The 144,179-nt window shown below is 44.5% G+C and overlaps 2 protein-coding genes across 6 annotated transcripts; both read right to left on the minus strand.

Annotated features, from left to right (window-relative positions):
• Nucleotides 1-16,417: 16,417 nt before the first annotated feature.
• Nucleotides 16,418-58,409, minus strand: AFTPH (aftiphilin). Of its 5 annotated transcripts, XM_082277011.1 has the most exons (10): nucleotides 58,225-58,409; nucleotides 47,467-49,261; nucleotides 37,757-37,911; nucleotides 37,123-37,249; nucleotides 36,748-36,804; nucleotides 35,076-35,198; nucleotides 29,024-29,084; nucleotides 27,293-27,376; nucleotides 23,266-23,389; nucleotides 16,418-17,571 (listed from the first exon to the last, which is right to left on the minus strand). In XM_082277011.1, the coding sequence occupies exons 2-10, from the start codon at nucleotides 49,249-49,251 to the stop codon at nucleotides 17,427-17,429; spliced, it is 2,661 nt and encodes an 886-aa protein (XP_082133137.1). In that variant the 5' UTR covers nucleotides 49,252-49,261; nucleotides 58,225-58,409; the 3' UTR covers nucleotides 16,418-17,426. The 5 variants fall into 5 exon arrangements, 4 of the variants coding, with proteins under 4 accessions (XP_082133137.1, XP_082133138.1, XP_082133140.1 ...); XM_082277012.1 differs by lacking the exon at nucleotides 27,293-27,376; XM_082277014.1 differs by lacking the exons at nucleotides 16,418-17,571; nucleotides 27,293-27,376 and adding an exon at nucleotides 27,101-27,117 and having other exon boundaries at nucleotides 23,320-23,389.
• A 20,020-nt stretch (nucleotides 58,410-78,429) lies between these two features.
• LGALSL (galectin like) lies at nucleotides 78,430-88,076 on the minus strand. The gene is made up of 5 exons (XM_082303015.1): nucleotides 87,855-88,076; nucleotides 87,666-87,737; nucleotides 87,407-87,495; nucleotides 86,764-86,941; nucleotides 78,430-84,081 (listed from the first exon to the last, which is right to left on the minus strand). The coding sequence occupies exons 1-5, from the start codon at nucleotides 87,885-87,887 to the stop codon at nucleotides 83,938-83,940; spliced, it is 516 nt and encodes a 171-aa protein (XP_082159141.1). The 5' UTR covers nucleotides 87,888-88,076; the 3' UTR covers nucleotides 78,430-83,937.
• Between the last annotated feature and the right edge of the window lie 56,103 nt (nucleotides 88,077-144,179).

Below are 144,179 nucleotides of genomic sequence, written 5' to 3' on the forward strand. Positions count from 1 at the left end.
CCAGAGGAAACACAGCAGGGAAAATCATTGGAGAATGAAATCCCCTCCTGCCACAGGCAGTGCTTCACAGAGCTGCTGTGAACCACAGCAAACCCATCAGCTGAGACAGGTCTGCTGGGATGCTGGCTCCATGGCTGAGCTGTGCAAGGAGCTGCTTCTCCTGGCTCCCCCTGCCCCTTTCCACCTCACCCCTCTCCTCTGGGCTCCTTCCCCCCTGCTCCCACTCAGCCCCGGGTCACATTTGCCTCCATCACTGGTGGCTGCAGGCTCCTCTCTGTGCCTGGTCCCTGCGTGCATCATCTGCCTCCTCTCCAGGCAGCTCCCTCCTTCCTCAGCTCCCCTCCCTTTTGAAGAAACTGCCTTAGCAACTGGCAGCAGGCCAGCAAGATCATGGGTTTTTCCTCCCACCCTTCCTTCTCCTCCAAAGAACAAGGTGGCCAGGGAGGGGGAAGGAGCCACGAGGCCTCATGTGCAGCAGCCACAGGGGCTCTGTGTGTAGCAGTGGGCTGGGCACACCTACTCACTCACACGTCTCATCCTCCGGCACTCCAGGTACGTCAGGTGCTCTGGGGTCAGGGGCAGAGAGGTTTCCTTTTAGTCCTCCTTCCCTCTCCCTTTTCCAACAAACATGTCCCCAAAAGCCAGCCGATTCCTCCCCAAACATCTCCAGATCTAGAGCATCTGCCAGAGAAAGGCACAGAAGGAAGAGCTTTCAAATAGCCCATTTCTGCAAGGATTTCCTTCTATTCTCTTGGCCCTGCCTTCCCCACCTCATGCTACTCTCCCTGGACTATTTCCTCTCCTGTTTCCTCTCCTTTTCCCCGTGTTCACTGGGCTTCCTCCCCCTCACCCTGTTCCTCCCCTTGCTTTCTCTCCTTCACACAGTTTGGCCTACAGCCTTCAGTACTTGCTCCTTTCCTGGTGTAAGCAGGGATGACATGGATTGTGTGCTTGTGCTGAGCTCTGCATTTATTAGAGAGGGGGAGGAAAAAGAGGGAAAAAAAAGCCTCAAACCCCTGGAAGCTTGCTAGAAGACAATACTGAGGTAGGGTAACATTGCTCTTGCTTTCCTTGCATGCTGCCTTACAGTTTGCATGGAGGAGGGATTATTTGGGCTGCTCCAAAGGGACTTTACTGCCTGGCTCGCAACCCTTTGGCAGAGCTAGTTTGACCAGCTTGCTCCTTCCTGGGGGGATGTCTGCAGGGGTGGGAGGCACAGAGGGATAAAATCCCCTTCCTCCTGCCCTGAAGGCAGAAAAAGGCACCTACCACCAACTTTTTCCTGCCTGCCAGGGGTTAATATCATGGCAGCCAAAGTGGCACCTTAGTTCAACCAAAGGTTTCCACCTAAATCCTTCAGCATTGTCACATGAAGAGGTCTGCATTTCTTCCCCTGTCTGCTGTTTGGTGGGAAAACTTGGTGAAGCAGATCTGCCTAGTATAACCTTAACTAAGGGATGTGGGGGGGAAAGTAGGACACCCCACTGGGAAAATCCAGAGGGACCACAAACCCAGGGGCTGTGGATGAGGGGGGTTTTGAATCCTGACCGGTTTAGTAGCAGCATTTTCAGGTGAGGCCTGGCAGCTGGCTCAGGACATGAACAGAAGGGGGGCTCCATTTCAGGCCAGTTTAAAGCCCAGCCCTCTGCTCCTGCACCTCTTGCTGCAGCCAGCAGTGCAAAGAAGCTGCTTCTGCCACCCTGAATGGGACTGAGGGTCACCTCAGCCACTGTCTTCCCTAGCCTCGAGGTAATGCTCCAACTCCAGGGATGAGGAGCAGCTATTCTCAATTTGGAGAATATCTGTCCTGAATGTAACTCCATTTTTAAAGCACCAGAACATCCTGCCTCCCTACGGTGGCTGTGAGGACACAGCTTTAGGTTACACCAGGGTTGGTGCAAGGTCTGGTGAGCTGAGCTGCCAGATTTTGGCTTTCACTGGATGAAAGCGAGAGCAGGGTCTGGACCCAGGTCATATCCCCCAGGAGGAAATATGTACAATTGGAAATATGTACAATTGGATGCTCAAAAACCACACAGGGGCTGGCCAGTGCAGCCCAGAGGCAGTCCAGCTCCAGCAGCAAGACTTGGTCCCAGCTGTGGAGCTTTCATCCAAGGAGGGGATTGGGGGTCAGGAGAGGAGCAGCTCAGCTCCAGGATGGGAATAGCCTTTCAGGGTTACCTCTGGATCCATGTGGTGTCCGCACGCAGCAGCTGCTGTGTCTCCAGCCCTCGGCCGCTGTGACACAGGGACACCACGGGCACAGCCCCGAGCTGGCTGTGCTCCAGCGGCGTCACCGTCACATTCCTCGGAGCAGCCCCTCCCGCTGAGGAACCTCGGAGCACTCTGACTCGCAGCCGGGGAGGAAGAACTGGACTGTGCTGCTCTGGGAGTCAGGCGGCTCCCACCTTGGAAAGGAAAAGGATTCAGGAAAAAAACAGGGCAGGGGGGCCAGGGAAGAGCTGAGCTGCAGTTTGCTCTTTTTGCTCTCTCAGAGGCAGCTCTGGCAGACGCAATGGTGGCAGCAAGGCCACCCCCGTTTGGATGACACCCCCGTTTGGATGACACCCCCGTTTGGATGACACCCCCAGACACACAGCAACAGCAACAAACAGAGCAGAATTTCGAAGCAGAGTTCAAAACACCCCCTCCATCCCTCTTGTGCTACAGATTACTCCCCGAACACGATGTGGCCTCACCGGTCTCACAGCTTATTACTCACTACAAACTGAATTCTCGATGGTTTCCTTTGTCCAGCCCAAGTAAAGAACTCTGATGCAACCAAAAAACGAACAACTAAATCACCCCATCACCTCTGCCACTCAATCTGGGTTATTAAAAAGCCTTGACTTAGTGGGTTAGGGATCACTAGCACACCCAGAATTACTCGCAGAGAGGAGCACAACGATGATTTGTACACCCCTGGTGTGTGGCAGGGGCAGCGATGCAGAACAGCAGCCACAGCACGGCCCCAAAACCAGACACTGCGGGAGCAAAGCGAGGGCCAAAACGTGCCCAGTGAATCATCCACTACAAGTTGGTTCAACCAGTCTGGAGCACCCCACACAAAAGCAAGGAGAACCCAGGACTGTGTCATCCCAGGCAAAGGAGTGGAGGGAAAAAAGGGAGAGAAACGTGCTGGGCAGGAGGGATGACTCTTCGATGTGGCCCTGGGGATGAGCTCGGAAAGGTGGCAAGTCCCAGCTTGCTCCCTCCTGCCAGAAACTCCCATTCCTGCCTCCCCTCCCACGCCCTGTGCTCCTGACGTGACCTTCCTCCCGGCTCAGCCACCAAGCAGCCGCTCCCAGGCAGGTCCCCCTGGCGAGCAGAGGTGCAGGGGATGAAGTGAATGAGACTGGGGAACGAGATGGGCTCCAAGGGCTCGGGACTTGCCAAACTGAAGCATCCCTCAGAAGGGATGGGAGGAAAATCAACCTTCCCACAGTCCATGGGCTGCTCCTGGGGCATAGCAAATCCACGTGGCTCCAACTAACTTCATTTCATGCCTTGACCTGGGGCAGGGTCAGCGCTCTCCAAAGGTGAGGATGAAAAAGATATAATTTAAAAATAAAGAGTAGTCCTCTCCAGGACATCCTAGCCTGGCTGGTGCTCACCGGGCCCAGAGCAGGCACAGTGGTTCCAGCCTGCCCAGCACCCCTGCCCAGGCAAAACCGGCTTTGGCACCAGCTCTGGGTGCCAGAACACGCCCAGCTGGCTGGGAAGGGCTCCCTGGGACAGTGGCACCAAGGGAAAACTGCAGCCTCAGGAACACTCACACACCGAGTCTGTTTTCTTGTGCTGCTTCAATGCTTTAAGTGAGAGCCATCAAGATTTAAACCTAAATTAAGATTTAAGATAAACAGCAGGAACAAACCCATTTGGCCCAGCTCCTTCCTCTTCAGCAGTCTTGCAATCCGTACCAGACAAGCAGAGCCCAACCATTTCTGGTTATGGTGTCTGTTCTAAAGCAACTGATCTAAACTTTTTTCTACCAGCTTCAGTGAAACAGGCAAATTTGGCTCTGTTGTTCCAGAACACCCTGTGCCATCTGCAGATAATTCTCTACACAGAGAGAATGTGCCCTGACAAAAAGAGTTAAACAACCCAATAGCTTCGTGTAATACATAATTTATCACCCAGAGTAACCATAAGAAAAGCACATTTAAAATATGTGGTGTTTGACTGTGGTTAACCCTGAAATTAGGGGCTTTCTTTTCCTGATTACTGCACTCCTCTTTTTGAAGTACAGCTAGCCCCAAAGCCGAGCTCAACTCTGCTGCTTTAAACCCAGCTCCTAACGCCTGCTCCTCACACAGCCTTCAGCACAAAACAGGTCCTGCACCTGTACCTGGGCCAGCAAAGGCAACACCTGCCATGGAGAAGAGGAGTTAAAAACACTTTGTAAAGCGCTGCCTCCTTGTTAACCCAAGCCCTCACTCCTGGTTTGGTGTCTCGCACCACCCCGAGCAGCAGAATAATTTACCAACATATAAACAGAGGGCTTAGGGGCAGCTGCACCACATAAACAGTCACAGTGGGGCTCTGAAGTTTCTATCAGGATATGGGATATAAAGCTGGGTGAAAAACTGATTTTTCGGTTTGCTGGCAATCCTGAAAAAAGTTTCAGAAGAAAAAGAAATTCATTTGGGGTTGACTGAAACAAATGTTCTGCTTTGACTTCTCAGCCCCTCTTAACCAAAGTTAGCTCCGAAGATCATTCCAAATGAAAAGTTGCTGCTAAGAGGAAAATTTCAGAGCCTTTTATTCAGAAAAGGGCGAAACAAAATAGGTTTGTTTATTTTCTAGCTAGAAAAAAAAAAAAGTGTGGCAAATCAAAACAACTCATTTTTATTTTGCCAAGATTTGCCTTTTTTTTCTCAAGATTTTACCCAGCTTCAGCACAACCAATTTACACATACAATAATTTAAAGAGAGACACTAGTAATCCTGATGGAATACAAGTTTGTTTTGTTTTTAAAAAAAACCCAAACAAAACAAACAACAACACTGCACAAATGTCCTGAAACTGAAACCCAACAGAAAGTAAGCTCAAAACCACTAAGCTTTTCTTGGCTCGGCTAGAGAATCTTATTAAGTCTCTGAATCATGGAGCCACAGATTTGGGATGTTGTGAAAATTAAATTAGTCTTACTTATTATTAGCAAGGCAAGAAAGGAACCAGGAGATTAGGATGCAGCAAGTGCTATTGTGAGCCAACTTTTCAGCATGTTTCTGCCTTTCTCCTGTAAACCCACAATTAGCGGCACCCGCCCTGCTCCGTGGTGTTTTTAATCTCGGGATGCAGGTTCCTGACTCTCCACTCAGCCTAATGCAAATCCAGGATGTAATGCCATGCCACAGTGAGATTCTCATTTCAGTTCCTGCCTTGCTCCATTTGAAGCCTCTGCTTGCCTGTGCTCTGTAGGTGCATCTTACCCTACAGCTGCAAACGTTAAGATCCAGAGCAACCAGCAGTGAAACCTTGGGATAGAGGAGAAAAGGCACAAAGGCACCCATCCATACGGACTTCCAGAGAGTCCAAGTGGGACGGCCTCACCCCTCTCCTGTTTTGCCTTTTTTTGTTGGGAGTTCAATACTGGAGTTTGCTGGCTCCGATGCCTTGGGGGACAGAGGCTGGCCAGCTGGGACAGGAACACTGCCCTACACTATGGGACCACAGACAGAGATGGGATTTATCCAGATTTATCCATGCTTTCATCCAGAATACTTCACATGAATTGCTTCACATGCCAGGGAGGAAGTGGGAGCGAGGCACCTTGGTTTTTCTAACTGCTGCACTTTTAAATTAAGCCAGGCTGTAGCACAGCTCGCCTTCGTAATTCACGGCTTCCAGACATCCCACCACACTCCTCAGTGGAAAGGAAGCAAAGAGCAGATATTCCAAATGTGTCACCCAAGCCTGGGTTTTAAACAGTAGAAAACAAAATAAAACTGGTTTTCATATGTCATAAAGAGACAAAGACAGGCAGTGACAGTTTGCTGGAAATGGTTTTAACAGATCACAACTGAAAGTGGCTTTAAACCCAGAGAAATCCTTGGAAGGTAAAAAAGCCCCATCCAAAGAAGAATTTGGACCATCTCAAATCACTGCTACACTACGAAACCATAGCCTTCCTGAGGGCAAACTCCAAAGCAGTATTTAATGAGCCAATACTTCCATTTATCATCAGCTCATTTGAATACCAGAGTCCCTACACAATAAATCAAACCTGCCTGCAGTGTTATTATTATTGTTTTGTTTAAATAGCTCCTTTAATCCCCAAACAGCTGGCTACCAGCACAGCAGGGCTAGGGGTGAGCAGCTGGGCAGCACAGCACCTCTGGTCCCTCAGGCCACTGGCTTCCAGCAGGTGAGGTGTGAAGGGCTGTCCTGCTTTTCCAGCCTCAGCTCTCCCAGGAAACAGCACTCACATCAGGGAGGAACCAGCTGTCTCCAACCCTGCTCCGAGCAAAAAGGAGCTGCAAACCTCCACGGTGGATATGGCTTTTAGCCCTGCACACTTGGAGTGGGAGGCAAGGGAGTTCCAGCACCGACTGCACAGCTCCAGTTACCACTTCTGTCCTTCAGCCAAAGACAGCAGCTTGTCATCCCTTCCCCCTCCAGGTTACAGCACCCCACAAAACATGCAGGCTTTGCAGAGGGGCTTCCCAGCCTGCCTTAAACAATGAGCAAGGTTGGTTCTGTGCCGAAGAGCATGGAGAGCTGGAGTTCCTACACCCAGGACCTCTGCAGTCCCTGGCCACCTCCCTGGAAGAGACAAGCTGCAGGGAGCTCCCGACACACACATTCCTGTCCCTTGCACTTACTCCTGGTTTTGCATCTCCTGTGGTGCACCAGATAAACATCTTCAAATCTCCCCTCACAGCCTTTTGGGAGCAGAGCTTTTCCCTTGTCAGAGGTCTCTAGCCCAAGGCAAGCACATGCAGCGTACCATGATGGATCAGAGCCCAGAGACTCACTTATTCCTTAGAAAACTGCAGGCCCTCAGACTACCAGACCCCACACCACCAGGTGAAACCCACAGAAGATAGGATGTGGTGCCACTGGTTCTCCTTCCAGCAGAGGACAAAGAGCTGGGGTTCTGTAAGCACCCTGATCACCACTGCAGCACCAAAGATGAGCAGCTCCCATGTGCACCGTGCTCATGAGACACATCTGTACCAGCCCAAACAGCATCCAGTACCTCTCAGAACAATTCCAGCTGCAGGAAATGTCTCCCTGTATCAATCACTGCGTGTGTGTATAATCATATATAACTGTGTATGATAATTGTTCAAAATCAGCTCCTCACAGCAAACTCTGGACAGGGAAAATGGTCTGGGAAGCATTAATTACACAAAAAGCAAACGCAAATCCCTATTATTTGACACTTAAGTTGAAGTGTTTTGCTAGAGAGTGCAGCCTTGAGTTCATCAGCCCCTTCTGTGACCAGCTCCAAACAGGCACCAAACAGTCACTCTGTGACTGTAGCATCTTTCCTGACCCTGGCATCTCTCTCTTCAGGGAAAAGACACCTGTAACTCTGCGGCTGCACTTCTGCAGCTCCAACTGCAGGAGAGCCTTAAAACTAACTTTTGTGAGTTATTTAGTTTCCCACATGCGAGTCTGTCTTGCAGGAGAAGAGCAAGGCCTACCTCTGTCTCGCTTTCCTCTTTTCCAGGGGCGGGTCCATTTTTGGGGAGCTCACAGCAGCAGTGGGGTCTGCAGCACTCTGTCAGGCAGGAGGGAAAAGCAAGCCCTGTTGAAAGTGGAGCATCATCTCCCTTGTGGTCCTGCCAGCGTTCCCTCGCCCGCCTCCACCTGTTTGGGTTGCTGAGAAGAAACCAGAGCCTATTATCAGGCTGGCTGCTTTGTCAGGTGCTCCTTTGATGTAAATTCAGACACGATAAGATGTGCTGATGGCAGCAAACAGCCAGAGAGAACCGAACGTGCCCTGCACGGTGACCTGCAGGGATTAGAGCGAGCGGGGCTGTAGACAAGTCACGGAGATTAAATGTGAACGAGCTGAGAAGTCTTGGGAGAAGCACCCAGGGAGGCAAAAATAAGCAATGCAGACAGAAAATAGGAAAAGAAGGCAGACCAAGGATTGACTAGACCCTACTAATGCATAAATCAAAGTCTTTCCCCACCTCTTGATGCTTTAGCTGTACCACAAGGCTCCTGCTCCACTTGCTGCTGGGCAGCCAGCTGAGAGAAACCCTTCGTGCACCTTTGCTGTATTCTGCCTGTCACAGTTGTCACTGCAGAACCAACTCAGCCCTTAGAGGAGAAAAAAAAACAGGCTTCCCCCACCCACCCCTTTCTTTCATACTTTTTCAAAAATTTGTGGAGAGCTGCTGACACAAGTTCCTTGAAATCAGCACTGTTCTGCTAATCCGTGTCTGCAGAGGCCCCTTCTGCTTCCATCCTGTAAATTCAAGGAAAGCCTACCTGGAGCTAAGGGCACTCCAAGTAGCTGACTTCCAGCAGCTGCCTTTTGCAAGGGTAGAGGACCAGGAGGCCTGCAAGGCCAGAAAATCCCATGCCCACATCTAAGTTGAAGCAATCCCATGGCCATGCAGCTTTCCTTCCTGCAAATCTGTCCCTGCCTGCAGCTCAGCTGCATTTTGCAAGGTTTCTTGAAAATTTGGAGAGTGGGGCTCTGCTTTTGAAGGTGGAAACATTTAATTTGGGGCAGTATAGCACACCATTGCACTACTTCATGCTTTCATTTTTTAACTGTTGCTAGTGGCGATGTTCTGCCCCTGCAACCTCTCAGATTTGAGGACCACTACTGATTTATGGACCACTCAGCAGTGTGCCAGGTGACAGATGGTATTAAGACACCCAGATCCAGGGGGAAAACCAAAGAGCACCAGAGAAAAGTACTTTTTTCACTGATCAACCTTTCTGCAGCTAAAGGAGGCCTGATGCCTTTATTACAGGCACACACCTTTGGAATCCCAGTTGCAGACAGCATTTTCTGTATCCATCAAAAAGAGAAGTTCTCTAGCAACAACACCAGAAGAACTGCCAAATTCCTCCAGCAAACACCATAAAATCCCCCTTGCCACTGCACACCATGGCTCTTCTCACCAGGGCAGCCACACTGTGTCACATTTGGAAACACAAGGGTGAATTGTCAACCCTGCTGATCAGAAGTGGCAGAGCAAGACGTCAGTCAGGCAGATTTCTGCACACCAGGCCTATTATTTGCTAATGAGATTTCAGTTGTGATCCTCCTGACTCAAAACACACTCCAGAGATCAGAACACTCAGAAATTTGTTGACAGCAAGTCCTGGACTCTCTCCCCTCATGCTGTGGTGCCAGGCTGGCCTGGGCAGTGCTGCACCTCACCAGGTATCTCCCTGCACCCACTCCCAGTGTCAGGGGAAAGTGGCTTTCACAAGGAGATGGAAATTCAAACTGCACATTTCAGCAGTGTCCTGAGCCAGGTTAACCTCCACAGTGCCACCACGGTCCTCCCGTGCACTGCAGGAACCAAACACAGGGAACAGGAGGAGCCTGTGCCAGCTGCAATGGTCCTACAAGCTGGAAAGGACCAACCTTCCTACCTGTTTAGTCCTGGACTGGGGAGAATTGGCTCAGGCCACCTCTGGAATGAAAGAACAGCTTTCCTAAGGACTGAGCTCATACTGCCAGCTTGCTAAGGAGCTGCATTAATTGGAAACCTAAAGGACAGCTGTTTGTTCCTCCCTTTCCACCCTGCTTCCTCCTTCCCAGCCAAAGGAGAGGGCAAGTTACCAGAGGAGACTTCATCTAGGTGGCCAAGGATAGAGACAAAGGGAGAGGACATCCCTTCAAAATGGAAAAGGGGGGGAAAATTGTAGCCTTAAGTGCACAAAGCAGCCATACAACAGCTCCTTTTGCCATTGTTAGAGGGAGGCAGCTCAGTCCAAGGGAGAGTGGAGTAACCTGCAAGAGTTTGAACAGCTGCAGAACACCCGTCGCCAGCTGCATGTTGATTCTTAACTCGCTTCAGCATTAACTTAGTGACAAAAGGCTTTAGTGCTCCTAATGAAAACACAGTCCCTGCACCAGTAAAATAACACAGCCTTATAAAAAAACCCTTTTGGTAGCAGAATTCGTGTGCAAACAGGTTTCAGGTCCAAGTTGTTGAGATCGGGACAAAATGTTTGATGATACTTGGGGCTGGAGACAGAGGGGAAAGGGAGGATTTGAAAGCGTTAGGGGGACGATTCATGACTGCTTTTGATTTGTTTCCAAAATATTCATGTTTTCTATTTGTGTTAAGGCTCCCTGTAGTTTAGAAGCAAAAATGTGATCCAAAAAGGCCTTATGGATCCTGAACCAGCCTTTGCATTTTTGAAAGTGCCTGTTAGGTACTTTCCACTCTGCTCTGAATTCCTGTGGAAGCTGCTCCCACATCTTTCTCCAAGACTGTTGTGAGCAACTGAAGGGCTTTAGGGAGAGATTCAGCAAATCTTGTCACCTTGTCTTCTGTAAACTCCTTGGACTGGTGAGCATAAAGGAGTAAGAAAAACCCAAACCAGCAGTCCAGCTACTCATGGAGTGTCTGCACACAGCTGCCAGCGTTCACTTGTTGCTCTTTGTGGACAGTCTCCTCACACACCTCTTTTCCGCAGCTGAAGAAGACCTGAAAAACCAGCTCCAACCACAGCAAAAATTACAATTCAGACAGTATCACAGCTCTGCAGACCTGACTGACAGCCCAAGGGGACACTAGAATATAGACATTAGACAGAGACAGTTCTGCCATGACCACACACATGTCCTCTGCATGTCCCACTGTACCTCAATCTGCTCCTCTGACCACAGAGCTGTCCACTGGCTTTGGAAAGGCACGTTGGGACAAAGTTGTGTGGCAGGAGCAGCAGGACTGCCCTCCTTTCCTGTGTCACTGTGTGGTCTCTCAAGCAATAGGAGAGACCCTTACTAGCTGTTCTTGGCCCTATTTATATCAATAAGCTGCAGCTGACGATTAGAAATGTGGAACTAGCACGGGAGAAGCCAATTTGTCTGCTCCTTTTACTACTGCAGTTGGAGTCTGTGACAGACAAACTCCCCAAAGTGGCACAAGGTGCTGCATCCATGCCACCAAAAGTGCTTGGGGTGGGATGGGCTTTTTCCCCCAAGAAACAAGTCCAAAGGGTTTACCCCTGTGCAGAGCCAGCCCAGCTGTGACAGCATGGCTCACGAGGATAGAGCTGAACACCACAGAGGTCTTTGGGGTTCGTACTGTGGTGAGGTCTGGGGTGCTCACTGCATCACAGCACGAGACCACAGCTCCCTGAGGTACCCTGCACAACTCCTTTTCCTATGAGGTATCCTGCTGAGCAGCTGGAGGCCAGGCAACACAATAAGGTTTGATCCAAAGAACTTGCTTTTCTCCCCATGTGCAATGCCTCCTGAAGACCAGCTCAGGCAAGACAACACTTCCTGCTGTTTATAAGATGAAGACAGTCCTGAAAACTACACCTGGCCCTCAGCGAACTGCCCTCACTGCAGTTCTGTGCTGAGGGAAATGAACACCGAGTGTTTTATCACTTAAAGAGTCAAAATCAACTGAGACACGTTTCATTGGAAAAGCGAAAACAAAAGCACAGAGAAGGCTGCTGAGCTGAACCTGCACCTCAGCTTCTCCCTCCCCAATTAACTTCATTGCTTTAAATAAGGAAGGCAAGGCTCACACCATGACAACGATCCCAGCAGAAAACCTACTTGTATCCCCGAGCAGGTTTGCTTGCTGGACCTGGTGTGAACCATGCAAACGCAAGGACCTGCCCACGCAGGAGCACCAACAAACCCTGATGAGCAAGGATCACTCACAGCAGCTCCACTGACAGTAGGGGTAGCAAATGTCACCCTGGGCACACAACCAGTGAGGGCACAGGTGACAGCCCAGCAGAATCCCATAGGGAATACAGCCCAACCTGATGCCTCACATCAGTTTATTGCACACATGGGTACATATTCTAAACACACAAAACTATGCCAAAAGGATCATTAAGCATATGGAAAACCATGCCAGAAGAATCATTAAGGCTGTTTAGGCAAACATTAAAAAATATGTACAATACCTTAATTTGACTCTCCTTTGAATTATTTTGTTTTCCACAGGACCCCAGTGTCTTTTAGTTCAATGAGAAGGGTTTGTTGTTTTTTTTTGCCCCTTTGTTGCTGCAGAAGTAGCCCCAAGCCTTACTTGAGGCACACAATCCAACTGCTGTATGGTGTACAGCACTAGGAACCCCTGCAGGTATGTGCCAGGTCAGCAGGGTCCTGACACAATCAGCGGATCTGCAGGAGATGACTCAGAGACCCTAAACTAGGAAAATACTTTTCTTTGGTGACCACGTAGCGAATCCAGACATGAGACAGTCAGAATTCCCCTCTGCCTTTGAGATGTGTGTGAGACCTGTGCCAGATGAGTCCTTCTCAGCTATTGCTGACACAGAGCAGGATGGCATTTCAAAGAGTCGATCTTCACAACCCATCTGTAACACAGGGTTAACAACATATATTACATTTTTAAGTACAGGTTGACAAGGTGAAAACAAGAGCTCCATCAGTTTTGGATGCATCACACGTGCACCTGACCCCCAGTGCCACAGAGCCACGACTGAGTATCAAACAAGCAAAGCTCCTAATTGCTTAAGCTACATCCCAGAGAAATTAGCATTTCTGCACATCCCAATCAGGCAACTCATGCTGTGCACCAAATGACAGAAGTGCACAAGTGACCTGCAAAAAAAGCTGGCATGGCCAGCTGCTCCCAGCCAGGAGAGCATCACACTCCCCTGTGCCTTCTCAGCAATTTCCACATAAGGCCACCCCATCCCCTTCTACTGCAGGAAGCAGGGGCCCTTCAGAGAAGAGTTTCACTGCACTACGCTGATTCAGAGAATAAATCTGCACAGGACATGAGGCAAGGATCAGGTGAAAACAGGAGGATATGTAAGCAACAACTATCACATTGCAGACACATGACAGGACTGAAGCTGCAGTTCCAAATCTGTGGCAGAGCTTTGCTTTGGAGGATTTGATTTTATACCTACAGCCTGGAATTATAATGTACCTCCTTATCTAAAAATAATTCTTTAAAAAGGCCTTCTAACATCTGGACTTGTATCGATGCTAAGACAGGCACCAGCAGCTGCATTTAAACCCCTTAGTCTGCAACCCAGCTCTCTACCAACAATAATTGACAGCAATAGCAGGGCTGCAGTGATGCAGCTCCCACTCACCCCACGGCTGTGACACATTTCCTCTGCAGAACAGCGACTCAGACCCTTGGGTCTCTGAGGCTCAGTTCCAGATTTTGGAGAAAAGCAGCCAGTGGGCACAGTGTGTGCACCTGTAATCCAGCCCAGGCTTTCCCTTCTCTCCAAATGCTCCTGCTCCTCATGCTTGTATCCCACTTTCTCTACCACCTGCTCTTCCTACAGCTATCCCAGCTGCCTATACTCTGAATCCTGCTTCACCTTCTTATTTCTCCTACTCAGAGCTTCTGCTGAGCTCTTGCTTTGTGTTTTCTTCCAGCTCCTCCTCCCCTTGTTTTCAGTCCTCTGAATTTGAATGTGTTGTTTCTTCCCATCTCCTTTCACGTTCCAGGCTCCCTGGAGGGAGCAGATTAGGTGCTTGCTGCCTTTAGTGCCTGTGTTCTTTGGCAGAGGCCAGAAGACAAAAAACTTCTGATTTTGTAGCAGACGCTCCTAGCAGGTACTATGCAATTATTAGACGACATACGCTTTTAAAAATTATATTCAAGTGTATTTTGCAACTATCCTGTATTTTCAAGATGCTCTGAAATTTAGAAGACAAATATGCAGAGTTGCAGAACTGGCACAAAATGTAAATGGTTGGACCAAGGGTGATGCATCTTACATGCACTGAGCTAAGTCTCCCTCACATCCTATAAAGCCCACCAGATATTCAGCTCAAGTGCAGTAGTCCAGCAACAAAACTTTCCACACAACAATTTCATTACCAGGCAAAATTCTGTATAACTCAATGTGACAAAAAGTTAACTTCAGTACACACTCAATGCATTTGAGGACATGTACACACATTATTTGCAAGCTTTACTTTTGGCATCTCAAAATGAATTTGCTGAGCTAATGATATTCTGAGAAGGTGTCAACATTCCGGGTGCTGTGGGCAGTCCAGCACTGCCAGCACCTGCAGCAGGTGGTGGGGCTCTGGGTAAGGCAGAGCTGAACCCCCAAGTCTCACAGCACAGTCTTTCAGATAACACAAGCAGAGCCCAACCCTTCTTAGCAGTCACTCAGGAGCCTGCAGCCCCCTTCACAGTGGGATCTTTGGATTTTGCTTCATGGCCATGTGCCAACTCAGGGAATTGCATCTGAACCAGGTGTCCTCCGCTGCTTGTGCTGGACGGGCACATAAGCACTTGCTCCTCAATGGCACCAGTTCTGGGGTGAAAGTGATGCACCCTGACATGTCTGGTGACAATGCACAGCAACCCAAATGTGCACAAAGTATCTGTTGCCATCCTGCCCATAAGCCTACTGGCAAGATTAAACTAGACAAGGCATGTTGTGTCACTGGGAACAGCACGGAAGGACAACCCCGATGCAGCCGAATCTGTTAGCCAAAATTTTCTGCATACGAACAAAGCTGCCTGTACAAGACAGGAGAGAGGCAAGAGGATCCTGTCTGTCCATCCCACCATCAGCAACAAAAAAGGAGGCTTAAGCAAGGAGACAAAAAGCAGTGCTGTGTTTTAAGGCAGGCAGCATCCACCTCAAAAGGCTGAACTTCGATTGTAAGCTTTATGTCTTTCAGCAGTGCAAAGGTCTGTGGGATGCAGAAAGAACATAAACACCCCATAAACACACTCAGGTTTCACAAAGTTTCAGATTGGTACATCAGTCACAATAGAAATCTCCTTTTTCCCCTCCCCCATCCATGGTAGGCCACCAGAACTGCACTCGGAGACTGGAAGACAAATGGGCAGCTGCCTCTGGAGGCAATTGTGAGGAGACTAAAGATCAACTTGCAGCTGGCACTTCCACCCCCACCTCTCCTTAATACTTCAGTCCACTCGCTGCCAGACAAGGATCATGAGTCAGCTCCTAAACATATTCTCCCTGAAACAATAGCTATAGCTCTGTGCTGCAGCTATCCCACTGCTCCCGCTCCAAGGGACACGCCACAGTCACGGAAACAAAGGCACCAATTTTAACCTACAGCAGCCCAACACCAGAACTGAATGATATAATAAGCATGTACTAAAGAATACTATGCTAAACCTGGGAGATTAGCAAAGCTAATTTCAACATGTAACAGGCATGAAGTCAGTGCTGTAATGAAAACCTGCAGAAACAGCAAACAGACGTGGTTTTGGGGCTACACGGTAAAGCAGATGGCTTTTGCTTAAACCTTTTCTGCTACAACAGGGTGCAGTTTGATACCACATCACTGTACGCTGCAATACTAATTAGAGGGCAAAGGAGACAATTTAGCATTTACAAATTAACTTTATCACAGCCATAGAAGCTGCTCTCTCAATTCTGAGCAGCCACCACTCACTGAAACTCCTGTATTCACAAAGATGGAACCCCAGCACTTGTCTCCCAAAGACATTTCAAGAAGTAAAAAGCTTCCTTTTGCAAGGACAACCTTTCAGCTTACCCAGCTAATGGCATCAAACTCAGGCTTTTCTGACCCAAGTGCCGTCAGACAACAAAGAACTCAAAGAATAGATAAAAAAACACACTAGAGATTTCTCAGAACTAGATGTTAAGTGATGAACTGGTGGTAACGACTGAGCACTTAAAGAGCTGTGCACATAGTAAAGGCATGGAAGAGTCTATGTCCATGCACCATCAAGAAATAGCAGCACCCAGAACATGCCTTACCTGCAGCCAGTCCACTGAGACCCTCTGATGAGATGTTGCTCACAGAGCTACAGCGCAAGCTAACATGAGAGGAGACTTCAGTGACTGCTATGTTTCTTTTTTTTCTGTAGCTAAGAAATCAGCAAACCCAGTTGTCCTTTCTCGCCTCACCTAGCTGGTGTTGCTTACAGCTGAGTATTGCCAATTGCTCTGAAGAAGTCTCTAACCTCAAATATCATGAGCCACATTGCCCTGCAAGCCAGAAAGGAAACTGGAGACAGAAGTAAAAGACTGACTCCCAGAGAAAGGAGGACTGAAGGAAAGTCCGCAAGACCCTACCAGGAGTGGTTTGTGGGACTGCGCAACACAAATTAGAAGGTCTTACTGCTAACACAGTGAGCACATCAATTTTACCACCAACAGAAAGGTGAGGAATGCACACATTCTGTAAAAAAAGAGAGCAGGCTATATACATATGTATCTTTTAAATTATTTTATTTTGTGTAAGCTAAAAGGAAATTTACACACTTAAATCTCAAAAGACCTTGGGCATGCATATTGACCTTTTTAGAGGTTCTTCGACATAGCTCTCTTTTTTCCATAGGAATTTCCCCAGACATTTACAACCCATAGTTTTTTACTGTATATACAGCCTAAAACCATAGCAATCTATGATTATGTCATTTTACACTGTGCAAAATCAAACAGGAATAGTGGTACAACAGAACATAAAAATTTTTAACAGGTAAATTTCATTGTAAGACATTCATATTGTTTTGGTCCTTCTTTTCCAAATCAAACTGATTAAAAGCAGACAATCTTCTAATGACAAAAAAAAAAAAAAAAATCAAGTGTTTAGACAGTAATCCATAACTGGAACAAGAAATTACTGACAGTATACCTTTCAAAAGGCCATATAGTGACAGAGCCATACTATTGAAGTTCAAGAACATAAAAACTGATCAGCCAACCAATCAAACAGGGGGAGGGGATGGGGGAAAAGAAAAGGAAAAACACATCTTAAGCTTGTTAAAACACAAAAGAAATTACTGGGTTTTAAAGAAACAATAACTGAAAAACCCACAAAAGGGACAACATAACCTTTTGATTTTTTTTCCAGCAAGAAGTATTTTAATGTATGCAGGAAAGAAAAAGTTGCTCAATGCAATCAGAAAGTCTTAAGGGGGAGCTTCACAGATTGTGAAGATCAAAGTTTTCATTATGTGTTGATAGGATTTTTTTTTTTTAACTTTTAAAAGTTTTTTAAGAAGGACACCACCAGTGTATTTCACAAAGACATAAATGTATACAGCCCAGCACAACAAAAAGAATAGATCTTCAAAAAGATTTACCCCCAATTATTTACATTTTTCTCTAATATAAATTTAGGACTCCAGTATGTAAATAAATATACATTACTATGTATACCTTTCTAGTGCTGCTTACCAACAAATCATCTGAACTTGATATTTTTTTAATTAAAGCAAGATTGCTTTTTACGACCCGCAGAGGGAAGAAAAAAAAAAAAATCAATAGGAAACGTCCAATTCACATCACTTTAGTCTACCTTTTCTTGGCAGCTTGTTGAAGGTGTTAATGTGGCTGGGAACATCAACACCTTGGCATGCATGAAAGTTAAGTCAGGAAGGCTAGAAATCACCTTGGCAGCCTCTTCACTAAGATGCTCTTCCTTTTTAGGCTTCCTGTTGGGAAGAAAAGAACAAAGTGCATTAATCCAGTACCTGATATCCCTGGGATCACTGAAAGAATCACTGATTGAAGCAATGTTCTGTCAGCTTGTCTCCCACTGACAGGCACTTCTGTAAGCTACTTGAAGGTAGTCTAATGTTATAATACCTACCTGCCTACCAATAATGTGTTAACAGAGAGAGTCAGCAAAATGTTCCTGTGTATATTGTTGCAATAAGGAAAAGTCCTATTCAAATGGTAATTTTTACAGATTTTTTTCTTTTTTTTAGCAGCTTCAAGAGTCAAGAGACTCACTTGAAGAGACAACCATGCCCATATTCTAGAGATAAAACAGTAGGAGCATTAGTTCTGAAGTACCTAAATCTGCTACAATCTTCAAAAATAAAATGGAAAAGATCTTAAAAGGACATTAAGAAACTCCTAAGTTACTTCTCAAGAATTTAAAAATAAAAACACACTTATGCTGTGTTTTCAACATGATTGTTCTCAGACTGCACATCATGCTACTCTACACTGTGATCCCAAAATCTTTTTTCCCTTCAGGATTCAACAGTAGCAAAAGGTGCCTCACAAATAAGCGTATGTACTCAGTTTGAAGTGCTGGAGTATGAGTAGCCATGACACATTCAGCAGTTTGGGAATCACTAGGGTTTACTTTGCCTTTTGCATTATTCACAAGAATTACTGAGCACAAATGAATAAAGAAGTCTGAATCCCATGTCGCTTGGTTCTCACTATTATGCAAAAACTCACACTTCCCAAGTAAAATGAAGCCTGGCTCAGTCTGCTACAGACCCCCCTCCTTTGCCCAAGCATCCATACTTTACACACATCTGGCTTATCTTTGAAGAACACTGCCTACTACTAGAAATACCCAGTTTTCCATCAAACATTATTCCAGTTTCAAAAAGGCACCTGCTAAATCCTGTAATGATATAAGAAATTCCAACTGAATAAGCTCCCTCACGTTTGGGGGAAAAAAGCTGAGACAAAATGCTTGAACCAAAGAAACTACTTTCCCTAGAACACTTCAGAAATTTCCTTTCTGTATCTGGTCTTATAGATAAACTTTAAACCTAGCCCATGAGAGGGCAATGTCCACTCCAATCATGAAGCAGCATGTACTTATACTTTTTGTCAACCCCCATGAGGATTGTTTCCTCAGCTGAGCAGAGACCAGTGGAAAGCAAAGGGCTACATGTTTGCTTTCACAGCAGCCTCAGAATTCCTTAGCTAGAAGAAAAAAAGAGCTGGAGTCAAACGCATCCTTGACATCTGATGATAGTGTTGACCATCGTCACTGATCATTGTGCTGACACTGAACTATTACTTTTGTTTGCTACCTGAAATCTCCACTCGATGGAAGTTCTCTAGATGAGGCAGTCTAAACACTAAATCTGACTTACCTTCACAGAATAGCAGTATTTTTTTTTCTCTGCTGCAGTGGAATTTCACGAGCTACTGACTAGGCAGATTACCAAATTCTAGAGGATAAACAAAGCTGTGTGCTGGATTTACTGAAGGAAGAAGCAGAGAGCCAATATGTGCCTCCTCTAACAACTTCACAGTCAGCTCTGTTTGTACTCAAAGGACTATCTCTGAGCTGTTGAAATGTGGTTCTCACCCACCACTGTGTTATCAGTATCTGGTGCCACTATTAATAATCACTTACCACAAGCCCCTTAAAGGTACAAACTCCTGGTGATCAAGGACTTAGAGCTAACAAAGGAGTGTTTGACAGAGGAAGCCAAAGGAAGAGGGCTGCCTTGGAGATGTTCCTGTAATTGTTCATCAGGCGAGATGGAGCTCACACACTCCTTGCTATTTATATTTCTCTTCCTCCTCTGCTCAGCTGCAGCATGCTGAGAAGTGGCACTGCCGGGTCCCAGACGCAGCGCTGCGCTGCATTCCATGGTCACGTGCAGAACTTTTACCACAGGACAGTGCCACCACTCCTGCTGTACCAGCTGCTCTCACTGCACATCAGGCACACCAGCGAGCCCAGTCAGGTGTCCATCTCATTCAGTTACCAAATGCTCCCCTTCTGGCTGGAGGCCCTTTGCAATAATTTATCTACTCCAAAGCAACGTAAAAAGTATCTCTAAAGCAGGACAAGCTAACACACTAACACAGCAACCACTGCTTAACTATGACCAAGACAGAGCTACAGATACAATCACTTGGTAATGAGACTCAAAGCCCTTTTTGAAATCATCTCAGTGCAGAAAGGAGTGAGATGGCCAAAATTCTCCATGGAGAGAGGCAGGTTCCTCTGCATTACAATAAAACTAGACACTGCAAGTACCCTTTCTGGGTAACAATCAATGCTTTTGCTAGCAAATATCACCAGGGCAACCCTAAAGAATTACTCACTAACTCCCTAATTTTAAAAGACAAAGTAACATCATCACTGCAGACAGGTTTTACCCTTAAAACTTAGCAAACTGCCTACTAACTGTGATGTCCTTTAATAGAGGCAAGAGAAATAACTATGCATTAATTTCAGGCACATCTTTTGCTGAAGATGTTCCTGTTGCCAAGAGCTTCTTTTGCTGAGCCCTGATGAGTGGAGGAGAGCCTTGCAGAGCTTCTCCTGCTCATGCTGTCCTCGTTTCTGGGTGCCATGGCTTAAAGAACAGACACCTGAGTGAGCAGACTGTCAGTGGCAGCTGTATTACTCATGTCTGCTTTGGAATCAGAACTTCTGATTACAAAACCATGAAAGGACCCATCCCTGGATCAAAACAAGGTCTCTGCCTCATTCAGGTTTCAAAATAATCCTCTACAGCACACTTCGTCCCCATCCATCTCTTCTCTTACACTAGGTTACATTTCCTCCCAAGAAGGAGGACAGGAGGGATACCCCTACCCAAGCATTTGTACCAGCTCCTCTACCCCTGGGCACCACATTTCAAAGGCATGTTAACACTAAGCCACAAGAAACGAACCAGACTGACAGGCAGGAAAGGTGTTGGAGGAAAATTTAACAAGAAAGAGGGAATGCTTTGTCCATCCATCACTTGAATGTCACTGCTCTGTTTTGCATTCCAACCCCTTCCTGCAGCATTCAAGTCTTTCAGGGCTTCAGTCACCTCTCATGTTTGCAAAGGGTTTTGTGGATAGCATCAGCAAGGCCAGGCTTTATCAGCAACAATGAGCTGATTAGAGAAATGCACTTTAAAAACACTCTATAATTAAGAGTTAGCCTGCTCCATCCAACACCATTCCCAAGGAGTATTTCCAGTTTAAATGAAGGTTTCAGCCATTTCTTGGAAAGGTATCAGTGCTCTGCTTTCCTTCAAAAAGACAGCAGATAAACTTATGATCTCTGCCAATTCTATGGAACAAGGCAAGGCTGGAGACTCTGGAATGCTGGATCCCTGACCTTCAACACTTACTGCTGCCGTCAAGGCTTTAGGCTTACGCTGAGGGGGAAGTTTCCCCTCCTCTCCCAATGCTTTCCTGCTGAGAAACTGACTTTCTGGTTCAAGAGGTGGCTTTGCAACCAAAGACAGGGCTATTTTAGACAAAGATGATTCTTCACATGGCATCCCACAGCTGAACAACGGTATTTTCACTCTAAACTTTACCCTAAAGCTCCTGAGTTCAACCAAGTTACAGACATGGGATAGCCTCAGCACAACTGAAGCTGCCATCAAGTGATCTTAATCCATTGTTTTTGTCTTCCTCAGTCAGTTATCATGGATGTCTAATAGTCCACATTTCCAGGCTGGTGCATGAACCTTTTCCTCATTGACCTGGCTGTACCCAGCTACTCCTATTTTAAAGTTTCCAGTTCACTACAAAAGAATTTAAAAAATTGAAAAGAAAAACAAATTTATTACAAAAAGCTAACATTGTGCCACATTATTTGGCATATTGCTGAGGCTATACCTTTTTATTTCTCAGAAGGTTTCTAGCTTGAAAAAACAGACTGCTTTTCTTTTGGAGAGCATGAAATCAAGCAGAGAAAGCACTTGATATTTTTTTAAAATTCAGAGTTGATAAAAACACACAGAATGTATTAAACAGTGAACACAGCTAATCCATGTGTGCGTCTGAACTTAGCCTCCAAGCCTGAGGTCCCCAGCCTGATATAGTGCTACATCACAGATCTAGAACCAATTCCTGTTGATAAGCAATGCTCTCCAGGACAGAGGAAGAGCTCTGACATCTGGGTTAAGAGCTTTAAGAGCACAAGCAAGAGCTTTCAAGTGCATTGTGAAAGCATTGGAAAAAACCCCAAACTCCTCATATCAAAAAAGCAACAATACAGAAAAATGAGGGTCAACATTCATTTACTTCCCTGCTCCTTTGTAAACAAAAAGCTAAGACATCTTAAAGCAAGGTACAAATCTATGAGTGCAGGTACAATAAAGATACATTGGGAGTTTGCATGTCCCGCTGTGGTTACTTTAAAATTAGGTTTAGAACATAATACAAAAATATTTCAACTGTAACTATGTTTTCTAATTAATGAAAGTCAGACTTCCACTACAGTATCTCCAGGAAGAGTACGTGCACTCCATCGACACAAAAAGAGGGAATCCAAAAGACCCAAAACTCAGCATCGAAGTGGGGAGTTCCCTCTACTGGTTCTCCCTTGAAATTTCATGGCTTGTTAATTTCGTGTTCACTTTCAAAGTTATCATTGCAGGAAAACTAGGAAGACAGTTTTCTCAGTAAAAGAGCATGTTTTAAAAGAACTCTTGTAAATTACAAATTAGTCATTTTAAGCCAGCTACGTCCCACCATTACTGTGCCTCCTCCTAAGGGTTGTTGCATGAAAACATATCTGGTTTTAGAGTGCTGACTAAAGCCCAAAGCTCACTTGGGAGTGAAGATGTTACCATCTACTTGTTGCATGTTGAGGCACGCACTTCCAAAAACCCAATGTTTTACTTGGTAAAGATCCTTCAGCATTTATTTTAATGGGCACAGACATTAATAATGTTAAGATAGTCCAGGATCCTACTGCTAAGATACACATTAAAAAAATAAACCCAAAGAATACAAGCTTATAAATGGAGACACTATTCTGTACCCATTCAACAGGCCAGACTTCAAGAAAGCCATTTGATGCCTAAAGCCTTTCTAGAGATGCTACCTATTAAAAAAGCACAAAACTGCTTCACCTGTGCTCCACTAGAGCAGAAAGGACATCCTAAACCAACTACACACTCAATCCTTAACCTGCGACAGCAAAATTAAACTGATGTTTGGTCACCGAAGTTTTGACAGGTGTTAGAAATATTTGTGAAGGGACAAATAGTCATAATTATTAGTCTGTTATCATTTTACTTGTGGAACATTCAGTATTTATAAATTACACAGAGCCGAAGGAGAGTCTTCTGTCTCAGTCCTAAGTAACTGAGCTGATTCAGTTTACCCTGCTATTCTTAGGAACCAGCTCTGGTGCTAAGAAATTTGCTTCCTCCAGTTCAGTTTGGCTCTAGCTTTTCACCTTAGGTCCTGGTGATCCTCTTCCTTCAGCTCATAAACACTTTTCCATCTTATTTTAGAGTTCTACAATAATTTGAAATAAGAACTACAGTACAATGAACTTCAGATTTTAAATTTAAAGCCTTTTGACCATTCAGGAACTTCTGCCCTAAAACTGCACACACGCTTACACCTCACATTTCACACCACCCTTAGAAGACAAATGTGCAACAAAGAGACTTTACCTTGTGGATGTGCTTGCCTTCTCCACTGTGGACATGAGCCTTGCAAATGCATCAGTCACTCTGTTGCTTGTGTTGGAAGTTTCCAGTTTTGAGGTTGTCAATTCATACAACTCAGGATCCACACCTTATAGTATAAAATAATAATCAGTGATGGTTGGAGGCAAGTAGTTATAATTAGCCACAGACCAACTTGCTAGAGACTGTTTTCTGTAAACATCTGAATCATTTATAATTTCAAGATACATGAAGAGAACATGACAGAACATGTTTGCATTTCTGAAGCATCATCCTCTCTCCCCATCCTTTTTCAGCAGCTTTTTCAGCTGTAGTACAAAACACACATCTTGGATCAAGTCTGGCATACAAGGTCTCAGTCTATGAGTAAACGAAACCAATTTGATTGACTTTTTAGAGTGAAACCTCCATAAAAATGTCAGCTGTGTCAAAATGGATTGTTTCAATTACTTCAACTCAACTGCCTGTAGTAAAAGAACACTGCATGTTAACAGGGACCAACTCTTCACCTAGAGATTACAAACAACACTGGCATGCAATAGAGTGCATTTAGTATCTGGCTTTTCACTAGGGGTCGTGTTGAAATTTGAAGTGAGGAAAAGCAGCTTTTACGAAACACAGAAGTGGAATGGCATTAAAAATATGCACAGCCCTACCAAAACTTTTAGTGTGTGCTCCCTTTTCACTTTCCAAGTACTTCTAAAGCATTAAGTATCTGAATGTTTCAGCCTTGAATTCCTAGCTTCAGGTATTTGAAATCAGATGCTGAATTTTGACATCCCATTTGTCGCAAATGGATTTCAGATTTTAGCAGCAGAGGTCATTCTGAAAACAGTGCAAACAGTGGAAACCTGTATGCAAAAAATACATATGTATGAGTTAAATTCTACCTGTTTAGTACCAAGCATCACATCTCAGTAGGAAGCAGCTCTAGGATTTTTACATATTACATACTATTCCTTAAAAAAAAAAAATCTCTAGGAATTAGAATTATCAAAATAAATCATGAGGAAAGACTGTTACAACAAATTTTGTTGCATTTTAAATTGCTGATACTTCCCTAGCTACAGTTTCAGATATTTTATGCTCCATGGATTCCATGAAGTGTGCGTATGTGCCATTCACAAGGCATTTCTCAAAGACAGCACAGAATTTTTGTACATAAGCACTGTGTTTATTTACAGACACCTGTGTGCTAAACAGGTTGTGCCAGTTGGTGTGGACAACACCAAAGCATTTAATCCTACTGTAGAACAAACACTGCAAATACTGGGACCTGATGGTCCCATGCAGCTCCCTAATACAAAACCAGCATTGATTAATGTTTGCTGGTGATTGTATCCAGCTTACAAGGATCAAGATGCTTTTAGAAGTGATCCTGAAACACCAAAAGATTACTAAAAATAAATGCCAGTGCCTATTGTCCTGCCTTTACCACCAGTAACTGCAGCACTGTGTGTGCTAATGGATGATGTTAATCATCCTCAAAACTGCTTTGCATGAGCTCTCCCCAAGCAGTGTCTTGACCATTTATGCTTTTGGCACAAGTTAATTCTTCTTTTATTGTGAGGAAACTAAGCTGACCGAAATGTAAAATAAAGAAAATCATCAGGTTAAGCTGCAGGAGGTGCAAGATTTGTTCCATAAAATATGAGCTGATTAGAGATTAATCAACTGTCCTTTTAACATATATTTTTTTTTAAATCTGGACTTTCACAATTGATTTGATCCAGTTCCATGCAAAATATCAAAATATGTACTGTCCTGAGACCAGTATACCAAGACTTCTAGAAATGTCAGATGTTTACAGAAGTTAGAAATAGGAAAAATCCCAAATATTCCATAAAGTATCCACTTTCAATCAGGGAGAGGAAGCCTTGAAGAAATACATTTTGACTTGCAGAAGCCTGTGAAATCCCATTAAGGTACACATTGGAAAGCTAATTGAAGGAAGGAGCCCTTTGACATGCAACTCTGCAACAAACATTAAATGCAACCTTGTAAGTTACATCATTTAGGTATTCCCATTTACAGTCCTGTATTGGGATGTCACTGCTCAATTTACTGTTCTTTAGGCACCTCTTACTCAGCTACATTTATGTTAAGCTATTAACATGAAAAATAAAACAATACAGTAAATCTGCGGGAACATACTAGAAATGAGTAACTCCCTGTTCATAATGTGGAATGAAAATTTTTGTTAAAAAGTTATTTTGGGTACTGATGAAATCAGACTAAGACTCCAGTGTCAATCTAAAGCAAGTAAAATAAGTCTCCAAAGAAAGAATAAACTTCTACTGATAAAAGTTTCTTCTTTAAGCAAAAAAAAAAATCTAGCAATTTGTCTTTCAATTATTTTATGTATTTTTTAAGAGTTGCATATTCTCCATTTCATTCAGATGATGATAGAATATTTAAGGAAAGCACTGCAAAACCTTAATGAGATATTGAAGGAGAGTTAGCCAACCAAACCCCACACAAAGCTCCTAAACACACACACAAACACACGAGCTGCAAGCCATGAAACAAATGACTTTCCCAGAAACAAGTCAGTAGGGAAAAAAAAACCCAAAGCCAAAACAAAATAAAGAAAGAAACAAAAGGGAAAAGAAAGGGGGGGTGGGGGGAGGGAAGCATTATAGGGCATACCAGAAAAGGTGATAATACCTGTAACTTGATGAAGCAACAACATAAAAAATAAAATGCAATAAAAGACTAACAGAGTATCCCTTCAGTAACCCCTTCCAGTGTGCACACCTTCTGCACAAGCAGTAAGACATGTACCCAACTACACAAGCAGTAATACATGTACTGGGCACTGGTGACTTGTGTCAGTTGACTTGCACACACTTACAAAGAATCTGTAGGACTCAAAGCACCTTGACTTTGCTAGCTGTCACTTCCATGACAAATCTGCCCTCTTTCATCTGATAATGGTATTTCTCAAGGGTGGAATAAAAAGTCATTTAGATTGCCATGCCGTGAAATTGCTTTCAGTGATTAGATTTTAAAACTAAAAAAGCGTGTTTCTAAAAACAAAAAATACCATAATAATTATAATCACTTATTTGAAATGTGGGAGGACCCCAAACATCTTATGAACCAATTTTAAAGATTAAAATCACTAAGAGGAAAAATATCTTTCCTATGAAAGAAATTGATTATCATGGCTTCAGGCACTGTATGGAAAGAGTACTTGCCTTAGCAACTTAACCTATGCACTGGAACAAATTCCCAAATTGTTCCCTGAAATTCCTGCAGAAATTTATTCAAAGTGTAGGTTTTCACAAGCTTGTGCAAAATACTCAGAGCATGTAAAAACCACGTGATAAATGAACTTAATTACTTTCAAGCATTATTCAATGAGAGAATGGTGTTTTCATCTTCTTTTTAAGGGAGTAAGTTGCAGATAAAGTGCTTTGGCTTCAAAATTAACATTCATGAACTTCTAATATCCCACAAACATGCAACTATCCTTCTTTTCTATCAAAAAGGCTGTTAAAACACTTCTTTCACTTTATTAGTAGTAGTAGTAGTCCACGACCTCCTGGGCTGTGATACATCAAGCTCCATAAATTTATATTCACATGTGGCTTCCAAATATCATCATAATCCTGTAATTTGGAGGCACTCAGAGAAGAGAGCAAGCCTCATATTTCAGCAATTGCCACATCTACACCATTTTTCAAATTTCCTTAAGTGCTTAGAAGAGTTAACTTCTGGAATTTCTGATTTGAAACAAGTGTTTTAACATCTTATTTGCAAGAGCATAGAAGACACTCATTCCTTCAGCAGGTGACAAATACAGAGCTGACAGTACCTTTTAAATACTTCGTACTCGATACAAAACATCAGAAAACAGAACACAGATTAAAGGAAAAACGCAGTAGAGAGACATTTTAGAGAAACGCAATGTAAAACTTCTCCTTGTTTGTAGGAAAGTCAAGTGATGTGCTCATGCTTTTAGTAAGTCGTTATATTCTTACAGTTGTGGTTTTAACACTCTGCTGACCTGGGATTGTGGTGGTGCTGCTAGAGCTACTGTCATCCACGGGCCCAAAGAAATCAAGGTTCAGAAGAGTGGAACCTCCACTAGCTTGAAATTCAGTGACCGTGTTGGTAGGCAGCCATATAGAAGGTAAGCCAAGGGAGGGGTTTATGTGTAAAAAGGGGTAAGACACACACTTGAACATGCAAGTTATAATTAGTACTCAGTACGCAATTTAAAAATCGACATGAAAACAATGCTTACAGTATTAGTTTGTACCTTCTAAAATGTTAACAACTTAATTCAGTGCACATTTCCTCATGTACAATGTAGCAAGGAAATCAACACTAGTAACTTTAAAATAGAAATATTTATTTCAATCTAAAAATGAAAGAGAACCAGCACGACCCAGAGAGAGATGTGACCAGTTAAAGGGAAACAATATATAGGTCAATTGATAGTTAAAATATAATGGGCTTTTCCTCCCCTCACTGAAATTGAAAGCCATTCTTTCATTAGGAAAACTTAGCAGATCCTCAAATAGCAAAGAACAAAAAGAAAAAAAAAACATTCAAAATTTTATTTAGCAGCTTTAAGCTATTAATTATCATTATCTTAAAGCAGCGTGATCACTGCGTAACAAATGCCACTCATATGTTCAGTTCCTCACTGGTAAATTATACTGTTCCCCTTTAGTACTAAAACAGAAATCAAACCAAGATACATTTTAAAGTTGTTTGTTAAAAAGAAAGCATGATGATTGACTGAAGTAGTAAGACACCAGACAACAGCAAAAGGGTCCATCCAGGCTTTCCTTCAGCACCATGATATTGCTATCCAAACTCTTACACCCCACACATTCTGCAACAACACAGTGTGGCAACACCTGTGCAGTAAGAGATGCACTTTATCTGAGCCTGCCTTTGAACTTGTCTGTCATCAGTTAGTTGCTGTAAGCAGGCCCCTTGTAAAGGAGTTTATTGATAGGTTTCTAGTCTGTCAATCAAACAAGTTTCCAGAACTTGTTTTATTTCCTTTGCATGCACTTACATTTCTGACACTGAAGGCAGTGGCACAACTTACTTTGCTATTAAAATAGACATAGGCGAAGGGTTTTTTAGGTGGTAACTATATACATTTACAGATACAAATGAGTTCATAGCTACCTCTTTAATATATTAGCTGTAATTAGCTCTTAAGTGTAAGCAAAAGTGATAATGAATGAAGTCACATTTTTGAAATACAAAATTATCTTTAAATCTGAAAACTTTCAGCTCAGGAAGTGTATATTTTGCCAACAGTTTGTGGTTAAAATATTGTGCTTTGAAGTAGCCACTATACACAAGTTTGTCATTCAGAGGATGTCTAAAGAGATAGCTGACTGGTGAAAAATACTTTTAAGAAATAAAACTCATCAACCTACAACGCTCATTTGTTTAGAGTTCCATTATAATCTGCAGTTACACATAATGAAGCGTTAATATTGCCACTGTGTCACTAGCATATGGCAGTAATCTAAAATAATACTTAACTTAGTATTTTTCAAACTATGTAATACTTCACACAGGGGCACTGTTAATCAGAAAGAAAGCCTGAATTTCCAAAGTTAGGAGTAAGAAATAAGTATTATATATATTTTTATATATGTGTGTGTGTATATATTTTAAAAAAATAATCAGCAGATAGATGTTTGTCTGAACTTTGTAGCTTTCTTATCTCTAGCTCTGGTGCTAGAGGCTCTACGGAGAGACGTACCATCTAAAGGGTTAGTAAGGCCACTGCTACTCCAGTCAAACTGGACAGGTGGTAGAGATTCCTAGAGTTGAAAAGTCAGAAATCAGATTTTATAGTCAGTTCAGGTTACAACAATGCAAAGCAGTTCAAACAACAGATTCTTTAGCGTCTAAACACTAAAAAAGACAACTAAATGACCAAGCCCCAACTTTTGGGAGGTGTGTATTTTCATAATATGCAGTAGAGATTCAAAGTAGATCTGTTCTACCACAGGAAAACCATTAAATTCTGAACAGCACAGACTAGGCAACTTCTAATTCAAACAGGATTTGCAAATTAACTAAAACATATGAATTGAATAACAAACCTTAAGGCATTGTTGAAAATGAAACTACTACTTTCACGGAAGATGAGGCACTTATCATAAAAAAGTTATGTATACACAATTACAGGGCAAATTTAGAACAGTGAAAGCTATCTGTACATCCGTGCTTTATCTTGATCATATACGTTATTTATCATCAAACAATCCATCGTTCTTTTCTCTTAAGAAACATAATCGCCATATGTGAGGGACAAACTATCAACACCCTCTCCACTCCACCCCCTTTAAAAATAAAAGTCCGGTGACTTATTATCCTTTCACAGTTAACTCATCCTGATCTATATACAAACCATTGGCAGCAGTGCTTGAACAAGAGGAGTATGGAAACATTGACTCCTTCTGGGAGCCCATCCTTGCCTTTTGATTTCCCCTTGTTAAGCCTTTTGGACACAAGCAAGCAGCAGGGACCATGCTCTAAGGGAAGGTGTGTTCAGGTGCAGTGTAACTTGCAAGCACTGTCCTCCTGTACTCTCAGGACACAAACTGATGGGACAGCAGCAGAAATGTCTGAAAGAAGCTGAACCTTTCTACTTCTGTGCAGTACACTGCTCTCTCCCCAGTGAAGTCAACTGTTGTGAAGCACTGGGAAAGGATGTGCCCTCAACTTCTAACAAAACAATCACAGTATGGAAGACAAGCAATGGACGTTCTCAGCAATATTTTTCAAAATGCATCAGTACTTGTTAAACTCCAGTGGCTGAGCCATATCTTCTCTTTGTTTTTGTAGAAAATCAGCCTTCATTTTTTAAATTTAAAATAACTTCCAACCATCTGACACTGAAGAAAAATGCAGATTCACTACTTGAGACTGTAGCAACCTGAGCTACACCTCTGTAGCACAATTAAGCTCACTGTAAAAGGCTTTTCCTCAGTGCTAGATGTTTACAGGAAGCAAAACAAAGGGAGCTGGAGATTTCTGTATTTACTTATAGGAAAGATTTTTCTAAGCAAGACATTTACTGTACATTTTTAGTACTGAGCACAGCTTGAAAAGTATTCTCTCCACGGAGGTTAAGAAGCTGATTCTTCACTTTTTACTTTGCTTTGGGAATGATACTACTGGTATTGAAATGATTTGCATGTAGATATAATGTCAGCGGTGTGGAAGCTCCACCTGATAAAGTAATGATTGCTCTCATCAGTAGCTTGTTTAAACTTTGTCACATGTAAAATATATTAACATTAAAAGGAATTTGTTGGAAAGAAAAGGGCAGTGAGTATGGCAATTTAGTAGCTTTCTGCCCTGAGCAAAATGAACTCAAATTGAAACAAAGTGGCTTCCTACCAACTCTCTTACTGAGGAAAACACCCACTACATTTTGTTTCAAAGGCCTGAGTCAGGACTGATGAGTGTGACAGAGCTGTATGGAAAAAGTGGCACCAACGGCTAAGTGTTTGCCTTTAATGATGGCTTGACTCTCAGATTTGACAAGGAAAGGACAAAGGATGTGAGGAATTCTTCCTAAAATAGGAAAAAACGAGTCTGACTCCAAATCCGTAAGAATATACCAAGTATGTTAGTCTGCTCTGTGGGATGAAGCCACCCTGCTGACTTCAACTACTTTGCAAAAGAGAGGGTAAGTAAAGCAGTCCTCACCTATACAGGACGCTGGCAAGCCCCAGTCTATACAATAGCAAACAAAGTGAAAGGAGAAGGCAGAGGAAAAAGCAAATTAAACAGAAAGTTTTCTGTTTCTAATTACCTCAGCGCTAAGAAAACTACACTGGGACACCTGAACACAGGTATTGAAACCTCAGCCAATGGGAACACACCCCGCAAATGGGAATATAATGTTTAGCCTTTCTGGAATTGTGAGCTTGTTAGACTACTGCAATTATTATTTTAATAATATGCTTTCAGGTAAAGTGCCCAATCTAGGAGAGTACTGAGAAATGGAGCACACTGCTTTCACTCCTCGAGGCCTCCATCTTAGATTACAGGACACAGTACAGAAATGAAAAAGCATACTCAGCTGTCAGAGTACTACTCTGACTGTTAAGGAAGTAAGAAAGAGGAAATTAAAATGCCTGCTGGTTTTACTGCATCATATTTCACTTTGATACGAGCAAGAGATGTTTTCACACAGTAATTTTAGAATGTATTATGTAAGAGCTCTTATAATCCAAAAGAGTAAAACGTAAATGTTTGTATCTGTGCCAATAATTACCCAAGGAAAATGAAACAAAATAAAAAAACAAGGAAGCATTTTGCTGTCTTAAAGCTGGGAGAAAAGAATAAAAGGACTTGTAATACAAATATAATGTCAATATTTAGATGGATCCCACAAACGAGCATCATAAACATTCCAGCAAAAGCTTTACATGTAAGTAATTCATACATTTCATTGTGTGTATTCATTGGCAAAATTATATCAGTTCTGAAAACTGCTCTTTTCAGACAACCCCTTTACACAGATGTCACATCTGACAGAACAGCAAGTTCTGTAGCATCTCTTACCTGTAAATCTTTCTCTCTTACTCTGTCAACAAAGCTACACACACTCTCACACTCTTGGATCTTTCTCACATGTATAACTGGAGAGCAGTTCCTGATGGAGCTTTTGGCTGGTGGCCAATAATATGGTAGTTTGCATCTGTCACTGTTAGAAGTCCTGATGGTCTCTTATGTAATTAAAAGTGTTTTTAGAGACTGTCACCCCAAGGGGTTTAATTAAGGTTCAGTCCTTAATAGCCAGCAAGTGTAAGATGCGTATTTCTATTACAACCTGATCCCTAATTCAGTGTCTTACATGCAAGCAGATGTGTTGTAATGGGCACCTGCAGAAAAGAATCACTAATAATTTTCTTCCAGAAAGGTCTGGATCACTGCAGATTTTTATTCCAATATAAAACTTATTAAGTAAAACTAGGCAGGTAACCCTACCAAAGAAACATAGTCCCAAATGGAGAGAAGAGAATGCTTTGAAGCAATAGCAGAAGATCAGAAATATCTGGACAACTTTTTTCAAAAAATCCAAAGAAAAAGCAGGTAAATAAACTTCAAAACATTAACCAGAAAACAGTATCAAACCAAGAGAAAGCACTCATCATTAAGTCCAGACAGCAATCCTTTAGACAAACACTGGAATGTATTTTGCATGCACTGCCTGAAGACTTGGCTGTGATGTAGAAGCCCACTAGAGCAGTATAAAAATGAAGAGAAAGGCACCTGTCTCAGGTCTAACAATCAAAGGGTACCTATTTCACCAGCCACTCATTACACCTGATGTGCCTTGACAGAGCCTTTACTTCAGCTCTGTGAAGTCTTTGAGATACCATGCTTGGATCAAGGCAACAGTAATCAGGGGATTATTTCATATTCTGTTTACTGCCTTATAGTCATGAGCACAGAAGAACAGAGAAATAAACCCCTCAATTGTCAAGATAAACAACAGATCAAAGAAGAATTTAGATGCTACCTTCAAATATAAAAGAGAATGACTCTACAAAAATCATATTTACACAATAAACTAATGTGACAAACCAGTCAGTAACTTGCTTGAGAACTCAATTTCAAAACCCTTGTTCTTACAGCTTAAATGGCACAGATGGAAATTTGTCCACACTATTTCCACAGCCTAACTCAGTGAGACCCTCTGCAGGGAATGAGGGCAAAACATTCAAGAGTTTCTATCATAACTAGGAAGAAACATTGCAGCTCATTTGCTGCTTTTTACCTCATTCTATTAGTTCTAAAGTTCTCAATTTTAAATCTCTGCATGCTTTTGTCTGTTTGCCTACAACAAAAACATTTATGAGGCATTTCTCTGTTTCTACAAATGTTCTTTTCACTTTTGCCTAATCAGTCTTTCTTCCAAAGTCTTATTCCCTTAGCAGGAAGTCACACACACACGTGCACAGACACCGATCTGCATACAAGTGCCATAAACGCCAGCCTTCGAACAGAGGAGAACTTTTCCTTGAGCAAAGAACACGAATCTATCAACCAGAGCCTCTCCTTCCAATACGGATGTCAATATTCTGAAGTCTGAATATAGCGATAAATCATCATTCTGAAAATGGAGGAATTTAGAAGTTTAGCTAAATAATTACACATTAACCAGGTACACTTAGGAGATACTTGAATTGTTGCAACTAAATTACTTGCATTTAGAATAAGAAGTTTCAGAGTCCACAAAAACTGCCTGTATTTCCACTGACTATTTAACAATGTTTGTAGCATAGCTCCTAATGAAATGTTTGGGCACATCATCTTATTACCACTACAATCTGGAATATTCCTAAAGAGCCATTTGCACAATGTGACATGAAGCTGGATTTTCCCCAAAGCAAACAGAAGCCACCAATCATTGACAGAAGATGAGACCAAGAAAGAAAGGAGATCTCTGAGATGGAGAACTGATCTTTCACTCCCTGAAACTTTTGGAATATCATCTAACTGTGGCCTCCCAGAGCTCTGAATGGTTACAGTCTCTAAGCCATCTCTTCCCCGAAAGCTTATTTTAGTATTTGTTTGTTACCTTTTCTTACATCCAGTTTAGCTACGCAGTTCCACTACACATGAGGAGCAGCACAGGAAGCACCAAACATGTACTGCTGTGCAAACAACGCCAGCTCTGAGCCTACTGACAAACTGCTACTCAACAATTTCAAATAATTCTCCTCTGCTACAAGCATGTCGTACATAGAGCTCTGCACTGTGCCAGAGCAAGGACTGCAAGAACATCACTATAGTCACAAGCACCTACTGTTAAGGTTAGGTGTAGCCCAAGAATAAGTCTTTCTGGAATGCCTTCACTCAGAAGTCACGAGCATATCAGGTAACTGGAGATGCTGGGTGGATTAAACAAGACCTGCACTAAAGAGGGACACAGCTGAGTCTCTGAATATGTACTGAGCATCACTGTAATGACACTGAAAATGAAGTATCTCTGCATATCCCATTAGCTTGTTGACAACCACGCACATTGCAACATGCATGGCATTTAAGAGCTCTTCTAATATCATCACATCAAAACAACAACAACAAAGAATTTGTGAAATTCAAAAGCTCACTCCTAAACTCCCCAGAATTCATTTTGTATCAGACTTTAAAGACAGAGAAGCCAGCAAAACAACTCTGTGTAACTGATAATTCAATAAAATCTGGCACAAAGGGCCAAGAGAATTCATACAGTCAGGCACATATGCTTGTAATGACCACACCCAAAATCCCTCTCCAGGCAGCTGAGCTGCTTTTCATGACATTCTGAAGAAGTAAGAAAGGGTAAAAGGAAATGAACATGAACAGTATAAATGTAAATAGGGTAATTCAGAAAATCAAGTGCGAACCAACACGTAGAACAACCTCCAACAATAAGCTCCAGAACAAGCAAAGACAAAGAACCTTAGCCAGAGGACAGATGAGTCTAACATTACATATAAAATTTGTCTAACTGCCCAGTGCCTTTGAGAGCAATCTGAGGTGTAACAGTAAGGATCATCAGGACTCTGAAATGCTGGCCACCAACTGCTACAGCCTTACCACAGGGACTCCCTTCCAGTCACACACGAAAAACAGATCCAAGAGCAGGACTTCAATCTGACACAAGCAACACCTGCCTTTTACATACAGGTGTCTTTGAATACACCACCTAGATATTTTAAATATAAAGGAAGAGACAAGGCATCCCATTATTCCCTCATTCTTTCTTTTCCTCTTCTCACCCTTCTCTCTCTGTTTTTTACCTGGAACTGATCAGATGCACATGTGTTCATCTCTGGTGATACAGGAGGTGTCTGTCCTATTGAAGCTATTTTTTCTGCTGCAGATATTGGTTTCAAAGGTTCCTTGGTAGGTTCTAACATACCCTGAATAAACAAATAAATAATCTAAATTAAAAAAAAAAAATCACTTGCACACACAGACACACACATTTACAGACATTTCAAGGGCTGAAGATGCTGAAAACTAGAATACACTACTAGGTAGCACCACCCTCAAATAAAGGCTTGGGGGGGTAACCATGTATCTCTGGGACACTTTCACTGTGTCGAGAGGGGCAGGAGTGGATGGAGCAGAGGAAAATCCTCCTGGGTCCCTAGGCCTAAGAAACATTTTAGAGACAGTAACAGAAACCCAAGTGTTGAGCTAGAGCTTGCTTTCAACTTTCAGTAATGTAATTTAAGCTGGAGAAAACAGTCACTTGATAAGGTGATATTTTCTCCTCCCAATTGTGTGTAGACTATTCCAGAAATATCAAATGACCCATCACAAAAGTACATGTGCATTCATTCCAATTCAACAATTCAGTAATCCAGAAGAAACAAAATAAATTAGCAGTTTTCAGAATGATACCAAGAATGATAATTACTGAGATGGAAATAAGTGCATTAAGAAGCATTAAGAAAATAATTACATTCACATTTTTAATTTTAAGCAAACAGTTCAAGGATAGATAGGATTATGAAAAATGTCTGAAATGTGATCTTGAAGAAAATTGAGGGTCTACAGAAAACCCAAAGTTTACATTGAGACATGCCAATGACTCGAGAACTATGAGAAACCCCCAAATAAACACACAGGATGTGCAACTAGAGCATTTTAAACCACTTTCAGGAAGTCACTTGCCAAGATCAGCTGTCCCACAAATGTTTCTGCACCATATTAGGTGAGCTTTGAATTTACTCACCAGTTAAATCAATTCTTTTGGACAGCAGAGAAACACAGAAAGCAATGTGGCAACAGAGAACAACAATCCACTTAACTCCTACTATCACTGCTATCCAGCTTATTGTGTGCAAAAGTATATAAAAAATTTAGGAGATAAATAATCAGCAACAACAACAAACTTGCAAAAAACTAACTGCATGTGTTGTAAACATAGTCCTGCTCACAAACAGGACAAAACCAGCAATTGCTCTGAATTGTTTTAACTATCTGTATTTCGATACCATGTGTGCATCCAAAGAAGTACATGAGCAGACCTTGATGCATGAGAAAACTGTAGAAGTTGCACATTACGAAATTAAATCAGCCTAATATAAACCAAAGAAAACCATTTCTTTACTATTCCATTTGCAGATGATCGTATGAAAACATACGTGTTTTTGTATGTGCTTATACAAAGATGTGCACCATTTTTTGAGGAAAAAAGAACATTTATTTTGTTCAGACCAGCAAAAACCACAAACCTTACCTTCTCACTGTTTTTACTAAGTACTTCTTTCACTTAAAATCAAGTATCTGCTTGCACACATAATGAAAATTGTTTGGTAATTCTTTTCTAGATTTCTACTGATGCTTAAGCCATAACTGTACTTACAAAAATATCTTTCTGCACCCTTGGTGTTTAATGTAATTTATTTCATTATATGATGCTGTTGGAACTATAATAAAAAAGATACTAAAAAGGCTTACCAGTCCTGCTGCATACATGGGTACTATAACAGGCTGCTTCTTGTTGCCTGTAAAGAGCTGATAAAACAACAACAACAAAGAATTTACTTAAGAGTTTGTGTGTCAGTGATGGAAATGGTTTTCAATGCTACATAATTTGCATAAGGTTAGTATCACAGAATAAATACTATGTTAATTACAACACAATGGCTAAAAACTAATGTGACTTCTATATTAATAAGGCTTATAAAAGGTTGCCAAGTGGTCTGTCAAGAACAGCCATGTTCTGTCCAGCTATGCAATTAGGAGACAGGCATTCACACAAAACACTTCCACCTGATTCTACATTTTAAGCAGCTTCGTTACTTAGAAAGCCAGTTTTACTGAGAGACTCACAATATTTCTTGTGTCGATTCCCAAGGAGCACAAAAGCTTTTTGTTGCTGTGGGAGCCACCCCACTGGTATCTCAGTCCATATGCATCATGGATGTCCTGCAGCTCTGTCCACACGTCCATCAGTTCCCTGCACAACCCATCATAAATCAAGTTATCATTCAGAAAAACAGCTTAGCAGCCTTGAATATTCATTCTGTTTTATAATGCAAGTGACTTATTATACATTCCAATTAAACTTATGACCAAGCACAATACCCAGGGGCACCAAAACTGCACAGTGTACTCAGAACAATTATAGTTCAGACTTCTCACTGGAAAATGATGTCCACAGCAGACAGGGCAAAGCCTGCTTAGACTTCATCATCACATGAATAAATGCAGTAATTTATAGCAAGTGTAACTAATAAGACATATTCTGGTTAATTCAGAGACATCATTGAAAAGAAGATGATAGGCTGCTGAGTTGCTAAGTGAAGTACTCCTGGCATATGTAGTCACTGAAAACAAGCATTCTGCTAGATAGCTAATTTTCAATTCACAGCTTCTCAAAATGCTTGAAGCAAACACCTCACTTTGAATTACTGCTCTATGTGGTTCAAGTTCATTTTGATTTTGTTGCATTGTGGTTTCTTACCCAGAACTTCCTAAACTCTCCTCAGCTGTTATTTGCTTTTTGTTATTTGCTTCCAACAAATGATTCAAGGAACTTATTTCTTCTTCAATTTCAGCAACAGGCATGGAAGGAAAACAGACTTCAAATATTCGTTCCAGACGACTTAGCAATGTTGTCTACACCAAAGAGAAAATAATTATGTCAAGTTCTGCTAACTGCTTTAAAGATAAGTCCAATATTACAGCAAGATGGAAAACAACTTACAGCTAATACAAGGTTTCACTTACCACAAAATATTAACTGTCAGATGACCATAAGATTCTTTAAACACCCAATACAGGCTTCTAGCTACTAAGAAACAGTAAGGATCTTGCCCTCTGCAAAGTGACTTCTTACAGAAGAGTTCAAAGCCACTCCGTTAGAAATTAGTAGAAAATGTATGCAACAAGATCTATGCTATATAAGGATAATGTCTCAGCAATATAAACAGCACTTATTGGAACTAATGGTTTCCAGACATTTTAATTCCAAAGCAGGAACTGGGCCTTGGCAGATAAATCTAACATGAAAAACAAAACAAAACCCAAACAACCTCTTGCCCTGACAAAAACAACAAAAAAATCACCCCCCCCCCCTTTTTTTGACAAGCATAGTGTGCTTTCTTCTTTTTAAGTTCTTCCCTTATGTTTCTCTTTTCTCTTCTGTATTTCCATATAGACAGGATTTCAACTTCTTGTACCTCTATTAACTAGTCTCAGACATCAGATGTACCACTGATATGGAATTTTTTTCCCAGTTCAACCCATTAAAAACAGGTAAGCATCAAACTTTTAATATTTGTTAAAATATCAATTGCAAGGTATGCTCATAAAAATGAGATTAAAGCCTTTTCTCATTTTTTCCAGGAACACCTGAATCTCTTTTCTTGCTACGGAAAGGAGGCACAAGCCTGGCATTAAGTGCAGCATTTCTATCTTCCTAGTTTAGTGTTCCTCAGCAACCACTTTCCCAGTGCTCTGCTGCAACACACAGGGCAGCATGCAGCAGCTCCAGCACCTGCTTTTCTACTGGGGAAATGGAAAAGAAACAGAGTAGGCGGAAATCCCAGGAGCATCCCACGGTGTGTGCTGTTTTAGCTGTGCCAGCAGAGCCCTCCTGTGGAGATGCAGCATATTCCAGCAACAGTGTTGAATTTACACACATAAGCCTCAAAACAGAGGGGTTTTTGTTACAAATGAGATGATCTGAAGTTCAGAAAAGCAAGGCTGTAGGAGGAAGTTACTTATTTTAGTTAGGCCAATCGATACAACTGGGACAAACCCTCATGCTGCAAAATATCTGCTTCACAATTCCAAGAGTTATCTACAACATTTCTCATTTGAATTTTTAGCTGAAAATTTGCCTTGTCTCTCATCTCAACAAAGCAGCTCACTGACCATGAACATCAGCAAACGTAACAGAGGTAAATGCCACATTATCTGTATTGGAGTTCGGATGATGAGTCGGGAACTGGGAATGAGTCTGTCCAGACTGTTCTTTTTATTCTGCCACTAACTGCAAAAAACAGGAAAATGAATTGGCTTAGAGCATCAGCTCTTCAGTTTTACTACCTGTGAAAGAAATGCCTGACTGGGACAGCCACCAGGTACAGTCATTTGCAAAACATAATGTCGAAATGTGCAAAGATCTGCATTCAGAGCATACCTGACTCACCCTTTTTTTCTTCTTTTCTTCTCCATTACCTCTCTGGTAAGTTCTAACCATAATGAGCCATGTTCTACAGTACACAATTTTCCTTTTAAACATCTCTTAATGCTCAGTCATCTGGCCATACACTAAGTTGCAATACTTGCAGGCTGTTTTGTGTTTGTTGACCAGAACTAAGACACTAACTTACATTTTTAGGAAGTAAAACGAAACAGTATTCCCGATTCTAGCCTAATGCTCCAGCTCACAAAAGCATACTCTGCTTCAATTTTAAACCTTAACTTTGCCTACAATATATCACTTGCCCTTATCTTAGATCAACAGGTGATGCTTACTTCATTTCTGTAACACAGCAAGAGTACATACCCCCAGGGAAAAGCAGGAGGCAGATGAATGGCATTGGATTGTGGAAATAGCAAGGCATCATGTTTCTTGAAAAGGATCAACATTTGAGAACATGCTAGTGACTAAAAATATGCTTGCTTAGGTAATGAAAGAATTAACAGAACATCTCTAAGAACCAAGCAGCATCTCAGTCAGTGTCACACTTCAAATTTGAGTTTAAGAATTGTGCTAAAATTTCAGGAACAGTTTAACTATAGCATTCTTTACACTTCCTGTCATCTTTTCTAAATTTCCAGGAATACTTAGCCCTTATTTCTATACAACAAAGAATGGTTTCCATAGCAAACCAGAGTAATTAATTCTGTGTGTGCAGATACACAAAGGGAGGAGTGCACAAACACACATCTCCCGGCAGTGGCAATGGAAACAGCTGAACTTTTTCTTCTAACTGGGGATGAAATCCTGTGGTCACAGCTTTCAGGTATAAAGGGCATTACCAAGATTTTAAAGCTGGTGTAAATGTCCACCTCCTACAAACTTTAATCTATTGTTGCATAAATCAGACTGCAAGAAAATACTCTGTATGACCAGAAGTAAAGTCATGTCTGTCTTTCTGACGGGAAAAAAAAAAAAAAAAAAGGGTAGAAACCAAGAATTTTTATCCACTTTTCATGTGGATAAAAGTCGCTAGAAGTATTTGATACCTGAGTGTTCTCCACAGCCATTTGAAAAGAATATTCTTGAAGGCTCTTACAGAAGATGTAGAAAGGCTACAGCTGCCATTAAACATTAACTGTGATTCTCCAAACACTGATAAATTCAAAGCCCCATAGTTTCTGCAAATGCATAGAATTTTTGGTAGACACTTCAGATATGTGGTAATCACCACCAGAACCAAACAAAATATCACAGATGTAACAGACTTTCAAATAAGCATAACCACAGGATTAGAATTTACCTCCTTGGCAATTAAACAGGGGGCAACATCATCCCTCAGAGCTGAAAGCCTGAAGTACTCGGTTTACACAATTTGTTTTTTGCTTCTTCTCCACCACAAGGCCAGAGAACCAATTAATTCCTCCAACACAGCAGTTCCTCCCTAACCACCCAGCACACCAAATCCTCCCCAGCTGCCCCCCCATGAACCCAACAGTGACAGGTCACTGCCTTTCTTCAGAGCTATGAAAAGAGGAGATAACAAAACTTGCCATAAAGACAACACACCTGAGCCCCACTACAGAAGCAGTGGACACAGGGGACACAAATGGCAGTTTTCACCATATGACTGCTGTAATGCTTCTCTGGGTGAAGTTTTGGAGAACTCTGTGTGCAAGAATGGAAAAAAAAAAACAGTCTTGCAGAATTCTCTCCATGGTTCCACATGAGATCACAGATCACACATGAGCTGTGGAGCAGACACAAGAGCTCATCCAGGTGAACTCCCCTTCGAAGAGTGGAGTGGCACTTTGTCCTTCCACCCTCTCCCCTTTCTACTGGAGGGCATAGCCCCATTTTTTAACACAAACTCTTATCTTCCCTTAGGAAATCTCTTACATCCCACAGCATCTCTTCTCTGGCAACCTCTAGAGGTGCTTTAAGAAGGGGAGAATCAAAAACAGAGCATGCCTTCAGCCCTCCTTATCCTGCTGCCAGGAAAAGAGGCCACAGAGGAAGCAACACAAACTCTGTGCTGTTTGCATCTACCAAACACAAAACTGGAGGACCTAAGAATAAACAAAACCAGTGTAATAGTTAAATTGTTGAACATGTTTAGATATTCAAGCTTATGTGAAATGTAATAAAAGAAAAAACATATTAAAGGAGATGGAAATGAGCCTATGAAAGATCCAAGATGCTAAACATATAATTTAGGAAAGGAATAAAGCCCATATGGACACAATTGGCTTCTAGTTAAAACTCAGAAGCTGAATGAAAGCTCTCAAAAAATGACAGAACAAAGCTCAGGGGCCAAGAAAAGAAAATGATTAACCACTGAGATTTTATTTAACTTAAATCACGAACTCACTGTTCTGCAGAGTGCCTAGCACAGCTTTTTATGACTATTTAAATAAAATAGAGATTAAATGAGAAACTCTCTTTGCTGGGATTTTTAACAACCAAACTGCATTTTCCAGCAACACATTGCCTGTCAAGAGCTAAGTCGCCATATACTCTTCTACCTTCACCATGTGTGTGCATGGGATGGGTGTATTTGGGGTTTTTGGTTGGTTGGTTTTATTGGTGTTCTTGTGGTATTTTTGGGGGACACACCAATCAACTTCCGTGGGTCTCAAGATTTTCTGGACTCAAGCATTAAACAAAGTTAAACAGTTAACTAAAAGCACACAAGCAAACAAACTAATCACTAAGTTCTTAGTTAAATGGGGACAGTTTTTTCTTTGAAACAGTTTCTGGATTGTTCCAACTATGAATCTATTTCCTTCTCACATAGCAACAATTTGTTTCTTTGTCTGAAGCACAGGCAACACCGCCTCACAATCAACGGGAGAACAGCTCCAGGCAGAAAAACTCCTGAGTAAAGAAGACAAGTGAAGCTTACAAAGAACACTAGTTTAACTTCTTGTGTTTCAAATGTGTTGTCTCCATCCCCACTTGAAAAGCAGGCAAATATAAGTTAATGACAAATTTCTTAGACATAAAAAATTGAATTGAAAGACGCATTTTTATTAACACGAGAAATTCATAACGAAAACACTTGTCCTAAACGGAGATATGAAAGCCAGGAAGAGGATACCACAAGACCTAAAAAACCTTCATCAACATAAAATGAGGTATCTGATTTTTTTTAACAATAATTTAAAGAATCAAGGAAGGCAATGTTAGTCCTAAATATCCCAAACTCATTTTTAAAGAGTAACTATAAAAGTTTTGAGCTCAGCTGCAAAGCAAATCTGAAAATGTAGTTGGTTGAGGAGAAAGAAGAGGTTGAGACTCTTCTGCTCCTCTTACTGCTTGATCTGAGAGTTAGAAACTGCAGGGAAGTTCAGGCTAGTAATGTGAAGCTGTCTCTCTCCTCCTTGCTGGAAGCTTCACCATTCATTCTCCCTCAGCTGAAGAATACATCAAGCATTGCATCTTCCATGCAGGTGAAGTACAGTTTAACAGTTCTTTATTGTGACTACCTAAAACTCACTGACCATTTCAGTTTGTCACATTGTTATTATCTACTGCTGTCGTACTAACTTTTCAGTCAGGGTCTGAGACGAAGTACAGCAGATGACACTTATGTGTACAAAGTGGGAAATAATTTTGTCCTGTGATATATAAATAGAAATGCTAAAAGAACCCCCTCTCAAACTATTTTCTTTTGTAAGATTCCCCTTAGCCAGTCTGTTCTGAAAAACAGCAGTTAAGGACTACTTGTAATAGTCTGATTTTCACTGTTACTCAGCTGCAAATACTTAAGACTTACAACCCCCAAACCTTTCCAAAAAGATATATTTACACTGCAAATTGTTACCCAACTGCCTGAACATAATTTAGCCAATACCATTTTAATTTACCTTAGTGAACTGGGAGGCTGAAGTCTTTATGGTCATAATTACTTTTTTCCAAAAGGATGATCATTGCCCAAGACAAAGTACACTCCAAATGACAGTGATCCAGGTTTTTCTTTGTCTTGGTGCATATTTGTGGCTTAGTAACTGTGCATCGCCCACACTGATTAATCTGACAAGGCAGAGCCTGCGAGCACAGGCTCTCTAATAAGGGGAGAACCTTAAAAGCCACTTGGAGGACTGTTCACATTCTCCTTCATCCCTTTCCAGGATTTGTTAACTCTCAGCTAAATCAGGTAAGATTTGGCCTTCCAACCAAGCCCTTCTTCAGCTCCTCTTCCTCTGGAGATGCCCATGCTCCTTGCACACAGGCAGGCACAGCCGTATTCCCCACCCACACAATTACCATGGATTATTACTGCTCTTGTGCTTCACTGCTGAATCCTATATATATATTCTTAATGCAGCAGAGTAACCCCCTCAGCTGACTAATGTTCAGCACTAGCTCGTGGCAAAAGCTGTGCTACAAGCCTTATATTCATCATAAACATAACTTGGTGGCACGCAATGTGATTGCATAAAAGGGACTAATGCATGTGCAGGTTTGCTCAAGACTTGTTGGATCAACCAGTTCACCCACAACAACGTTCTAAAGCTGTTAATGAACACAAAGGCACATCTCTAATGCAAACTGCAGCCATACTGAAACCAAGCTTTACATCTTTTCAGCTGAAGATAGACTCCAAATGGATTAAAGTATATGTAGTATTAATATGGGTTCAGATAGCAGTCTGTGTATGCCACACACCATGCCCTTTCTCCTCTCCCCTCTACACAGAACTGATGAATAGGTCAGCACGTTACAAATCCTGCACTGCAAATTGTGTGCAGAATTCAGAGAGCCTGAGACCAAAGGCAAGGAAGAAAAGACCATGATCTTTTTGCCACTACACGTCACTATATAACGTCATTTAGGGGAACTCCCCTCCCCCTAGTTTCATCCTTTATATTCTATATTTTCTAATAAAAACCGGATTAAATAGTTGAAGAGAAGCCTATTTTTTAATTAAAGATTATACCAAACCCACAATCTTTAAACAGTTTGCCCAACATACATCATACAATCAAGATTGCATTCAGAAAGCACAAAATTTTACTGCCATCTCTACACTCAAAATATACAAACTAAGAAACAGAAAGGAAAATACACAGAGACCTTTTCAATGGAAACTTGAGCTACTGATAAATAACTCTGCTTTCATGCTGCATTCTGATGGATGAAAATTGCTGTATACATAATATCCACATTTAAACAGCAATGCTGCTGGCTAAGTATCCTTTTCAATTTTCTGCTTTTGCAAAGAATTCCATTAGGATCATTCTATTTATAAACCATTCAGGATTATTTCACTACCACATTACAGTGACTCTCCCAGTCTCACCATCACTGCTCAAGTGTATTCAGGATCTTGTAAATGATCCCAGTTCACCTTTAGCCTAAGATGAGATCTCAATTTTCCCATCTATCTCAAGTGTCTAACACATGCAGTATTTCTTCTCCCTTGTACACAGCCTGCTCCCTTTGGGTTGTTACAGCAAGTGCTTTTTAGACCTGCCAGCAATACATTGATGCAAGTGATCCCCTCCTCTCTATCCTTCTTTAGGCTGGGTAATAAAAAACTTTGTTCTCTCCCCTCTCACCAGATTTATCTTGCCTGCCAGTATTTCTGCTTTTGCATCAAACAGCTGCAGAACTAAGTTTAATACACGGCAAAGAGAAGATTGGCAACTACTTTAAAATGCCGTATTTTGTGTTTTGACCTAAGTGACACCCTCTTAAATGACAGCAAGGAAGCTGATCAAAACCTGAGTTTAATTTTACTAAGATTCTGCACTCAGAGTACTGTGACTATCTACTGGCTCATGTTGACTCATTAGTTAATCTCAGTTTCTAACAGCAATTTAGCAAACTGTGGCTCAATGGATTATAAAAAGAATTACTATTTAATCTTAAAACAAGTATTTTTTAATATAAAAAAGTTTTAATAGATCCTTCCAAAGCTTAATGCACTTACAAAATAACTCTTTTAAGAGTTAACTGAAAAAATGTAGCAATTGACATTGCAAGGCTAAGGAAACTATTGCAACAGAGAAAACATGTCCAGCTCAACTTCCTCTCCAGTTTATTTGTTTAGAACATTCTCTCAGCTGTACTTCCTCACTGGCAGAGGAAGGAGAACATCACTTTAGATCCAGTCACAAGTGACTGCAGCATAACAAGAAGGAAAGAAAAAACACTGAAGGTCTTAAAATTTGCTTTACAACCTAATCAAACTACTGTATGACTTCATGGCAGACTTTAAGTAAAGAACTTTCAATTTAACTTGACTTCTTTTACTAAGGCAGACTTACAGAGGGAAAAATTAATTACAGAGCCTCTGAAGGTTCTGTTTTTATAAACACCTACATTCAGAAGTGTTTTCTATTGAAAACCGATCATAAAATTACAGAAACCTTTAAGTGAAAATAAATGTTTGAAACCTGCAAACTATCCTTTAATATTAATTAATTACTAGAAAAAAGGGACGATTTACTAGAATCATCTCCCCACCCCATTTCTTTCTCAGCTTCTGGACAGTCTTTTGAGTGGCAAGAGAAACAATTGAGATTAATTGCACTAATGACCTCAGTACTCTCAAATTTTATGGGTGAATAGGTAACAATAGATTCATGCTTTGAACTTAAGAAATGGACCAACACATTCAGGTGATAAGCAAGGTTTTGCACAGACACAAAAATCTGCCTGCAGGTTCACTTGGGAGCCTTTTTTTGGCTTGTGCAATCGCTTTGAGGTTTGGCGTGTTAGTCACTGCATGGAACAGCAAGCAGGAAGAGTAAGGACCTGAGGCTCACAGCTTTTAACGTGACAAGAAATCAGTGCTAAGTCCCAAAAGCTCCATTCCATTTGCTGATGCTGGCAGAGCTCCAGCTGGCACAACCTTCTGAAAAGCCATTTCACCTGTCACTGGTAGGAAATGGGAAGAGGCAGGGCTGTCACCGAGCAAGGTCCTGAAAGAAAGGACTTACCTCATTTCCTTTTATTGCCAGAGAAGATCCAAACCCTTCAGACACATATTACTACTAACACCCTTTACTGCTGGTGTTGCTGCACGCTTCAAAAATACAGAGCATCCACTAAACTATTCATATGGAATGACGTGAATAAAAAGAAGCTTTGAAGAAAATTCTAAATTGAAATTGTTGCTCTGAATTTTGTAGAAGTAATATTAAATGCTTAGTAAAAAAAAAGTCTATGTATGAATAGCCACAGATCTCAAAATGACTGTTAAAAAGACTTAGGAAGTAACTAATTAGGAATTAATAAATACTTAGCAACTAAAGTAGAAAACATAGGACAGGTGGTAAGAAATAAACCTATTTACTTCCCCTCTTGGAAACTTCTAATTAGAAATAGCAGCTTTAATAAATCACCAGTCCTCTATTTGTGACGTTGCTATAATGTGCAGCTGCCCACAACTAATGCCTAACAGAAACTTAATTTTAAAGAACTTTTAAAGGGTTAACTTCCCAGGAGTTTGAATATCCAACATAGAACTCCACAGCTTGTGTTTTATCATGCTGTCCGCTCTAAGTGAATTAATGCAGCTATTTACGAATCAAGTCATCATTTTTAATCAGATTTTGAAAACATGATAGAGAATGGTGATGGAAAATTTTGGGAATCAGTAATCCCAGCTTCCAGTCAAACCACTAGTTTACAAAAAGGCAACAGAGTCCCTCCCCAAAAGGCAGTAAACAACGAAGCAAAAGGAAAAACTATCGCAGGCTCTGAAATGCTCATGTTGGCTTATTCCTTTGATCAATTTATGTAAAGGATCACATATAATCACCAAAACAAATTCCTACAAGTTCCAGCACACCCTGTTTGTTTGTCTGTAGGAAGTAACAGTGCTGCAAAGATCTGCGAGATCCAAGCACAGCATAATGTTTCGTATCAGCCCATCTCACGCAGCACATCAAATCTCTCCTAAAAGGCAAACAAGGACTATTCAAATATTTGTTGTATGCAGAAGCAGGAACCAGGAAGAACTATATGCATAAGAGCAGAACAAGACTGAGGAAAACCAAGCAAACCCTTACCTGAACTGAAGGTGATAGCTCTTGGGATTGTTTACTGACAGTCCCTTGGAGAGACGCTAAAGCAACATTGTCCGTCTTGTGAAACACTGGGCCATCACTCCTGGCAGATGGATCTGTCCTATGTGACTGCCACGTCTCTTTTCTGTGATGAGATTCACCAGCCTGCTCATCTCCAAAGGCAGCCCAAGAACAGCTGTCTTTTTGTTCATCTTCAAAAGCATTCCAGTCTGTAGCCTGGTTACAGCCTGCTGAACTGAAGTCCGCAAAGTCATCCGAGTCCTGGAAAGCAACACTCTCATCTTGAGGTTTTGGCACTGAATCAAAGTCTCCAAATTCAGTATCATCACCATTTTCTACCTCAGTAGTATGCTGGAAGTCTAGTCCAGAAGTTTTACTGGTAGTATCACATTCTAAAGTGTCAGCAGCCTGATTTAGTTCAGCTTGGTCCAAACTTGCTGGCTGCTGAGAAACAGTACTCGTGTCCCTAAATTCACCAAATTCCTCGTTAGGTTCACTAACATGTGCGGACTGTTCAGAAGTTCTTTCTGAATCTAGAGCGTTTATTGATTCTTGAGCATTCCTGAAGGTGGGAGACACACTGCTGACTGAACCAAAATCACCAAACACATCATCATGTTTGTCACTGCAAGCTAAAACTTCAGTGCTATTTCTACCGTTCTTGAGATCTTCAGAATCACCCAGGTTTTCTCCTGCAGGATCACAGCTTAGGCTTTGGATCTTATCAACTTTGATGTCTGCTGCTTTTGAAGAATCCTCAGGCCTACTAAAATCTTTGCCATTCTTTAAGTGATGCTGTCTTCTCCTCCCACTGCGCTCTCCATTTTCTGTAGTGCATATTGAACTTCCAGTTGTTTGAGACGTACTAGAAATTGCAAATTCATTATCTTCCAGTGCTGAGGGACCCTGTTCACAACTAATTTCTGTAATGCAAACCTCTTCTTCACTATGAGTTACTCTGTTTATTCTGTTGTTCTCCTGAATGCCCAGTGAGTCTCTTTCATTAAGAACACTGCATATTGTAGGCCCTGTTCCCTCTATATGGGCCGGGGTTTTGTTTGAGAAGGTAGCAAAATCTGCAAAATCTTCACCTGAGCTAGGCATTGAGTCCAAATTTTGCTCAGTACTATGGGTGCTAATAGTTTTCAGTCCCTTTGAGTCACCAATACTGTCTAGATCTTCCGTTCCCTGAGGATTTACAGGATCTGATGCTGCAAATCCGTTTGTTAGAATCTCTAGACATGGAACTTTCTCACCATTACAAGCATCTATTTGCTCATCCTGGCTCTCAACAGTTATACCAGTTCTAACCACACGAGAAGAAAAACCCTCTGATTTTCCAGTGTTGTCTCTTTGTTCCCCCCCTCTGTTTACATCTTCTAAAGCAGTACCTGAAGTTCTAAACTTAGATTTTTCTTTGATAGTACTAGTAGCTGACATATCAGAAAGTTCCTTAGGATGAGTAGGAAGCTCTGCAATGCAGTCTTTATCTTTACCATTTTTAACAGATGTGAAAGTTGCAATGCTAGCTACATTGTCAGAATAATCATGGAGTGGGATGAAATGATTTGTGGGTATAAACTCTTCCTTTGGATGACTGTAGTCTGGTGTATCAAAATCAGCAAAAGCTACGCCAGCAGTGCTCACACCAGAAAATCCTCCAAACTCATCTTCATCATCGTCATCAGCTCCATTGTCGAGTGGTGGAGGGGATGAGGAGTACATTCGAATAATGTCTGGTTCCATTGTTTGGTTCTGCTTCAACATTAATGTATTTCTATAAGAGGGAAAAACAGAGCTATGTTAGAACTTGGCGAGCTTTTGTGTCCTTATATATTTCATTTTTACAATTGCATGCCTCATTTTTCTAAGTGTGTATATAGGTCAGTATCTGTATTAGATATCAGAAAGAAACATTCCCCAAACCCATTTGTTTTACAAGTCACAAAGAATCTGCTGGGACAGTTCAAATCTCTTGTAAACTAATACATGATCAAATTGTCAGCAGACAGTGATGAAATGACTGCCTTGAGCTGTTGTGCAATACACTGACACAACTACACTCAGTTTTAACTCATCAGTTCTCTACCTCCCATGACTGGCAGCTCACAAAACTGCCAGCGACCCTGGTCCATCTTTTGCCACACTCCTTTGTGCGCTCAGCTGTGTGACAGGAGTTAAGCCTCCACTCCATGGGCTATGCCACAACAGCCATACACTTAAGGGACCTTCACCAGCATCAAAGACTTTGAAAAGTGTTTCCATAAGCTTTGAAATTGTGAAGCAGTGGAGGAAGGAACTGCTGTTAAAAACCACTAGCTATGATCTGCTGCACTACTCTTTAAGTCTCTTTCTACCAGCCCATGGGTTTCTGTTTGGTTGCTCTGTCCTCTGGATTTCCTACCCACAAGCCAACACTGCCTCCTCAGCTGCTGCCACCAGCCTGCTTCTGTCTTAGGAACCAGTTGAGAAATGCCATCATGATGCCACCAGTAAAGCCTAGAGCCAAACAAACTTCATCAAAACTTATTCTCAAAAGGAGAGCTGAGCACAACCATTCATAAAATATTTAAACATACATCACTAAATCACAGGGGGAAAAGAAAAAAGCAGAAAGTATTCCCATGGCCTAGATAGAAACAGATTAAAGACTCTGCCTTAACATTGCAAACCATTACAGGAAGAAGTCAGGTAAGGATGGAAAACTTTCTTTCCTAAAGAAAGATCTTGACTTTTTCAATGTTGTGTTCAATTAATGAAACAATAACTACTAGTATGTATAGATTCACAGATGTACAGATCATTGGACTACTTCATACCTTAAAATCTTTAAAAGAAGGGGTTAGACCAAGCTCTCTCCATTTCACTTGGCAATTGTCATGAATGACCTGTAACAGCATTAAGCCTTATCTACAGAAAAAGGGTGAAAACAACCTATATATATTAGCAAATATTTGAACTTCTAACCACCACAGTAAGTGCAGACTTTACAATACTAGTTATGAAACACAGATAAAACATGATCCTCATGTCCAGTGCCTTTTGCAAACAACTTTGCACAAGCACCTTAAGAGCAGCACACAAAGGGCAAAACAGCAACAAATGAAGCTCTGCAGTTCTTCTAAAGCACAACATACTGAGCATTTCAGCCAAACAACTCTGGATATTTGCCAGGAAACTCTGGCATCTTTGAGGTGACTAACATACCTACAGTTTCTTTTCAGAAGGGTAGTTTGCAGGTACAAAAGTACATCATGCTTATCAGATGAAATATTCAAGTAATTTGTAACATAACACACAAACTGAAGAGAACTGCAAAGGAATTTTGTTTAGAATAATGCCTAAGTTGTCAACAAGCTCCCACATAGGCTTACTCAGCACCAGCTGCTTAACAAGGTATTTGAGAGAAGAGCTCCACTTGCTCTAAACTTCTGAACTTACCCATTAAAAGAAAAAATTGTCTGTATGGTTCACCAAAAACCATGTGTTTTAAGTATTTTCAGATTTATCAGTTTGTAAAAGATGGTTTTCACCTGAGTTCTTTGAAATATCCCATTCAGCTCTGTATTAGTAACTACACCACCTTACATCAATGGCTCTCATTTCAGCAAGAAATGCCAAAAAAAATTAATTCTAAACCTACGCTGGCCATACCTCCATATACTATCCATCATGTTGGGCAGTTACTGTATGAGCATTTTAACCTCAGACAAAAATAAATCATAACAGAGTTGAGAACATCCTTAGAGGCAAGGATGATCTAAAATAACCCAAATACGCAGTTTCAGAAAACAAACTGAATAATGTGAGAGGAGCACGCATCACAATCCCAGGAAATTTACCCACAAGACTCCTTTTCTTTCCAGTTAACACAAAAAAAGGGGAGACAAAGAACAAGAATAATAGGGATAAGCACAGGAAAAAGATAACTGCATGGGAGCTGAAACAAACTGCCAAAGCCCAACTGAACATGTAGGAAGATGTCTGACCATTTAAAAATTTTCTCTCCTGCAATTTCTGACATAGAGCAGAAGAAACTTCCTTCAATTTTTCATTTCAAAGCACTTTTAAAACATCACAGGGATCATTTACACAGCAGCAGTCCAGCAGCACAATGCTCCAGATAGGTTTCAATAACAGTTGCCAAAACAGGATCTGCAAGGAACATTAACTGTGCATTTAAAAATTTGATCACTGGTTTGATAGTCTACTATGTGTTTAATCAGTTTAACCCATAAGAACCCACTGCATAACCAGTTGTATGGATTTCTTGTATAATTATTTGTTCAATGTCAGGTATTTCCAGTTATGTTACTGCTGTATTTTAAAAGCCAAAGATGAAGAGCTCCAAAAGGTATGAATCTGCATTAAAAATGAGCGTAAGGTTACGTTGACACAATTTAATTGTTGTTTACAGAACTCAAACATACTCAAACCCTAAGAAAAGGAAAAAAGTCATACTAGTATTCCCCCTCCTCTTGACTAATTAGTGATTAATTTTTAAACTGGGCATAATCCCAATTCTCCTCACAACATAAAACAGCATGGGAATTTTATAGTCTTAATGTAGTTTTCTTCAGAAAGAATTTCATTATGGTCCCCTTTCATGACTTCCAAAAGTGTTCTATCTGCCAACTATAAACCAAATTAGTTATTGTCCATTGAAACCTGTGGTGAAAACCCACAGGTCTGACAGAGCAACTGCTTTGTTCCTTATTTCATTTAGTTAATCCCTGCTTTGTCTGGCATCTCAAATAGAGCAGGAACCGTGGCTTCATCTTTTGTAGTCCTTTTACCCAACTCAGACATATTCTCGGTCAAGACATTCAGCTACATTATTTTGTAAACCTGGTATTTCAAGTGATGTTTACAATGTGATTTAACCCAAAGTAGAATTTGAACAAGTTCTATGACTAGTAATATGGATTATTTATCATCTTATTTTTGAGGGAATTTGCTACCAAATCTAAAAGTATAAAGCTTTTTATATACATGCTCTGTTCACTCACACATTCTTTAAACACGTATTTCTTAAACAAAAAGAAATCACCCACTTTTCAGCACACTATATAATAAGGACTGTGATTTGAAGGAATTTATGACAGTTTTTACTTGTGTAACAGAGCATAACATGCTTAACTTCTAAACGTGATTTGTAATAAGCAACAACCCAGGTGTCTGGCATCAGACCTTACACCTTGAGGTGAAGAATCTGACACAGTTAAAGTATTCATGTTTAGTGGATTGCTTTTAGTCACAAACACAGATTTATGTTGACAAACGCCAGTAACTTCTGCAGATCTCAACAATTCAATATTAGACTGAAGACAGATTTCCATCAATCGCTCATGGCATGCAGTTGTACCGATGTTTTCTAGAAGAAAAAAAAGAATTGTATCCTCTCACAGATGCCATTTTCTGCATTTCTGTCTTCTACCTATTTGCTCGTTGGGTTTTTTTTAAACTGGAAATGCTAGATCTTGCATCCACATGTTTCTTTATATTCACATTCTAATGTTCATTATCAAGGAATTTCTCAAACAAGTTTCAGTACCACAAACAAAAGACCACTGTTAAAGTCATACTATAAATGCAGTTCACCAATACACTCACAAGTACATATTGACATTGTACTCTAAAGAAAAAACATGCTCATTAATTTATTAAGATTCAAGGTTCAAACCTTTTTTCTCAAGTCACAAGCAATTCAAGTTAACTTAAAACATTAAAAGAAGAGAGAAAACAGAAATCAGAAATGCTAGAAAAAGTAAGAGTAGTAGTTAAGTTTTGATAGGCAAGGAACTGGAAAGGGAAAATGCATCCCCTTCTTTTATGATCACTAACTAGGTTTTCAAAACATTTACAACAAAACCAAGGTATCTTATTATTTGTTTGCAGTAAACAGGGAACAATATGTGCTTTCCTCATACACAGACCACATCCTTGTTCACTACCTTTTGTGCAGTAATAGCAACAGTCTAACAAAGACTAGGCAGCAAAGAGAACAATGTAATTACGCTGCACAAAAGCAGGTATAAATAGTTCCTTCTCTGTGTATCTTCTAAGGCAAAACTTGAAACAGCCTGTTTGGCTCTTACATAAGACCTAAAAAATCAGGAGGCCACAAAGAATATCTCTAAAGAAATACTTGAGGCATGTAAATTCAAAAGAAACCCCTTGTAGAGCAGAATGTTTCCTTTAACTTTAGAGGAAGCAAAGCAATGAATAACCTCTCAGCTGTGGACTATTCTGAAGAAAAGCTGAGTTAAGCAAACCATCTCCTTAAAGCACACAGAAAACACAATAATCAGAAATGGCACAATCAAGATCTCCGTGACAGAAATTACAACGTTGCTGAGATACCCTACAGTAAAAGCCTTGCAATGGCAAGGAGATGGATTCAAGTCATCTGCTGCTAGCATTTGATCTTTCCAAGAACATTTAACTCTTACTGCAAGGGAATTCCTCAAGCAGATGCCAAAAATACCACAGTAAGGGCCAGATTTAGAGTTTTTATTACAGCACCATGTTGGCTTCCAATAGGAAAAGCTGTCCTCTTCCATTATTCCTTTGCCTTTTCTTTGGCTTATGAACAATGGAAAGCAGATTCCCAGTCCTTCTGCACCTGGGAACCTATTTCTAGAATGGTGGTTGTAAATGAGGAGAGCCTGTGTGTTAGAACAGCATTTCTACAACCCAAATCCACTCTAGAGAGAAAGTCTCTGTCCAGGCTGAAGTCAATATGTTCTTAAATTGGTTTAATAAGCTTACTTTTATTTTTGGAAATAGTTACCAGCAAACAAAATACAGCAAGAAAATGTTTACTTCATAAAGCCTCCAAGAAATCAATGTTTTCGATTTTGAACTTAATGCTGTTACAGCCAGAAGGTCCATTACCCAAAGCAGGAGTTTCAGAGCACTTTTTCTTGGACATATACGAGTTGAGGAAAACAATGCTCTCCAGTTCCAGTAAGGCAAACATATCTAAGCCTTATTCCTCACTACCCAACATTGGAATTAATCAATACCAACGTACATTACTGTGATTTCAAACACTGAATTTGCTGGGCACCTTCAATTACAAAGTGTTGTATGTACAATGAATTAAAGTAACTGAACTCAGGAGACTGTCACCAGGAATCTGGCACTAGTCTCAGGCAGCTCATTCCTCCTGTTCTCCTGTGCTCCTCACGCTGGCATTAAACACCAGGCACCCGCAGACAATCCAGTCTATGCAATATTCAAACCTCTTTGATGGTGCTGCTCTTCCTCTCATCACTGACAACACAGAAAGACCAAGTTAGGTGGCACAAATGTGACATTTAAACAGACCTTGGATATAAGCATTTTCATTTTATATGTTGTTAAAAGAAGCAAATGTATTTTCAGTAGTTGTGCTTCTTCACATCTCCCTATTTCATTTTGGCTTAGTTGTGGAGTCAGAGGAGCTTTTGGAAAATACGAATCTAAATGTTCTTTTGGTTCATTAAACTTTTTAAACAAGAATAGCATTGCTTCCCAAACCTAAAAGACCAGGTTATCCTCAAAGTTACTATAAGCAAAAAAGTGTTTCAACTCAAAATCTACTGATGTGCTTTAACAGCTGCAGATGAAGCCACTGCCTGTACCTAAATCTGTAAACAGATAGTGGGGAGAATGTTGTAAGAACAAGCACATCTTAAATTCATATGGGCAGACACAACTGGCTGGGACAGTCCATCAGGTTACAATCTGACTCCGTGGAATGCAGTATTTGTGTTCAACATACAGCACACAGCCACACAATGCGTAAAGACAGATGTCGTAAGTAACACATCACTGGGATGTTTTCATTCTTATGATTTCTTAAATTCCTTTTAAAACAGTGTTCAACTCAGTGAGAAATCTATTTCTGGATGTTACCCTCAAACATGATAGCTGGGAATGTGTTCTAAATTAGGACAAAAAGATGCTAGATTAGGAAGTATTAGAACTAGATTACCCAGGGTCAACTGTTCTCAGAGACTTCCTCACAGAGCAGTATGCTCTCCATTGCATATAAACCCTTCCAACTTCACACAGGTTACAGCAAAAAGTAGATTAGAACTGCCCAGGGGTGCACTCTTCTGTGACAGGTTCTCTCACAGCCTGGCAGAGAAAATACAGCTGCACAAGGAAAACAGCCATGGCTCTTCTTTCCGTTACTGCAAACGTACTTACTGCTTGTTTTTCAGTGAGCAGGCTTACATTACTCATCATTTATCCCACCTACAGACATTACCTCATATTAAAAACACAATACAGGAGGGACACCTAATACTCCAAACAATAAAATCTATTTTCCATCACTTTTCGATAGACATATGAACTTGAGGTTTCACACTTCCTTCACCCTGCTTCCAAACATACCAAAGCAAAGAGAGGATTTGCCCTTCCCTGTGGTTCTCCCAACACAGGACTCTCTGATTTGAAAAATCCAAATTACTTGCTTTAGAGAAGCAGATTTCTTAGACCACCATGCGAGTGGCACCAATACAGAAATATTCCTTGCAACTGAAAACTTTAATTGCTAAAGACATTAGCATGAATGAAAGTCTACTGAAAATGAGACTGTCAGTTTTCAAACAAGGCACATCTCAAGGCTTTTTTTTGGTGTGTGTGTGTGCAATAGCAGCAGCTTACTCAGTGTGATTTTTTTGCACAAAGGAGAAAGTCTAACAGACAACATTTCTAACACCTAGGAATGAGTAGGATCTAAGACACTTCTCTATCCAGAAAAATTATAAGTATTTTGAATCCCCATGAAAAGGCTAGCATGTCATTGCACTGAAATGTTCACAAAGAAGCAGTTTAAGTTGTCAAACAGCACAATAGCACAGAAAGGAATGAACATTCTGTCGAGAAAGATAATGGTATCTGCAAGAAGATTATGCTGCTGAGAGTAGTGAAAACAACTCGATCGAGCATCAGTTTCTTCACCGCTGGGTTTCCAACTGATACCACCACAGATCTGCAAGGACAGCTCGATGAATATTTCAAGAGGAAAAGGCAGAGTTGACTGAGGTCCATCTAAGCTTCTCTATTATTTCCACTGTGAAAGACAACTCTTTTCAAAGTATCGAAAGTTTTAGAATATTAAAAGATTTTGTGCAATTAAGGTCTTAAAAGGCTTCTGTTAGCTTAGAAAGTGGAATTTTTAAGTAGAAGTATAGAGATCACACAGAGCCTTCACCACCAGAAATATGTTACACAATACGATTCACTGTAACTCCAAATTTTATAGTCTATTAAATCCTTTACTAAACAAAACCATGATCTGAGCAAAAGTAAAGTACATTAAAAAAAAAAAACCCTGAGGCTGTGATCCTTCAATTGCTTACTTATAAACAAATTAAGGAAGTAAAAACAAGAGGTCATACTTTCACATGACCTTAAAAGGTTATACGAAGTGTACTTCAGGCAAATATCATTCGGAATGAAAACACCAGAGCTACACTAGCAAGTCTCATTCTCACATTCATGCTATTTATTCTCACTGACATGGCTGTTTAAAAAAAACCAAAACAAGCCCTCAGTAGTCACAGGTACTCAAACTCTTCCCCAGGCTCTCACAATTAATATTATATTCCTCCAGATATGGCTCCAATTTCAGGAGGAGAAACTGCTACCTGTGCATTGCATGAGCAAACCGCTGCCTTTGCTGACAATGCAACAGAACATTTTTATTTTTAAAGTAGGCTAATTGGCTTTCCAAGTCTAGTTCATATGTCCAGAGAATAAAACAAGGAGGAAATACTTTTAATTTTGTTCAATCTCCAAGGACCAATCCAGTTAAAAAGCAGCATCCATCACTCACTTTGCCATGGACTCAACAGCTGAAAAAAGAGTTCTAATGAAGCATGTTGGGCTCTAAACCATGCATGGAAACAAAACTCGTAAAACCAACGCAGTGCAGCTCCTGTCACCAATGTTTCTCTACTCACTCCAGTCATTTATGAACAGATGTTTGCTTAAGGAGCATTAAGCCGCTGAAGGTTTCCATTTCTGTGCTGAAGCTGGAAGGAAGGGGCTGTCACCATTAAGAGGCCAATTTAGTGACACTTTGAAGGAATCCCAGGGTTTAATCGTTGGTTTTAAGGCACTGTCTTCTCTAAAGAAAAAATTATATTTTGGTTCATCACGTAGACACTTTTCATAGCAAACTGAAGTGTCAGGACCTAATAAGCACTTCAGCAATTTTGCCCCATTTTAGAATGACAGTACTTCTTTTACAAAAGAAAAAAAATCATACTTAAATTATCGTAACTCTGTTCAGCCTGTCATCTCCAGATGCATTTAGCAACCGATACGCTTTACGCCCCTCGGAAGAGAAAGCTTGTCAAGAAAAGCCAAACACACAGGACAGCTTAACTTCTCGCACCACATCCTTGAGCCCTCTCCCTCTCCCAGCTGCGGCGCCGCTGAACCCCAAGAAGACGCCGGGCCCCTCGCCCGGAGCTGCCGGGCCCCGCCGCAGGACGAAGCCGAACCCCCGCTCCAGCCGCGGCGGGACGAGCCGGGAGAGCCGCGGGGCTTCACCCCTGCCCTGCCCCGCCCGGCCGAGCCCGGCCCCGCCGCCCTCCCCCGCGGGCCAAGGGGAAGGACGGCGCTGCCCCGACAGGCCCCGGCCGCCACCGCCCCCCGGGGGCAGCGCCGAGGGGTCCCCGGCGCCCTTCCGCGGCCAGGCCCGGCGGGAACGAGTCGTCCCCCGCCGTGTCTTACCTGCGGGCTGCGCGGGGGGCGGCGGGGCCCGGGCGGGCATGGCGGCGGGCGGGGAGGGGGAGGGAAGGAGGGGAGGAAGGGGAGAGGGGCCGCGGCCGGTTATCTGCGGCCTCCCGCGGCAAGCGCCATGGAGGGGAGCCCCTGTGGGCGACAGGAACCGCGTCGCTGCGGCCCGGCCCCCTCCGGCCGCCGCCTCCCGCCCGCCGCCGCCCACCGCGCTCCCGGCACGCACCGCGCCGCCGCCCCCGCCCGCGTCACGTCCGGCCCGCGCCGCGCCGTAAACAGCCCTGCGAAGGAACGGAGCGGTCCTGTGGGCTGCTGTGCTGCGGGACACGGCTCCTAGAGTGGCTTGGGGTTGGAAAGGGCCCTAAGTGTCAGCTAGTTCCAACCCCAAGAAAGCCTGTGTTAACATTTTAAAGAATAACGTTTAAAAGAACAGCCCTTAAGTAACGTGCAAAGCCTGCCGCTCATGCTGTGGCCGTGGTTAGCTGAAGTCCGTACAGCGGTCACAACGCGGTGGCAAATTGCATTAATAAAATGGCGAGCGAAGTGTAACATCAGAGCTCTGTTACAGAATCACAGAATGAATTAGGTTGGGAAAGGCCTCAGAGGTCATCGAGTCCAACCCGTGACCCAACCCCGCGGTGTCAGTCAGACCGCGGCACTGAGCGCCACGGCCGGTCTTTCCTTAAACACCTCCAGGGGCGGTGACTCCACCACCTCCTGGGCAGCCCATTCCAATGTCTAATAACCCTTCCTGTGAAGAAATTCCACCTAATGTCTGACCTAAACCTTCTCTTGCTTAAGACTATGGCCTCTTGTCCTGTCACTGGTTGCCTGGGAGAAGAGGCCGACCCCACTTGGCTACAGCCTCCTGTCAGGGAGCTGTAGAGAGGGATAAGGTCACCCCAGAACCTTTGTTCCTCCACAGGCTGTATATACATGCACACCGTATGTTTAAGCACACAGTAGTTTGGCTGAGGCCATTAAAACGAGGCCATTCATAGAACTTTTCAAGTTTCAGATAGGTTTGTGGAATAAAAATGCCTCAAATGCATTTAAGGGTAATTATAATTAATCGGCTAATTTAATCAGCAGTAGAAGCTTTTTGTGAAGCAGGGGGAATTATATTGTTAGTGCAGTGTTTCTGTGACGTTCTGAATCCTGTTACAATAGCTGAAGGTAATAATAGATGACTGTTAATGAGGCTGTGTGACTATTAATGAGGCTCTGTTACTTCGCCTCCTGGTGGCTGTTCCCTTTTTTCAGCTCAGTGTCAGAAACGCAGAGTGTAGCTTGTGCTGACCCGGCAGGACAGAAGGAGAAGCCTGAGGGAACAGGGAATAGGGTAATTTGGCACTCAGTGCTCTTTGACCTTCACCCAGTGTACAACAATGTGATTTACAAATCGTAAGGGTCCAAGGAAGATCCTGTAAAAGCAGTGAAACACTTCGTTATAAAGCAACAGAGAAACGCGATCTTCCCCCCGCCCCCCCCATATCTGGCAGTAGTCATTAAATTCCAGAGGCCCAAAGTATCCCTTTCTGTGTGGTGCTACTCCATGAGGAATCATTTTCCATTCCAGCTGTGTTTAATTGGTGGTCATTGGCTATGACTGTTAATCATCCTGTTGTAAATAATACAACTGGAGAAGATGAAATAATAATTACCTTCTCTTTTACATCTGCCTCATCAATCATTTGAATGACACATGAAAATAAAAATGCTGACTGTAAACTACCCAAACAGCAACATGAGCCCCAGTGTTGTCTGAAAAAATCAGATTCTTTACCCAGTGCAACAAGCCAATAATTACACATTCAAGAGAAACATTGATTATTTATTTCAGAGTTGCACAAGCCTGAGTCCTCTGTGGTATTCCACCAATCAAGAACACCAACTACCAAAACTTTTTACTATTTATACATTTCAGCAAACAAAGGAATTCGTGCTCATTGGCTACAAGTTACGTAGTTCTCTTACTAATTAGTATTCTACTATTGCCTAATGGTTCTCTCTCTTCTCTCGCTGTTAGTCTGCATGCTCAGGCTTTCTCTTGGTCTGAGGTGGGTTCTCAGCTGGAGGTTGTGATCTGCCCCTGCCAGAATTACCTTTTACCCAGGCAGAGCTGACTCAGCACAGTCACTGGGCGGTCTTTATTAGCCTCTGCCTTATCTTGGGACTTCTGCTGAATGTCCTTGGGGCCCATAAATTCTGCATTCTCTGTGTTCACCATCAGTGGTACATCCTTCTTCCCAAGCCTGGTTAACCTCCTGCTGGGTCTGAGGTCACTGAAGCATATCCACCCCTAAACCTTAAGAAGGCAATTCTACTCACAAGTAATTTGTTTTTGTAACACCTGGACATCACTTAGAGCTTGTTAGCTGCTCTCTGTTTAACAGATTAAATCTCCCTTCTTGCTGATTAGGCTTGAAAGTATACAAAGACCAAACATTAAAGAACATCCTTTCTTAAGAAAATTTTACAAGTTCCACGTTTTGCAACACTAGCACCCTAAAGAAAAACAAAATAGTAAAGCCCTTCTTGTGCAAAAGCCCAAAGTCACAGCACAGTTATTTACCTCAGAAAAAGATCCAGAAAGATAAACAGTGTCAGTAATCAGGTTCTAGATTAGAAGAAAATTTGTTAAGTAAAATTTCCAGATGATTTGAAGAAGTGACTCATATCCTAAGCTACAAAGAAAGGCAGAGAATTCCCCCAAATAGTCCCTGCCAGTCTGACACGGTAAAAATTTCCTTCTCTTTCTTGGTGGCATTCAGAAGTTTACAGGACCAGAAGCGTTAATCAGCATGCAGTTGTGAGTCCATAAAATTCATTTAGCTTGAATGCAAGATCAGATGAGAGGTAAGTGTTTCACATTTAAAAAAATGAAGGTAATATTCACTTAAGCATAGTGTGAATGATTGACAAGATGTGTGGGATTTCTTCAGTCATTCCTGCATAAGCTTCGCTGGTTGAAGGAGATTACATTTGCTTATGAAGGCAGACTGACTCTTCATAATAGCATTAGCCATATCATGTATTAGCTCTGTGAAATGGAATTCATGGGTTACAACACTAATTTCAAGGTTGTATTTTTAACATATGAAAGTTCCCTTTACAGAACTGCGTGGATTGTAAACACTGTCTCTTATTTGGAGATGATTCTAGCATGGTGTTCTACCTGTTTTCAAATAAATGGTCAGGTGTTTTTAAAGCATATACTTTCAACCCATTTGTTTTCTTAAAGCATGGCAAAAAGAAGTTCCAATTTTGATATAGCCATCTCAACGGGAAGCCCTTCTGCGCCGTGCAATAGAGGTTTTAAGTCGAGATGGCCTGGTCTTGGTATCTCCGAGGCTGAGCTTTGACTTGCTGGGTGCAGCCAAGTGGCTTTATCAGTCACTGCTACTGAGTCCTGAACTGTCAGGAGAGGGCGCTGCCTTCCCAGAAGTCTCAGGTGGTGTGTCAGGAGGATTCAGAAAGGCTCTCCCAAAACCCTGCGTGGTCTGGAGGCTCAGACTCTCCTCCTGGTTTGGGAATTGAGGACGGCAGGAAGAACTTGCTATGGTCTACATCCATGCCCTCCGTAAAACTTAGTCATTCATAATTCTCAAAAGAATTGAGTATGTAGTATTTATAGAAAAAAAAAAATTAGGTTTTATTTCTCAGTTTGAAGACTACAACATGGCTCCTGAACGTAAATTTTAGTTACATATAAGCTGTACCATATATTGTGTAGTGTGGTGCAGAATATCTTCTGAAAGATGTTGTACTGCTGGTATGGATAGTGCAGTTCTTTTTCTTCTTTTCTTTTTCATTTCAAAAATACATACAGTACAACATGGCTCCTGGCAGTGCAAGCTTTTTCTGGCTTCCCCACTGAGCGAGGAAGAAACTTGCTATAATCAAAGGCTAGATAAGTCTCCAAAATTCAGGCAGTTTGCTTCCCTCTCTGCTGTGTCTGGCAACACTGCTGATCAGAAACTAGATAGTCAGTGTCCTGAGAAATTATCATGCTTGGTTTTCCTTTTTCTTTTTTCTTTAATTCACAATCAAATCAGACATTTAAAGATTTTAAATTTTCCATAGAATGAATTTTAAATGGTCTTTTAACCTACAAAATCGTTTAATTTCATTAATGCCAGATGCTTTCATTTCTGCTGTTGGCTCTATCCTTGGCCAAGTGCTCTTCAACATCTTTTTTAACACCTTGGGTGCAGGACTCAAAGGAATACCAAGTAAGTTTGCTGATGTCACTAAATTGGGATGAGCTGTTGACTCCCTGGAGGCCAGAGAGGCCCTGCAGAAAGACCTTGACAAATTAGAGAGAAGGGCAATCACCAACCATATGAAATTTATGAAAGGCAAATGCCAGATTCTGCACCTGGGATGGTGCAGCCCTGGATGTACAGACTGGGGAATGAGAGGCTGGGGAGCAGTGCCATGGAAAGGGACCTGGGGGTCCTGGTCCATGGCAAGTTGGATATGGGTCAGCAGTGCCCTGGAAGTCAGGAGGGCCACCCCTGTCCTGGGGGGCATCAGGCACAGCATCGCCAGCCGGGCAAGGGAGGGGATTGTCCCGCTCTGCTCTGCCCTGGGGTGGCCTTGCCTTGAGTGCTGGGGGCAGTTTTGGGCACCACAAACATAAAAAAGACATGAATCTGTTATAGAGCATCCAAAGGAGGCCACGAGCATGGTGAAGGGTCTGGAGGGGAAGCCATGTGAGGAGCAGCTGAGGTCACTTGATCTGATCAGCCTGGAGGAGAGGAGACTGAGGGGAGAGAGGAGACAGGTTGAGACCTCAGTGGGGTCTTCAACATCCTCCCTGAGGGCAGAAGAGGGGCAGCACAAATCTCTGCTGGTGACCAGTGATAGGAGTTGAGGAAATGGCCCGAAGCTGAATTGGGGGAGGTTTAGATTGGGTATTAGGAAAAGGTTTCTCACTCAGAGGGTATTTTGGCACTGGAACAGGCTTCCCAGGGAAGTGGTCACAGCACCAAGCCTGGCAGAGTTCAAGAAACGTGTGGAAAACACTCTCAGGCACATGGTGTGATTGTTGGGATGTCATGTGCAGGGCCAGGAGCTGGAATTCAATGATCCTGACCTGTCCCTTCCAACTCAGCATATTCTATGATTATAATATTCTGTGAAATCATTGCAATTCATCTTCACAGAGTGTTTTGACTTTTTCTCATTCTGACATGAAACTGAATTGGCACATTTCTCTGAAATGTTTTAAATTCAGTAAAACTGCATCTATCTTAGACCCTTATAGCTGAAATAACCCCTACAACTACATTATCAAGCAGAAAGGTCTTTTCTGACTGAATTCACCAATCAACCTCGAACGCTTTATATGAAAGTTTTTTGTGGCTGTGGTTTCATAAGGTGGGCATTATGAAAGCTAGCTGAATGAATAATATGTGCTTTCTGCTGGCTTCTAAATGGGCATCAGTCAATAAAAGAAAAAATCTGCAGTTACTGTTAGCTGAGTTAAACAAAGCTGCAGCCGAGCAGAGAATGAACTGTTGCTAAAGCAGCCTGTTACTAAACCCCACTGTCCTTTGGCGTGGGAAGATGGTAAAACAGATCTAGGAGCAGTGGATACATGTTTCTTTGGGGAGTGGTTGGTGCCTTTAGCTCCATCCCAAATCAGTGCAGCCTGTCTGGCTCCTCCCCAGGGCATCATCTGTGTTAGAGCTGAGGGAGCCAGGAGCGCCCTTCTTGGCCCCACGGCATCATCCAGCCACATGAGAGCCCCCTTGTGAAGAGCTCATTCGGGTCTGCAAACTGCCCATGTCTTCTGCATCACTGCTACTCCCTTTAGCACTGACCTCTGGGCATGCAGAATGACCAGGCACTGGTTTCTCTGGTTTTGGGGATCCAGCAAAGGTGGTTTAGCTTTTCCCAGCTCCTCAAGCAGGGGACTGTGTCCATTCTGTTCTAGTTGCAATGGCATAAAATATAAAACATTGTAACATATGTTTCAGGTGAAACATATAAGTGCTCTGTTTGGTGGAGTGCAAGTTTGTTATTATATTATTTTCACAAGTCTCCCTGGATATCTTCGCCAGAATCATTGTACAAAAGTGAGAAGGCATTGCTGTATCAGCAGCCCATTCTCTTGTGATTATCAAGCCATTAAAAATTCCAGAATTGTCTTTATACTGAATGTATTAACTACAAAGAACCCTGTGGAGTTAGAGAAGACAGATGTAGTGGCAGTTATTTTAGAAGTCTCCTACATCTGAATGTAGGTTCTTTGAGTTTTGGCTCAGGTTTATTTGGGCAAGAATACAGTTGTTGGCACGCAACAGTGTTTGTTGGGAGCGTTGGGGTGGGGTGGGGGGGTTGTTTTTGGGGTTTTTTGTTTTGGGGGACTTTTTTGTTTTGTTTTGTTGTTGTTGTGGGGTTTGTTTTGTTTTGTTTTGGACTGAGTTTTTTGTTTGGTTTGGTTTGGTTGTATGTTTCTTTTAAAGAACTCTTTTCTGAGTCTTGACCATGTTTGCAGCTGATTTGGAGCATCTAATGAACATGAAGGCTCACATTCTTGCCATATGAGGGTTACCCAGTGGATGAACCAGATCATGAATGTTTAAAGAGCCTCATTTTACCTGCTGTGGCCTAGACCACATCCTCCAAGTCGCACAAGTTAATGACTTCAGTGTAGCAATATTATGTGTTCACCTGGCCTCAACACATTTGCATATATAACTCATCAGCGAGGTGTGCAAAGTGTATTTTAGTGCATGTACATATTAATGGTGGCAAGGCTTGTCAGCAGAGTCCATAACCAAACCAAGGTCTGACAATATTTACTTCTCCTAGTATCGTGTGAGTACCTCAGCTGTCAGCAGGAAAGCAAGATTTCTAGTGCCTACAGTAGCAAAGCTTTCTAGTGCAACTAATTGGTTTGGTTTGGTTCCTGTTGGCTTTTGTTTTGTTTTTTTCTTCGTACAGGCTCTAAATGCAGAAAGCCCATAAGAAAAGAAATCAAAATTATTCATTTCAAGACAGTCCCTTGCCTTTAAGAGGCTTGGCTTGTGAGCTTTTTACATTTAAGATGAGAAGTGCTTAAAAGTGGTTAAGACCATTATTCTGTTTTAATGATCTCATTCATTTATTGGGCAAAGGTGAGTTGATTTTCAAAGTCGTCCTCCTCCCTGGTGTGTCAGCTCCTTTCTGTGAGGCAGGAGTCAAGAGCTTCCAACACCCTTGAAGATCAGCTGATAGGAAATTCCAAGGTACAAACTACTCACTCTGTGTATGTAATAGGCACTATGCCAGCAGCCTCTTGCATACCAACCTGTGCAGGGTAGTAGTATACATTCCTGTATTCTCTATTAACATCTATTTGAAGACATTTTCATTTCTAAGGCATTTTAGAGTCTGGCGGTATTTTGTTTGGTTGTGTTTTTTTGAGGTTTAGGAACACTGAAACTTACCTTTACAGCTGTTTGGTTTTTTTTAACATATACTTAAGAAGATCTGCAATATCCTGTTTTAATCACACAAGTTCATTTCATTTATGTATGTCAACACAGTTGCTGAAATTCAGGTGTCAGGTTCAGATGTTTTGATTAAGTTTTCCTAACAAACCGATGTTGTGTGACTGGCAGTGATTCTTATCAATAAAAATAATTTTGAGATTTTTTTCGCAAAGGTCATGTCCTTTTAGTAGCATTCGGTTTCAGGTTTTAAAATGGAAATGGCAGAGGTTTTTCTGGGTTAATGGCAACTTACGTCTCAAATGCAACTGCTATGCAAGGAAAGTGCTTTATTTCATAGGTATTTTTCAAAATCCTTCTCATTGTCTTTCAGACTTATATCTGTTGCCTTGTTTATTTGTCAAAATCTTTCTCATTGTCTTTCAGACTCATATCTGATGCCTTGTTTCAGAGCCATATATTCCAATTTTATCCTCTGTCATATTTTTCTGCAGTAGGTTTGCTTTCTTGATCTACATTCATTGAGATGCAAAGCATCTGGGATGTAGGCACATAAGGAGGCTAGATCTCAGAAAAAAAAGCACTGCTTCCTTGAAAGCTCTTGCACAAGAAATGTGTGAGATTGGCCGTATCTGACCCTAAACTACCTGACAGGGTTATTGTTATAAACAAGAAGACAGAATCAGGAGAGGAAATACCATGTTCCAAGTAGCTAAAATGTGTTTGAATGCTGACAGAATGTCAGCCCCAGCTGCCCAAGTCCTGCATGCTACAACCTTTGGCTGCACCAGCAGTCAGGATGAGACCCTCAGATGGAGGAATCTGTTGGGGTGCCTGTGTCTTCCCGTTGTTGTCTCACAAGCAGAAAGAAGAGGCTCTCTCCTGACATTTGTACCGAGAACAGGCTGAGTGGTGGAAGGAGCAGGCAGAGAGGAGTGTGGAGAACAGTTCAGGGAGGGAAACAGCAGGATGCCAAAGACAAGCACAGACAGTGGGGCAGATGAGACGAAAAGTCCAACCTTCACCCCTTCTATATCCAGGATCAGTCAGAGATCTCTGGAGAGCAGCTGAACCAGCTCTGTTTCCATGAAGAGAGCTAGGAAAGATGAGATTAGGTAAATCCAAGTACCTGAGCAATCTGTTTAAGTTCATTAGGCCCCTCTTTCTAAATTGTGGCTAACTGGGTTTCAGCACTGGGAAAAGGATGCCATCTCTGAGTCAGCCTCTTGCTTCTAGGAAGCAAATACGATCCCATCAGGCTTACATGGAGTCACTGATGTGGTCTGCAGGAGCCCTTGCCAGGATGTGTCTCCTCCTCACCATTCTCTGCATCTCTGTGCCAAACATGCAGTCTAAGAGCAGCCTGTGGCATTTCAAGGGAGCAGTGAGCTGCAGTCCCCCCATCTCTAAACTTACTGAACTCAAGGGGTGTGCATTAGCAGTGAATTTGGCTCACAGTTTTCAGTTTTTAACTACTGAGCTGAAAAAAATGTAATACACATAATAAATCTTTCAGTTTATAGGGTCTGGTGCTTCTTGCAAGGAGCCTCGATTTCCAGCACAAGCTGATCACCAAGCTGATGTTTTGAAGAAGAATCTTTTGTCTCGATTTCCCTGCATTTATTGAATTGCTTATAATGTAGGCCAAAGGGTTTTTTCTGTCTGTTTGGTCAGATGTAGGTCAGCAGTTCAGTGGATTTAAATGAATGACTGACGGCAACCCCCAGTTGGTTTGCATGGAAATGGCATTGGGCCAATTGTCCAGTTGTGGAATGTTGTAGGAGCAGAGGAAACATAATTATTTCCAAATTTGGCCATAATTCGTATTTTATCCATATTTATCCATATTTTGCTGCAAATGGCCTTGTCTTCTTTGGCAAGACATCCCGTGGGCAGAGAGCATATCCTTAGTAACTCACTGTTCTTATACTGGGTATAAACCACTGTTTCGTACTGAGTGGAGTTTCCAACAAGTTCTCCCCTGTGGAGAGGCCAAGACTCATGACCCTTGCTAGTCATGCAGCTATCTCCCAGAATCAGGCCTTTGGCTCCTTGGCGGCCTGTCTCAAATGCTGCAGTTTATGGGATCATTCACAGTTCTTTGAGCAGCAGTTAATTCTTGGTACAAAACCTGTTGGCAACAGCCTGGGTTTTTCAAGGAGCAAAGACTCCTGTGCATATCCTCATGTGGAGCAGGAAGGAGTCTCAGGAGCGCTGCAGAGATCTCCCACCAGTCAAATGCTTGGTCCTCTTATTCAAAGAAGCAGTGGGATGTGAACCAGCTTTTGTTCAAAAATAACCCTGGCATTTTAGCACGACTGCTCCCCACAACTATGCCCTCTTATACCTTCTGGGATCATTTTGTGTGAATTGTGCTGATGAAACCCAATTGCTATCAGATGGCCCTTTGCAGAGTTACTTCAGGGGTGAAGAAGATGTAGACTGAACGTGCTGGGGTAGCTGTCACAAACTGGCCTATTCTTCTCTTGTTCCTGGCCAGCCAGTCAGGGATGGTCAGTGTATCCACTTCGTGGCTGCTGAGCCATGAGTCTTCTGATCTTTTTTCTGCATAAATGTCTTCAGATGCAATTTGACAGCAGGTTACACTCAGAAGACTTTTCCATTCTGTAGTTCTACACTGTCAAGACAGGCTTAAATTATCCTACAGGCTGTGCCTTCAGAGAGGCCTGGGTTAGTTACACATCTGTGGTTTTGACTGACAATTTATACACCCTTACTAGCTAGGCCACTTCTCTGGAGAGTCCCCCTTTCTTGATCTGACAGAGGTGCAGGCAGACAGAGCTACAATCCTGTGCTATATGGAAGAAAACCAGAGTGATAACCCCTACAAAGCATGACAGAGTCACTGCATGCTCAGGTTTGCCTTGGAGCTGCTTTGCTTTTACAGAGCCAGACCAGTTTCTCCTGAGTCAGATTCTGTTATATGCACACTATTGTGGTGCCTTTAATTCAGTTTAAGAGTGGAACAGATAGGTTTCTTCCCCTTTCACAATTGTTACTGCTCTGCTTTCTGAAGCGTTCTGGTTGCATCGCACAGCTGCAAGCGTGCCCCAGGGCCCGGTGCAGTTAAGTGTCTGTGGTGTGTTTTGCTCTCTTGATTGTATAGGAGTCATCACTGCATTATAAACTTACCTCTATAGCTTTTCAAGGCTCATTCTTGCCTGTGGGAAAGCTTTGTGTGTGAAAAGTGTCAGGTTCTTTGTGGGATAGGCTGGACTGTTACACCCTGAGCTGCATCTTGCCATTTCTTTTTCTGCACTGGAACTGATAAGAGGGAACAGGTAGGAGCAGTTCAGAGCTGTATGAGGCCCCAGTCTAATGCTGGGCCTAGGTAAGCCTCTGTAGGGGTCTCCAATTTTCTCTTGGAAGTCAAAAATTATGATACTGAATGAGTGAGTTCCATGAAGAACAGGAAATAATCTCTGCAGTTGTGGCAGCTAGTGGGAAAGATGCAGCATTTGTGTGAACTTTCCAGTACCAGTTGTATTCCTGTGAATTCTTTTAGGCTGATCTAACACCTTGATGTTGAATTCAACCATTTTACCTCCCAGGAAGCAAGCACGACCACTGCAGGACTTTCACTGGTGCACAAAGATGCTCATTGTGTTTCCCATTGCACTGGTATTGCTCAGCTATGGAAAACCAGAATCACTGTTTTTAACAAGAAAATAGTTTCTAGAAGAGAGGGGTCTCCCAAAAGATTGTAGGTGGTAAGTTGGTTTGTTGGTAGAAAGCAACAAGCTGTAGTGTTATCTACCTAAAACACATACAGGCTTTGGACTCGTTGGTGTTAAAATAATTTTGAAGATCAGGAATAAATCTGTGTGTGACTGGCTGTGTGTATTTACACTCTTCTTGCAAAGGACAAAAAGAACAGAGAGCCTGCTTCTTTGTTGATTAATATTGTTTGTCTGCATGAAGATTGTTTTCTCTGAGGCTTTGATGCATGGTCTTTTACAGCTGCTTCCCTGTAAGATTCTTCTGGAGGATACTGCAGAGCAGCCAGCTGCAATTAGAAGTGAGAAGACTGTGTCCAAGTCCTTTGACTTCTAATTCTTTGACTTCCATTATCTTTAAATTACATCTTTAGTGCTGTCACTCTGTCAGAGTGGGATCACCCCTGCCTAGATCTTTGCCTGTGGTTTAGTATAGTCTTAACCTGATTAGGAATCTGAGGGTTTTCTCCTCATTTCACTGGGGAGTATTAAAATGAATTATCCTGATATGGAGACTATAAAATAGGTAGAAGTAAAAAAAAAAAAAAAAATTCAAACACTGATTCTCTATGCTCCAAAGACCTCACCATCCCGAGCCCCACTAGCATTAAAAAATGTTTGTCAATTCAAAATGTTGTATGTCTGAAGTCTGCAGGTTTAACAAAATGTCATTGTCCCTCTGTTGAGAGTCCATAGTCCCAAATCTTTGCTCAGTCTTCAGCTGGACAAAGTGGACAAGGAACTTAGAGTGACTCCCGAGTTTAGCTAAGACTGCATATAAAAATAATATTGTCTTAGAAAGTAAAAAGGCTGTGTCCTGCATCTGCTGAGCAAGGGGTTTCAATCCCACAGATTTTTCCTGTATGCTGGCAGATGCACGAAATAGGATGCATTCTGACTACAGCTAAATAAACAGCTGGAGGGGTGTTGTCTCTGTGCAGAGCCACAGGCCTGTCCCTTTCTGTTTGCAGGCACTCTGCCCATTCCCCATCCTTTGTAAAGGCTCCAGCCTTACAGGAGGGTGAGCACGCTCACACACAACATTGGTGTGACCTGAGCCCATTCCCCCGAGCTCGTCACTTAATAAGTAATATCTGATGTATGTATAGTTTGGCAAAGCACTCTGAAACGCCTGTCAGGCTGAATCAGACTTTGTGGAGGTAGTGATCATTTGCCCATCCCTGGCATTCGGCCCTTTTGGAGTCAAGGGAGGGGATTGTCCAGCTCTGCCCTGCACTGGTGCAGCCTCACCTCCAGCCCTGTGTGCAATTTGGGGCACCACAATATGAAAAAGACATTAATCTATTACAGTGTGACCAAAGGAGGGCTATGAAGATGATGAAGGGTCTGGAGGGGAAGCCGTGTGAGGAAGGGCTGAGGTCACTTGGTCTGATCAGCCTGGAGGAGACTGAGGGGAGACCTCACTGGGGTCTTCAACATCCTCACTGGAGTGAGTGGAGGGGCAAGCACTGATCTCTTCACTCTCATGACCAGTGACAGGACTTGGGGAAATGGCATGAAGCTGGGTTGGGAGAGGTTTAGCTTGGATATCAGGAAAAGGTTCTTCACCCAGAGGGTGGCTGGGCACTGAAGAGGCTTCCCAGGGAAATGGTCACAGCACCAAGCCTGGCAGAGTTCAAGAAGTATTTGTATAACGCTCTCAAGCACAGGGTGTGACTCTTGGAGTGTCCTCTGCGGGGTCAGGAGTTGGACTCAGTGATACTGATGTGTCCTTTCCAACTCAGCATATTCTATGATTCTATGAAAAAATGGTAAGCTACACACAAAACTGACAACCCAAAGCAGCTCAGGTCAGATTTGTTTGCTGCTGTAACCTCCTTAACATCTGTGGAGTACCAGCAGTTTCTTCTACATTCACGTGTAGGAGACCACCAAGGAACGAAGGTTCAATACTGAGACATTTGGCATTTCTGGTGCTGTTTGTAAATAAACTCCCAGCCAAGAGCTATTGCATATTTTGAATTCCAAGAAGGCACTGTTCTGTGTCCTCCTATATGTGCCAGTGCTGAACAATTCAAAAAGGACAGTGAGAAAAAATATGCCCTGTTCAGTCTAAGAAAAGTGATAAATCTGCTCTCTGGAAACACAGTTCTGCTTTATCTGGCTTTACTTTCAGTGGAAGGGGAGACACATAGTGCTTTCCTATTGCCACCTGTTTCTGGCCATGCAGGACCTGCTTGTAAGCCACTTGAAGTTCCTGTAACCAATAATTACTTTGGCTCTCACTAATAGGAAACTCTGCTCTCAGCAATATGGAAAGGAATTAAAAGTAAGCAAAGGTCACGTGTTTATAGAGCCCTTCCCGCGTCATTAGCATTTCTAGTTGATAGAGTGTATTGTTTCTTACTCCCATGTGTAGAAGACACTTGCATTGACTGTGGAATGCTGAAGAGGGATGTTGTGCAGGCACTCCCTAAGTGCCTTGGCTTCTTCCAGCACTTTTTATTCAGATCTTTTTCCAAGCCTGGCAGGAGAGGTGAACCCCTGTGGAAGCAAAATTGCAAGTGTCTTCTTTATTGTGTTAGTTACACATAACCCTCTGCCTTCAGCACTGAAAGCTTTTGCTGGTTTTCACTTTCTTAGGATGGTAGTTTCTTTCCTATTAAGTACTTAAGGAAACACCTGGAGCCACCTATCTCTGGTCTACTGTTTCCATATGTGGTTTATTTGGTTTTTTAACTTCAAACATAGGATGTATATGTGTGTGAAAAGGAGACCAGGCATCTACATTTTGGTGTTTGGTAGGATGTGAGTGTCTTCAAGGTTCCTTTATAATCATTGGACCTAAGGCCTCTGGAAAATCAGGGCACCAAAATCATCCCTGCTAAATCATCCTCTGGAGAAGCATCTCTCTTTCCACTGCCTGTATAGGGAACCCACAGAGACCAGACCAAATTACCATAGCTGAAATTAGATTCTGCAGAAGGTGTCATAAATACCTCACCCACTGAAAGGCTTGAACGGCTTCCAGTTTTCCCATTAATGTAGTCACTCTGCTCACCTAAGCAAAAAATTTTTAAAAAAGGCATCTTTGCAGAAAATTGTGTATTAAGCACCAGCCTTTATTGCACCAAATAGCACTTTTAAATCCTCACCCCAGGAAGCTGTTGACACATGTTGGAGTCACTCTACCACCTTCTCCCAATAAATGTGTGTGTAATTGTATTTGTGTGTATGGTTACACGTTGCTGTGGAGGTGTTGGCATGCTGATCTAGACCTGCAAGCCAACCAGGACAGCCTGTGGCTTCATGGCCTTAAATGGCAGTTAACCTGTGAAGGTAACCAGGATCTGCCTCTGAATCTCTTTGAGGTCTAAACTAAGCAGCTTAGAAGATGGCAAATGGAGCTGCTACATGCCTGAGATGGGTGGCAGCCTCTGGCAGTGAAAGCTGTGACCTCCTATTTGAAACCTGGCTCACATCACCCTGAATGTTATGAAGGATATTTTTTCCTGCCATGCCCTCTCCAGAACAAAATCTTCTCTCTGAAGCAGTATGCTCTGAGAGGCCAGGTCTGGCTACTCCCTTCCAGCACTGCAGGTAGAAGAAGATGCCTATAACATAAAGGAAGACACAAAAATTATCTGGAGGCTAGCCAGAGACAGGTGGGAACAGGCTGAGAAGGTGGAGGTCTGTTTGGTCTGGTGACGTGGCTATGTAGATTCACTGTCTAAAATCCCTTGTGGGGAGAGAAAGACATGGAAGGAGTCACTGGCTGCAGTCAGTTTGGGGTGGGGGGAGTTTCCTTAAGGCCAGGTGTAGGAAAGCTTGAAAGCACATATTTCAGCATAATTACAGGCTTTTCTGACATGAAGATAAAACTTGATATGCAAAGTCTGTACATTTGGATTTCGTGCTGCGCTACACCCCCAGATTTGGCCTTTATCTTACTTCTACATCAGGATGTTAGGCAATTCACCACCACCTGCAATTTACTTTGGTGACTGTTAGTTCTTACAGTGTGGATTGAATACATCTTTTAGAAAAGTTTCCTGTGTGTTATTTGGTCATTAAGTTGAAAAGGTCTGTGTACCTTGAAAAAGGTGGTAATAAACATGATGAAAGTGTAAAGAAAGCTAAGTGGTACTAAGAAGTTAGGTTATGGTCTTCTCTTTATTCATCCATTAAAGGATGAAAGGGCATATAATGAGACAGAAGAGTGGTATGTTGAGGGCAGACAGGGGTTTTCTTTGCATGTAGTATGTTGCCACTCATGAACAATATCCACATGTATAGAAGTAACAGGATCCTGCAAAAGATCAGGCATTAAATAGCCTCCAACACCAATTGTAATCACTGCAGTAACAGTGGTAAAAACATAAATTTCAAGATTATTGACTGGGTTTCTGAGGTAGCTACGCTAAAGCTGTGATGCCTATGTGTGTTAAAACCTAAGGCATCAGCTGTCTGTCACAGCATCCTTTGTGCTGTCCTCCAAAACACATTCCAGTTAACACGACCAAGCCTGGGAGCTATTTGCAACTGCCAGTTTTATCAAGTATAATGGTCACCATGCTCCTGTGATGATCTGTGACCATCAGTTTATTTATATTGGATACAATAACAGTCTACTGGGATTCTGGCATTCTGACACTACCTGAGTGACTGCTGAATGCTTCAAGTGTACTTTAGTTATTTCTTCCACAAGTGAACTCATGTTCCGCTCTACTTACAGACTCTTAGGTTGGCTCTTAGTGGAAAGTTTCAGACCTCTGCTGGTCCTGTAAAAGTCCTGTCTAAACCAGCACAATGGCAGGACTGTTAACCTGGCTGATTAATTCCCAGAGAGTCTGGAACAGCTTCTCTGACATGAGACAAATAAATGCTTTATGAGACCTGTAAGTTCCCAGCAGATGCTGCTACACTTCGGCCCTGCACAGACAGCCCCTGGTTGCCTCACAACCAAGTTTGCTTACAAGCAACTTGGCCCTCCCAGCTGTCTGCCCACATCTGTATAGTTTTGTTCCCAGGAATCAGCCTTACACTTCTGCAGTCCTGGTGAGGTTTAGTGAGCCAGGGACCTCTGCACCATGCTTGGCTGTGCAACACGGGCACCCCAAACACTGCCCGCTGGTAGCTGAGACCCAGGACTGAGCCCTTGAAGGATGCCGAGAGATGGCCATCAGTTCACTGTACTGCTACAGAGACAATCTCATGTGTAATGGGACCAGGTAGGACAGGAGACATATGGGCTCTCTGACCTCATATCTTTTCATCCTAGAGAGGAAAAGATTCTGCCTTTTCACAGCTTCCCTTTCAGACTGGCCAATGTGAGCCACACGTCCCTCAGAGGACACTCTCAGAGGTAAAACCTCTGTGCTTGCAGTTGTTGAATTCCTGAGCTGTGCATTCTTGCCCTTTCCTCTTACCCCAAACAGTGAAATGTTTGCTGGTACTGTCCAGGAATTCATCTGTTGGTATTTTAATATGCATGTATATGATCACCCAGTTGCTACAATTACACTGCAGGAATCTTGTTTCTAAAAATACACCCATCTCTGCTGCTCTCCAACACTAGCATGAGGTAATGGATCATGTTCCCTAGTTGCCAGTCACATACAGGAAGAAGGTAATCAATACAGCTGACAATATATAAAGACTACAACAATTATAATTGCAACTAATTTCCCTTTCACTTAAAAACATTCTAGCCTGCATTATCACAGCTTCAGCTTTACATTGCATTAAAACAATCATGTGCTTGCCTTTGCTTAATGAAATCCTGTTATTTTGCTTGAGAGCATCTTTGGAGTAGCTCAAAGTGGTAAGGTTTATTATGGGAACCTTAAACCAGCTCCTACTCCAGCAGGTGCTCTGTTGCTATCCGTGTACTTCCACCAAAATCAAGAGAGATTTTGCATCACTCTGGTTATGATTGCTGTATTTTGTCTAGGGAAACGTGTGCACATCATCTTCTAAATTTAAGGTGCAGCAAACTCCCTGATCTTGTTCTATCTCCTCTTCTGCATTATTTAAATGGCAGTTGAAAGCACTGTGAGTCAGTGAAGGCTGTGAAAAAAACTGATGGAATGCCATTCATTTTTACTATTATAAAAAGTCATATTTTGGAAGGATTTTGCATTACAAATAGTGCCTCTGATCCCAGAGGAGCTACTCAGTGTATAGCTGTACTCAACCTCGCCATTGTATATTTTGTCCAAATAATGTCTGCCTGGTGAGCAAAGGGGGGGGTGCTTGGGAGCCTGAACTTCAATGTTGTAGCCCAAAGTCTCAGTGATGGAGCATTGTGTGGAAATCAGCGTATTCCAAATTACAGCACTGACTGCTGAGTAATGGCTGTTGCATTTCTGCTCTTCCCTCTCCCTGCCCTAGAATAACAGCAATACTGTTAGAAATGGCAAGGGCCATTCATGACTTAATGGTAATTTTAGATTTTGTCAGTGCTTTGAAGTTCTTCAGTGAGCGGTACTAAATAAAGTACACCTTGGCTGGTGTCTGTTAGAAGACACATAAAGCTCTGAAGCCACAGTAGAGTTCCCCTGGCAGTGGGGTTTCCAGCCATGGTTCTCTCACAGGGAGAGGACTGGCCACCCCTGAGGAAAGGCAGTGGAAATGGAGGGGAATGGATGTGGAAGCCGTGTTCTGCACTCACACAGTAATCCAATGCTGCTCCCGGTTTTGTCCCTCAGAGTCTGTTTAATAGCCACTGTAGCTCATTGCATCTTTCTTCCCAAATGAGGTGTAAAAGGAGCCCCTCTATCCTTGCTGCATGCTTTGTACTTTTATATTAAAATACTTTGTTTTCCCCTGGAGGCTGTAGTCAATCTGTTACTTTCCAAAGTGTTTTTTCTACCTAGAGCCATATTCTGTCCTTAGTTCTGGTCTGGATCTCTCTTAGACAGCCATTATCTTTCCCATTGAACAGAAAATTTCTTAGAGAGCAGCCAGGAAAGAATCCTCTCTGCCTCTTGGAGCATGCAGTGCTGGAGCTGCTACTGGAGCTTGTCATACATTACAATACTGTCAGCGCTGGCTTTTCGCCCATCAAAGGGTTTTTCTGGAGCCAAGCGAAGGCAGAGCCACTGAGCACTGTCAGAAACCTCCAGCATCTCCATCCATGCTTGGCAAGAGGCTGCTCCACCAGAATGGAGCTTTGCTTCTCTGCTCCAATGAAGCAAGTCCAGCCCGTGGCTCTGCTGTTAGTATCAGATTGCTTAGTATTGAAACCCTCCTTTTCTCTGCTGCTTAGATCTGCTGTTCAGCTTCAGTGCAGTTTTTCTGATTAACCAGGCTTTTGTTCCTGCCTTTCAGAGTCACAAGGAAGCCCTGCTCTGCCAACCAGAAGTCAGCATTACTCTGGTTTGTTCTTGCTTCTTACTCCTGGGAAGAGAGCTGCTGAAAGACACCTCCTCCTTGGGGTCTTTCACAGAATGACCCCTCCTGGCATCACAGCCCTGGTCTAGCAAGGCACCAGTGAGGAAACTGAAGCCTCAAAACCTCAACAGGATAAGAAATGTGTAACTTTTGAAGAATGCTGGAGCCGATGTGGCATTTCAGAGCCAGCCTCTATTCTTAGAAAAGTGGTGAAAGTCATAATTTAAAAATAAAATCAAGTGCAGCGCTAGCAAAGAGTCATATTCATGGTATTCCTGTGGGTAAATCCCTCAACATGAATTGGCTTCACTTGAAGCTCAGAAACACTCCACCAAAATAAGGCCCAGCTGTGAGGTGTCTGTAGTACTGACCTGAATGGGAGAGAAGTACACGTGGTTCTTGCCACATCAGGTGTCCTGCTGACCCCTTCCCTTCCCCCCAAAACATGCCTGTAGTTTACTTTGGTACTAGAGGTCACACGAGAGCCTTCCAAGGGCCTCTGTAGGAGTTAGCCCATGCAAGTGGTGAAATTTAATGTATATTCCCCCTTCTGAATATCCCCCCAGGCACTTCTGCAGGTGCTGTGTGGTTCTGCTGTCTGGTGGGGACTAGATGATGCTTTTATACCATTCACAGATATTTCTGGTTTGCATTGAGGTTACCAAATGCTGTGTTTTATCTCAGAATCTCCAAATGTCAACATATTCCTTCTTAGGGTTGTGTGCAGTAAACTAAGGCCCAGTGTCTGGCCAGCTTTGAGCAGGGATGGCCACAGATTAATACTCATGGCTTAGAGCTAGGATGAACTTCCTGTGCAGCATATGAATCAGTCATTTTATTGGGACAAAAAACACAGAACTAGCTGTATTCAAAACCTGTTCATCTGCTGCTTTAGTACCGTTTGAATTTTGAGGTTTTCCTCAGAAAACCTCTTCTGTGTTTTACAGCCACAACAGGATGTAGGGCATAACCCTTACCCACTTGGGTCACGCAGAATTTTTCAATAACTTTAACTGAGAGAAGCTGAGACCTTAAAGTTTCCTCTTGCACTCAGTCAGGCCAATGTGAACTTTAGTTAAGGTAACACCAAAAAGTGAAACACTGGATCTCATGATAATGTGCCCTTGGAGCTGATCTGGTGGTTTTACTCACCCTGTAACACTCACCTATGAATCCAGCCCCACCGGAGTGAGCTGAAACACACGTGTGACTTACACTGCTGTTTTATCCTGTGCAGAAGTGATCAGTGACCTGTGTCTCATAGCCTGGCTCTGAGGTCTGAGTCGTGCCTGTTAACTCCTGAGGCTTACACTGCCCAGTGATGTCAGCAGGAGTCTTGCAAGAGTCAGCAAGCTTTTCTTTCCTCTAATGAAGTTATTTGGTTGTTCTGTATGGTGCATTTAAACTGTAAGGCAGTTATACACAAGCTGCTACCAAAGCTGCACATCTCATTCTAAAGTTTCACACTACAGTTTAATAAGGGAAAGAGTCTGAAAAACAGGAGATAAAAATGCCAAAGTTAAAGAAGTCAAGAGGATATGTAATGAGCATTGATAGTTCAGATAAAAGACAGAACAACCTAGTGAAGATTTCATGTTTTATTGTTATTAAAAGTTCATTATGAAATCAACACAACACATAAAAATAGATCTGTGGTGAGTGATACATATTACTGTTATTGCCCGGTCGTTTTGTGCACACTCTCACTTTTTAAAATCAGAAGGTAAGGAATACAAGACATTTCACCAGCAAACTGTGAAACCAGTGTTCCTGCAGCAGAGAGAGGCTGTGCTTCCTGTTGACTCTATCCAATGTATAATGCAGTCAGAAATAGTCCTCTATTCACACTTAAAAATAAACTCAGTTTTAGAGTATGCCCCAGCTGAAAATAACTGGAGAGTGAGGGCTAGAAATAACTCTTTTCTTAGGGACCTATTTCCATGAAAGTCAAAGGGATTTTTGACATGGATTTTAAAAGCAGAAGGACATAGTTATTTGTTGATAGACAGATGGAGAGGCCTAGCAACAGGAGCTAGGGAGGACCTGTGGAAGAGTAGGAGTTTATTATTTTGATGTTGCACATGCTGCTGAATCTCCTTGTTGTAGTAATTGTCTATGTTCATAACAGCAGTGATTGCTGGGAGGAGCTGGGAGGGTGTATCAAAGCCAGATAGGGCGTCTGCAGCTCAATATTTTTTTTCTGCCTGTTTGGGTTGGCCTTGGTTCTAACCCTGCACACCATTCATTGCAAAGTGACTTTCACCTGTGCGCTTTCTGGTCCACGTGAGAAAATCAGAACAATACCACGATTACAAAAACCCTCACCAGCTCACTTACCGTTCCTACACTGGCGTAAGCTTTTCTTCCTTACTTCTGTGCTTATCACAGAGGGCATTTGGGGCTGTCTCAGCCCCCAACTCTTGCTCCTTACATTGTCACGTCAGCTCCAGGGGTGCTGGGAGGTTGCTAACTGGCTCAGCAGAACTGTGGTTCTGTGTTTTCTGCATGGAAGTGTCTCTGTGTAGCCTCAGTGCAGAAAACAGTGCTGAGGTATTCTGGGGGGAACATTTCCTGTGGATAGGAGGCAAAATGAGCCTCAAATTGGATATAACGCTTGAATGTCAGTGTGGAAAAAAAATACCTCAGTGGCATGGCTACTCCTATATTCTCCTGTTATTTATTTGGGAGCCTCTTTCACATCAGGCAAGTAGGAACATGAACCAATCCATGCTGTCCAAGCTTGTAAGCAATGCTGGTTTTTGCCACGTCCTGGTAGGGGGTTGCAGAAGGTACCAGCCAAAAACGTGGGAAAAACCCATCCCTGGGAAGCTGCCCTGTATCTCCACAGCCTGTGCTCTTGTCTGGCTCTGAAATGCCCACTAATGCCCTCTGAACTCCTGCTCTGTCCGGACTACAGTGCATCATGCTACCCCAACCTCACTAACAAGCTGATGGGCGCTGTGGCTACTCTGGCCTTGTTTCCTCCACAGTGAATAGTTTCAAAGCCAAAGCTAAAAATCTCAGTGCTGTTCCCTGCGTGAAAATCTCTGGGCTTCACTCTCAGCCTCACAGCAGGAGAGTGACAAGGGTGGAAAGCTGGCATAGCAGAATGGTGATTCAGGCTCTCCCTTTGGTTTTCAGGCTGTTTACTCAAAACAGCCCTTGAGAAAGATGCTAGGCCTCAAGCACATGTCACAGTCAACCGGTTTAGCAATATTACGCCTATTTCTGCTTAAACTAACCAGGGAGGGGAGGGAGAATATAATATGTTAGTGCAAGTTCTCATAGACAACATATGAATATTTAGTACAAAATGTTCTTTCAAGGTGGGGCAAACATTTCTAATCGTGACAGAAAAAGAAGGTATTTTGTAAGAGTTTTAGCAAGTTGTCTGTGAAAAAGCGTTTGTGTGAAATGTGTTTAGACAGACTACCTCACATGACACTGAAATATTTCAACGCTCTTTCTGAACAGGCAATAGCCTAGTTTTGTTTTATTTAAATCAAATCAGGTTTATCACAGCCAATCCCAAACATAACTAAATAATTTGGTTGTGATTATTTTTGGTTAGTTGCGGTTTTTTTTCTTTTTCCTCTTTGGAAAAATAAAGCTATGCTAAGTTGAGTGATTCTGCACATGGGTTTTACCCATTGAAGACTTCTTTCTCTGCAGAATCAACTTCCTCATTCAGAGGAAACCACGGAAATATTCAGCTAATAAATTTTAGCGTAAGATTTCAAAGGCTGGTTCATTCACTCCTGAAGTCCTGAAGAACTGCAGTTTCCAAGAAGCTCACAGACTACTTGTCCCTACTGAAAAACATTTTATAAACCTGGCCTATTTTGGAAACAGTCTTTATTTCATGTCTATTAGGGCTTATATCCAAAATGAAGATACGAATAGTCCTTAAATTGTGGAGACTGAAAAATTCAGGTATAAATTTTGCAGTGCAGTCTCCCATTTGAAACATTTGGATTTGACCCACAGTCCAACTGAGTAGAAACAATTAAGGCCTCAGTTTTCTCTGACTTACACTGCACGTTCAAGTGTTCTCAGTTGCTTCTTAACATGATCAGCCTGTGTAAGTCAAGCACGAGGGGAACAGCCCTTGATTACACAGACATCATCCTTTTTTCGCCTGCCATCACCTGGTAGTGCCAAGAGCAAAAGAAAAATAAAAAGGCTTCCAATCAGGTGATAGACAGATACATGTGGAAGCTTTCTTTAACTGCGACTTTCTGCCCTTTCTTGAGCTCTCAGCCAAACCATAACCCATCAGAAGAGGATTCACAGCCTTTCTTGCCTCAAAGCCTGGCTCAGAAACCACAACAGGGCAGGATCAGGTGGCAGAGTTATGCAAAGGCAAAAGGAGAATCAGGGTCAAGAGAGCATTTTCCCCAGACAGCAAACTCCTGGAGCAGGAACAAATGGGAGTGCCCAGCACAGCGGGTGGGAACAGGAGCAAGGCAGGATCACCAGGCCCTGGCTCCACCCAGAGATGCCCCTGACACTGCACTGAGTTCACCTTGGCATCCTGGTGTAGGCACTGTGCTGTGCCGGGCCCCTGCAGGAGAGAAAACGTGTGGGGGCTGTGAAAATCCAAGGCAGCCAAAATACTTTTTCTGGGATACAGTAAAGACATGGAGGGGGAATCTCTACTGGTGGGCTGTCAGGGAGATTCCCTTTGGGTTTGTGCTACTGTAGGGTCATGGTGCTACTTACACTTCCCACTGGCCCAGCAGGCCAGGCCCAGGCACTCAGCAAACCTGGCTTCGGATGTCCAGCTGGAAAAAGCACTAGGCACATTTAGGTGCTAAATTTCTCTCCAAACAGAATTCATCTTCTGCCTGCATCAGCTTTGGAACCATAGGGAATTTCCAAGCTGGAGAAAAATCCAAAATACCTCATGTAGAAGCACCTTTCCCTTGGATTTTTATTATCATAATTTTTAAGAATATATTTTGTACCGAAACACTGTCAGCATTCTTTATACAATGGAAAATGACACAGTCATTATGTATCATGTAAAAGAGTAAAAACAGAGCAAGACAGGAACATTTCAGTTCAATGTGGAGTACAAATAGAATCTGATGTACAGCTTAAAAGCCACACACCAGATAAAAAGATCATCTGGAAAACAACAGGTTCTCTTTTATTTTGGAAGTAGGAAGAAAAGTCAGGAAACATCAAATGTTAAGGCTAAAAATTAAATTTTTAACTTGTATTTTATAGGTGGCAGCCTGATTCTTAATTCATCTGCAGCAGCAGCAACAACCCCCGGGCTTTACAAAGAGATTTGCACTTGCATGAAATAAGAATCAGGCTTCTATGCTCAGAGGACTCTGATTGACCTCAACAGGCTTTGGACTAGAGCCACAGTTGGAATTTCAGCCTGCAGTCTAAGGCTTCTTAACTGCAGGCCAAATTAGCACAAAATGAGGCTTTGCATTGGCATTCTACCCTTAACTTTGGATATTCCAGTTCTGGTTGCTTTAAACCCCACTTTTATTGCAGGTTTAACATAGTTCCATTTGTGAGATTCTTCTCTTTTTGTTGGCTTTTTTTTTTTTTTCCTTAAATACTGTGCTACAAAGGATGTTTTTATAGTCTGTGTTTTAGTCCCTATATTATGTGTTTTCAAAATTGCCTAAATGTATGTTTATATCATGATTATAACTACTCAGAAAGACCCACTAAAGTCCACTGTGAGCAGCCAAGGAAAAAAAGTGTATTTAGTCCTAAAGAAGTCAAGAAAAGTGGCTGTGTTCACTTATAGTGTAGCGCAATGACTGTGTTTATACAGCTATACCTACTATTTAAAAAGCTACTTTTAAAGTTATTATTCATGTGCCGTAGCTGATTTTCAAGCATTAATAACTTGGCTGTCTAGACAAGTTTTAATTGTCATATCAAAGGCCAAATATGTTCTCAAACAAGTGTAAAGAATCGCCCATCTCCCTTGGAAAGAGGCCGGTTCTCTTTCTGAACTAAGAGATTGCCAAATTTAACTTTTTCTCAGGTTATGAAAGCTCAGTAAAACCCACAAATTTGCTGTTTAAATTTTTAAAATGGATCGACTTCAACTCAAACCTATCCTGTGCAGCAAAGTTAGTAAGCCCTGAAAAACAGATTCTAGTGAATATGCAGAGTTCCCCTCACCAACTACCATGCCCACGTTTTCCCAGGGCCTAGAGGGCTCCATTAAAATGTAACTAAATGTGCGATAGGAAACATGGTTTTTCAAGAACGATATGTAAAGTTTACCCAAAGAACCTAAGACATTTTGTACATTCAAAATGTTTACACTTTGCTGTTCTTAACCGTCAGAAAGATTGTTCATTTTTACTAATAATACATACAATGAGTATAAATAAATAAACTACAGATAAGTTTTAAAAATTGTATTAACAATACGTTGTGCAAAAACTCATAACAATCTACATTCTATGCAAATTCCCTGACTAAAATACACAGGCTGTGTCCACACACCCTCAGTCAATTTTTGCACAGTCCTTGGGGCAAACCAACAGCTGAGGGCAATCAGCAAAATTCCATTACAAGCTATGGAGTTAATGCTGATTTACACCAGCAGAAGGGCAGGCCCCAAGGCGTGTGCAAAAATGCCATAGAAATCAGTGGGAATTGTGCTTGACTAAGGACTAGACAGTTTGATTGTACCCCATTAAAGTGAGTGGGAGTTTTGCCATTGATTTCCATGGAACCAGGCTCAGGCCCTGGGTAAGGACGTCAGCACGTGGCCCTATGTTGTGCTACACTACTCCACTTCAGTGCAGAAACAGTATTTGCAAAAGAAAAACTTGTTTTTGTTGTCACTACTGTTCAGTAACCGGTTTTAGCGCTGCATTTCAGAGACTGCCTTTTCTGTGAGATTTGAAACAAGACTGCAAGTCTTTCTGAATCCATTCCAATTTGATTATCCAGCACAGGTGGGCTATTTTGATCCAAGAAAAATGGCTCAATGTCTATTAACCAACAGTGCTCTTCATTAGGATAAAAAACAGCCCGGTTCATCGGCACAGGAGTGAAGAACTGCATGCGGAAAAGGAACAGGGCAGCCTTCCTACCATAGCTGTGTCCAGAGCCGGCTGTCACTGCTCCCAACAGACGATGGCACCTGAGCTGGTTTGGAATCTGCAGTCCTAACAAGCTCAGCCCAGTTTTGTAAGCTGAAGATCTCCATTTATCTTTATTGTGTCAATTGCTGAGAGTGTTTCAATACGGTGGTAAAAATCAAAGAGCTGATGTCCATCCACAAATATTCTAAAACGGGGATGCTCACAAAGTATCTCAACCTGTAAAAGATAGAACATTGAAGCATGTTGTTCACAGTGTAACTGGGAAGTTACTTCACAGCACACAAAGAGCACTTCAAATAGTGTTGGTGCAGCTGCACATTGTGCTACTTATGTGCCATGCAAGAGGCAAGGCTGAGACCAGTTTGTGCCTTTGACACCAGTTACACTATGATGGATCTGCTCTTGCTGAACAGGGACATTAATCCAATCTCACGTTGCCGTAGCAGTAAGCACGCTGGAACTCAGTCCACTGGCTACTGGGAGGTTTTGTGTCTTGGAGTAATGCCAGAAACAGACTCAAACTGCTAATCACAGGAGGAGGAAATTTTATCTCCAACCCAAACTTTACATTCCTTGCTACAAAGTTGTTGGTTTTGGTGGGGGGGTTTTTTTGCTGCATAACTGGGCAGTTCCCTCAGCAATGCTTTCCATGCTGCTTTTAATTTACTGGAAGGGAGTAAACACGGAAGGGGGATGTAAGTTTGTCCTCCCCTCCCACACATACACAGCTACTGCAGAACTGGAAACCCTTCACTCCCGGGGCTGCAGACAGTCCCCGTCAGACTAGACCCCATCCTGGGGCTGCAGTGAAGGAAATGCAGTGCAGGATTGCTGGAATTCAGCTAGACTGTTCGCAGGATGCACAAACAGGATCAGGGAGGGACACAGCTCATCCCTCCTGCTGAGAGACCTGCAGAAATACTCTGGAAAAGCAACAAAGTCTGGAGCTGAACAAGCTTGGACACGTTGAGAGTTTCCTGATGTTAGGGGTGGCTTGAGAGGGTGCCCTGTTGTTAAGCTTTGCTGGAAGTGCCCAGGCAGGAAGCTGGGACACGAGAGTACAGAACGTGCACTTTTACAGGCCCTTGGAGACCTCTAGATCTAGACACACTAAGGAGAAAATCTTCAGGGAAGCCACATGTAAATCCTGGGTCATTTCCAGAGGCTGGAAGTCTGGAGTGAAATGCTGCTACCAGACACTTGACTCTGCTGCTATTACAGTGTATAAAAATGGGAACAGGGCCCATGACAAACGGACTGAGCCAAAGCCCAAGTGACTTAGAGTACGTTGCAATGGGAGAAATGGCAGCAGGCAGTCCAGGAGGGCTGGAACTCCTGGATCCCTGGTAGCGCACCAGGTACCAGGGAAGCGGCTGTGCTGCCACGGAGCTCCTGTGTCACTGCAGCAGTGCCTGCCTGAGGCCTTGTTATGTAAAAGATATGGTTAACACTGCTCACGGTCCGCTTTTCACATCACCCGCGGCCACGCCACAGTGCTAACTGGACTGGATCACAAGTAGCTGGCAAGAACACTTAATAGTTTAATTTATTCACTGAGAGGGAGACCAACAAAGGTCCAAAGTCAATTGGGAGCCTCAATTCCATTTGGGCATTTGGGAAAAAAGAAGGAAAAAAAGGCAAAAGAACAACTCCCTTTCTACAGTCTCCCATGCTAAATGTGCGCTATTGCTGTCCTGTAACTTCAACTGTCATTAGTGGGACATGCACAAAACTTGCTCTGGGTAATTTATCTGGCTTGTCTGAGGGCCCAGGCACCACCCAGTGCAGGAGGCAGTGGAACCCTCTCAGATGGAGCAGGACCCAGCCTCCAAGCCTTTTCAAGTGCATTTCCCACACCAGCAAAGGGTGTTGCCAGTTCTGATGGGAGGGTGAGTTGGTAGAAGCAAGTAGAGCGCAACCAATTTGCAGCAAAACCAGTCATAAACACCCTCTTAAACACCAAGCATCTGGGGAGATGGCGAGCTTTTGGGGTTGGGGGAGATTATCTTGGGGGCAAGAAGGATTAAGAGTTTGGCAGCTGGTCACAGCACTGGCATTTAGCAGAGGGGCCAGTAAGGTTTTTTAAGAGGGACAGGGAAGAGGAGGGGTTTTCTGGGTCAGCTGCATGGAAAAGGCATGCAGCCTTTTTTCCTCAATGTAGTGAGAGAGAAGCAGCCCTCTGCAGCTGCATACTTTGTTAGTCCTGATTTGCAAAGACATCTTCACATAACCATAAACACTACAGATGGGAATCCGCTTCTAGGTCATCCCAGTCCATCCACAGCACCACAGCACTTTCCATATACACCAGTTTCAAGTGACTACAGATTTAAATTTGACGGAAGGTTTAATCCCAGGGTTCAGAAAAGAATACCACTATTGCTTAGCTGTTTAATCTGCTAATACGAAGACCTACGGTCAACCTTAACGTAACATCCCTGGAGACAAAGGATGAACACGATCCTTATTAGCTGCACTAAATTGCAAATGGTATGTCCATTAAAAAAACCATCAAAATATACAGCAGTCCCACTGAATATTAACATTCTCCAGTAATAACTTGTAATGCACTGCCTGTAATAACATAGAGGTATTTCTTAATTTATGGGTATAAAACTAAGCTCAGGAAATTGTGCTTCATCACACAGTATTACAACCTCTGACTTGTCATAGCACCCAGGTGAGGTGTTCACAGCCCCATCTGAACTGCCTGCAGCTGCACGTAGCAGTGGGATCTCCATGCAACTCGATGGATACAAACAAACCAGCAACTGGTGTCTCAACTGGAGCAGTGCAGGCTACACTGATTTCATGAAAGGCACGTCAGGTTCTCCTGCAACTCATATCAAATGACACTTTATCAGACACGGTGTTAGCCACTGCCATCCCGGTACTCACCCTAAAAGGCTGGTCCGGTATAAATGGAAAGTAAGGAATAGATGACTGCTCTTCCCCCCATTCTCCGGCTACACAAGAGTTTCTGACAAACTGTCTCTCTGTAAACACAGCTTTCAGTTCTATGGCTACATCTGCAGGAGGATCTTCTGACTCTCCACAAGTCAGACTGATGCCAAAGCTGCAACACAAACAGAACAGTTCTCATTCAGCCAGAAAAAAATCAAATAAGCCCCAAATGCCGCCAGTCTTATTTCTCAGCTTATTGAAGCCATATAGCAGCTCAGGGTGGAAGACAGATCAGCTTGTTCAAAGCTCTCTGAAAGCTCAGCAGAGACAAGGACATGGTTATGGCATATATATGTGTGTGTGTGCATGGCGTTGTGCATATATGTGTACATATATGCAGACAGATATGCTTGATATGCTTCTTCACTCTCAAGTGAAAACGGAATCCCTTGAAGAAATGCCCCCTCTATGGGTCAAAGGAGAAATCAGCATGCTATATTTAAAATGATAAAAATAATCCTTTCCAGAAAGGAGGGATCCGTGTGGATGTGTGTGTGTGTACGTGAGGGTGGTCGCCCCCTTCGCCCCCTCCCCGGGCCCGGTGCCTCCGGTGCGGGCAGCCCTGCCCAGGTGTTACCTCTCGGGGTTGAGGTCCACTATGCCCATAACTAAGATCTTCTTTCCCGGCCTCATTCCTCCTTTGATGTGCCCACAGAAGGGAACGATCTGGAAAGGACAGGGGGAAGGTGGCGAGGGTCAGCTCGGCATCAGCAGCGGCCGCCCTTGTGCAGCCGGAGCTGAGCGGGGGCGGGGGGGGAGTAAAGGGGTTGACAAAATAAAATACACCACCACCCCCACCCTAAAAAAAAAAAAAAAATTAAACAAAGGTGATTTACCAGGCGAGGGAAATACACATCAGCTTGCACCGGAGATCCCAGGGAGTTGTTTAAATGTCCGTCCTCTATTTTCTGCAGGTAAAAAGGGGACCGCTGAGGCAGGGCCAGGTGGAGCCCCCCAGCCCGCCCCGCTCCGCAGGTGCCCTGCCCGGCCCCCAGCCCCGTCCCGGTGCCCACAGCCGCACTCACCAGCGCGTCCCGCTCGGCCACGGTCCCCGCCATCTTGTGGAAGCGGCGGCGGCGGCGCTGGGGACAGGGCGGAGGGCGGGGGAGAGGGCGGGAGGGATGGAGGGAGGGGGGTCTGTGGCAGCCCCGGCGGCGGAGGGGTAGCGGCGGAGCCGGAGCGGAGCCGGTGCAGAAGTAGGAAGGCGAGGAGGAGGAGGAGGAGGAAGAGGAGGAGGGGAGGTGGCCGGCTGGCACTGCCTCGCCCGGCGGGGAGCCCAGCCCTTGGCCCGAGGGGGAGCCGGGCAGGGCGGGGCGGGGGCTGCTGCCGCTTCCTCCGCTCCGCAGCCCCGCGGCGGGGCCGTCCCTCGGCGTACGGGGAGAGCGCGGCTCCGCTGGGCTGGGGGGACGGCGGTGAGCCCGGGCCCCGCCAGTCCGGGCCCCTCACCTGGCGCCTGCAGGTGATGGGTGCCTGGGGAGGGGCCGCAGGAGCCCCGCGCTCATCATGTCAGGGATCACCTTTATGTCCGAGCTTGGACACCCCGGCAACGAGGATGTGCCGAGCCGGGCGTCCTGGGTGACTCCCCTCCTCCAGAGGTGGGGGCACGGCTCGGGCCTTTGGAAATGAACCTCCACCCCGCTCCCGTCCGTGCCTCGTGGCGGGGACCCTCAGGGGGCTGAGACCCCGAGCGGGGTCGGTGGGCAGAGCTCCGGCCGGAGGGTGAGGGCAGTCTCCCGGCCGAGTGCGGCCGCAGCTCCCGTGGGCCCGCCGTCCCTGTAGCCTCCGGCGAGGTGCGGTAATTGCATAAGCCGGCCCGTGCCGGTGAGCTCCCATTGACATGCAGTGGCCGTCGTTATGCAACGCGGCGGCGTCTGCGGGTGTCCCGCTCTGCGGGAGTACGGCGACCTCCGCCCGAAGCCGCCGGCCCTGCTCGTGCCACGCCAGGAATCCCTCGCCTGTACCACAGCAGGAGTGACTCAACCCGCCAAACATGCTGTCGTGGTCCTTTTGATGAGTTCAGGGTCTTGGGTGGGGGGAATTGAGGAAGGCTTTCTTACCACTTCCTCACCACTGGGATTTGGTGGCGTGAGCATCCCTTTAGAAACGTGACACAGCAACTGGACTTGGCACGTGCTCTGCAGGACCTCGCACAGGTCCCTTGGCTTTTCGTGCCTCTCGCTTCCACGCTGGGCTGGGTTGGTGAATGTCCCTGTCCTTCCTCCTCTGAGGCGCTGTGAGGATTAATTACATTGAGTAAAGTGGAGTGGGAGAAGCAAAGTCACTGCAATATTTAGGGTTTCAATATGATGGTGTCCGTTGGGAAACACTTGCAATCAGTAGGTGATGCCATTTGAGAAATCAAGAGGTACTGAGTGTAAGTACAGATTGTGCAAGTGTTTAGAGGCTTGGCTACTTTTTCAGTAGTGCCCACTAATTTGGGCATGTTTTCCTCTCTGGGTGCCCAGCTGGGGATGGCTCATAGAAGCTCATGTTTGGAAGTCACGTACTGAAGTCATGGCTTCTTTAGGGTGTATCAGCACAGCTGGGCACAAAGGCAGTGAGCATCCCTGTGGCCCAGGTCTTGGCATGGGAAAACCACTGGACTGTTTCCTTCCTGCCAAAACACTGGATGTCTCATCACCACACGGAAAAGCTGGAGACTGAATTTGTAAATAGAGCAGTAACACAAACCCATCACACATCAGAAACAGATGGCTTTACAGTGGTCAGGTGAGTGCATTCACAAGTTTACCACAAAGTGGAACCGGAATTAGTTTGCTGGGTTTCAGCTCCTGTGTGCTGCTCACCTCACCACGATGCTGATGCCAACTGCATTATGTTTTCTTTTTTGTTGGCCTAAGAGAAAACAGAAATCATCCTAAGTTTTTTTTTTTTTTCATTTAGTTGTATGGTGTTGCACATTGTCCAAAGAGCTCTTTTAAGAACCCTTTGTCTTCTCTGCTGTACAGAGAGCCACTTTGTTGGTTAAGATTAAATTCATTGGACATAAAATCAGGCCAGCCAGTCGTTTGTGCCAAAGCATGATGTTTTATGAAGGAAGAGGCCATCATTATGTATTTGTTTTGTAGCTGGTTTTAAATGAACTTTGTCATTTCAAAAGAATTAAATAGCAAGACTTGTCCATTTGGCTAGCTGCTTTGCCTTGTGCTTGTCTTTTTGGCATGTTTTCCCCAAACTAGCACAAGTGCAGCATTTGTTTTGTTGGCCATGGATTGACTGGAACAACCTACACTATGGAATTTTGATGGAAAAGGACATTCATGAGTTTTTAAAGCTGTGGTGTTCTGTGCCTTTCTGTTTCTGTGCTGTGTTATCCTCTTAACCTTTAACAGCCCAGGATGACACTGAAGATCCTGTGTACACCACGAACAATGTGAGGCAGCCAGAGAGGAGCTCTGCCTCTGTGTGCTGCTGTCCTGCCTGCGTGATCGTCACTCCTGTAGTTTCTCTGAGGGAGGTGTTCTCCAGGAGATTACCTGCCTTGCCCAGCAGTCCATGGAGCAGGGTTCCATTTCTGGGCAGCACTGTGCCTCTCACCCATGGAGGGGCTTCCTTGGGACCCAGCTTCCCAGCAGGTTCCCCTCTGCAAAGAGCTGCAGGGTGAGGGCTTCACCTAAGCTCCTGTGCTTGTTCTTCTGAGAAAGGAGAGGTCTGAGCCAAATCTGTTCCCTCACCCATGTAGTGCTTGTTAAATCATCTGTACAAAATAGCCCCCATTCAGTATTTTTAACAGCTTTCTTGGCAGGGAAGCTCTTGAGTTATCATGCTTGAGGGCCTGAGCTTGCAGACCTTGTGGTAGTAGCTGGAGCAACATGATAAATATTTGTGCACCACCGAAATGGTGCTGAGGTACAAGTTACCAAACTTGTCTGGTTGACCAAGTGCAAAAAACCTTGTGGATAGGTATTGTCTTCCATTTCTGGGTTTGTACAGCCTTTTGCTCAGTGGGAGCCTGGGACTCTTGAAATGCAGAGAATCATATAAAGATTAAAAAGAAGTGGCATGGCGTGAACACCATTTGGGAGCAGTTAATGACATGCCCAGCCCAACCACCAAAGCCATTGCTGAGAACTGGCAAACCCAGAACTTCATCTTAATCCCAGCACCTTATATCTTGCAGCCACTCCCTTTGATGATTTAAAAAGGTGTATCTAATTCTTAGCTGGCCTTCACTGGCAAGGAATGCAGCATGATTGCAAATTTGGTGCGGTATAATTACCCTGCCTTTCTTGCCCCATTACCACTGACATTACTCTCCTCATGCCTGGGTTTATAGGCTGACTTGTAGAACCTCTCTGGTTTGTTTTGCTTTTTTAATGACAATGTTGAGAGGATGGGAGGTGTTTGCTGGTTTCATGGAAGCTTCCTTTGGTTTCTGGGTGGCAAGGCACCTAAGTCCTGGTTTTTGTAAGACTCGGAAAAAGCTGAGTAATACACTAAAGGAGAATGTCTGGGAATAAATTTGATTCAGTGGTTGGAGCCAAGTGTTTAATTGTTCAGAGGAATTGCTCCTTTTCAAAATTATACCCGAATGCCAGTGCTGATAAACAATTATTTGGGTTGTATGGTGGGGTTTTTTTTACCTTTGTAGCTTTGCCACGGCAAATCCTCGGTTAGAGGGGTTTTTTTCAGGCATAAATTTACCCTGCGTGGGTATCTTGGGAGGACTTGGGAGAGGATGGTACTGACAATTACAGGGGTTTGGAAGGGGCAGGGGGCTGCAGAGCGGAGCAGGAGATGCTGTACATGCCCCCTTGCTGTGTGGCTTCACAGTGTTCCAAGGACAGATTCCTCTGGCACTGTGCACCGGGGCTAAATCACGGGGTGCTGTGTTCTGGTGGAGATGTTCCTGAGCCTGCCCTCCCACGCTCACCCGTGGGAAAGACGAGTGACAGTTATCGGTACGGACAGCGTGGAGCGAGTGTTTAGCAGCCTGTGTGCTTTCACAGGCTTGTGCTGTCACATCCCCATGGATGGAGGAGGCAACCCAGGGCTGGGAGCAGCACCTTTCTCTTGACATTTATTTCATGTGGCTTCACTGCTTCTTGTTGCCCCCTGAATTATTACGGTCAAGGGTTTTGCCCTTAGGGTTCAAGCTCTGGCTGTGTGTGAACCCGCTGGAGACGCTGGTTTTCTGGGGCTCCCAGTAACAGATTGTGTAAACTGGTGTTTAAGGGGATGGTCCTGGTGGCTGAGTCGCTTGGTCGCACACAGTACTGCTGCACATCTGGAGCAGAGCGTGTGTGTATCGGAAATATCTGTCTTGCAGATTGTTTACTGCAGTTTCCCCAGGATCCGAGGGCATGTACATAAATGCATGTCAGACTCAATGGAAGCCACCTCCAGCTCACTGCTTGCCTCTCGATGTAGCAAACAGCACACCAACCTCCGCCCACAGCTCCTTCTGTCCCCTGGACCAGCTGTGGGTGCTGGGTGGGGGGAAGGAGCTGGCTGGGGAAGAAGAACAGGAAGGTCACCATGAGGACGTGACATCCCTCATCTGCCTCTGCCCCACTGGCTCCTGCATTGCCAATTTCGGATGAGTTGTGGCTCCCACATACAAGAGGCAGGCAGGAGATTCCCAACTGTGCCCATGCCACATAGAGGGCAGAGGGAGCCAGAGCTTGGGCAGCACCTCTGTTCTGCCCCCATGCCCTTCCCCACGAGTGCAAAGACCCATCTCTGCTCTCCTTCTGGGGGGCAGCAGGGCCTGAGGCTGTTTCTGCTCTCTTTCTGCAGCTGAAGGAGTTGTGGGGGGACACACTGCTGGGTAAGCTGGGGGATGCTCCAGGCACAGCTGGTTAGGGGAACACAGCTCCCCAGCTGGGCAGAGGTGTCCCTGTGGCTGTGGGCAGCTCTTGGGCAGAGCTGCCTGACAAGAGAGAAGAGGTGGCTTGGAGCTCAGCTCACTCCCTGTCCGTTCCTGCTGCACAGGACACCACAGGGAGCCAAGAGAGCCCTGGTGATCCACCTGGAGTTGAGCTGCCTCCATGTCATCGAGTGTCTCTCTTCTCTGGGCTCAGTCCCTGAGTGCTGGTGCTCCAGCCAAGCAGTAGAGGCATTACTACATGCCTTCTCCCACTCCTCTCTTTCCCTGTGGAGTCTGGCCAATGCTGGGAGCCTGGAGAGGCTGGTGGAGGGCAGCAGAAATGACAGTGGGAGACTTCCAGCTGCTTCTGGCTGTGCTGTGGTGCAGGGACGTGCAGCCACTGGAGGGAGTTTGCGTGGGAGGGAGGGAAGGGAGTCCCACGGTGCCAGTCAGGGAGATGGAGAGTGTTGGGGAGCCACCAGGAGCACTAGTATGTCCTCGCTGGCAGTACTGGGAGAAAACCTGTCATGCAGGACAGGGAGCCTGGGAGCACAGAGAGTCCCAGCTCTGCTGTCCTCAGTCTGCTGGTGCCAGGTGACAACTCAACAGTGGCCCTTTCTGCTGAGGGGCTGTTCACCCAAAGGGAACAAAATCCTGCCTCCTTCTGCCTTTCTGGTTTTCTCAGAGCTCTGTGACTCTGTTGCTGCAGGTGCTGATTTGTGTTCATCAGCTGAAGCGTTGTGACTCCTGGGCCCCCCCAGCTGATGTCCACAATAAAATGGTCTTTCCACTCTTCTGACTGTGTTACCACTGGATATTCTGGAGTGGGGAGCTGTTGCTTGGGGAAGAATCCTGAGGGAGGATTGAGTTTGGGATCATTCCTTGTCCCAGCATCCTTCCTAGCGGGCAGCAGGTCTGAGTTGAGGTGTTTTAGGAGACAAATGAAAGCAGAGTATCCCACCCAAATGTAGAGGTTGTAAGGGACCTGTGGAGGTCTTCTGGTCTAACATCTGCCCCAGCAGGATTCCCTAAAGCAGTCTGGCCAGGACCATGTCCTGGTGAGTTTAGGGGATCTCCTTAGAGCAGGGCCACTTGGCTTGAGTGAGGGCAAGACATGGTGCCAGGAAGGGCTGTTATGGATTAGAGAACCTGAGTGTTCTAAACCTAATGAATTAGGTGGTGAAAGAGTGAAATGACATGTTAGATTCCTATGTTGAGAGGGGGTTGAGCCTTTATTTGCCAGAGTTTTCTGTTTGCTTTCCTAATGAGCTCATAAAATATGGTTGAATTTATGAAGTACTTTGTACAGTAAATATGAGGTATCCAAACATACCATGACACTGCTCAATCCAGAAGAGGCTTCCTGTGTCTGCAGGACAGGGTGGGGGCTGTTCACTATTTTGAAAAGCTCTACAGGTAATATTCTTCACCTGTAATTTAAAAAACCTGCCTTAATATTCCTGCTTTTAAAGTACTTTCTGCAAATGAATTGTGGAACATGGGAATCTCATCTTTACATTTAAATTGCGGGCCCCAGCAGTTCAAGTTATACGCAGAGCAAATTCCGCACTTAGTCATATGTGGGCAGTGCAGTCCCTGCATGGATTTCCTGGATACCACTGCTTTGTCCAGAGTGGTTTGTTGGTTTTGGTGCATTAGGAGCAGAGCCAGCATCTGACTGAGTCCTGAATATCTGCAGGTACAGTATGAGACTCACAACTTCTCTTTATCATCCAACAGTGCCTTCAGAAGACCCCATTCAGTCAGCACATCTGCCCAGGCTGGGCATGAGGCTGTTCCTGTGAGGAAAAGGAGAGATGGGAACTGTGCTGAGTGGCTGATCCAGCCACGTTTCCTGGCCTGTGCACACGGGTTTCAGGTGCTGTGTTCCCACCCAGCACTTGTTGCAGTCTGAACTCCTCTTCCTGTCTGGGTCATGTGAGGTACCCTCCATGAGCAGCGCTTTGCTCTTACAGGCATCCTGCTGTGCATTGCAGCAGTTCAGAGCTAAATAATTTATCTAGGAAGAATGTTTTCTACATGACTTAGAAAATGGAAGAGAAAAGGAATATTGCAACAGCAAACTGCGGGGTGGACAAATACATTCTGCCTCAGTTTCTAAACATTGCACTTCGCCACTTTTGTTTCAAAATTGCTTTGTCTCCCATAATTATCTTCAAAAGAGAAAGCTGATCCAAAATGTTTCCTATATCTATATATCTATCTATGTGTGTATATATATATATATATATATATATTTCAGGGTGGTTAAGGGTTATTTCCATTTTTAATAATAAATGTGAATAAACAAAAGAAAAAAGCCCCACAGCAATGTATTACTTAGTATTTAAAATAGAGAGAATGCTCATATGTGCTGCAGCACACTTCATCTGTGGACATCAAAGTGTCTCATAGAGGTCGTAATTCTCATTTCAAAGATGAGGAAACAGAGGTGATGAGAGAGAAAGTGGCTTAGCAGGACAGTGGCAAAGCAGGGCAGGAGTCTCCTGAGCCTGTACTGCAGGCAGAGGTGAGGGAGCAGAGGAGAACAAACCTGTCCTCACCTAATCAGGACAGCTGTGTCCCAAGTGCAGCGAAAGCACAGCGACACTGCAGGGAGAGCACCAAATCATGCCACAAGCCATAGAGCCAGCAAAGCCTGGTTTCTTCCAGTTTTGTGTCTAGTCCAGTAGTCCAGGGTTGTCTGCTGTTGGCCTTTGATATCACAATAATGGGGTTCCACTTGTCTTTCTCTCACCAACAACACTGTGGGAGTCTGGCTTCTCAGCTTTGTTGTCTGTTTTCCCAAAACTTTGGGGTACTTGAGAATTTTTGAGCCTTCCTGTTGTCTGTGGTCACTGTGAGGCAGTGGGGTAACAAAGAACACATCCTTGCGTGTACACGCAGGCGTGTTTGTCTTGGCATTGCAATTGGGGGTTGCCTTATCTTATGGAACTGCTCAATCAGTCAGCACTTTCTTGCTGCAGATCTGTGGGTTTGAACATTTTCTATTCTGTAACAGAGTTCTGAAAGTGGATATAGGGTGGCACAGTAAGGATGTTCACAATGTTGGTTCAGCAACCACTTAAGGGAAGATGTTTCCCAAGGGGAGAGACAAAATCGGACTTCCAGCTCTGTAGATTCAAATTCTTTGAGTCCTGAGAGGCTCACAACACAGTGAGACTCATCCATGTTATTCATTTGATGAATAACTTGAGTGAGAAGGCTTCTTCATGCCTGCAGCCATACCCCCTTGGGTCATGGTCCTGTCACATCTTGTTACCCAGAGAGGGAGAGGTTCAATGGGAATTTTGATGGGAAGATCTAGCATAGCGGATTGTAAGCCGTCTTGGCTTGTAAACTCTGAAAATACTCTGGGGGGGCTGTTCAGTTTCCTTGATGGTAAATTGAAACCTGCTGAAAAGAGGTTGGTTTTCTTTGACAGACCTTTTAAAGGTAGGCCATGGGTGCCACAGGTCTGCTGGCCAAAAACTGAAGGCACTTGCTCTAAAGAACCCCCCCTGGTACTTTAAGACTGCTTCTAATGGCTCAGAAGAGAGCATCTTGCTCTCTGAGGACTAGAAGACAGCTGCTGGATGAGTAGCATGAGTTTCATGGTGTGATATGGCCATAAATTAATTAAAGGTCTTAGAGTCTTTTTCATAAAGGGATTTGCCTCTGAAACTCTACTCATATTGTAGGAAGCAGCAAAATCAATGGGAGTTTGCAAGTAAAAGTAAGTTTGCTAAACAGAATTTTTTTCTCCTTCCAGGTGCTGTGAGTGACACTTCCAGTGGGCACTGCAGTGGGTGGGATCCCTGTGTGTCTGGTTACTCCTGGCAGGAAGGTTTATCTGGAGGGGAAGCCCCTCACCCATTAGCATCTAGTCCACTGGTTGGCTACTGAATGTTTTACATCCCCAGGTGCTTCAGTAATCTTCTTCCCTTAATACCAAGACTTTTTGCTGATTACCAATATATTCCTTGGGCTAGTGAGGCTTTACTGGCTGTTGTTCAAAAACAATTATTTTGGACAACATACACAAACGGTGGTCAAGGAGGGATACCTGAAGATCCCTCTTCTTCACACCTTACCAGAAGAATATTCTTTTTACTGGGCTAGGTGGTCTTGGTCCTCCATCTCTTCTGTGTCATGAACCTAACATTCTTCATTGGCTGCCCAGTGGTCTGATGTCAAGACAAGCCACGACATCTTTCCTTTCCTCCAGCCAGTGTGGGTGCTTTGACAGGATGTGCTGGATTGATCTCAGACTGAAGGTGACATTTCCATGTCTGCCTTACCTTTGGTGAGTGTCACAGTCCCTTTGGTTGATACACCGAATCTGGGCATGACAACATGAGAGGTGAAGCAAGGAACAATCCTCCTTTGTTCCCATGTGCCAGTGGGATTCAAAATCCACCTTGAGGAGGTAGGGGATGCATTTTCTTAGTGTTTTGTGTTGGCCATTTTAGGTGTTAATTGCAATTACTGAGCAATTATGGTACCTCATATTGGAGGTGTAGGTGAGTAGATGGGGTTTAGGTATTTCCCTGCTGGATCCAGGCACACGGAAGGGAGGTGTAGGAGTTTCTGTCACCACGCCTAAACCCTTTCAGTCTTAGGCCAGAGCGCCCAGGGTGATTAATTGTTAATGATGGAGGAGCAGCATTGTTTGTCCACTGAATAAATAAAGCATATTTTGCATCTGTTTCCTCCTCCAAGTCTCTTCCAGCTCCTTCCAACTTCCCCACATCACTCTCTTTCCCTAATCTCCCCATCATTTCTGTGACTTTATTCTGCTGTTTCAGGGCAATTTCCAGGGTGACAGAGGTCTTTCCAAGAGCAACCTGAATGTCCCAAATGTCCCTGTACAACCCCCTTCGCAAATCTGTGTCAAAAAGTGATGGTTTTGCCTTTTTGCAATGATCACATTTAACTATTAGTTAAATATTGAGGTCAGCAGCCACTCCTATCCCTAAAGAAGTGCTATGCCTTTTAAACAAGTGGAGCTGGAGGGCAAGGGCATTTAATGATCAAACCATCTGCAGAAGAATTGACCTTTCCATTTGTCCTTGAAAGCCAAGGTTGCTGTATTTTCCCAGAACCCGTGACCTATATAGCAAGTTGGTGTCCTGTTAGGATGGCTGGTCCTAAGGTGTCCATGTTTCCTGCCACCTGTTTCAGAAACTGCCATGGTTTCAGCATCCTTGTGGAAAACAATTCAGTCACTCCATCGGGTCTTTCCAAAAGCAGGAATGCAGCATGATGGGACGCACCATAACCCATTCTGAAAGTAGTACACCAGCTAAATGGACAGCCCCCGAGGACACTGAATCAATATGTAATAACAGTGGTACTGTATGAAGCTTCCATTCCATCAGAGCAGCTCTGTGACATTGATTTGTGTCAGAGAATAACTGAGCTTTTCTCTCTGTAAATCCGCTTCCTAACCCGGCAGACTTTGACAGCATGAAAGCGTCTGTGTGATATTAGTTCTAGTTTCTTCCATGTGTTCTGACAGGGATATGTATCTGGAAATGGGGTTTTTTTCTGGAAGAGTTTTACATGGAAAAAAGTTAATTTTTATGACAGTTTTATGATGTTCAAATATTAGAGTCTTTTCATAGCAAAGGTGCGTATGTTTTTTCTAGCATAGAAATGCGTGTGCGTGCAGGGTTCTGGGAATCAGTAGAAATTATGTTAGCAAGAACATGGTTTTTGTTCATATGTTGGGAAAGCCAGTGCTGTAATTGAATATAACTCTAAACAAAAATAAGCTGGGTAGTGTTTTTCACTCACAGGCCACCCTACTGAAAAATGTTTTCACCCTCACCATATTAACAAGGACAACTGTGAAAAGTCAAATGAGTTGGAGTCAGACTCATCTCACCATCTTCAGCTGTCCAAGTTCAGTACCATCAGCTTGACACTGGAGACTCTCTGTATAAAGGAATTTAGGATGGAATGAACTGTCACGGTTTGCGTGGAAACATGAGGTCTACAATTATCTATTTCCATCCACAGGGTTTTAGGGAAGCCTAGAACTGCCACTTACAGTGTGAATATCCAGTATCAGCTAGATAAATCCTGTGTTTGACCCCTGAGATACTCAGTAGGTCTCCAGACTCCACATCTTACCTCCCACTCACCTGGGCGCAGTGCTTACTGTATATATAGAGCACTAGTCCCTGCTCAGCCTGTTTTAATTAATAACAGCTTTATTATCTGATAGGTACCAACAGAATATAACCTGTGACACAGAAGGCTCCTTCCCTGAGGATGCTTCTCTGTGGACAGATGGCAAGCAGGAAGTATGCCAGAAATGCTCTGCCTCGGAAGGCTCCCTTTCAGACATTGCTCGCTGCTGTGGGCGCCAGCTACAGAAGAGGTCTTCAGGGCTAAGGCAGCATGGAAAACCTGCAAGGGAAAAACATGAAAGCAGACAAGGGAAAAAGACCCAAGCAATTAGTGCTCTCCAGTGGGGGTTTTATTTCAGCCCGTTGCTCTCCCTCTTCGCTTAGCACCGTACATATACACCACGAAGGAGAGCAGCTCTGCCCAGGGAGATGTAGCAGGCAGGAGAAGAGGTGGGAAACAGCACGTCCTCAGCTTAATTTTAGAGACTCGAAGCAGATTTCAGCATCTGACGTCATGACTGGTATGAGGTTGGTGGGGACCTCGGCGGCAGAGGCAGTAATTAAACCCCTGGCATTCTGGCCGGAGGCACAGTCATGTCCTGCTTCATCTGAAGCAGAGTTGGTCTGACACAGCAGAAGCCTTTATGTAACCAGGCCAAATTTTCATTTTTGGAGCAACAGTTTCAGAAGAACTCCAGAAACTGCAGACAGGATTTGTAGCTATTTATGAGCAGGGGGGTGAGCGCACTTCTGTCGCCTCCTGTCTCGCACCTCCTTGGGTGACAAGTATGTCAGGGAGTGAGGGCTGGTCTTGCAGCTGACTACCAGGCTTCCGTTTGCATTCCCTTTTCCTCTGTGTTTTCTGTTGGGATAGCAGAGGTTTGCACTGGCATGTGAGACATTTTCTTATTGCTCTCTACAACCACAGTCACATTTCAGAAGTGTTTTGGCACACTGCCCTGCTGGCAGCCCACGATCGCAGTAGCAGCTTCTCAGGCTGAAATGTTTTTGTTGCAATGCATTAGCCCATCTCTATTACCACACAAGCTTCTGCATTCCCCCTCATCTGCTCTGGCTGTATCAGGAGGTATGAACCTTCTTCAGGCAATCTTTAATCTTTTTCAGCATTTGGAGTGAACCTGAATAAACACTTGTTAGGAAAAAAAGCTTAATTGGAAAGACTTAGTGTGTTTCTTGGCTTGTTATTCTGGCTGACACCATCTCTTGCAGATGCAGTATTACAACAGCAGAAGTGCAGCAATACACTTACAATGTGTTGGTGCATGTAAACATGATTGTTTGAAGGGGGAAGAATCATACTGACATGCCTTCCAACTCCTGATGTGGTCATTGCCTATCCCATGAGCGTGCTTTCCTTGTAGACATACTCACCCAGTGGTTTCCTGGAGAATAGAGGCTTAAAACTGATAGGCATTTTCTAACAACACCTGAAACTGGGGGATAATTAAAGTCAAATGCTTTAATTCATCGGTTCCCTTTTCTAGTAAAACCATTGTGCCAGAGTAAGAACAATAGATGACTCCCCGTGAGTTCATCCGCTGTAAATCCAGGGTGTAAAGTAAAACAAACACATCATAAAACTTCTGCCCTGTTTTTTTCCCGCCTGTTCTTTAGATTATTCATCTCTTTTGGAAAGCTTATTAGTTCAAGACTTTAAAATCATGGGCTATAGGTGAGTAGCAAGTATGATATGCACACTGAGGTCTTGGTTTGAGGCAGGGGTGCGAAATGCTGGCATCCTTGGTGAGGAATGAAGGGAGCCAGAGAGAGGTAGGCTGGGGGGGAAGGGGAGGTGGCATGTGTGATTTGGGGATCACTGCCCAGGTTCAAAGCACTTCTGCAGACACTTGCCTGTAATTATGTGTTTAAACACAGACCCGAAGATCTTAAATACCTGCACAAACCTAAAACTCCAAACCTGTCACCTAAACAAGTGCTTTGCTGAGTCAAAGCCTGCACAGTGAGGTGGGTTTGGCAGGAGCATTGGTGGGATACAGGCTCATACTTACTGGGACCAGCAGGGCAGAGCTGGAGTCCTTTGTAGGAACTCAGCTGCCACTGTTAGAGTCTGTAGAAGCCGCAGTCTCCAATTAACATCTTTAATCTTATTATCTCAAGCCTTTTATCTTCACATTTTCTTGTCTGTTTGTTTGTTTTCTTTAAATTTGTTTATATATACTGAACTGAAAGTTTTTCTGGAAATGCTGGTATGGCTTTTAACTGCAAGAATGATTCACTGAGAATAATTAATTCAAAGATCTTGGCATCTCTTTTCCTTGTAAAAAAGGTGGTGGATATTCTGTGATTTTTCTTGAAAGATTTATCCCCCTGAATGTGCATGTTTACACTCACACCCACACAGACACACACATTTGCAAATGCAGACACTTCCCTCTTCTTTTGGAGCTTTTAAGTTCTGGAGCAGCACATCTGACCTGTACAATTAACCCTTCCTGCTATGTATCTCCTTTATTTATGTCTAAAAGCAAGACAGAGCTTTTGAGGTTGGTGGGGCTCGTCCTATAGGTTTTTGTCCACACCTTAAAACTCCTGAGCTTCCTGCACCGAGCAGGCACATGCAAACAGCAAGATCTGTGTCCCATGCCAACTCCTGCAGGAGTGCTAATTTTCAGGCTTCATCTGGGAGTCTGCTGGTTGGCCTGGGTCAAACCAGGCATTTTTCTAAGGAATTAAACAGCACTGATCAGCTCCCAGTGCCCAGGATTCTTCCCTAGTGTTGTTTAATTTATTAAATATTGCTGCTGATATAAAGGTTGTTGCTTGCTCTCATTTTACTATCTATTAGCAGCAAAAGGAGTGAGTTCTGCCTCAGACTTTGTAAGCCCTCAGGAGTATTCTTAGGCAATAAATTAAGCCTGGACCTTGCAAGTCTGGAAAACAAGCTCATACAGAGCATAAGGGGTAGAATTTCCCCATTGGCACCATAAATGAAGTCTCTCATGAAACTTGGAGTGGCTCCTCACCATAAGCATCAGCAATACTTGAACTATTTGCTTATTAGAGCTCATAATTTCATTTGAAATTTAGGCACCTAAAGAAAACAACAAGGTGCTGAACACCTTTGAAGAGTAAGATCTTATTTTTCCCCTTGTTCTGAAAAAAGGTCACTTATGCAATGCCAGAATTCCTGTAGCTTAGTACTCTCCACTGTTATTTCAGAAGTTAAAAGCTATGATGCTGCTTTTTAATCACCATCACAGCATGACAAAAATGCTACTTACTTTGCAGTGATGGTCATATCATTGCAATACTGACAGCTCCCTTGGGACCTGTGCAAGGTAACAAGAAGGCTGGAGGTGAGCTGGGTTCAGCCAAATAAACACAAGGAGTCCACAGCTGAGTACGGAGTCACTCTGTAATTATACTCCTGTTTTTTCTGCCTTGTCTATGAAGCAGAGTCACTGGAACAGAAGAACTTTTCAAAATTCAGGGAGGACCAAGATTATTATAACAAACTATAACAACTCTTGGCTCTTTGAGGGCATTTATTCAAATGTCTCCAAGCCGTTGCTCTTCACAAAGAGAGATAAATGTAATTATCACAGTTCTAAAGTGGGGAAAGATGAGGCTTAATTAACTACTCGTGGATATACAGCAAATGAGTAGCAGACATGGGAACAGAAACCAGTTTTCCTGGCTTCCAGTGGCACCTGAATCCTTGTGCCATCTCTATCAGGTACACACCACAGTGGGATAAGCAAGACAAAAGTACCAATGGGGCAAAGTCGAGACCACAGACCGTCCCATGTCCAGCTGAAGTGTCTCTGGCTACACCTATTGCCTATGATCTGGTGTTTAGTGAATGCAGCCTGGCATGAGGAACCTGCATGTTGTACATGTGAGAGACCAGTTTGATTGTCATAGTTTTGTGCTCCCAATAATCCTAAAGTTTACTTGTGCGAAAGAGTTACTTGGTGAGGTAACTCATCACCCACCTGGCTGCTGTTTGCTGCTCCACCACTCCAGCTGTCCTAACCTGGGACTCCTGTAAAGTCAGGAAAGACAGTGATTTAGGATGCAGCCACAGTGATATACACCCTACGCCATCCACTGAAGGTTCTTGCTTTCCAACCTCTGTCTCTTTTGTTCCAATGGCAGGAATGTTCATGCAGGCTCAGACAGGACCTGTGGCCACTGAGCCATGTGCTGGGACACTCCTTGTTCCAGAAAACTGAGCCACACACCTGGAAGAAGAAGCTGTGCTAGGAGGTGCAGAGATGAGACAAGCCAGGTACTGATTCCTCAAAGGCAGCATTTAGCCGTTGTTTTCCCAAAAGGCTGATGATGGAGAAGGATAACTTTAAAGTGTTCTGTTCTGAATAAACAGTGCCAAAGCAGAGAAAGGGATCTCTCTTTCACCCCTCTTGCTGACTTTGGGGCAGGAATATTCAAACTCTCTTTTTCCTCAGTGCCTACACAGCCTGGGTGCTGTGTCTTCCTTAGGCACCGCCAGCTGTCGTAACAGCTCTGGAAGTCAAGGTGCTCACGGCATCTCCACAGGCTCTCTGGAGGTTTATCCACCTGTTTGTCTTAGGTATTTTTTTTCCTATGGTTGTGATAGATGTTGTCTCAGCAAATGAGGAGAATTCATTGCTACGCAGCTGAGATCACTTTCCTGTTTGGGTCAAAATGTAACCTTGAGCTTTCAGACTCATCTCCCTGTGGCTCTCTGAGCACATTCGTGTGTGTCTGCAGCAATTTATCCAACTCCAGGAGGCAAGTCAAGTTAAAATGCCCAGAACAAGATTTTTCTGGCTTTTAGTCATGACTTATTACGCTGCAGCAGTGAGGCTTTCAAGAGAAGAAGGTATTGCTACTCCAGGGTGAAATAACAGGGTTTAGCACAGCCAGCAGGTGTCTTGCTGCTCACAGCCTGGGCAATACTTGTTTTGCTGAGAGTGGAAGTAGGTACAGTTGTGGCACGAGGTGACTTTGATGGCAGAGAGAAACCTGTAAATAGGAATCATAGCTTTTTCTTCCAGCCACAATCAGAAGACCTATTTAGCATTTGCTCAGCTTCCTACAGGACAATGTTATTTTTATCCTACTAAAGCTTAAGGGTGAGCAAAAAACCTTTGAAAACTTGCTGTCTTAACTAGGTTGAGTCAAAGTGGTCATTGACCACTGGATGCTACATACAAATGCTTGCATGTACGTGCATGTATCTTCCATTGAAGGTTCTCCAGTGTGACTTTATATTCAGGGCTTTCAGGTCAGATGGCACTCAGAGATACTCAAGTGCTTGAAGAGAGCACTGGAGACTCTGACTCAGTGTTCTGGTGACAGCCTGATCCATCACCCATCTCCTTCTCTTCCAGGAGCAATTTAAAAATAGATGTCATTGAAGTCCTTATTCATGAGAAACAACCTGAAGATGGGAGGGATGGAGAAGGGAGGGAGAGAGGGAGGGAGGAAGACAGCAGCCACCACCTGAAGGTGCTGTGGGTGGAGATGCTGCTGCAGCTCTCCTGCATCCCCTGCCACTGTGCAGATGCCAACAGCTGTAAGAGGAGCCCTGCATGTAGGTCAGGTTTTGCTGTCATCACAGATTCCAGAAGCTATTCTGGAATGCCACCTGCTGGCATTTTTCCAATTAACTACCCTAGAGATGAACTGTTGCATGGTTGCACCCCAAGCCTGGAGGCAAAGAGAAAAACTTGACCTTTTCACACCTTTTCAGTGAATGTCCTTCTTGGTTTTTTTGAGAGAGGTTGCCCTGAGGCCTTGTGAAAAGTCCAGTTATGTAAGGGAGGGACTTGTTATGTGGGACCAGGAAAGGGGATGCCGATGCCAAAGGAAGCGATGAGAATGGATGTGGGTGAAGGAAACAAGGAAAAAAGCAAAACAAGTGAGAAAAAGGTCTGCAGGCACTAGTGAGGGATATACTGGAGGTCTTCCCTACCACATCTCTGGCTGTGGGCATTTTATACCCATCAAGTACCAGTTTAGATGGCCCTTAAAAAGGAGCATTTAAGTCCATGATTTTTCTTTTTCCATCAAAGTTTGTATGGCACTGATTGAAAAAAAAACCCCACATCTTTTTGGTTTTTGGCTGCGGCACTTTAAATTGGAAAGGAAGAGGAGGCACAGCTACTGGCTGCTCTGCCTTTTGGCACCAACACCAAAATCTGCAGTGCTGATGTTTATAATCCCTGACAGTCCCGACAGCCAGACCAAAGCAAAGAACAAAGGCTCATAGTGATCAGTCACCCTCACTCACCCGGCAGGCAGAGCTCTGCATGCTGCTGCTGCGTGCAGTGGGAATAAACCTCCCAGCTGCCATTCTCTTCATGGAGACACTGTCCTGCTGCTCCTCCAGCTTCCTGGCTGTGACCTGCTGCAGCTTTGAGGTTCCAGTGAAAAAACCCCAACCAACTCCCAAAACACCCAGAGGGTCCTGACTGCTCTGAGCAGCCTCAGTGGGGACCTCCACCCAATCCTCTGCCCAGCAGCTTTATTTGAGCTCAGCCCTGGGCTGCCTCACAGGTGGGTTGGTCTCTGGTTTTGCTCTCTGGATGGGCCCTTGAGGGGATGTCTTGTAGCTTGTCTCCAGCCCCCTTCAATGATTGCACCCCCGGGTGACCCCTGGGCTTGGGCCACCCTTTGCTGTGTCTGGGGCTGTTGATGGAAGCTGCTACCAGCACCCAGCTCTGCTCAGGGACCGTGCTGTGGGTGAGAGCACAGCCTGTGCTGGGTCTCCTTTGTGGGACAATGCTGCTCCCTGACATAGATAAATGCTACTGATACAATTCCATTTCTTTTCCCTCAGGTAACTATCTCCTCCAGGGTTTTTCCAACAGAAGGTCCTCCTATTACATGGTTGGGTTTTTTAAAAATATATATTTCTATAGTCCTCTTCTGTTCTCAAGATGGTCTCACAAATTTTCTTTTTGTAAGTGCTGTGAATGAAATGGTTTCTCTGAAACATCCCTGCAAACTGTGTTGGCTGATAGTGAAATCTTGCTGTCTGTGACTGCCATGAGTGAGTAGTTTTGAGCAACAACCTCAAATAAATCTTTGAGCCTTATCCAAGACAAGAAGATCCCTAGATAATCTAGTTGGGAGGCCTTGGCTTAGCACTCATCCTTCTGGAATGGCCTGAGCTCTTTTCCAAGCTTTTATTTTAAGAGACCAGTAACTTCTGGGCGTAAGTCTGATTCTCACTGATGGTTGGGAGGACAAAAATGTAACTGAACAGGACTGTTCTGCTGCTGTGCATCCAATGGTCTGAGTAAACCATCCATACCTGTAGAGATCCTGCTGGCATCTCTGGATAGCCTCCTGCTCATGGTCAGGTAGGAGAGGCTACTGGGACTTTGAGGGGTTTTGTTCGGTTTTGCATATTTGTTTCCTTTTATGTTGGGTGTAGAAGTTAATGTATAAAAGATTTATCTGGCATGTGGAATAGCCTTTGCAAGTGGAACTTCTGCAGTATGGTGTGAGCACAGTGTAATGGCTTTTAATATTTGGAGTTTTATGAAGTGGTCATGATGCCTCTTCCCCCAATAAAGCTGAAATTCTCTTCTTTCAGACACTTTCACTTTCTTTGTATGGCACGTTGCAAAAAAACCCTTTCACTTCTGTGCCATATCACCCAGGGCTCTCCTTTCAGGTGAACACCGCCAAGTGACAGATGTGTTCCTGCAGAACACTCACATGCCTTGAGAGCACATCTCTGGCTCAGCAGCTTTCTTGGATTGGGAAAGTGCTCTTTTCATGGGCAGTAAAATAAGAGGAGATTTATAGCCTCCATTGATATAATGTGATCCAGCCATGACAGTCCTTTCATCATAATGAATGATGGATCTAGTTGTTATTATTCTATTTTACTACTGCAACAGGTAGGTTTGATCTACACTTGGCACAAAGGATGAATGCGTTAGGAAGGATAACATTGGAGTTGTTGTGGTTCAAACCCACCTAAGAAAAACTGCCCTGCATGTCAGGTGTAGACTGTTTTATGTTGGTGGAAAAAAGCCAAAACAAAACACCCAAACCTTTGCTGTTTGAGTTTGCTCTTTTCAGTGTGTATTTCCTGATTTTTGAAAGTGGAATTCCTATGTTCTGCTTCTCACATTGTTGCTGAGTTCTGTGTGGAAGTATCTGTGGTCAGAGCAAGTCTTAGCAATTGGCACGAACCCTGATTCTCCTTGATTCCCAGCAGGTAAGTTTTTCAAAGTGGGTCTTAGGTCTGCTGGTGTTTTAACATAGGAGTTTTGCAGGGCCATGTGGCAGACTGGCAGATTATGTAGCCTATAAATAACCTCTTTTGCAGTAATAACCACTCAGAGTCTTTAAAAGAAAATACACTTGGTGAGAATGATCCTGTGTTTATCTGTAGGACCTGACTCTGTCACTTCTACAAACTTTCAAACAAAATGAGTCATGATATGCCTCAACTTGTGTCTGAGCTTCTAAAGCTGATGAGAGAGGGGTGGGGACTGACTGGCCACTCATCTGTGTCTTGCACAGCCCACTTTGTGTGCCAGTAAGGTGCCTTAGTCTGTGAGACTGCCAAAGCCCTGTGCTGATGGCACTTTCACACGTTTGGAAGCTGTAATGCAGGAGAAAAGGATATTGTCCTATCATGTGGAGAGCTGCTAGTTCAGCTGACTTCCCGGGCATGACAGCAAGCTCACAGCGATGGCACTACTGAGGCTTTGTGGAGTCTGACTGCAGACAAGCCTCAACAGAATAACCAGATCAAAACTGCTAGCACCATAAGTTTTGCTTAAAAATTAATTAGCAGGAAGGAGGAAAAGGAGGAAGGGCGGACACTGCTTTGATGATTGAATTGCAAAAAGTAGCATCATGATAACCCTGAAGGGTGTTTGGACTAAGACAACACAAAGTTTTGGTGTTCAGTGGAAAATGTATTAAGAGGCACCTCTCCAATATGCACAAGGTTTGGACTCTTACTGACTTTTTTGGACACTTGTGGGAGTTCAGTGCTCATCAATCTGATGCTAATCATTTTCAAAAGAGGTGGTTGATCATGCTGCTGACCTTTCTGGATGCTTCTGATGTTCTGAGGTTTAGATTAGATATTAGGAAACATTTCTTCACTGAAAGCATTGTCCAGCCCTGGCATAGCCTGCCCAGAGAAGTGGTGAAGTCACCATCCCTGGATGTGTTTAAAAGATGTGTAGATGTGGCACTTAGAGACATGGTTTAGTGCTGGGTGAACTTTTGGACTTGATGATCTTACAAGTCTTTTCCAGCCTAAACAATTCTATGATTCTACATTGCCCAAGGAAAGTATTCCAGTCCCTCCAAAGAACAAGCCAAAGGACAAGATAAGGCATCTCAGGTCCAAAACACAGGTTAGCCCAAATCACCAGCTGCACTGGGAGTGCACTGGGGGTTGGTCCTCATCTGCATCTGCAGAAGCAGACAGGCCTCCAGTGGTGGGTGGCAGGGCCTGGGAACATTTGTGTGTTGAAAAAGGCTTCTGTGAGAAACTGCATTTCACCTCCTTGAGATGTAAAGCCCTTGTGTTCAGCTGGCTTTCCATGGACATACCTGGTCTCCAGCTTGAAGGAATAAAAACACCTACTGCATGACTCTGGGGAGGCTTCAAAGTGAGGATCTGGGTATATGGGTGTGCGTGCACACATCTTCAGTAACACGTGCATTTACTCTAGGCAAAAATTACAGTATTGTTTGCAGTTATGGCTTCCTTATGCTTCCTGCTAGAGCTCCCTTTTTTCTCTTCTGACTTCACCAAAATTCCCTCTTTGGCTGCAGCTTTCCCTTGTTGCTGCAATTTTCCATTGTTTCTTTCTTGCCTCAGGCTTAGTTTGTTTCTGCGAAGTTACAGTACAAGAGGTCTTGATGGTTTTGACTAAGTTTAGAAGGAAACTGATGTTTTGTCTTAAATTACTGACTGAAATAATTTTTTCATTATTTGAACTCTTCCGTGTTCTGAAAGGCAGCCTGGAAATTTGTCTGGAAGATGAACATGGAGTAAAGGATTGCTTTTTTGCCTGCAGGAAGTAGCCAAATGCTTCGGTTGAGTTATAGGTCTGAAAATCCTTTTGCACATCCTTGTGGGAGAGGAGAAGGTAGACATTGGCAGAAACCAGCCTTTGGAAGTGGTATTTCCCCTGAGGGAAAGGGGATGGGAGCAATTGTGTGGAATAGTGAGAATGAGACAGGTGAGCAGATGGAGAAACAAGGATGAGGCATGTGGGAAGGAGGGTGAATGAATCTTGTGTGGTAACATATAAACAAGAAAATCACTTAAAGGGACTGCTGTCTAAAATTTGCCACAACACACAGACATTTTCAACCTCTGCATTTCTGTATGGCCAGCCAAAAGCTGTGTGATTTGTTGCCAGGGTTGTTCCCTGCTCTGGTTCACAGGAAGTTAACAGCTTCCAAATTGTGCCAAGATCTCACGTGGTTAAGACCTGCCTGATGTGGAGGTTTTTAGCAGACATACCAATACTGATGTGAATGGAAACGCCTGGCTGAAGACAACAGAAAAACATCAGTTGAAGAGTTAAAGGAGTGGCATGTATTAATTGCTGCAGAACCACCCCATGTGTTTCATGCAAATAAATAACCAGAGGACAAAATCCAAACTGGAGCCTTAGAGATAAGGAGACAAGGTGATGACCCACAGTACAGAAACTGTGAAATGCCCAGTTAAGGGTAACAAAAGGCTCAGTTTTGCCTGAAACTCTTGAAGGGTGAGACACAAAATCATTGTATGCACTGCTGAAGGGCATAAAAGATGCATACAGAAATAAAGAAAAGCCCATCCCAGAGACGCAGTGGAGTGGTGGTGTTATCCCATGTGCTTCCTGCTGTACTTGGCTGATCCAGAGCAGATTGACGCATACAGTCCTGTGCACGTGAGTATGTTGATGGGAGAGTGGGAGTGAGTAGGACCAACTTACTGGAATCTTTTTAATAAAACATCACCTTCCATACCTCTAAGGTCTTGCAATGAGTTTTGTTCCACTAATTTCCCACAGTAATGAGACTAAATGTTCTAGTTCTGCTAATAGTTCATGTAGGAGGTGATATATATCCATATGATGGCATTTTATATAAACCACAGTTGCCTTTTAAAAATACCTAGATAATTAGATTGCAAAGTTGCTATGTTAAAGGAGTATTCCTACTAAAGTGAGGCACTCAGCTGCTGTGAATGGAAGTCGTCTGTTTAATCTTCATGCTGTCCTCTTGTAGGAAAGCTGCTGCCATCCAAATGTTCCTCATTTTCTAAATGCTCAGCTTGAGAGAGGCATTGAATGCTGCCAATTATAGGTGACACTACTGCATTGAAGCATATAAAGTGCCACAAAAAAAGCACCACAAAGAAAATCAGGCCACCCGAGTTACCTCTCAGGCAGGCTTTCTGCATGAGAGGTTCTTGCTGACCTGGATGCTGCAGCTATAAATGAAGGCAGCTCTATGCTCCCACAGAAGTCAGAAAAACTTGTGCTCTGACCACCATCCAGGTGCCTTTTCTCCCTTCATATCTGTCTCTATTCCTGGCCACGCTGCTGGCCATGTGGGCTCTGCAAAACAGCCACCTCTACCAAGTGAAGGCTTAGAGACAACTCTACTGCTGTCAGTGCTTGTTCCCTGGCTGGCTTTTGCTCTTTCTCATGGATTGTGGGGAGAGAAACAATTAAATGCTTCTGAAGCATTCCAGGGTGATAGTGATGAGGTATCCAGGAGAGTAATATGTCTGTATTCTTAAAATCAGTAAGGATACAGAAGTGACACACTGAGCAAACAGAGTGCTGAATGAATGCTCTTGGTTTTATCATTCCTTCAGTGGTGGAGGAGGACATGGGAGAGTCCTGTGAGCAGCAGTAATGCCATGGGATTGAATAAAATAAGCTTTATGCAATGAAGAAGTTTATAAATTGAAGATATCCAGCCATATAAATGTGTCTTTGTTCATTGCTGCTCAACTCTGCTATTTTCCTCATCTCTTCACAGCCATCCTGTTTGAAGGAGTGGGTTGTGCAGGAGAGTTTCTGGTTCCTTGTGCCTTCCTGCCGCCATGCTCCTGATGTGATGCTGTGGATCCTGCCTGCCAGACGCTGGACACTGCTGCAGGCAGACTCTTGGGCTGCCCTTGAAGAAGGCAGAGTTCCCAGTCCTTAACCAGTAAGTGAGAACATCTGGGAATTATATTTTTTGTTACTTCTTAGAAGTTCAGTTTAGGGACAGAAGTGCATTGTCTTTGTCCCTCTTTCTCTCACAAGAGCTGGCAGGGGTTAGTCTGAGTTACTTAAACGCTTACAATAATGTCCTTAATCTAGAGTTCAATGAAAAGATTTGGAGATCAGTCAATGATTTTTAGCATGGCAGCTTGAAGTCTGGTTGAAAATACAAGGGTAGTGAGTTCCTTACTCTTCTTGCTCCCTCAAACCTAGGGATATTTCCCTGCTGCCAAAGGGTGGATCTGTTCTATTCTCCAACAATAAAAAGCAGATGATTTTCCTTCTTAAAATACCCGAAGGGGATTGCTAACACAGATCCTCTTCCCTGTGTGCCCATCCTAATGTGCACAGCCAAATCCCATCCCTTCTAGCAGCAAGGAAAGGCAAATCCCTGGCATTGAAGGCACCCAGATTAACCCACTGCAGGATTAGGATGCTTGAGCTGTTGTTAGAAGATTAGTATATTTGGTTGTCAACACTTGCTGAACTTGGCCTGAAAATGATTTCCAACGAGGTCACTGACTCTTGGGTCCCAGTTTGACCAGCACATTGGGAAAGCCTGGAGTTAAAGCAAGTGGCTATAAGGATTAAACTGGAGCACTGAGTGTGCAGAATATCTTTAGGATTTAACCCGTCATTGCTGCTGATGGGGACAAAAGGCTCTGGCAGACTGACTGGAGTTGCTGAGCTCCTGCCTTGCTGGGAAGGTGTTTCTGGGGCTTTGCTTTCTGGAGTTTCCTGCTGATGACAGTGTGTGCCATTAGGTGGGTGAGCTATCCACAGATGAACTTGTCTCGGTTCCTGCACAGTGCAAAATGAGTTTATTTTGAGGACAGGACCTCCAGAGGGGCGCCTCTAGGTGGAAAGCAATTGGCTTCCACTTTCTGTTCTGGAACTCAAACTGTCTGTGCTCATAATGTCTTATTTCAGCTACTAGCTGGAGGATTCATGTTGAGGGGGTTTTTAAAATACAGGATCTTCCTCTTGTCATCAGGGCATTAATACCAGCATAAAGTCTGCTCATGCTAGCTCATCACCTTGTAAATGCTTACATGGCTTTCCAGTGCATGGGGGAGTGACAGTGGAGCTGTGGTCCCAGTGGAACCAGTCCTGCTCTGGTGTGTGAGCTGGTGTCTGAGGTGCCCTGATGCTGGTGGAGCACATTGTGGTGCTGCAGGGAGCATGCATGGGGAGCAATGGGCACAGTAGGTCTTTCCTTCTTGAAAAGCAGCTTTTTTCCTGTTCGTTTTCTTCCTCTCTTAAAGCAAATGAGGGCTCTAAAGCAAATGAGGGCTCTAAAGAGTCTAAAGACAGACCCTTTAAAGATTTTTGGTAATACAGGAGGAGCCTGTATTTTCCTCTGTTTATCAGTGGAAAACTGCTCTGATGGTAAAAAAACTTTTAGTCGGTAACTGTTTTCCTCTGTCACGAGCCAGTTGAATACAAACTTATATTTGATTCAAAGCAACTTATCTTGAAAAGCACCAACCACTGTCTGTGTCGTGGAATTGGTTCCAGTGATTTAATTCAGCAGCATATCTGGATTTCAAGACACATCCTCCTGTAAACATGGATTGTATCATGCTTCTCTTTGTGCATACAAGCATTAGCAGCCATTTCATGTCTAAAATTATATAACTGCATTTGCCACTCCTTTGACAATATAATTTTATTTCCTCAACAGGCCAGCAAAGAGATTCAAACCCATGTCGAAGAAATAAACCTAAAAGTTCTTTCAGAGAAGATACACTGTAGAAAGGTAGGGCCTTTCCATAAAAGGTTCCTTTGAGTTTGGTGTGTTAAAACTATAGCTGTCCTGAGCATTCCCACTTTTGGGAATGCTGTACAGCCTAGTGAAGCAAGAGACATTCAATTTTAATAACTTTATAAGCACTAAGTACATTGCTCTGTACTTTACCAACGTACTTGAGGGGATTTTTGTAGAGCTGCATGATAAAACAATTTTGAATATTTTATCCAAGACCTGTGTTGTGATTTATTCTGAAAAAGAACCCCTTCTGAAACCCAGAATGTGGGCTTTAAGGTTCTGCATGGATTACTGAGTGTGGCCAGAGGAGAAGGCTACCACTGTATTGGCAATGTTTCCAGTTGTCTCACTGCAACAAAAGATGCATTATGGAATAACCAGCAAGAACATGGGACAGCAAGGGGTGTGTGGAGTGTGTGTGTTTTGGTTCTTCCACTTGTCCAATGTTTCCTGCATGCAGAACTTTCCCTAGGTTTAGATCAGTATGGACCTGGCTGACCAGCTGTGTCTGACAGGCACATGGATGATAAAGTGGCCTGTATTCAGTGAAGAATTTCAGGCCAGCCATTTGTCGGATGGAAATGTAGTGTCTGACATCGTGCTGAGGTCATTTGGACTATCTGATCAATAAAGACATATATGTGCCTATACACACTAGATGTATAAGAGGGCCATAAATAAGACATGGTCCAGCATAGAAAAAGGTGCATTGTGGATTTTAATTTACTAGGAGGGGAGGCCATACAGTGTTGGTCATGGTTATGCTTGTATTTCAGCCCATGCTTGCTGCAACAAGTGCTTATAAACTTGTGACTTGAAGGCGGTTTCTAGGACATGGGCAGAGTCAATGTATACATATCTGGGGGATTCACAGAGTGAAAAAAGGAGAGAAAAATGCCAATGCCACCATGCTGCAAGCTCAGGCCTTTGTCTTCTTCAAGGAACATGCTATGCACAAGCAGCTCAAGCAGCTCTTGTTTTTGAGCCATGTGTAGAGCACAACATGTTGTCTGGCTAATAAGAAATAATCATACTTAAACCACTGGTTTCCACATCAGAATACCTCCAAAGGGTGGACCTCAGAATGCCTTCAAAGGGTGGACCTCACACCCACACTGATAAATAGACAGCACAGTGCTGGCTGGATGCCCTGCACTTCCCACGGCTGGCAAATCCATGTTCATGTAGGCTTTCCACCCCTATCTCAGTGGCCAAGGAAGCTCCAGCTGGGTTAATTCCCAGTCCCATGATGTTGTTTCCAATAGGTGAGGATAGGTGCTAGTTAATTCACTGCCTTTATATTTGACATGGGGCAGTACCCAGCCAGACTGTCTGCTTGGTAAGCACTGTGGCTGCACAAGGTAAATAACATTTTGATGCTGAAGAATATTTTAATTGGCTATAAAAGTTTAAATTTGAGAGGTAACAAGCAGAAATATAAAATGAAAGGAGTGGATGTGGTGAGGCTGTGGTTCGGTAGCAGACAGATGCAGGCAGAGACTGATCAGCTTGCATGGCTTGCACTGCTTCTGTGGGATGGGCTTGCATTGTGGGGCAGGAGCCTTTCCTATATCAAAGAACAAAAATTTACACATGAACCAATCTCCATCTGGGGCTATAGGAAGATCTGTAGCTGCTTACAGGATCCAGACTCTGGATCTATGTTGTTAATGGTTACACTGGATTTTAGAGGTCTTTTCCAACCTAAACTTTTCTGTGGTTCTGTGTGTTCATCCCTGGAAATGTTTAAGGCCAGGCTGGATGGGGCTTTGAGTAACCTGGTCTAGTGGAAGGTGTCCCTACCCAGAGCAGGGAGGTTATTGGAGCCACATGGTCTTTCAGCTCCCTTCCAACTCAAATCACTTTTTATCCCCATCTTTCCCAAACCCCAAATCTGTGCTGTTTCTCCAGCACTCCCTGCCAGCATCTCCCACTCAGGAGTGCTAAGATTTTGAGATGCAATATTTTGCATTAAGTGCTCAGTTTCCCTCCTCCTGGCAGGGATGGGGAAGGACAAAGCAGGCAAGAGCCCAGAGCATGCACTCATTAGCTTCTGTCTGCCAACAAGTTGGGAGCGTGCAATGTTATACGAAATGTCTGGCTGTTATAAAAGGCTTTGGTTAAGTAATCACATTTCTCTTGCATAAGTGCTTGTTTTTGGGAGGCTTTAGCCAATTGGAGGCTGCAGCAGCATGCAGACAGAAAGCATGTCTAACTGCTATGATTTTTTATTTTTCTTTTAATAATACGTGATTATTAGTCTGTTGAGAGTTGTATGAAATCTCTTTAGATAAGGTTAGGCGGCGGAGACTCCCCAGCGCTGCTTGTAGCTGAACCACAGCTGTAAAACACTGCCAAAAAGCCTGTGTGGATCCCTGTGAGTAATATTTCTGATTCTTCTAATGGGTGTTTGTGACTGGAGACTGCAGGCAGGAAATGTTGCAGACATTTATTGCAAGCAGTAAGTTAGAGGGAGGCAGGAGGTGAGAGACAGTAGTGAAACTATTGACCTGTTTAATAAGGCTTTCCTCCTAGACTTCCGTAAGCAAACATGGGTTTCTCTGAAGCTGTGCAATCAAGGTTCTTCCAAATATGCTAATGAAAAAGAAATGTGATGCTGAAGTCAATTACAGGACTATGGGAGGACAGAGATTTGGCCTGACAGGGAGATCACAGGACCATCTAGTCCTGTGTACTGGTTTGGAGCAGCCAAATATCCCGTTCTTATATTCTTTCCTTGATCATTGACAAGTGTACAGTGGTATTTTTCTCCTACATTTTCATGGCTTTCAGAAATCTGTATGTGAGTTATTTCCTGAGCCAGAAATGATGTGTCTAAAAGTACAAGTGGATTTTTCTTTCCAGAATTTGCTAATCCAGTGTATCTGTTGAAGACAACATGTTGTTCTGTGATTTGACTGACATAAATCTAGTTGGAATTTCATATCTTGCATTCTTCCACATAGGATTTTAATTTTCATTTTTTAGAAGGGTGTTTTTTCCATTAAGATAGAACTGAAAAGGGAAAAACACGTATGGATTTGCAGAAAACAGAATTTCCCTTCCCACTTCCTTGTGACGTGTCTTGATGCAGCGCGTTCCATGAACAAAGCCTGGAACTATAAAACAATCCACTGAAGTGGGAACTGGAATTTATTGTTCAAGACTGAGCAATGTGAAACAACTCAGTTGTTACTCCTGCCAACCCTGGAAAGCAAGGAAGTGCCACTGTACAGAGAAAGCAGCTCAAGTGCTGAGCTGCGAGGAGAAATAAAGCTGTTGCCTATTGTTGAGTGCATGTGTGCTTACTCTTAGAGGTGGCACTGAACTTTTCTGGGATAGAATTAATGCTGGACTAATGGAAATCATTTGGGAAAGCTCAAGTCACTACTTACTAACCTTGAAAAATTGTACAATGTGGATTTTATAGCCTATGAAGTTCTTGAGATGTGCTAAAGCATTAAAAGCTTATTTGCAGCCAGTAGGTGAGGAGGTAATACCACCATGAAAGGAAGTTAATTTATTGGAGTTATAGGATTAGAGAGGTAAATGTGAGAAGTTATGTTGAACTAAAAGGCACTTGGCTGCGAAGAGAAGACTTCAACATTTTCGTATTTGCTTCCTTTGATAAGCCTGTTTGCTTCAGTAAAATGCAATGGTGATGCCAGATAAGCTAATTTTGTGGGCTAATTATTTAGGTCTTTGTGCAAACCTTAGGCAAACCTGAGCTGTGGGTCTTGCATCGTGCTGGTAAGTGATGGAGGGTGGCAGAGCAGGCGCCTCTCCCAAAGCTTCCCATTTCCATTCTGCAATCTCACGAGGTCTCTTCAAATGGAGATGCTCCTAGCCCATGCAAGGCCTCTTTTAGTTCTAATGAAAAATCCACAAATAAAAGTTGGCAGTTAAAATTTGTGAATTTACAACATTATTTCTGAAACAGTCTCTGGGATGTGGAACAAATCCAGGCATCCTTTAGGAGAAGCCAACAGTATGTCCAATGTGTTTCAGAGTAAGATGGATGCTCTACATAAGTTGAAGGTTTTGGTGATGTTTCTGTCTCTGGCTACTTTCACGGTCATGGTGATAATGAATGCTGGAAATGCCACTGGGACTTTCAAAGGTAATGCAAGCAAATTTTCTTTGTTCAGAGGTGGGTTTCATGCTTAATATCACATAATGATACAAGGTGGCTTAGATGGGATAGATCTGTTACCTCATCAACTCTCCAAATACATCTTGTTCTGTGAAATGGGGAGGTAGCTAGTGCATCCTCCAGGTGTTACAGCCAGATGCCTGAACCCTATCCAGACCCTTGAAACCCAAGTGAATATCCCCACTGAACCTGGATCCAATGGTAGTAGAAAGGCAGTCTTTGCATTCCTTTGTATCCCTGGTGGAAGAAGTTCAGGCTGCTGCTGGGGGTTTGTAGACAACAGTGGTGCTGCATTTGAACACTACCCAGCTGAATCTGCCAGGAACTGCCATCGTGCTTTCCCCTGGATTTCATACTCAGCTGGCTTTTCTGGCTCTGTGTAAGAGAGAAGGTGCTCAGTGTTCCCAATAAGGGACAATGACCCCATAATGGGTGTCTAAACCAACTGCAGCACGTGGTTGGTTTGCACCAAGCTTGTGCTCTCATCATCCCTGAACCCGCTGAGGTAGGGAGGAAGATTGAAGGTTGAGGAAAATCAGCAGTCTTTCCCCATCCTCTGGATGTAATAACACTTTTGCCTGCAACATTCGCTACCGCAGGTCTGTTCAGGACAACCCCTGGAAACATCTCGGCCAAGTACAGCACTGATTTCACACCAGCTGGCTGGACTTTCCTCATCTGGAATGTCATCTATGCCTGGCAGCTTGCCTGGCTTCTCTACGCCTTGTCAGGGATCTGTCGAAGGTATTTTCCCTATTTTCTGTTTACAGTTTTCCCTGTTTACAGTATAAATGAGAAAGGACAGTGACTCTTCCCTTTTGGAGTAGCTCAGTCTCTTACCCCTGTTTTAGGGGTTTCTCATAAGAGCAAACCCATTGCCATTTATCCTGACTTGATATGTTCAAGCTCTGTGGCTGGTGCATCTCTTATGTCCAGCATCCAAAGCTGGGAAGAAGTTTGGAGGTGTACATGAACTGCTCTAACATGTGGACAGGTATCAAAGTGTGTAAACTTCCCTGTGAGGCCTCGTTTCCAGCAATTCAGGGGGTCAGACAGATTTACCCAGAACCTGCACTTACCCACTGCTAGAGGCTGAGAATCCACAGGGGCAAAATTAATGGATTACGGAGCTAATGCCATGAGTTTACTTTCTGTTAGAGATCAAACAACCAGCACTGGGGTCTCTTGGTTTGTTGGACTGGACTTGAAACTTTTCCTGGGCTATGAGTTCAATAACTGCTTGACAGGAAAAGCCACAGGTATTTCTGTATTGTATCAAAGAAGGACAGACAGGAGAAATAGTCTGATGTAAGCTGAAATGTTGAATTCAAATGTAAAATCCCTCATAATGTAAGGAAAACGAGGCCAGAAAGGTTTGTCTGGTCAATGCAGGAATTGTTTTCCTTTCTTCATGGCCACTTTTTCCTGGCAGGAATGAACTTGGATATGTCTTCATAAAGCCAGACTTGCTGCCAATACCTTTTTATGTGGTGTGGTGTCTGAATAATGGCCTGAATGTTGGATGGCTCTTTCTGTGGGACCGAGAGTAAGTTGTCTTTTGTTAGAAATACTTTCTAACGCTCTTGATGGGATTGCCCCAGTACTTTCTCTTTCTCTATGGTTTTTTTTCCCCCTCTATGTGTGAACACTTAATCCCACCTGTGAAACTCTATGCCAGGCTTTCACAAAATGTAGCCTTCATAAAAGTTTGGGGGTTTTGCATTATGTTGTCATCTTGCCCATGAAACAGATTGGTCATTGATGTCTAAGATCTCCTCAAAGCTGCTATTCTACATTTTCACCTCCACAGGTGAGACAGGAGCTGTGCCTCTCTTCATTAATGCAGTTAAGCTCCTTGCCTTGGATTGTTTCCATAATGATGGTCACATTAAGGGCTTATGAGAGCACCACTGTCAAGAGGTGAAGAAATCACTTGCAGTCAGGAAAACAACTTCATGATTAACAGAGTAAAACAGCAGCAGCAATATGTCAAAATGAGGGCTACGTGTAGTGATTACCTTTATTAAAGGCTGATCAACTTAAAGCCAGTAAAGGCCAAACACTAAAGCTACAAATTAGGGCATTGTGACACCATTGAGAAAAATGTGATGTCTATTGTGTGTGTATGTGTTCTTTGTCCTAGATACCTCCTTCCAGCTCTGGTGTTCCTGGCAGTCCTCTCTCTTACCACATGTGCCTCCCTCTTCGTTTCCCACCGAGCCTTGAGCATCCATTCCTCATGGTTTGTGAAGGGTCACAAAGCTGAGCTCTGGCTCATCCGCATTCTGGTAGGTGGCTTTTGAGAAGCTGTGCTGTGGGTAAATGGTAAAAAAAAAAAAACAACCTCTGTGCAGTGCTGGAGGTATCAGAGTGAAAGATTCAGTGGCAGATCATAGCTCAGGAAAGATTTCTGCACTGCACAGAGAAGTTCCTACCAACCCTTCTGGAAATGCATCTACATCTCTTGGCACAAACTGGGAGTGGGCTCTGCTCTTTTTATTGCACTTCCTGAAACACCAGTATAACACACCGCTGGGCTGGATCTCTGGAGCCCTTCAGGACTCCAAAGCTTCACCTTTTCTCCATGATGAGGGACCTTTCCTGTAGCTAGGTCCAGAAGGCTGGCTTAAGTGTACCAGGGCATATGGGCCACCAAAGACAAACAGAGATTACCTGTATGTCACTCCTGTCCTCTTGCTGTGCTGTGTGGCAGGTCCAGAATGGGCTGGCGCTGTATGTGACATGGACCAGCATCGCCACGCTGCTGAACTTCGCCATCGTGCTGATCTACAAGTGGAATGTCCCCAATGAGAAAGCAACCACTGCTTCCCTGAGCATCCTGGCTCTAGGCCTGGTCATATGGTAAGTGACCCCACGGGTCCCCACCAAGCCTCAAAGACCCCTTCCACCTCTCACCAGTGGTGACCATCTGTTCCACTTCACTCATCGCTTGTCCCTCTCCCAACACCGAGTACAAAGGCCTCTGTTACGGTTCATGGCAGATGGACTGGGAGTCTGGCAGAGCTTTTCTTCCCTGACCTCAGCAATGCCAATAAGCACATTGTGGGCCAGGAACATGTTTTTGTGACTTGCATGAGCCCAACCTGCCTTAGGTTTACAGGTGAAGGTGTGATACGGAAACCATCTGAAACACGGCTTTATTTTTTCCCTAAACCTACATAAAATAAATTATTTATGCATTTTTTGAATATTAGTAAATGAAAAATTTTGGACTCTCGTCCAAACTGGTCCACAAAACCCCCCATTCTCTGTCTAATTCCTTTCTTAGGGAATGGAAATGAAATACAGAGAAAATTCTTACTTTGGTCACTCTTTTTCTTCACAGGTTTTACCTAGAAAATTACTTTCTTGACAAGTATGTCCGTTATAACCTCACAGTCTACCCAGTGGTCATAGCAGCTCTGACCGGCAGTGCCTGCAAGAACGGCTCGTTTTCATCCCCACTGACCAACAACGTTTTTATAGGTGAGTCTTTCTAACTCCTGTAAAAGAAGGCCAGTAAACTTCACACCCTTCCTCTGAGCCGAGGGCAGAAAGCCTTTCCACTTGAAAAGCATTATTTGTTAAAAGCAGAACTAGTGACATACTTGAAGGTATTCATTTTGCTAAGGAAAGAGTAGAGCAGAAATCATTGCCCATGAGCCTCGGGGCTGAATCCAAACCTTGTGTTGTCTCAAGTTCACTTCCCAGTGCAATATGTTTGTCCTGCAGTCCTCCAGCACCCACTTGGCTCCTCCAGCAGCTCCATCTGACGTAGGGCAGGCCAAAGGAGAAGCCGGGCTGGGATGAAGGCTGTGGGCTTCCATTTGCCCTGTATTGTTGGACATATAGGAGCAGTGCATAAGCTTCTGACCCACAGAGGGCTTCACAGTGCAAACCTCTGCACATGCTCCTCTCTGATGCAGAGCTCAGGCTAGCCTTAACAGGTTTTCCTGGGATTATCTGGTTGCTGCCAGCCACTGTAGCAAAGTTGAGTGTAGTCATCCGTGGTAAAAGGGCTTAAGCTATCCAAATTCTGTACAATCACAGTCTGGCAGAAGCTGTACCATTATGAGCAGTTTTATGCTGACACGAAAGGGACTGAGCTGTGTGAACTCTGAATCCTGCTGTAGCAGCTTGAGATGCCTATTCCCACCGCAAGGTCAGCAGAAGGCAGCATGTTCCCACCCTTCAGCCTTCCCACTGCCACATACCAGTGGCTAAAGCTAAATTCTGGACTGGCATCACCATTGGAGCCACTCCAGTACAGCTCTCTTTGCTGTAAGTGCAGCTGGAGCCTTGTCATGTCTGAAATCACCCAGCAGGACTTGGCAAAGCTTGTCTTCCACAGCCGTGGGGACACTGCAGGCTCATCTCCTGATGGTTGTAGCCACTGGGAATGTGGAGGTGTGCATGGTCTCTGGCAGGCAGCTCTGTTCCTGCAGTAGGTACATTTCTACCAGCAAAACTTCATTCTTAGTGTTCAGCTTGTTTGGCTGGTAGGACAAGAATGTACTTTTCCCAAACTAGCACGTTTCTTTATATAGTTCAACTATTCTAGGAGTATTTTGTTAATGTAATGTATTTTAATTCCTGTGTCCAGGAAGCCTCCCCCTTTTTAGACATGCCTTGACGTGGAAGCATTGGGTGAGTTTGACTGTATAGCAGTAAAACTCCGAGAGATACAGCTCTGGGGGTAATGGATCCTATACAGGCAGTTGTGGTTTTTTTCTCTTTCCCTCAATAGCCCCTCTTCTGGGAGCTGGGGTATGACAAGAGGCACTGCCTTTCTTTTATGCTCTAATGTGCTTCTGTGCTTTTCCCCCAGTTGTTCTGCTGGCACTGACGTGCTTGATCTTTGCTGTTCGGCTGGGACTAGTCACATGGAGACACTGGAAGAGACCACTGGAAGCATCAGGAACCCCAGGTCCATCAGGCACAGTGGCCTGAGACCTCTGGCACATTGTGGCTGATACCTGAAAGAGAGAAAAAAGAACTGGGCATCTGCTGGTCCTTGCTTCCTGTATCAATTGCCTTGTGCTCTTCTCTCTTACTCTCCATTCCATACGCAGATGTCTTGTGTCTGCAAATGCATCTTGCTCCCACATTCTCTCGGATCAGCTACTCACAACCCTGTCTTGAATTCCTTTGGTTTTACCCTGGAAAAGTTTAGGAAAAGGTCTTGAGCAACCCTGTGCACCTTTGTGATGCCTGGGCTGTGGCTCTCTTCTCCTGCCAGTGTAAGGAGGGCTGCCAACAGGCACTCAGCAGGCTTGCACACACAGTTGTTCTTGTTCTTTCCTTGGTAGCTCACTTTCTTTGCAGATCCGAGTGAACTGTCCCTGGGATTCCAGGGGAGCAGTGGGAGGTCTGTCATTCCCTTGGCCATCAGTGCTCAGCATCCTCAAGCCCTGGCACTGTCAGCAGATCTCCTGCAGGCAGCCACTGCTCCTTCTCCTGCTTCTCTTCAGCATGACAGGAACAGATACTACAACTTGATATCTACCTTTGCAGTATCAGCTCTGATATTTGATATTCAATGGGGCAGGAGGAGCGAGTGAAGATTTCTGACACAAATGTGTTGCCTTTCCCTGAGCTGTGCAAAGCCTGGGCTGGCTGGATCTCTCTTGCTGGGGGATCATTTGTGCTACTCTGGAAGGAGGTTAGATGTACAGATGAGCTGGTACCTGATCTGGGGTGAAGCCTGATGCTTCAAAGGAAGCCTGTTTAAAAAAAAATAAGGAAAAATTTAACCGGTAGAGCGAGTTCATCCTGGATCAGTGCTTTCTCATGTGGCTTCACCACTTCTGAGTTGGGATTAGGAAGCCTAAAACTGGATTGACTGAATTTTTGGACCACTGCCTCTCCTTCCTGTGCCTAATCAAGAGTTGGTGGTGCCTCACAGGTGCTGGAAAGTCTTTCTACAGGGCAGGTGCTTTCAGATGTTGAGCATCTTGCAGTACTATTAACAAAACTAAATTCTAAAATAACATGTGCTATTGTTTACATTTAGCAAAACCCAAAAGCAGTGTAATGCAATTCCTCTCATCACTCTGGCGTGTTTTTTCTAAATTTTCAAATAAATCAGCTAATTCTACCACTCTGCCACTAGCTCTGTAAATCATCTAAAGCAACTCTCCTGGCTTCCACCTCACTCATGCCCAGGGTTCCAGAGTGACTCTGGTCTGTTGCTGGGATCTCATGGATGTAGCTGCTTCCACTGATGATCAGCCTTAGAGGTGAAGAGTTGGAGGATGTAGATAGCTAGATTTGGTTTAAACTCCTTTGTCCAGTGCGCTGTTCATTAAGTTTCTATTTCATAAGCTCTGCCTCCCTTCAGCGAATAAATTCCCAGCGGCCTCTCCGTAAGCTGCCTTCTTTAATACAGTGGTATTAAATCCACTGGCATGGGGATTAAGGGGTCCAGGCAAGGTGAGAAGCTGCTGTGAGGTTGTGCAGCAGTTAATGCACGGGAAGGTTTTGCATTCTCCCGAGCAAGAGCACTGCAAACAGCTCCTCAACCAGGGCAGCCTGCACTGCTTTTCCACAGGATATTAAAGAACGCCTTCAGGAGGTTTCTTGGTGTCTGTTCCTCATGTCTGTGCTGGCTAAATGACCAGAAACTATATCAAAGGATGCAATTAATTATCTGGGGAGAGTTGTGGGCAAAATCATGTACTGGTGGTTTTGGAAAGACAAGTGAAAATAAGGCATGAGGGAAGTCATGTCTCAGAAATCTCTTTGAGTTCTCTGAAGAGCTCAAAAAGCACAGGCAAGGGTATCACTGGCTTCTACAGAGGCACAAAAGCTGTCACGATAATCGAAGCCTTCCCACTGGTGATTAAAGCTGGGAAGCAAAGGGAGTGTTTCTCCAGGAAGGGAGGTTGCTGGTGCCATGTGTCGGGCTGGATAAGGCGGTCACTAAAAACTAAGGGATTGCTTCATGATGGACAGTTATTTAGGATGCTAAAGGAGAAGGTAGACTGGGGAATTGCAAAAAGCTGTTACGGAACTGGAAGAGGATGGAAGTCATTGCAGGGATGCACCAAAGGATGCCCTGCTTCACCTTGCAAGTGACACGCTCTCACCTGGCCCCTGCTGCTTGGGCACAAGAGTCTGGGGCATTGGCAGCCGTTCTCACCCAGATATTTCCACATCTGGCAGCAGTAGAGGTAAACCCTGTATCAGGAATGGTTGGAAAGGAGTAAAGCTTAGAACACCCTCCTGCCTCTCTAAAGCTACTGTGCACCCACATCTTGAGGGCTTTGTGCAGCTCTGGTCCTTGCACTCCCAGGAGATTATTAAGGGTTTGGGAAGAGCAATGGCATCAGGGAGTGAGAGGCCTCCCTGTCCATCCATGCTCCCCAGGGCTGAGGAGCAGCTCAGGAGAGGAGGAATGTGAGCCCCTTCCCCACGGGCACCTTGATGTGGTGGTACAGGGCTGGGTGCTGCTCTTCCCCCTGCTTTCACCACTCCAAAACCAACTGCGAGCAGAGTCAGAGGCCCTTTTCTGATGAGGGGCTGCAGCAGCACCCATTTAATCTTTGCAGACCTCCCTGTGAGAAAGCCCTGATTACTGCCCTGAAATGATAATGCTGAGCTACCCCAACCCTCATTTGTCCACCCACAAATAATTTCTTGGTCCCCAAAACCCTCTCCAAGCCCTATTTTCCCATAGCTGGTGCAGACAGAGGTTCCCACAGCTGTCCCAGCACACAAGGCTCCAGCCAGCTTTGGGAAAAATGGCTTTTCTTGCATCTGCAGCAGGAACAGGAGCCTAAAAATAACCCACCTGCCCCTTTTTCTTTCAGTGGCCAGGGGGGAAAGCAGATGAAAAATAAGTGTGACCCTTCCTCTTCCAGACTTGGGGATAAAGATAGCTTCAAGACTATTTTTAAAGGCTTTTTTTCCCCCTGAAATGCCTTATTTTCACTTGTCTTTCCAAAATCACCAGTACATGATTTTGCCCACAAAAGATTTTTCTTTCAGCAGAGCTCCATTTCAAAATGCTGGAAGCCTGCCAACCTTTTAGCAAAAAAATAATCAGTCCAGCCTTTGTTTCCATGAGCTATTATGGGATTTGGGTGAATTTTACAGGATTTAAAATTTCTTGGAAAGCTGGTAGCCTTAAGAACCCAAGGCCTGAAAAATTAGTTTAGTTTGTGAAAAGGTGGTTCTGAAAATGTTCATGTGCCTTGTAGCCCAGCCTGGGGTGTGACCCAAGTCCCCTGGACCCATGGGGCTGGAAGATGGATGGGGCTGCTCCTCATCCTCTGAAGAGATTCCCTCTGTGGCTACATGGGGAAATGGGGAAAAGCAGGGTGATCTGTAAAACACCACTGGGAAGACAACTGCAGTGCTATGTCCAGGGATGCTCAGAGATGCTCCTTACCCAGTCTGGGACCAGCTCCTGCTCAGGCAGCCTCCCTCTGAGGATGACCCAACAGTTTGTCACTGTTATTCCACAGGGATGTATTGACTGCGCTGGATATTTCTGAGGCTGCTAGACTGTTGTTTTCAGTAAAAGTTTCTGTGAAAATCTGATTCAAAAGAATGTTGTATGGGAGAAGTTGTGGGGCAGGGGAAATACCCATCTGAACTGACAAAGCAAATGTCTTAATTCAAAAGGAATTTCTTTTAAAAAATAAGACCCTGGGTCAGGCTCTCATTGAAGAGAGACGCAGCTTCCAGAGAAAACCGTGCTTCATTTCTTGCCTCAGGACTCAGCTGGCTCCTCTTGAGCCATGGTGGGAGCTGATGGGATGCTGGGATTGGGGCAGCTTCCCTTTGACACCTCCCACCAGCAGCAGCTTGCTCTGGGCAGTGCTCCCCAGACCTCATCCTGCCCACAACCCCAGAACACTGCACCCCCTCATGATGCTCTTGGTTACAGAGCTCAGGCAGAGTCCAGGCAGGAGCCTCTCCTGCTGGGCTCCCAAGAAACAGAGCACCCAGGCAGAGGAGCTGTGTTACAGCCTAATTTGTTCTTGACTTAATGCTACCCTCAGGACTAATTACTTTATATTAAAGCATCTGTGAAAAGGACTAATGAGTAAATGAAGGTGAGCCTGCTGGAGAGAAGAGAGGTAAAGCACCAAAACAGAAAGCAGCATTGCTTTTCATCTGCAGTTGAGAGCCAATTTGCAAACCCATCTCCTGGCTTCAGCCAGGGGCAAGTGGCACAGTGGGATACAGGGAGTGTTGCCGAGATATGGGCACCAGCCACAAGGGCCACCACCAGCAGCAGCAGGAAAACATGGAAACAGGAAAACACTTCACATGACATGTTGTCAGAGGAGTGCTGGCCCTGGCGAGGAAACGCAAAGAAGGCTGGCTCGAAATGTGGCACCCCAAGCACCCCAAGCCCAGCCCTCGCTGGCTGCACCTCCATTTCCTTATCTGTTATGCAGAGATGAACAAGACAAACCTCTCTGTGGAGGACTGTGAAGAGCTCCAGATAAAAGCGTGGAATACATACGAGGATGATTAAAGACAGAAGCGCCCTTTGCTATGCACACAGTCTAAACATGCTGGGCCATCCCGGGCTCTTTGAAAACTGTTAGATGTTTTCCAGCTAAATATTTATTTTATCTGCTGGGACAGCCCTGTGTCGGGAGATCAGCTCACTCTGTCTGTCAAAGGCATCTCAGCAAAGAGTTACGGGCTGGGGCAGGACTCACGCAGGGGCTGAACATGTGGGAAAAAATGCTGGAGCAGCCCCAGAGCCTGACCCTGCTCCCAGCAGAGATGGGACACTGCTCAGAACATGCATTGGCTGTGTGATAGCGCCATTGGTGTTCCCTGCTGGAAACTTTGACTCAAAACCCTTGAACAGCTGCACAAGGATGCTCTGTTTTCTCTCTTCTCCTTGGGAAGCAAGGGTCTTGAAGGCCTTTGAGCAAGAAGCTGGTAAAATGTGATTTTTAGTCAATTGAGAAGGGATGTTGCCTGCTCAGGATGGGACAGATTAGGGAGTGCTGGAAATGACAGTGACATTAGCTGCTAACTAGGTTTGTCTCAACACTGTTCTAGTAAAAACATGAGCTTAAAAAAAAAAAAAAGGCATTACTGAAAGGTATTTTGCTTAAGTAAGTGGCCCATGACAGATTTTTATCCAAGAGAGAAAAAGAAAATTGTGTTTGTGCCTGTGGTTGCCATTGCTTCCCATGGTGGCAATGCATACTTTGCCACCTATCTCAGAACAGAATAGAGGAACATTTTGCTGTGAAATGGTCTCAGGGCTGAGAGAGGAGCACAGGGATTGAGCAAAGACATCTGAGAGCTGTGTCAGACCAGTTTGGGAGCCAGGGCCTGGGTTTCCTTGTCCTAATGCTTCACCTTAAGCCCATTAAAAATAGCATGGACAAAACACCTGCATGCTGTTGTTGTGACTGTGGTCCGGGCCAAAAATGCAGCCTCCTGGGAGACCCACTGTGTTTCGCCTTGTTTAGGGGGTGCCTTTTCCCCTGCAAATATGTTTCTGCCCAATCCTACTACCCTTGGCATGAGAAGGTTCCCTTCAGGAGTGGCAATGTACTCAGTAAGAAAAGTCCCATCAGAAAGAAGCTCATCACAGACACCTTTAGAGAAGACCAGAAATCATGAGGAGACACCCACTGCCTGCCTGATGCCAACAGCAAGGACAAAGTCATGGCTTAGGGCTGCACGTGTCCTCCATCACTGCTGGTGCAGGTGGAGGTGTTCCATGAGGCATTTTTGCCTGCCGGCTCCTTGATACCCAGGACAGGCCCTACACACCAGTCATGCCAGGCACATTCCTTCCCTGATGCCCTAAACCACTGTTTGGATGCTTCTGACATCTCCTTGGGATGACACCACCCAATCTGCTTTGGGACACTGTATTTATGCATCTCTTTGCATTATCACTCCATCAGAAATGCCATCTCTCTGACCTGGAGCTCTGGGCTCACCTAACCAAAAGCTGATGGGAAATGACAGAAATACTGTCCATGTAACACTAGCCAGAGGAATGTATCCTACTCAAAATAGTAGGAAGAAAAGCTGCTAGTGTGGTTTAATAGGATGGATGGAAAACCAGGAAAAACTGTTGTGGTCCCTCAGACAAGAACATCTCGTTCAGCCAAATGCAAAGGTGTTCCTTGAGGACACTCCTGCAGAGACACGGAGACGGGGTGATGGCAGCGATGCTGGTGCCTGGCTGGGAAAATGTAAAGGAAGCATTCGAGAATTATCACAGCATTACCACAAAACATATGCAGGCAGGGTAGGAATGAGGTCAGGACTTCTTCAGCATCTGATCCTTTTCCATTTTCTTGCAGCACTGGCACCGCGTGGAGGAGGGGAATATGATGCTCCTGCCCATATTCCAGGCTGAGAGCAGGGAGGATCCCTGCTGCCCTTTGGAAATTTGGTCTCATGGTTGCTACCAGACTGAGTTGTCCCCTGTGCTGGAGCTGCTCCAGCCTACAGTGGCAGTGGGGACACTGATGTCAGGCAGCAGCTGCTGCCTGACCCTGCAGCAAATCCAAACCCTGCAGAGCCAGCCATGGCTGCTTGTGGATTTCTTTGCTCTCTGCAGCAAGTTTTTGAGTGCAGTATCAGTTGCATGTTATCAGCTTGTGCAGGGAGGAGCTGAAACGCAGGAAAAAGCCATCCCAAAAATGCCCATGATACTGCCCTTTGTGCTGCTGAGCTGTCCTGGTGACCTCGCTCAGATGCTGTGTCCATGTCCCTGTGTGGGATGCCAGCCCTGCTCACCACCCCGTTTTCTGCCTGAAAACCTGTCCCTGGGGCTTCCCCCGAGGCTGTAAACCAGGCAGAGATGTGGATGCATTACAAATGTGCACTTCTTAAGCAGTCAGGAATTGCAGCCCGGGCCCTGGGGTGTGTGCCCGAAGCATCACTCCACAAAGCCTGCTCTAAAAACCCAGCCAAGTTTTAATCTGCTCTCTGGATACTGAGGGCAACCTGCACGTAGGCATCCACTCATGAGTGCAGAGAGCTTGCTGCAGTCAGCTGAGATGATTTCAGCTGGCATGAGGGTGCAGTGAGATGAGTTTTTTCCAATATTAATGAACCCTTACATGTTTCATTCTGTAAAATGGGAGGAAGTGAGCGGCATGAGGTGTCCTGGGGCTGGCTTGCACCAGCCCTCATGCTACATGAAACTCAAGCTCTTGAGAGATGAACTTTAGCCCTACCAAAAAGCTCCAGTGGTAAGTTAAAAAATGCTTTGCTCCCACCCACCTTGGGGACTGTGGATGTTGCTGGATGGGCCAGCAACAACACCTTGAGGTGCTCAGCCTGGCCAATGGGGCTATCCAGTGCCTGAGGGCAGGAAAACAGCTCACAGCAAGGCTGGGACCTGGGGCAGGCATAAAGAGAGTCCACACTAGGAAGGCCCTAGAGCATCTCTAGGATGAGACCCACTTGTGGGGTTTCCCATGATGTTGCCTTTGACGTGTCAATCAGAGAAGCCCATGGGGTAAAAGGAGCTTCCATTTCTCTCCCTCTGCCACTGATGCTGTCCAGATGCAGAAGTGGTTGAGCCTCTTGGAAGATGCAAGGCTTGGCATAAAGGGCTGGGCTTCCTCACTGGCCCCAGCAGCCCCCTAAAGGCAGTTTCCTCATTACTCATCTCCTCACACCCCTCTATAAACCTCTTGATCTTCAAACATCTCTCAAAAGGCAAATGCACTTGGTGTTGGGCAGGACTGGAGCAGCTGTCAGAACGCTGTCTTCCACAGCATTGGGATGGAGATGGTCAGGGAAATTACTCCGACTCAGCTGGTGAAACAAGAATCTTTTCTTCCCTTTTCCCTCTTCTGATAGAAAGGCAGCTCTTTTCCTCAGCCATGATGGGATCTCCTGGCTTTCAACACTGTTTGATCACAAATCAAAGCAGTGCTGAGTCTTCACCTTCTGGAACAGCACTTGCTGCAAGCAGCACCTCCAGCAGACATTATCCATGCTCTGCACCGGATCCCAGGATCTGCTCTGGGCTGAACCTGCTGTCTTGGATAAGGCTAAGTGACATCACAGCCCAAAATTCTGGCTGTGGTTCCCAAGCTTTGTTTGTTTCTCTTCTGCACATCCAGGAAATTATTTTTTAAGAGGCCTGGACAGTGCCAAGTCTTTAAGGGAGTGCATGGAGAACATGGCCAACCCAGGAAATACTGGGGACCTTTTGCTTCAGAAGAAACATCTCCCTGAAGCCCTGTGAAAACAATCCCATTCCCCTGTGGGCAGCAGTGATCTGGCTTGAGATGTCTTTAAGGTGGGCCTGATTATTTTGTTCCACTGAAATGATTCTAACGAAGTCTGGGAGGGTGGCAGTGCCCGAAATGCCACATCTAAGAAGAGCCCTGGCTTCTGGCTGGCCTTCAGAGCCAATCTCTTTGCTCAAGCTTTCCCAACCAGGGTGTGTAGAGCAATAAAGATCCTCTTGAAAACTCTTGACAGCTTGTCAAAGGAGAGGCTGTGTACGCTGAAGGCATCCGTGACACAGAGCACAAGCCTCTCGGGGGGTTTGTCCTGCAAAACTGGATTTCAGAAAAGGCTTGTTGTTGGGCAATGTTTTCTGTCTTCACCATGGGGGTTTGAACAGGCTTCAAAAAGAGCAACAAATGCAAAACCCCATTGGTTGGCTCATGGGTCGGAGGCTTCAAGATGAGACCCACACACACACTTTGCAAAGAAAACACAGGAGATAATCAGGCAAGAAAACCTTGAAAATCACTTTTGCAGCCAAAGCAGCCTGCCTCTGTCCCTGGGTAGCTCTGTTGCACGGCTAGAAAGCCTCTCCACTTCCATGCTGTACATAAACACATGCCATATTCCCCATCAGAGGGTGATAAACACACTTTTAACTCTGAGTGTGTTTATCCGTTGGCTGACAAGCTCTGCTTAAGAGCTTAGTTTGCTGAGTCCTAAAGAGGCATCCTCCCTCCCGATGCCAGGAGGGTGCTGCAGTGTGTCCAGTGCTCCACAGGGGCAGACCTGTCACTCAGCCCACCCAGAGCTTCAGCTCTCTGCAGATCCACAAGCTCTGCCTGGTGGTGCATTTTATTTGGTAGGACGACCCGCCTGAGCCCATGGGAGGGCAGGGCTGGCTGGGGCTGGCACTTGGCTTTTGAAAGGGGTGAAGGAGGAGACACAAGCACTGTGGTCCCTCGCTGTGCCCGCAGGCGCTGAAGCTCCCAGGACGCTTTTGGAAGCGTTTGCCCACAGACCGTGTGCCCACGTGGTTGGAGAGGGGAAAAGTGTCCTCCTTCAGCTCAGTCCTGGTCAGGGAAAGTTTGGGCATCCTCTGCCAGGACGTGAATCCTCTGTGGGGGCAAATCAGGGCAAACAAGGACCTTCCAGGCAGGGAGAAAATGATCGTGCCTTTTGCTGCATGTGCTCAACATCCTCTTCCTCGACGCATTTCCCACTGCATTTCAGCACAGCCTGGGGTTCTTCAAACCCCGCTGCCACTGCAAATTCTGCTTTGCCACTGTGGAAAACGTCCCCCGAATAGGAAAATATCCGTTCTCCTCCCACCTTAGGCCGCAGCTGGAAATGCAGCACAAGAGAAACGGGCTCTGGCTGCGAGTGGGATTTCTTGGGAGGGCGTAGAGCACCATCTAGTGAAGGTTGGAGAGGAGACCATCAGCCAGGCTGGGAACACGGGGCTGAGGCCAGCTGCGTCCTGGAATCATAGAATCACAGAATTGTTTGTGTTGGAAAAGACCTGTGAGAACATCGAGTCCAACCATGAAGCCAGCACTGCCAAGCCCACCACTAAACCATGTCTCTAAGCACCACATCAACGCATTTTTGGAACACTTCCAGGGATAGTGATTTTACCAGGTCCCTGGGCAGCCTGTTCCAGTGCCTGACCACCCTTTCAGTGGGGAATATTAAGTTAGTAAGACAGGACTTGCCCTTCAAGAGCCCTTTCTGGCTTTAATTGTAGGTGCTTGCACCCATAGGTAGGCACTGAGCAGGATCCCGCTTGTGTTCTCCCAGAGTTTGCACAGAGAGTATTTGTCTCACCAGCAGAAAAAGTGGAAATTAGAAGGGAGTGCAACTTCTTGTGGTGCTTCTTTTTCCAGCTTTCTGCTGTCCCTTCTGGAGGGAACAGGGCAGCTGGGACTTGTATGCAGACAGAAAATAAAAGTCTTGCTCATAGCTGGGCACAGCTGAGCTGGGATTTGCTGCCATAGCTGAGCAGAGCCCTTTGTCAAAGGTCTGGGGAGAATTTCAGGTCTTTGAGGTTTGGACCCCAAATTGTTTTGTTCTAGGAAACCCTAAAAGCACCCAAACCCTCTTTTCTGGTGCTCTTTTTTGTTGTGTGACCTCTCTCAGTCTGTGACTTTGACCTGAGAGGTGGAGAGCCAAGACCCCCTCGCAAAGGCTGTGAGATGCTGCCCACCTGCCTACCTGCCCCTGCAGCTGCTCTAACTAAAACCTCAAGGATGAGTTAACATGGCTTTGGTTTTTTATGGATGTGTTTGAAATGCCTCATTGCTTTGGGCAGTCTGGGCTGTAATTAAGTTACTCGCAAGGAAACTTAAAACTTTACAATCATCCTTTATGACAAAATATCTCAGAGGGCTGTCAAGCAGGTTTATTAGAAAGCGAAAATACTTTCTGGTGCCAGGGCAGTTGCAGATGTCTGCGGACAGGTCCGTGATGGCAAATCCCTGCCAACACCTCTAGCCAGGAGCAGCCTGTCCATTGATGAGCTGCCCCATGAGTTGCTGGCTGGGTCTTCTTCCAAGGTTGCTCCTTCACAGCAGCACTGCTCTGATGAGGAGTTCATCCTGGTGTCTGTAACTGGGATCTTCCTGGTGGGATGTGTCTCCTGGTGGCAGCCCCTGCTCCAAGCTCTGTTCCTTGTCTATGCCTTCCTTGCCCAGAGGTGAGGGCCAGTTGCCTTCATGCAACTGCTGGCTATAGTCCTGCTCTCACCTCAGGATGTGGTGCTTGGCCCTGAATCATTCCAACCCCTCAACAGGATCTCCAAGGTTGGATTCAGCTCTGCCTGCACCAACAGCGCAAAGTCCCTTCCAATGCCCCTCTCCCCAAATCCTGTTTGGCTGAAATAATCCATGTAAACACTTCCTTGCACACCTACTGAGTGGCTGCCCCCTGCCACACCCCTTGGCAGAGCCGAAGGTGCTCATGCTGGCTCAGGGCAATTTGAGGATGCTCTTAAGGCCACCCCATGCAAAGGAGGACCCCAAGGGAAGGAAGGGCTCAGCCGCGGAGTCCCTTCCGTCCCCTTCCCAAGGCCATGGTGTGGCCATTTGCTGGCTGTGCAAAACCCTCTAGAGGGAGCCCCGAGCCCAGACATCCGCAGGCAGGGTCCCACCAGGTCACAAAGATGCTCTGTGCGTGTTCGAATGGAGGTTTTGTGGGGGTTTTGTTGTTCGTTGGGGTTTTTTTTCTTGCGGCTCCACACTGCTTTAATGACGCCATCAGCCGCAGCTGTGGGCTCTCTTGCCCTCTCCGAACATTTCTGCATGTTCCCATCTCCCCAAGTGCCTCCTCACCCACCTCCTGCCTCTGTCCCCCTCAGACCTCTCTGAAGCGGGTTGAAATCTCCCGTGGGGAAACCTCTTCCCATGATGCCTCCAAGGGCACTGCAGTAACAGAGGGCTGGCACCTCGCTGCCGTGGCCCCAAAAGCCGGCCCTGGTGGGGAGCCTTTTGGGGCAGCAGCATTTCCCGGCGCTTACAGCTCTTCACACAGCAGTGCCCTGGGCCATGGCTGGCTGCTGGGGAGTCCCCAGGCGCTCCTGTGCAGGGAGCACGACTTTGTTTCCTTACAGAAAGGGCCCTGCGGGTCTCAGTGGTGGCTCCATTCCCAGCCTATGCTGACAGCCAGCCCAGGGCGAGCAGGAACGAGCTTCCCACGGCGAGTTGCTGGGAAATGGCAAGGACCAGCCTTTTGTTCCTGCCTGGCAGGCTGAGCGTGGTGCATGGAAAGGGACACTCTGAACGCTGTGCTTCTGACCAGAGCCTGCCCTGGACCTGCTCACTCAGTCCAGCAATGGGTCATTGTGGACTCCTTCAGCCTCTGTGCAAGAGAGGCAGGTCCCACCCAGGTGTTCAGCAAAGAGCAACTGAGTAGTTTCTAGCAGAAGTCTCTAAGCCTTCCCCTATTTGGCATGGGTGATACAGAGCTCACAAAGGCTTCTTTAGTTGTTCCTCCTGCTTCTTGCAGGGGTTTCCCCTTTTAGCAGGCAGGTACAAACAGGAGGTCCTGCAGGAGGTGCTGGGTGGTATTTCAAGGATTTGTGTGTGCATGTGTATAATAAAGGCACGGGCAACTTCTTCCATTAGTCTCAAAGCGTGTCCCGTGGTCTGACTGCACATGGAATAGCAAAAGTCACCTGAGCTCCAAAGGCAGCTGTGTCTATCCCACTGCAGACCTTCCCAAGGGAGTATCCCACCTCTTCTGCCACCCCTGTCCTCCTCCCGCCTCTCTGGCCTCTGGGTCATCCATGCCCAGCAGATACCCTGGCACTCCTAGGCCATGTACCCGAAGAGCCACTAGGTGAATTGGGAGCAGCAATGGAAGCTGCGCAGTGCCGTTGGAGCAGCTGCCCTTACCTGCTGGGCTCTGCCCATGGTAGCTTCCAGCAAGGCTTGCAATGGCTCTCTTCCCCATCCTCATGATTCCCTCCTCCTCCTCAGCTACTTGTGACATCAAAGCCCTGAAGTCTCCACTCCTCCATTCTCAGGTCTGCTTTAGCAGTTAGTGAAGGATTTATGCTGTGATAGGACAAACACTGCTGCCTGTAGGAATAAGTCTCACGGATATTAACCATATTAGGATCAAGGCCCTGCTGGTTGCCTTCTCCAGCCTGGCTGGATCTTCCTTCCTTTCCTGCCCGTTCCTTTATTCATTTACAAGTCCTGTGAAGTCCCAAGCGACATCTGATTTCCATCCAGTTGGACAGCAAACTTACATTTTTCTCACGGTCTCTGTGCTCTTGTGCTTTGGGTCTCTGCCAGGCACTTCACATCTTTAACTTGCCTTTTTTTTTTTTCTTTCAGACCATGTTGCTCTGGTCCCCCTCCCTCTTTCCTCCCAGCCTTTAAAGGAAGCAAAATAAAAATGGTCGGCAAGAAGAGCCAGGCTCCTTCCAGCACTCCCCAGGGATGGACCCGCTCCCCTCCCTCTATGCTAAGTGGCCCAGAGATGCTTTCCTGCAGTCCCAGCAACAGCAGCTGCTCAACTTTCTACTCCAAAAGTGAGAAATGTAGCAGCCAGTGCTGATGAAAGGGGCTGCTCTCCCTCTCCCTCCCATTTTGCTCAGGGCTCTGCTCTCACTCGGTCACAAATTGCTGCCCCCAGTCACTTGCCAGTGCCAGATACCCTGCATGTTACTTCTCTTTCCCAAAGTTCTGGGTAACTGCTCTCATTCTGGGGGGCCAGGTGGATGTTCCTCTCCCCAGAGGTGGTGGTGTTTTGCTGCTCACCCACTTCCAGCCATCACGGCAATGCAGAGGGAATAATGCAACTACCCTCAAGCTTCCTTCCTTTCCCACCACCCCATGGCCTTTGTGCTCTCTGCTTTGCTGGCAGCAGGGTGGGAAAGAGGCAGGAGCACATCCTGGATTCCCCCTCCCCAAACCTTTTTCTTCCCATGACTTCTACCCTTTGACACCCATCTGGCCAGCCATGGATACGCAGGAATGCTCACCCAGGCACCAAACTCCAGCATGGTAGAAACTCCTGCTGGTAGCAAAGCCTTGGAGCTGGCTGAAGGCAGCAGGGACCAAGGCAGTTTCCCTAAAATACCCCAAAACCCACCAACCACAAGAGCACTCACTGCTCCCATTAGCTGCTGGCGCTGAAAGGCACCACAGCTGTGTTGGGATTGGGGCTTTTCTAGTGATCCACACTGAACTGGAGTGCCATGGTGGCTTTTCTTCTGCTTGGAAACAACCTTGAAGCAGAGTGAGTCTGAAGTCATGGTGAAAATATCTTTCTGGAGCAGATGTTTTCTGGGCTGCTGGGGCTGTGCACCCCCTTCTCGCACACAGGTGAGTGTGTGGAAATCTGCTCTTGTGCCAAGACTTATTTTGATCCCAGTGAACTTTGCTCCTTGATTTCCTCCGCAGGAAGAAAAGTCCCTCGGGTCAAAAGGTCTCCCTGTATTACACAGAGGAAGTCTTATGTCAGCATGGATATACAGCCTTGCCATGCAGACTCAACTGTTTTTTCTAGGAAAAATGATTGATATTTAAATTACATCATGTTTTGAATCAGGAGTTTTGCGTAAGCAGCTGAGCCTGCCCTCAAGTTTTTAAGGGCATGAGGAATCTCACCAGTCAGTGGTGACTGAAGGCAAAGGCTGCTCATCCCTTTAGGATGGGCATTTTCTGCACCTGCTCATGGAGATGCCTATTTGAAGCCAGATAATTGCAGAAATGTCTGTCATGTTACAAAACAGCAAAAGATGCACTTGATTTTTCTTTCAGACTGGACTAATTGGTTTCTGCATCCCAGAGGGTGACAGGAATCTGCTGAGACTGCAATAAGTGCACTTTGATGAAATTGGAAAGCATAATTTTCTCATTTTCCTAGTTGACAAAACTCTTATATGTACTGGATATATGACCTTACCTCTCCTCCTTCCCCAAGCTGTCCCATGCCTGGGACAGGTCTGTGGGGTGCCACCATGGCATCCTTGCCCCAGCCTCTGTCTTGGTCAGTCTTTCCACGACATTAAATAGGCTTCTCTCAACATTTTCCTTGATTTTAGGCAAAATTGCAAAGGCAGCAGGTTTCACCCCATTCCTAGGTCTCATCCCCCTGCACCTCCTGAGGAAGACGGGACTCCCGTGCAAGCCTTCCAGGAGATGTTAGACTTGCACGTGATGGTCAAATAAGAGTTTAGGACTCTGAAGCCTGACTCATTTCTTTTCACTCCCCCTCGTGAATCAGTTTTACTTCTTTTTGCTGTGGTGCCTGAAGCTGCTGTGGGCTGAGCTTGGTGCAGAGAGCCTGGCATGCGAGCACTTGCCCTGGAACCGGGGGGACCTTGGTGCCTCCCTGGGTGGCTGCCTCCTGCACAGCACCTCAGGCCACACCAGTGGTGCTATTTGGGGTCATCTAATTTTATCATACCACCAAGAGACTCCTCTGGCTGTGTCCTGTGGAGACTGGAGGCAAAGGCAGGCTGGGTTATGCCAGAGGAGTGTTGCTTCCCACACGGGCAGGTCGGTGCAAGGTGCTAGTGCAGCCTTGAGGTGCCAGAGCACCACAGCTTATCAAAGTCTCTGCATAATTACTGGGATGCTGCAGGGAGAGGAGCCTGCCCCTTCACCTCTTTTGCCTGTTATCCTCCTTTTGTGACCATCTATGGAGTCTAGACAGGACTGGGACCCACACAGAGAGCTTCCCCTCATTTTTAGCTGTCTGGGTGAAAGTTGTGAGTGCTCCGTGATTCACCCTGCTCCCTTGCACGGGGAGGAAACTTTCCTTTATTGCTTCCCTCTATGATATTTTCACGTAAAATGAGTCCTGCTGGGAGGCACCAAAACCCTCTTTCAGGGGATTTGCTGAGTGGGGCATCCTACAAGCTCCCTTTTCCTTTTTCCCCTCCTCCCCCGTTGCATCTGCATCACATCTCTGCTCCATAGGGGCAGCTGGAGGCCATGCTGCAGTTCCAGTGTGGTTGGAGTTTGGTTTGCATCTGAAACAGAAATCAGTAGTAGGAGTAACCATGAAGAAGAAGATGAAGAAAAAGGAGAAGAAAAAGAACAACAACAGCAACAACAATGAGAAGGAGAAGAACAGAAGAGAAGGACCTGGAGTGAAACAGTGAAGGAACTTGGCGTGCTTGGGTGACGTTGTGTTTTAGCCCCTCTCTATTTATACTCCATCGTTTTTATTATTGGTCTTTGAAGGAAAACAGGAGAAATGTGATTCTGAATTTGAGATGCTTTACAGCAGTGACCTGCTCAGTGCACCTGAAAGTGTGGTTTTCATCAGCTCTCTCATGTGGATTCTCTGATGTCTGATATGGGATGGGGTAACTCGCAGCCAGAGCCATCAGTAAGTTTATTTTTTAATTTTATAACCACTCACCATTCTCTGTGAAAAAACTATGGAGTCTTAATGACAATCTTGGAGGGTTCTACCCTCTGCAGTGTCTGGCTGAAATGAGGCAAGAAGTGTCCCTACTCAATGGAGACAGCAGGACCGTGCCAGAGGGTACATGCCAGTAAATAAATCTCAAAAGTGTCACAGTCCCTCCTAAGAAAAGTATAACAAAAGAGTCCAAAACTTTGGGGGTTTTGGGGCAGAAGTGGTTTCAGCAGCATGCTAATCCCTGATACTCATTACAACTTTGAATCAGTGCTTTAAAAATAGGTCCTGTGATGATGAAACATGCTGTCAGGAAGTGTCACTCACCGTGTGACATGGCAGATGGAGATTTATATGGTAACACCTAATGATTTTAATGGGTTCTGCCTAAAATGGGACTTGGTGCTAAAATCAAACTGTACAAGGTTACAGCGAGTGCCGGGCTACCGCTGGCAGAGCCTTGCAAACAGAGGAAACTCTGTGGCGAGCACTTGGAGACAGCACTGAGACGTTGCAACAGTAAAACCTCAAAGCACATCTCCAAAATGCAGTGTGGGACTATGCATGAAAGACTTCAGGGCTGTCCCAGGCAGGATGAGCCCGGGAAACCCTGAGGGTCTGGCATGGGGACATGTATGGCTCCCATTCCTCGAGTGATGTTGCAAAGAAAGGATTAAGAAAAGACTCACTTTGGTTGCAGACAAACCACTAGCAACTGAAAATAAACAGGCAAGACATCAGCTCCCACTGAGCTTTGAATAAAATGAAGGATTTGAAAAGAATGGTTGTTTGTTTCAAGCACAACTTCAAGGAAGGCAGAAAAACCTTTGATCTCCTGAGCCCCTCTGCAGTGCAGCTTTCAGTTTTAGATGTGTGTCTTGTTGGGTGCAGATCTTAATACAGTTATTATCTTATATGCTTGATGAAAAAAAATAGCTTGCTGGTCATGGCTTTGGTGCAAGACATCTGGGTGCTAGAGAGCTTGGGAGGTGATGGAGGCAATGGTCCAGCAGCACACAGGAAGTTTTCCTTTGAGAGGTGTTGCTTCACCCCTACCTAGCCCCTCTGCAGTTCCCAATGCCTTGGCAAGCTGGACCTTCCAATGAAAAGGAGCCCTGACACCCCCAAGGACTGATTTTCAGGGGAGGGACAGCAGGGATGGAATATTTTTTTAAATAAAACCTTTTGGTTCAAATCGATGCCACTGAGCATTTGATTTTGAGCTCAGTTTTCTCTCCCTCCTTCTGAGTCTCTGATTTCAAAGCCTTTGTTTTTCCCTTCAAACAGACATAGGTTTGCTTTAAAGGCAGAGCAGTGTTTCCCTGCTTGGCTAATTGAAGCCCCAAAATTTGCCATCGTACAATGGGTTTGTCTGGTCCTCATTGAGCTCAGAGATAACTCTGTTGTAGCGCTTTGATTGTGCCTGGACAGGACTGCACCTGCTCCCACTGCCCTGGCGCCACTCCAGGCGTGGAGAGAGGTCACCCAGGGAGGGAGAGAACCTCTGGCACATAAAAGGGATCCCACCTTGGTTAAAGGGTGTGGTGGGTGCAATTCCTGCACGGCTGGTTGGTGGTGACCAGCCCTGGGTGAACGAAAGGGAGCTGGGGGAAGGCTCTGCTTCAGTGGATGGAGGAACAGATGATCCCAGCTGGAATGCCACCAGTCCAAGACTGCACCATCCCTATTCCCCTTCACTCCCTACCATGCCATCTGTGCATGATTCTTGCAATTTCTACTCTTAAACATGCCTCCTATCTCTAAATGTGACTTTTGGGGGGTGACACCCAGGGTGTGTAGCAATGCCATCTGTACCTGGATGCTGAGAGCACTCCGTTTTTTATCCAGCAGGGTAGGAGACTTGAGCAGATCTGTCTTAGCTGAAGGGATGATTCCTTTGGCCACAAAGAAGGTGAACTGCGCATGCCCAAGGGGACATGGGATCTGTGGGACCTCAGGCACAGCTCATAACCATAGGCAGGAGGAGGTGATGTGGATGTAATAGGAACAAGAAAGAGGGAGGGCGGCAGTGACAAGTTTTAGGGACCTGGGTGGTTGATGCTGCAGGTGGAGTGAACACAGTCCTGTCTTTGGGCTGATGTCATGAACACCATCCTTCAGACAGCTGTCAGCAGCGTTAGAGCATGGCACCAGGGCCTTTTGGACATGGGGCTTTACTGGGGGAAAGAGGAACATGTAGAGGAAGGAGAGTAAAAAAATTGTTGCATGAAAATAAATGAATGGGAATAAATTAAATGTGACCTGAAGAAGTCACCACAAACATTGTCGAGGGAGGTTTGGGGGTGGGGGGAAGAGGCAGAGAACCCATCACTGCTAAAGGCAGCGCTCTGGAGGAGCTGGCAGCACTGGGGGAAGCAGGACTTTAGCTTAAACCTCTATTACACTAAATTACACTGCACCAAGACTTGCTCAGACTGGCTGTGCTGAAGCTCCTGGTGTCCAGAGAGCTGCCTGGGTCAACAGAACAAGTGAGGGCCATGGTCACCTCTCCTTCCTGCTGCTCCTTGTGCCTGCAACATTGCCCTAGTTTCCTGCCCCCAGTGGTTAATTCATGAGCCTCTGATGGGTAAGTCATTCATCAGCCCTCAAGGCTTCTCCCCTGCCTGAGCCCACCTGAGTGGCAGCAAGCAGAGCACAGCTCCACATCACCTCCTCCAGCTTTTCCGGCTCCAACCCAATCCGGTTTGCATTGATGCAAGAAAAGAGTTGCACCAAGCTGCTCAGAAACAGGCCCCTCCGGTTATTTCCAGCTACTCCAAAACTCTTTGAAACCCTACACCAAGACCTCCCAGTGCTGCTTTTTCTCTGTGCTCCTATTCTTTTGTCCTTGCCTCCACCTCGGTGGCAGAGGTTTCTCCAACACCCAGCCATACACCCAGAGTTGCTGGGAGGAGGCAGCAGCTGCTGCAGCCCCCCAGTTCCCACCCAGCACCTTCTCAGCCGGGCTGCAGCACGGAAAGTCAAGCCCTGTAGCAGCAGTGGCAGCAGGGAGGCAGCAGCAGCTGCTGTACATTCAAAACAACCCAGCAAATTCTCTGCTGAAATTGAGAATTTGTTCCCCCTGCTTGAATGCTTCTGTCAGCTAAAATAATAATATATCATTAATATTTATTATTATTAAGTCCAAGGATGATGCCGCTTCACCGTTGCTTCACTACCTGTCACTTCACAGCATCTTGGTGTTGCAGGCACCTCTCACCCCTCCCCTACAGACCACCTCTGCCACAGCTGATGGATCCTGGGAGCTGGTTTTGGGCTGTCTAAGCTAAGAGCTGGCAGTGCCATGAGCAGGGCTTGCTGGGCATGACTTGCTGCTGTGGAGGACAAGCTGCTGCCTCCAGGGCCCCCATGGGCAACCTGTGTATTTTTGGGCTGGGGTTTAAGATGCTCCAGTGACTGCAGCATCAGCAAGGCATCCAGAAGAAAGCTTCACCACTGTCTTTGGATTTGCCTCTGGATGCCTTTCACCTCCCATCCTGCCACTGGGTCTGGAAACTCAGCTAAAAAAGCTGTAGTTGCCCAGCAGTGCTTGTGACTCAGTGCTTGCCAATTTGGGCACTGGTCAAGCAGTGTCCTGGGACCTGCTCGTGTCTTGAGGAGTCCCAGCACCTCCGAGTGGGGAAATCTGCATAATCCCATGAACCACGGGGTCTTCTTCCTTCACTAAGGAGTAGGAAAACACTCATAAAAAACATATGTCTGATGTAGGCATAAATTGCAGATGTTTTGTGCTCCGTCTTTCTCAAGCCCCTTTATTCTGGAGGTTAACAAGTATTGTATTTTTATCTTCTTTCCTGTCTTCTCCCCCTCCTTCTTGGCCTCAAGCCTCACACCAGTAGCCTGCTCTAATAAATAATGTAACATCTGTCCAGGCAGTCGTTTGTGGTCTGATCTTATCTGATGGATCGTGTCAGTGGAAGGGCTGAGCCAAACCTGCTCTGCTCTCTTCCACGTAGGAGATCTATTCCAGTGTCCTCTGGGAGAGGTGCTCTGTTCAGGTATTGATCCTGTATCAGAGCTACCAGCAGGTTGGAGCAACATCTTCCCACTTCGTGCACGAGCATCCTGGCTCAGCACGTGGAGAAAGCGTACGTGGCTTAAGGGAATAAAACCTCAGGGATTTAAGTACAGGCCTAAGGTTTTACAAGTGCCTGACTGTGTTTCTGATCTGGGGCCTGAGGGAATGGTGTTATTGTATTACCCAGCCTTTATGGGATTGCCATGGTCTGGTGGGAGCAGCCAGGCAACCATGGAGATTTCCTGGGGCACTGGGCACATGGCCTGTTTGAATTCCCTTCAGTATTAGTTGGGCTGGGTTGGTCTGTCAGGACAAAGAAAGCACAAGGAAACCTGCACTGGCGACGCTTTCATAGGCAAAACTGCATTGCATGTGTCAAAACCTTGCCTTATTTCCCAATGTTCCCTCTGTGGTCTGGGGGAAAGGGGATGCATCAGAGCAACACAAAGCATCTTTTCTGGGCTGTGTATCAGGAGATGCAAAGCTGACCCTATGGCAAAGGTCTATTTTCATATAGGTGGGACTCCTTTATCAGGCATCTTTACATAGGTGCTGGACCCCACTGAATGCTGAGACCCCTCTGCTCCCAGCCAAAAGGACACCAGGGTCAGGACATAGGATTCAGTCCTAAATTTCAGAAACACTTTTTACAAATAAATCTTTCTCACCCTGAGAAAGCCGCGAAGCAATGTACCATGTGCACATGGGCACATACCCCCTGTGGGAGAGGAAAAATCCATCTGGGATCTGTGGGCTGGAGGAGCAGGAAAAACCCAATACTGAGCAGGCCCTTCTTGCACAGACTCCCCAAAAACTCCTTATTCCTCCTCCTGTCACTTGTGCCACACAGGCACAACAGCCTTCTTTTGAATGCTACACATCTTATACTGATAATTTCCATAATAAAGCAATTTTGGGAAAAAGCCCCAAATTATCAAAATAAGAACATTTTTAAACAGTTGAAACATTAAAAAATATTTCTAAGTAACTTTGCTTTTGAAATTATCTTTTCTTTTAAAAATTACTTCAGTCCTAATTGAAAATGGGGAAGAAGTTGATTTTCAGGAGTTAAATGACTTGGAAACAGAGTGAAATAACTTTGCTTCGAGTTATCAAGTACCCAACTGCCTGAGCTGAAACAAAAAAATAGAGGGGGAAGGGATTGCATCCTAAAAACCAAACCAAGCCTGGGATGGGGATTGTGGGTGGTTTTCCTGCAGGAAGAGGAGGAAGAAGAGGCTCTGAGCACCCTGAGAGTTTTTGTGCAGCCCGGGAGTTTTCACCCAGCCACAGGTGGCTGCCTTCCAGCGCAGTGAACTCCAGGGGCTGCAAACTCAACTCAACTCCAATCACCTTTTAAGTGTTTTATCTGCTGTCCTGACATGCATCTTTTATTGCCAGAGCTCTTGTGAAACTGTTTGGAAGCCCATCCTGCTAAGCATATCCCCAGCTGAGTGGTTCAGCAGTTGTGGCAAGGGGGAACACATGCCCATGAGCCCTCTTAAATCCATAAGGAATGGCAGCCTTTCCTCTGGAAATGCTCTTTTGGAATGGTTCCGGTCTTAAGCAAAGGCGGGAGGAATGGGAGAGTTGCACATGTGGACATCTCATGGTAGGACAGATCTATTTAAGGTCTGTTCAGATCTAAGAGCAAGAACACAGTTCATCTTGATCCTGTCCCTCCCTGAAGGGAAGGATGAAAATCAATCACTCCCCATCCGCGGTAAAATGACGGATAGTGTCTGTGATAACTTTTCTTGTGAAAGTCACTCGAAGCCTCTCTCCTTTTGTTGCAGCTGGGATCAGCCCAATGGTTTGAGCTTCAAATACAGTTCTGGACCAGCAGCGAGGCCCTCTCAGGACCCACAAACCCACACAGGGACCATCTTCCTGGGGCCACAGACAGTTCTTTAAGTCTCATCTGTTATTACAAGGCTCTTCAATCCTCCCTCAGAGGACAAGTTTGCCTCAGAGTATTCAAGTTTTCCTCCTCCCACCTGGTGAATTATTTTGGCATTCACAGCCCTATTACCTTCTAGCGTTTGGTGGCCTCTGAGTAAGAAGCCACCACCACTGCTTTGCAAGTCCTTTCATGCTCTTTACACATATCAGGCTTCTTGT

The sequence above is a fragment of the Coloeus monedula genome (genome assembly GCF_965178545.1).
Source record: "Coloeus monedula genome assembly, chromosome: 2".
Taxonomy (NCBI): domain Eukaryota; kingdom Metazoa; phylum Chordata; class Aves; order Passeriformes; family Corvidae; genus Coloeus; species Coloeus monedula.

Excerpts from the sequence above, each read along its gene's own strand:
- AFTPH (XM_082277011.1), bottom strand. The coding sequence starts at position 49,251 with ATGTTGAAGCAGAACCAAACAATGGAACCAGACATTATTCGAATGTAC. Across the intron at positions 37,912-47,466 it reads AGCTATCACCTTCAGTTCAG|ACAACATTGCTAAGTCGTCT; the intron begins GTAAGGGTTTGC and ends TCTTTGGTGTAG. Across the intron at positions 29,085-35,075 it reads GTGCATCTGATCAGTTCCAG|GAATCTCTACCACCTGTCCA; the intron begins GTAAAAAACAGA and ends TTTCAACTCTAG.
- LGALSL (XM_082303015.1), bottom strand. The coding sequence starts at position 87,887 with ATGGCGGGGACCGTGGCCGAGCGGGACGCGCTG. Across the intron at positions 87,738-87,854 it reads TGGCCGAGCGGGACGCGCTG|AAAATAGAGGACGGACATTT; the intron begins GTGAGTGCGGCT and ends TTTTACCTGCAG. Across the intron at positions 84,082-86,763 it reads TACCGGACCAGCCTTTTAGG|GTTGAGATACTTTGTGAGCA; the intron begins GTGAGTACCGGG and ends TATCTTTTACAG.